At 41.5% G+C, this 144,179-nt stretch overlaps 1 protein-coding gene and 1 non-coding gene across 4 annotated transcripts; both read left to right on the plus strand.

The window, feature by feature from the left end:
- Positions 1–22,023: 22,023 nt before the first annotated feature.
- SLC39A12 (solute carrier family 39 member 12) lies at positions 22,024–91,352 on the plus strand. 3 transcript variants are annotated; one of them, XM_062211357.1, is made up of 12 exons: positions 22,024–22,284; positions 30,616–30,897; positions 34,091–34,298; positions 40,681–40,853; positions 45,104–45,275; positions 50,364–50,536; positions 54,018–54,170; positions 57,406–57,516; positions 61,233–61,299; positions 67,031–67,189; positions 68,795–68,982; positions 90,825–91,352. In XM_062211357.1, the coding sequence occupies exons 1-12, from the start codon at positions 22,024–22,026 to the stop codon at positions 90,951–90,953; spliced, it is 2,076 nt and encodes a 691-aa protein (XP_062067341.1). In that variant the 3' UTR covers positions 90,954–91,352. The 3 variants fall into 3 exon arrangements, with proteins under 3 accessions (XP_062067341.1, XP_062067342.1, XP_062067343.1); XM_062211358.1 differs by having other exon boundaries at positions 57,409–57,516; XM_062211359.1 differs by lacking the exon at positions 57,406–57,516.
- Positions 91,353–121,484: 30,132 nt separating this feature from the next.
- LOC133774088 (U4 spliceosomal RNA) lies at positions 121,485–121,626 on the plus strand. Its single transcript, XR_009868045.1, has one exon. It is a non-coding gene; the product is annotated as a U4 spliceosomal RNA (small nuclear RNA).
- Positions 121,627–144,179: the final 22,553 nt, after the last annotated feature.

Genomic DNA, 144,179 nt, shown 5'->3' on the forward strand with positions numbered 1-144,179 from the left:
GATCCGTCTCTTATTCCTCCTCAGTTCCCTGAACAAGGAGTCACATGTGGCTCTAACAGTAAGAGGGAAACTGATTAAGTACTGGATGCCAGGCAGAGCAGGGTAAAATCAAATGGGCTTCCATACAGCCTTGAAGTGTGTTCTGCTGGTTGCCAGATGCCACCTTCGGGGTTAATTCCAAAATCCAGAGGTCCTGGATTTTGCAATGGCGGGAGCAGAGTAGGGGACTTGAAGTTTCCAACAGCGAAGAGGGTGGTGTGTGTGAGATTGACAGAAATCTACTTCTCTGAGTGTGATGGCTTGTTTATTTGGCAAAGTTTGGCTCTTTGAGAAAAGAATGGATTACACTTCTAGTCTTTTTTTTTTTTTTTTTTTTACAGGCAGAGTGGATAGTGAGAGAGAGAGAGAGACAGAGAGAAAGGTCTTCCTTTTTTGCCGTTGGTTCACCCTCCAATGGCTGCTGCGGCCGGCACATCTTGCTGATCCGAAGCCAGGAGCCAGGTGCTTCTCCTGGTCTCCCATCGGGTGCAGGGCCCAAGGACTTGGGCCATCCTCCACTGCCTTCCCGGGCCACAGCAGAGAGCTAGCCTGGAAGAGGGGCAACCGGGATAGAATCTGGCACCCCAACCGGGACTAGAACCCGGTGTGCCGGCGCCGCAAGGCGGAGGATTAGCCTGTTAAGCCACGGCGCCAGCCACTTCTACAGTCTTCATGCTTTTTAAAGTGTTACTGATCTTGAGTCTTAAAAAGTTCTGATTTTATCTGGCCTTGCCAGTCCTGTCCCTGGGCCCTCGTTGCCATGTCAGTAGGCTGTAACTAGAGATTGATCATGTAAGAAGTGTTTTGTCAGACGAGTCTGTCTCCATATTGTTGGGACCCCGCCATCACAGTTCCACTTCCCTTATGAGTTACAGCCTGGCTGCTTACACCTGACACTGGTCTCCAGCCTCCTTGCCATCAGTATCATAAAGCAGGTACTGGAACTCCACATCTTGCCCGGTGTGGATACTCGGGCCGAACACGCGGGATATGAAAGAAGCAGACCCGGCTGGGACCTTAGCCTGAGCAGCTGACTCAAACATCACTTCCAAGCAGCAAAGACTTGGCACAGCAGCTGAGGGGTCCTGGCCAGCTGGCGCTTCTGATCCACCGTCTTCCTCTCAGCTTTCCCTCAGGGTGGATATAGCTGATGTCCTTGTTTTGCTTCTTCTTATTTGTGTTCAAATGCCAGCATTCTTCCTTGATAGATGGCAAAGTCTCTGGGGTATCCAAGTGGGCAGAGAGGAGCCGGTGGTATCAGGTAACCTTTCCTGAGGTTCATCCTCAGAGGATCCAAGCCGCTGTGTTCTCTTGGACTGTCTTCAACCAAGTGGATTCCGCAGTGCCAAGCCTCAGGATATCAAAGAGCCGCTTACAAAATCTTTGCTCCTTCTTAAGACGTGGAATGATTTAGCCAAGAGGACAGCCTGCCAGCAAATCTCACAAAGGCTAGAAGTCTGATACAAAGCCCAGGGACCATGAGAGTGTGTTCTGGTGGAAACGCCACAGTTGCTCCTTCCCAATTCTCATTACCAATCTACAAAAAGTACTTAGGTACAAAATGACAAAAGAGAGTGTATCAAGGACTGCAATTATAAAAACCGGGCAGCCAACCACACCCCTAAGTCGCACATTTTTCAGCTCCAACTTTGTTCTCTTCAACTAATGGAATTTCAATTTCCATCGCATCTGCTGATAAAGTGTCAAGTTGTAAAGAACTGAATACTGACAATACCATGAGCTATGAGATCAAAAGTTGTTGCTGAGCCATAGCCAAGGGAAAGTGGTCAACTATACACATATACTCTGTTCTTATGAGCACACTAATTGTAACGTCACAGCTCCCCAAGTGTCTGACAATTGTGCGGAGATTATCACCCTAAAGATTCTAGCAGGTGTTACTGTAGAAACACAAAAATCAATACTACATTCGTTTGGTTGAAATTTGGAACCACAGTTACAGCCACAGGTGATGATCAACACCATCACCTCCATGTAGTCATGTCCAAGACATCAGTGATTAGTGCCAAGACATGAAGAGTTGAGTCAATATTAGCATACACTACCTACCCTGATATAGAACTGAGGTCTCGCTCAATATCCCAGGGATACCACTAAACCTTACAACTTTCAAAAGGTGGTTGAACTATTACACAGATTTTTCTTTAAAGATTTATTTATTTATTTGGAATAGCAGAGTGATGGAAGGGGAGAGAGAGAAAGAGAGAAGCACTTTCATCCCTAAATGAGCACAACAGCCAGGGCTGGGCAAGGCTGAAACCAGGAGCCAGGAACTCCATGCGGGTCTTCCAGGTGAGTGCTGGGAACCCAAATACTTGGGCCATTTCTGCTGCAGGAAGCTGGATTGGAAATGGAGGAACTGGGATTAGAATCAGGATTCCAATAAAGAATATCAATGCCATAAGTGACAGTTTAACCTACTACACCACAAAGCTGGTTGCTACACAGATTATTATGTACAGAACAACTGTCAGTTGAAGGCACATTAAGTACTGTTTTAGAAGAACTTATAGAGATGAAGATGCCAGAAACAAACCCAAAACAGTGCAGGTCTATTGACAATAGTTACCACAAAGCTTCTGAATGGTCTTTGGCAAATAGTTTTTACCCCTGGTGGCCCTATTAATTGACTTTTAAGAGATGTAGGTAGGACTACTGCCAGCAAAGCACTTTATAGACTATATCTAGATAAGCTATGAGGGAGCCCTTGGAAAGACATTTACACAAAGGGTTACTATTAAGCAATCCATGGAAATGTGTTGGGGACATCTCTGGTTTTGGTCTATCTATAAGCTAAAACAAGTGTTTTATAAGTTATTTTGATACAATTTAAGAAAACAGCAGGTGCTTAATAGACTTATGAAAATGTCATTACTAAAGAATTTCTTCTTTTTAAAATTAAAAAGAAATGTCATAATGTTGACAAGAAAGAGGCAGTAAATCCGCCAATGTAGGTGACAGATGATTTCAAGCTTATTATGGACTTGATTTATTGGGTCATTTTTCAACCTGTTATACCCAAAGAGGGAATTCTTGTAGATTTTGACATTTTTCTCCCCTTTGATATAATGCAATGTTTACAATCCTTTGCAATTAGAACTTCTGTGATGTGTATGAGTAATAGGTTTTGTTTTTTTAAAAATCATTTAATTAAAAGAAAAATATGATCCTAGAAAAATAAGTATGTGAATGAATTAATGTGCTTTTATGCCATGAATTTCAGATTTATATCTTTAGCCTTAACTTCTGCTTGGAACTTGGAATGTGCCTATTTGACTGCTCTACTTGAATGTTCCACGTACATCCTGAATTTAAGAAAACAAGACACAGCCTTTTCGCCATGCAGTGACCACTCTGATGGTCTCTGCTCTAGTGAATAGCAACGTAAGCTATCCCACCACTTGGTCTAGGAAACTTGGAGCCCTTCTTGTTCATCTCTTTCCTTCATCCTCCCTGTCACTAAGCCTGTTCAATTCTACTCCCCAAGTAACTGTTGGATTAGCCCATGCTCATTCTTTCTATGACCACTTGCCAGTCCAGCCACCATTATTTCTTTATAGAAACACAATAGCCTGATAGCTGCTCTCCCTGTTTCTACTTCTGTCACTCCCCAGTTATTCATAGGGCAGCAAGGGTGGTCATCCTCATCTGTGAGTCGTATGTTACTCCTCAATTCAATGCCTCTCAATCTCTTCTGGTTTTATTTGAAAGAATAGCCAACCTTCTTAGCATGACCGACGGTAACTATGTGATCTGCTGCTGGCCTGCTGCACGCTTACTGCCTATGCTTTAGCCTCACTGGTCCTCCCTCAGCATCTCAAACCAGTTGAACTCTCTTATCCCAGGCCTTTGCACATGCTGATCCCTCCCTTGGTATGTTTTCTCCCCACTTTTCAATACCTCGACTATTTTGATGCCTCAGGTCATTCCTGCTAAGGCAGTCTCCTATCCCTTAAGTCTTCGATTCAGTTCCTTGCTTGTTTCCATCATAACGTTCATCAAAGTTGTTGAATATTTTGTTTTCTCTTTTCCCCTCCATATAATGTGAGTTCCATGAAGGCAGAAGCCATGCCTGATTTGGTTCATCAGTGGGTTTCTCATGTCTGACACATAATGGTGCTCTATAATATTTGTTTATTTCACTGAATCAATGGAAGAACTTAGAATAATAAAAAGAGGGCTTCAGACAGAAACCATGGAAGCACTAACATAACCTCTGGAGGTACTTCCAAGAGGAAACTTGGAAGAATGAGTTTAAGATGGAGGACTTTACCAGAGCATTCTGAGAGCTAAGCAAAGAGCAGACTTCAAGAAGGAGGCTTAGAGAGGAGACATGTGGCACATGCCATCCGTATCAGTAAGAGGGGGGTTGAAAGCCGTTCACTGGATTTGCATGTGTCCTGCGTGACCTTGGCAGAAGAAATTTCAAGACCTTTTGGTGAAGGAGAAGGCAGGTTATGCGGAAGTTATAAATGAGTCTGGAACCATCCAATACCTGCTCAGCGGCTCCTGTTAGCCGTAGGTGAGCTGAGTGGAGGGAGGGCGAAGAGAAGTGTAAGAATGAGAGCTGAGTGGCCACAGTCAGTGGAATTTGGCCTCCCTGGGATGGCAAGAGGAAGCAGAAACCGAAACCCAGCTGGAAGAAAGGTTTTGTGGAACCATAGGGGCTGGGAGATGCAGGGCTTACAAAAATGTCAAAGCCCAGGCCCAACATGAAGTTAATTAAATCAAATCTTTGGAGATCTTTTTTTTTTTTTTTTTTAAGTACACAGGCTCTTCCAAAGACACCCTGTGGTTGAGAAATGCTCATTTAATTTTCTGTCATCTTTATTTATGTTGAGACATTTATGATTGGGAAGAGAGAGATTTGGCCTTGCTGGGCAGACAGACACTGTGTTAGATAAACACCAACCGGAAGCAACAAAAGTTAGCAGCTACCTTCGCCTTTACCCAGCCAAACTGCTTTGAATCCATGTATCCATTCACTTGGATTTTGATTGTGGTACAGTATATACAACATAAAATTTGTTTACTCTTAGCCATTTTTAAGTACGCAGCTCAGTATTAAGTACATTCACACTGTTGTGCAGCCAATTTCCAGAGCTCTCATCTTGCAAATCTTAAACTCTGTGCTCAGTACACCACACGGCCCTGTCCCTCCCCTGCCCTAGCCTTTGGCTACCGGCATCCTACTTACTATCTCTGAGTTGGCTGCTCCAGATACTTCAAGTCAGTGGCTCATACAGTTATGCCTGGCTTATTTCACTTAGTATAATGCCTCAAGTTTTATTTATTTGTAGCAAGTGTCAGAATTTATTTCCTTTTCAAAGCTGAAAAATATTCCATTGCATGCATATCCCACATTTTGTTTATCCATCCAGGTGTTAATAGACTTTGGGTCTCTTTATGTTTTAGATATTGCGAAGATGATTGTCAAAAAAAAAAAAAATCTCTTGGAGACCTGGCTTTCAAACTTTTGAGTATTGTTACAAGTAGGATTGCTGGAACATGTGGTAATTTTGATTTTTTGGGGGAATTGCCATACTGTTTTCCATTTTTAAAAATTTGATTTGACATGTAGGATCTCTGTCATTAATGTGCTGTACACTGTTATTTAATGCTCTAACTAGTACTCCAACAGTATTTTTCACTTTGTGTTGCTATGTGGGGGCAAACTGTTGAAATATTTACTTAATATATACTAAACTGATCTTCTGTATATAAAGAGAATTGAAAATGAATCTTGATGTGAATGCAAGGGGAGATCGAGCGGGAAAGGGGAGGGTTGCGGGTGGGAGGGAAGTTATGGAGGGGGGGAAGCCATTGTAATCCATAAGCTGTACTTTGGAAATTTATATTCATTAAATAAAAGATTAAAAAAAATTTGATTTGAAAGGAAAAGTAACAGAAGGAGAGACAGAGGGAGATTGATCTTCCATGTGCTGGTTCATCCCACCAAATAGCTGTAATAACTGGGGGTGGGCCAATGTGAAGGCAGGTGCCAGAAACTCCATCCTGGTCTCCCACATGGTGGTAGGAGCCCCCATACATGAGCCATTTTCTGCTGCCTTTCCAACACATTAGCAGGGAGCTAGATCAGAAGCAGAACAGCTGGGACTTGAACTGATGCTCTGATATGGGATTCCAGCATTGTAAGTGGCAGCTTAACATACTGTACCACAATGCCAGCCCTCACTTTATGTTCTTATCAACAGTATACATGGGTTTCAGTTTCTCCACATCCTTGCCAACACTTATTTTCTGCTTAAAAAAAAAAAAAACACCCTTTTATAGTAATCATGCTAATGAATGTAAGATGGTTACATCCTTGCATTTACATTTTTATTTCTAAACTTTCTGAGCTGGGCAGTGGTGGATGCTATCGGATTGTTTCAATGGATCTCCACTGTGTGGAGGATTAGGGGAATGGATATTGGACTTCATCACTGTCCTGCCTTGTTCTTTTTATTTAAATTCCTGACATTGAAAATTAAAACTTGTGAATGATTACAAGTCCTCTTCTATTGAAGCATTCTCTCTCTGGGAAAGACACCTGCAGACACTCTTGTCTGAAGTTGTCTATCACTCTAGGCCCAGAGAAATGCTGGGAGGGTAGATTCCACTTCTCTGTGCAGTTCTGTGCTACTTGTTTTATTAGGACTGAGATGGCCAAAGGATAACGACATGTAGAAGGAATTGGGGTGGACCACGCTCCTGACCTTCCTCTTTGGTCCCATCTTCACAGGACATCAGTCTGGGAGGGGAAAGCATGAGTGCTTGCTGGTAGATCCAGAAGTAGGGTCTGCTTGATTGATTTAAAATACATCCATGATCGGTGAGACTGTGCCAAATACCGTACCTTGTTTCTCATCTCATTTTTATAATACTTTATGAGATAGATGTTGTCTGACAGGTAGGAAACTGGGTCTTTATGTTCTGCCAAGATCAAGCAGCTAGTATGTGGTAGAGCTGGATTTTTAACTCAAGTCTGTGTCCTGATTCCATATACTGATTAGTCTACTATGTTTAAGTTGGCTGACTACAACTCAACCTCTTCTGGAATCTGAACTTGGCAAGGGAGAACTGGAGCTAAGTTATATTGCCGGGGCAGCAAGTGAAGAGACCATCTTGCCTTGAGGAAAACCCTGGCTGGGCTTTCCACATCCAAATTCATGAGCTAGGCAGAAAATAATTTGTTAAACTCTACATTTTTAGGTCTCTTTGAAGAGGGTCTCTTATTGACCCTCAGAAATCTCAAGAATTTTGTCCTCCCCTAACTAGTCCTGATAATGTCAGTACTATGCCTGCCTTTACTCCCCTTGGGATCTGTGATGGCTATTTCTATGTGTTGATTTGATTGGGCCATGGGGAGTTCAGATTAAGTGTTGTTTCAGGGTGGGTCTATCAGGGTGTTTCTGGGTGATATTAGTATTTGAACAGGTGGACTCAGTAAAGTAGGTTGCCCATCCCAGTGTGGGTGGGCATTGATCCATTGATAACCTGAAAAGAACAAATGGTGGAAGAAGGAAGCATTTGCTTCTTTTGCTTTCTGCCTTGTAAATCATAAGTCCTGCTTGAGCTGGGATACGGTCTGCTACTGCCCTCAGACTAGAATTTACATGATTGGCTGTCTGAGTTCTTGGGTCCTTGGACTTGAAGTGAATTATTCCACCTTCTTTCTTGAATCTCTAGCTTTCAGACAGCAGATCTTGGGGCTTCTCAGCCTTCACAATTTTGTGAGTCAATTTCTCATATATACATTCTCCCATTATAATCACTATATATATATATATCCATATTTATGTCCTAATATAATCTTATATTAGTTCTGTTCTCTGGATAGCCCAGAAGACAAGTATGTAAAAAGTAATTTTGAGACATAAATGTAGAGTGACAGTTTGGTAGAATAAAACATTCTTTGATGTCGTGATGTTTGTGAAGAGCCTAGAATTAAAGAACTAAACAGAGAACACTTTTCTCAAGTCTCTTCCTCAATGAGTGAGGAATATTTAATGGAAAAGTAAGGGGAAAAGCTTACCTTAAGCTTACGTGAAGGAAGGTTCTTGTACTCAGGAGACAGTCTAGAGTATGCCACCACAAAGCTTCCAGAATGCTGAGCCCCAGTGTGAGTTCAGGATTTTACCTTCTGTGCCAAGAGGTATGGTTGCTCTTTCTTTACTTCCCTGTCAAAGTACTTGTCCTACACAACCCAAGCTTGTAGACCACATGGCTGTTTGAAGACCTCTACTTACTAATGAGTGAAAAAAAAAATGGACACCTCTTGCATTGTTTGCTTTGACTTTTTGTGTCAGCAGAAAAGGTGCAGCTAGATGACAGTTTGTGCCCAGTGGTACCATTTTGTTCAAGGGCACCTTTCTACTTCATTGGGTTTCACATAGGTATCTGCATGGTTCTGCAGTATTCAAGCCAATTTGCCTTTGTCGTCCTCCATGGCCCCAGTACTGGATTAGAAACTCTCACAGCACATGCTGAATATACCTTATCCTGCTGCGTTCTGTTTGTTTACCAAACTGCAAAGTCACTGTGGGCATTCACCAGTTAGCACCAGCAGCTGGCACATAGTAGCACAGTTCGATACTCAAATAACTCAGCATTGTGCTCTGTAAATAATTCCTCACTGAGCACGCCTAGGTCCCATGCACAAGTCACAATTACTACTTAATTTATTTAACTTCTCACGACAGCTTTATGAAAGGAAGTTTTTATTACTCTCACTTTATATTCAAGGAAACAGAGAAAGATTAGAAACTGGGGCAAGTATTTAGCTGTATCCCATATCAGAGTACCTTGGGTTCAATACCCAGTGTTGGCTCTCAGATCCAGCTTCCTGCTACTGGTAGGCAGCGGTGACGGCTCAAGTAGTTGAATTTCTGCCACCTATGTGACTGACTTGGACTGAGTTCCCAGCTCTTGGTTTCATCCTGGTCCAGGCCCAGACATTTTGCACATTTGTGTAGTGAATCACTGGATGGGAGAACCGCCCCTCCTCTCCCCTCCCCTCCCCTTCCCTATTTTAAAAGCTGAGAAAGTCACCAAACTCATCTCATAGCTACCAAGTAGAGTTTGAGCCTAGGCATTCTGGCTCTTAAGTAATTAAGCTGGCTTTGAATGAAAGAAAAACAGGAAAGTAAGGGAAACAGGACTTTGTTCTGTCTGAATTTCCTTCGTAGGCAAGAAAGTGCCAACTCATTTTTGGTGGACTAGGCCAGGATGACATGGAGCTGGAGAGGGGACAGAGTCCCGGTGAAAACCAAGCCAAAGGCCAGCCCAACTCAAAAGTGCCAGGAGAAAAAGGAATATCCACTAGAGAGAGCAAGGGGTTCATGGTGGTGGTAGGCAAGGGCTGTTGGTCTTCCCATAGCATCCTCTTATCTCTCCCCAGCATAAAACTGGCCCTGGGAGAGTTGGCCATGACAGGAGAGTGTGATACCCAAGGCTTCAAGTTTCTTTCCTAATATCACCCCAACAGCAACAAATCAGGTATCTTACTGTACTAGTATTTGTTATATCTTCATTATCATCAGAGAGTAGATAATGTATACATATGTTGAAAGATTCAAAATGATGGTATCTGTGTTTTATTCATAGACATACCTCCCAATACCAACTCATAAAGTATATACAAAGGGCCTTCAAAAACTCATGGAAAACTCAGATTATCTTTATTTTTCCTTACAAAGTTTTTGAAGCCTCCTTAAACTTGTATATGCATAACACTCGAAGACTATATCTGAAACTCTTAACACCATATAAATATGTATACATGTACACATACATACTCCTATGGAAAGAGATAAAGTGAGCTACCTGTTTTCATTTCCCTTTTATATCAGTGTGGGAATATGTGCCTTATTGTTTTCCACTTGAGTGTCTTTACAGAATATTTTTTATCAGTACATGTAAAATGACTTTATTGGTTTATTGGCTGTATAGTTGTCAAATGATGAAATATTCCATAAATTATCTAAACTAGTATCCAGCTGATGGTCATTTAGGGGTTTTAAATTTCCATGGAAACAATATTCCTTCTTTGAAGGAAAGTACACAAGCATGTCTCAAGGATATACTAGTATAACCAGAAACATTTTACCTAGAATTCTTTTTTTTTTTTTTTTTTTTTTTTTGACAGGCAGAGTGGACAGTGAGAGAGAAAGACAGAGAGAAAGGTCTTCCTTTGCCATTGGTTCACCCTCTAATGGCCGCCGCGGCCGGCGTGCTGCAGCTGGCGCACCGCGCTGATCTGAAGGCAGGAGCCAGGTGCTTCTCCTGTTCTCCCATGCAGGTGCAGGGCCCAAGGACTGGGCCATCCTCCACTGCACTCCTGGGCCATAGCAGAGAGCTGGCCTGGGACTAGAACCCGGTGTGCCGGCGCCGCAAGGCAGAGGATTAGCCTATTGAGTCACGGTGCCGGCCGCCCCTCTTCTGATTCAGCTCTCTGCTAATGGCCTGGGAAAGCAGTGGAAGATGGCCCAAGTGCTTGGGCCCCTGCACCCGCATGAGAGGCCCAGAAGAAGCTCCTGGCATTAGCTCAGTCCAGCTCCAGCTGTTGCAAGCCATTTGGGGAGTGAATCAGCAGATGGAAGACATTTCTATCCGTTTCTCCCTCTCTCTGTAACTCTACCTCTCAGATAAATAAATTTAAAAATTTATTCATATTAATTTATTTGAAAAAGAGAGAGAGAGAAGAGAAATATGCTCACAACAGCCCTGGTTGGTCCAGGCCAAAGTCAGGAACCAGAAATTCTGAGTCTCCCTGTGGGCAGCCAAAACCCAAGTACTTACGTCAACATCTGCTGTCTCCCTCAATGTGCATTAGCAGGAAGCTGGATAGGAAGGGAAGGTGGGACTCAATCCCAGGCACTCCGATATGGGATGGAGGTATCCCAAGTGGGCTTAACCTACTGCACCATAATATCCACCCCTAGAATAGTTTTCTTAACCCTGCTATTGAGATATTACTGATGCTATCACATTTCTAGTACTCAAGAGCTCTTTGCTTGAAGAATATTTTTTCTATATTACTATGTAACTGTTTTACAAATGAATATCTTCTCCTGGTTCCCTAGACATTAACATGCGGTATATATTATTCCACTTACACTTTTCTTCTCAGTCAGCCTTCTCCCAACACTCTCCTCCATATACCCAGCTATTTTATTGTCACCAAGTCCAGAGTTCCTCTATCTCAGCCTTTCCATGGAATAAACTTTGAGCATTCTTTGAAGAGTAAGAGACTGTAGTTACTTAGTGGTAGGGCTTGGCAGAGGAATCTGGCCTCTTCTCGCTATGACTTTGAGCTAGTGATGTACTAGACTTGGCTCACACTGGGCTCTTCCCAACGAAAGGTTCAATATTCTCTGCTGGTAGTCTGAAAGTGGTTATGATAGTATTTACACTGCTGAATGTGGCCATCATTGCCAATGCTACCTACCCCCTCAAGCCATTTATTCACATTTATCAGCACTTGCTGCTTCGAACAAATCCCCATCTCAGCCTCATTTCAAGCCTGGTTCTGCAAAGGTTCGGTATCTCCATTCTTGAGCTTCCATGTTGTGATGTAACATAAGTTTTGTTTGTCTTTAGTCTCCTTTTCTACATGCAATCAGATTTCTAGTTTGACAGGCCAAGCTATATCTACTCATTCATCTTTGACTTTTAAGACTTTTTTTCTTTGCTTCTGTTATAACTTCTCTATCCTCTTTATTTGATGAATTAATAGAGGAGAACTTTGAGATAAACCTGTACCCTCCTAATCAGAAGTCTTGTCCTAGATTCATAGCCTGAAAAGACATATTGTCATAGCACAGCTGGAGGTGGAGTTCAGGACTGGATAGATAAGCCTGAAATCTGAGGGAGTTTGTCCAACTCAAAGAAGAGATGAATCTAACAAAATCCTGCCTTTGATCATGATGAAAACAGTTACTTGGTATTTTATGTGTCAGGTGCTATACTTCACATAGTCAATCCTATTTAATCCTCCTATGAGGTAACTAAATCACCACCCACATTTTAGAGATTGAACATATTGAGACTCTCAAGGCCTATGCAAACGAAGGTCACAGTCTTATGAATGAGAGAGCCAGGCATGTAAACTGACATATGCCTGAAATCTCTCTCTTGATTCCCGGTCTGGTTTATTATGAACTTCTTGTGACTCATTCCTAACCACCAAGAACAGATTCGGGATCAAAGTTTAGTTTTATGAACCACTGTATATAAGTGAAAACAGGGATATTCAACGTAGATTTCTAGAGTCTTGATGCTCTTCAAATTCATTTCAGAAATGAAAACACAATCATCTTAGGAACTGGTTGATGAGAACTAGTTTATGTTTGGTTCTACCTGAAGATATTCCGCCTGTGTTTTCAAAGCATACTGCACATTCTGCATTCTTCTAGATTAGTCTTCATCTTGTTATACCTTTTTAGGCTCTAGGACCCATAGATGTTTAAATAGGCAATGCTATTTAGCCCTCAAGGAATGCTGAGTTCCCAGAGTTCTAATAAAATAGAAAGCTGAATTTTAATACAACATTACTTTTATGTGTCAACTTAACTGGATCACAGGGTGTCCAGATCACTGGCTAGACATTATTTCTAGGTGTGTTTTTATAAGGGTGCCTCTGGATGAGATTAATATTAGAATTGGTCCATTGACTATACCATGTTTTTCTTCCTAGTGTAGCTGGGCATCATCCAATGCATTGAAGGCCTGAATGAAACATAAAGGCAGAGGAAGGGAGATGATCTAAGCCTGATGATCTTCAGCATTTCTTTTAAAACATCAACAGTAACTTGTACTTTTTAACATTTATGTTTGCCATTCTGGAATTAATTTGATTTAAAAAAAAACTCTGCTATATTTCCTTCCCTATTCCAAACACGTAGCCAGAGTGCTCTTCGCACTCCTTTGTCTTGGGGGTTTTTGCACAGAGAAGGCAGAACTAGCTGATATCAAAGGCTCCTTCTGTCTTTGATAAGGGACAATTTTCATCAAGGAGATGATGCCAGGGATCTTCACGGATGAGGGAGAAAAGGAAGCCTCTTTGAGAAAAGAGGGGAATCAGGGAGACACCATCCATGTAAGTATTGCACTAAGTGAGGACCAGAGCCTACCCCAGCACTTAAGTTGTAGCCTGGGGTGATGAGACCCCAGGGGGTGCCTAAAACCGATGGGGATTTCCAGCCTCAGGAGATTCTGAGCTCCACAAGCAGAATGGAAAGAGCAGAGGCAATGAACAAAAGCAGACCCCAGGAACTCAGATGAGAAGCTCCTAGAAATTACCCTGGTGCACTGATTAGAGGCCTCCTCTAGTGTGGGGCCAGGGACTTTGGCTCCATCTTTGGATGGAATACCCACTCCCCCGCCTCCACAAGCCTTTTTGGAGCCTCCAAGTTAGGCTGAAGTTGCTGTAAGAGAATAGTGAGGCTGGCGCCGCGGCTCACGTGGGTAATCCTCTGCCTGCGGCACCGGCACACTGGGTTCTAGTCCCGGTCAGGGCACCAGATTCTGTCCTGATTGCCCCTCTTCCAGTCCAGCTCTTTGCTGTGGCCTGGGACTGCAGTGGAGGATGGCTCAGGTCCTTGGGCCCTGCACCGGCATGGGAGATCAGGAGAAGCACCTGGCTCCTGGCTTCAGATCAGCACGGTGCACCGGCCATAGCGGCCATTGTGGGGTGAACCAACGGCAAAGGAAGACCTTTCTCTCTGTCTCTCTCTCTCTCACTGTCCACTCTGCCTGTCAAAATAAATAAATAAATAAATAAATAAAAATTAAAAAAAAGAGAATAGTGAACAGCCCTGTTTCTCAGACACAATATTGCTCCTCTTTCTTTCCACTGTACTTGGGTGGTTATAACTGATAGATTTAGCTGTTTGAAAATGTAATTGTTTGACTCAGTATGGCTCAGATGAGTTTAACCAATAAACTGAATGGAAAGCCAGTGCCATTTCTCCAGTGATTTATAATTTAAAACCCTGTAGGGGAAATGGTTGGGTGGACTTACATCCACTCCCATAATGTGGTGCTTTTGCCCAGTCCCAGGCCTGAAGGGTTCTTTCAGACTTCTGTATCTTCACTATATTGGCATCGTCCATTGCTAGTTCCTACCCTTCCCCTTACAGGAGGAATTGTTTACTCATAAACATCTTCTGACTACATTTGCACTTTAAAAAGTTAATGGAAAGTGGAATTCATGTTTGTTTTGGTATAAAAAACTTGAGATCCATGCATAATTTTTCCATACTATGCATTTCCATGAACTTTTTGAAATACTCTCATGTTGCAGATAAAGAAGATAAGGATTCTTCCACTGCAGGGGACGCATGGAAGGCCTTTAAAAGGAAGCTGTATTTGGGCTGGATCTTGAAACAAAACCTGTAGATCTGGCGGCTTTGGGGATAAAGTGTCATTTGAGCCTGAGCTGATAACATGGATAACAGCATCTGGATAAGCTCAGAGTATGAGAAGCAGAGAGAAGAGGCTTGGAGAAGCCTGAGGGAGGGAATAGAGAGGAGTGTTTCCTGGAACAGAGAGTGGGTAGTAATTGCAGTGTGATATAGTTCTGATTGCTGAGATCATAGATGTGCCTGACAACAGGATTTCATAAGGATGGGCGCTGATCCCATTTTACAAATGAGGAGACCGAAGACTCTAATGTCCCTTAACAAGTTTTACTTGGAACCAACGTCCTCTGCCCCAAGTCTCCCTGACTTCTTGCTCTCACCACCGCCTGCTCTAAGGAACTTTGAGAAAACATCCAACCTAGTGGGTTTAAACTTATATCCCAAAGAAGTCTCAGCTCTTCCGGAGTTCCACAAACAATAAAAAATATGTTTCAAGCACAATCATTATTTTTCTCAGGTTTATAGAGTTCTAAGTATTTTTTTTTAAAGATTTACTTATTATTTTGAAAGGGAGAGGGAGATAGATCTTCTATTCATGGGTTCACTCCCTAGATGGCCACAATGGCTTGGACTGGGCCAGGCCAAAGCCAGGAAACTGGAACTCTGTCAAAGTCTCCCATGTGGGTGCTGCTGCTTTCTCAGGTGCACTAACAGGGAGTTAAGAATTATTTTTTTAAAGAAGAGCTTTGGTGCTAAAACAAATAATTTAAAGAAAAGTCATTGATTTAGTCCAATGCTCTCTTATTAAAAATGATTACTTTTTCCCTGGTGGTACAAAACTATATGAGTATGCTTCTTATAGAAAATTTTGGAAGCATAGGAAATAGGAGGAAACATCACCTATATTCCTAACACCAGTGGACAGCTACTATTAACACTTTACTGATGCACAATGTTTTCGCTGCGAATCTATTTTACATTGCTGTGAACTATATAACACTGCATGGAAATGCTTAAAAATAACTTTTACATTGTGCCTAATAATTGTACAAATATTGGAGTGCTCTTTTCTGTTTTAGTCAAATCCACTGAATACTATGCCTTGAATAATTATTTGGTAGGATACTTATCAATGTAATTAGTTTAATCAACATAGATAACATTGAACTTTTCTTTCTTTTCAATATTTGATTTCAACATTTAAAACATTTGCCAGTACTTTAAGGGCTTTTCAAAAGACAAGTATTTCAATACAGTCAAATGATTTTGATACACCCAACAATTGATACTGAAATCTTCATCCTAAAAGCAGAACAAAGGGGTGGCATTGTGGCATAGCTGGAAAAGTCACAGCTTGTAATGCCGGTATACCATACGGGTGCTGGTGTGTGTTCCAGCTGCTCCACTTCCATCCAGCACCTTGATATTGGCCTGGGAAAGCAATGGAGGATGGTCCAAGTGCTGGACCTCTGTTCGCACATGGGAGACCTGGTTGAAGCTCTTGGCCAAGCTTTGGCTTGGTGCAGCTCTGGCCATTGAAGCCATGTAGGAAGTGAACCAAAGGATGGAAGATTTCTCTTTCTGTCTTTCCCTCTCTCTGTAACTCTGACTTTCAAATAAATAAGTAAATAATTTTTAAAATAAAAGCAGAATAAAATATTGAATATTCTGGAAACAGTAATGTTTTGGGTTTGTGGGATAAAAAATGTAAAGTTGATTGTTATATACTTTAATATCTTTTAATTTCAAATTAGAAAGTGTTCTTAATTTTATGATCAACATAAGAGAGTTAAATTTCAAAAAAGGAAAATAAAAGGAAAATTTTGCCCTGGCACTCAAAATTTTGAATAAATATGAAACTTTAAATATATCCATTGATTGGTATTACTTGTAGCTACTTCAGGAGGACTTGACAATAAGTAAGGTTGGAGAGTGACTAGGAGATGAAGAAAATGTTGAAAAAAAGAGTTCATCTTCTCTAACTCCCCAGTAGAAGATATGATAGAATCTGGTGTGCTGGCGCCGCAAGTAAGATTTGATTCAAGTTATACATACTATTGGTAAGTATTACAGAAGAGGTGAGCCTAAAACTCTAATTAAGGTCTATATTTTTTAGAAATTATCTTTTTCTCTGAGAATATTTGAGTTGAAGTTGCTTAGAGAAGAATGCAAAAATCAAAATGTAGCAGGTAATTCCCCACATAATGGACACTCATTGTGTATCTTCCCACACTGCACTGGGAAAAGAGCTTGGACATGCAAATAAAGACAAGGGTCGCATTGCAACAGATGGTTGTTTGACAGTAAAAGCAGCAACTCTGATGCAGACAGGCCTGGGTTTCTGGTAGTATCTATCAGTTGTGTGACCCTCGGCACTTCTCGATTACACAGTGAGGAATTACTCAGGTTTCGTTGATACTGCATGAGAGGAAATAAGGTTGCTTAGCACAGGGCCTTGGCATAAATGGTACTTAATGAATGCCATATGCATAATTATTCTCTAGAGGGGGTCAGTGTCTTTGGAAAGAGGCTGACAGTGTGAAGAGGACCTGAGGAGAAGCCAGGTCCAGAAGTGGCTTGTAGTTGTGGAAACGTATCTCTCTATAAGAGAAGAAGGCTCCACCAAACATGGCTGGGTGTTGTGGAAGAGAAGCACACACAGCTCTGCCTCTGGCTCAACATGTGCACATGCATGAGTTAGGAAAAAAAAAAACAAAAACACCTTTTCTCAAAATGCCTGCTAGAAAAGTATAGTTCACAGGTAAATCCATCATAATTATGGGAACAAATGGTGCTCTCTAGGGTTGCACAGTGCCCAAGTTGCAAAACCATGCATGACAGCACTGAGATATGCACACAAGATGTCTCTGCTCTTGTTTTAGTCTCTCCTTAATGCTGCCATCTTGTATTTTATGTAACCTGGGGACCACTTCACATTCTTTCTGGATCCAGCCAGAGTATACCTGTAAATATATTGATGTGAAGAAAGAATGGTATGCTGAGGACACAACGAAAGGCAAAGAACTGGAACTGAAGGAAGGGGGGATTGGTCAGAGCCTGCCTCCTCTGCACAGGTCTTCCTGGGATAGCACAATTGTTGGCCCAGCAGGAAACACTGCATTACAAGAACCTGGCCCCAACATCAATCAAAGGTAAATTAGTTCCCACTTTCATGTCCAAAAGTTGCCACACATGAAATGCATTACCCCTTAAAATTGATTTGGACTGAAAGCATAAATATGTTTTTAAAAGGGTTACTTCAAACTTCTTGGGAAGCAGGTGAGTTGGGCATGAAGGGCTTAAGCTGCAACCTGGAATCTGAAGACTCAGAGGCCAGGAAATGTAGGATTTCTGTGCTGGTCATTGGCACTGGGGAATTAGGATGCAGGTCTTAAAGTCCCAACAGGGGCGCTGTCCCATGAGCATGGGTGAGAGAGCTTCAGGAACCGGTCCTGGAGCAACAGGACAGCTGTTCAGTAGGATTTAAGCAGATTTAGGGATCTGCTTCTTGGAGCTTCTCCAGGAAGAAAGGGGGAAATTCCACAGACAGGGAAGAGCACTTATGTTTGGAGGTCCCAGATTATGGGGGGACCAGATAATCTGCTGAATGGGTTTGGGCTATGTTCCCTGGGTAACCTCCTAATCAGGTCAGTGATGCTCAGGAGGTCCCTGCTGTAGGGGCAAGGACAGGTGATGAGCGAAAGGCCACATAGCATAGCTCCTCTGGTCCTGAGCCTACTGCCTCCTTCTCTGCTTCCACTACACCATCAGCTCTAACTTTGATTCAGTTCCCCACTCTTCTGTTTGATGATCTGATACCTTTTTTTAAAAAAAGATTTATTTTATTTATTTGAAAGGCAGTTACAGAGAGAGGTACAGACAAAGAGAGAGGTCTTCCATCCTCTGGTTCACTCCCCAGACGGCTGCAACGGCCGGACCTGTGCCGATCCGAAGCCAGGAGCTTCTTCTGGGTCTCCCACGTGGGTGCAGGGGCCCGAGGACTTGGGCCATATTCTACTGCTTTCCCAGGTCACAGCAGAGAGCTGGATCGGAAGAGGAGCAACTGGGACTAGAACCGGCATCCATATGGAGTGGCGGTGCTTCAGGCCAGGGCTTTAACCTGCTGCACCACAGCATCGGCCCCTGATGATCTGATATCTAACTCTAGTTAATCTCACCATAGAGCTCTGGAGATATGGGTCAACCCTGTTCTCTTGACAGTTCTAGATAAATCCACACACTCCATGAGGGGTCATTAAGGAGGGGCCTAGCGTTTTCCGGGAACATTTGCCTTCCATTCATTCCTATCAGTGTTACCAGTATTTTCTCAGGATTATCCCACCCGCCCTGCTCCCAGTTTCCAGGTCTAATTAGCGATCGGTGTGTCTAAGTATCCCAATTTCTTTTTTTTTTAACTGTTATTTAATGAATATAAATTTCCAGTGTACAGCTTATGGATTACAATGGCTTCCCCCTCCCATAACTTCCCTCCCACCCGCAACCCTCCCCTCTTCCGCTCCCTCTCCCCTTCCATTTGCATCAAGATTCATTTTCAATTCTCTTCACATACAGAAGATCAATTTAGTATAAAGGTTTCAACAGTTTGCACCCACATAGAAACACAAAGTGAAACATACTGTTTGAGTACTAGTTATAGCATCAAATCAAAATGTACAGCACATTAAGGACAGAGATCCCACATGAGGAGCAAGTGCACAGTGGCTCCTGTTGTTGACCCAACAAATTGACACTCTAGTTTATGGCGCCAGTAACCACCCTAGGCTGTCGTCATGAGTTGCCAAGGCTATGGAAGCCTTCCAAGTTTGCCGACTCTGATCATATTTAGACAAGGTCATAAAAGACAGGGTGAGGATAGTAACCAATGATCCTAAGAGTGGCATTTACCAGGTTAGAACAATTATACAGCATTAAGTGGGGAAGAGGACCATCAGTACACACATGTTGGGAGTACAGCCATTGGTGGTAGAGTAGAGGTTATGATTACAAAGGAATGAGGCCCAAGTGCACTAGACAGGGTCTAGAACAAAGGACAGAGTCATTATTAGAGGAGCTAAGAAAGGTGCTGTCTAAGCTACAAGTAATTTTTCTGATTGAGAGGCAAAAAGAACCTGATAGAAGGGGCTTGATAATAATCTGGTGGGCTTTAGGCCTTGTAAATTCAGAGGCCCAGACCTACCTATCTCTTCACATGGGGTATATCCTAAGGGAGGTGTGAACCTCCTAGGGGAAGGCACTCTGTTGACTTTCATTACTTGGCTGGCCTGGGAGGAGAGCTGGCCAGGTAAAGGCAGGTGGCATCTCTAACAAGAAATTTACAGTTCTGCCTGCCATGTTGCTGACCCTACTTGACCATCCCCTCAGCTGCAGTGGTCACTTTGGAAGTTGGGCTGAGTGAAGGGCTTTTCAGCTTAGAGCCAATAAGATCTGTGGCTCTGACCTGGGCATCCTTCGACTCCAGGGCAGGTCCATTTCCAGTGATCCAACTCTTGGCAGAGCTGCCAGGGCTCTTCACAAGCTGACTTCTGCTGAAGCCCAGGCTTACCACATTGAAAGCCACTGCAGTGGACTGGCCTGTTGGGTCTCCTTGAGGGCAGGTCACTGTACAGATCAGCCATTAATAGGCCTGCCACCCATTGCTTCTGATGCCGAGCTTTCTTTTCCTCCTGGTTTGTGTTAAAGCAGACCAGAGGATGCAAGTCAAGGGAGTGCCCATGTCCCATCTCTAATCTTCGGTGGCCTGAACTACAAGTCTATAGTCACAGGCATGTTCTGTAGTAGTTTTTCTAAGGTAGACAATTAAGTATCCCAATTTCTTATCTCATTTCCTCTGCCTCACCAGCGGCCCTGTCACACACAGAATGGAACTCGGTCCCTGTCCAGCCTCTATAATCTTTAGATTCCCATGTGTTTCTGTGTACTCTGTGCAGTTTGCAGGGACTGTCCAGTTTTGAATTCTCAGGATGTCACTTGTCCCCTCTGAGAGTTACCCCTCTGTGGCTTCAATCACTTATTCACTGCATTTTGCAAGACCTGAAAAGTCTGATGGTTCGACTTCTACCACGGAATCTGAGGGTCATGATGTATGAAGTGAACAAATGTTCCTACTTCCAGCTACTTCTTGAGTAAGCATTTTACTCCCCCAACTCACACTTTGCTTTTTGCTTGAAAATGTGTATTTACAAATGCCTTAAATCTTCTCAATTTCTATACCTTGTGAAATCAATAAGGATCTAAAGAGTCAATTCTTCAACAGATCCTTGGTTTCAGTCTGGATGAAATAATTATCACGAAAAGCTCTTGACCTAGCACTAAAATCTCTCCATTGTGCCAGGTGAAATCTGATGACCTAGATTCTGCCCCAGGAAAGGCAAGTGACTGTAGAGGCCTCTAAGAAAACGGGCTAAATATTGATATAAAAGATTGAGTTCATTAACCACATTTTGGTCATCCTGCAAATCTGCCAAAGAGAAAGTTCTCACTTTTATCCACTTTCATTGTTACCTTCAGAGCAGCGATCGCCATAGCAACGGAAAACTTCTCTGGGCTGCAATAATCCTCTCTGGCTTTCAGTGCACAGTCAAGGAATTTTAAAAAGAGGACTTTGTAACCACAAAATACTCCCTGAGATTTAAAAGGCTGTGGAGCTCCAGATAAATAATCGTTTATCGTTCTCCTGAAGGTAAGCACTGGGTTTAGAAATGCTTGTACTATCTGTCATTTTGAAGATACTAACATAAGAATCTTAACCTTTAAAAAATTTACAAAACATAAAAGTATCTTTGCTATCCCCCCACATTATTAGCTCATCTCTGGGCCACAATCTGATAGGAAATGTTGCTAACATTTTGCGTTCCTTCAATAATCAGCTGAAGAGATTATTTTTTTCCCAGAAACCTGATCAGCTCTGAAGTTACCTGCCACCCCTTTAGTGACTTTAGAGGGAGTGGGTTTATTAAGGCTGGCAAGGTCTTGAGAAGTTCCTATTTTTCTCAGATACTTCATCTTCCAGAATCTTGATTCTCAAGCTAAAATCCTCCTGAACACTGCTATTTTCTTCTAGTAGTTTTGCTTGTCTCGAACTTGTCAACATTAGATTGGTAATTTATTACAATTTATTTTCTCTTTACTTTTATTCACTTACTTTAGTCGTGAGGACCACAGACGACTTAGAGTGGGATAAAGCCAAGGTGTTTGCTCTGCCAGATCCTGTAACGTGAACCACCTTGCAGATAAAACTGGGATGCATTTTCTTCCTAGCTTTTGACTCTGTATGGTGCAGGGAGAGGCAATTCTAACCAATTTCTTGGTTGTTCCTCTGCACTTTGACAGTCTGCAGCCATGATTGCTTTCTGTCACTTGAGGTTATAGGCCACCTACAGACCCCCTGTTGTTTAGAAACAGCTTGTCATTGCAAATCTGCTTAGCCACCCCATGAAAGAACCTTTCCAAACATGTTGCAGGCACAGTGACTGAGCTTTGGTGTTGTCCCTTTTATCACAGAAATTCCTCTGGTTACAAGTTTACCCTGTGAACAGCAATCCACCCAAGACAGACTCCAAGTAAAGGAAGACCGGAAATGTGCTTCTGGACAAAGCTTTGCGTATTTTGGATGCCGCTGTTCCTTCTACCTAACCCTGTTCCCTTCGTGGAGGCAGACAAGCCCTCAACCCAGGACAGCAGCAGCACAGGGAGTCCGAGCCGCCGTGCAGGTTGGCTCCAGGTCCTCTCTGCTGGCGACCTCCCGCCCCTCAACCACTCAAGAAGCCTCATCAAAACATTGCTGGAGAAAACTGGGTGCCCACGGAGGACAGACAGAATGCAAGGAGATTGCAATCTGGTCAGTGAAATGGAATGGGATGAGGTACCAGGGCATGTTCAAAAGAGAGCAATGGATTCTCTAGTCATTTACTTCAGGAAAGCAAAATCAAATGCCAATCTTCTGATATCCAAGTAAGCAATGCATGGTGGTAAAATGACTTCCACGTTTGGGATACAACAAATTGTTCTGTACATAGAACTTAACGGCAGGGATATTTTTTCAATGAAAAGATAATGATTATGCAAGCTTTTCTAGAACCTTCTTGTTTAAAGGTATTTATTTGCAAGCATGAGCTGTTACTCCTTTCTTCTTTGTGATTTACAGGTTTTATTCTGCAGCCTTTAGTGAACTTGGCACATGGCTAGTTAGATGCCTTTTTTTTTTTTCCTGTAGTATAATCATAGTGATCTAGTTCCTAACACTGAACTTTTGAGTACTCTCTTCTGGATGTGCTTTCTAGTATGGTGTGTGGTGAGTAGTTAAGCATCTTCAGAACAATGAGGAGTCTGATCTGGAGGAGAGAAACGCTGCAGGCAGAGGTGAAGTGAGACCCTCGGCTCTGGCTGGTGAGGCCCACGTTCACCTTAACTAGGGGACTCTGGGCCCTGACTGCATGAACCAGTTGGGCAGGGTGTTCAGAATACCTTCCCTGGGGCTCAGTCCTCTCAATGCTGGCATTCAACTTCCCTGGGACGGGATTTTTCAGAATCGCTCCAGCTCGCCTGATTGTGAAGTCAGTGGGTGCTGAGGGGCAGGGTAGAGGGGTTGAAAGGAGCAGCACGAGAGGTGAGAGCTCCAAACAAAAACACATGACTCTTCGCCATCCCCTTCCTCACTGCCAGGATTTTTTAGAGGAACCTACAAATACATTCATAAATAAAACAGAAACAAATAACTGGTCTCCTAACTAAATCTTGGCAGACTTTATCAATTATGTATAGTTCTGGGGTGGGGGTTAGGGGTATTTCTTGGCCAAATGTTTTTTTTTTTTTCCTGACAGAAGGGGTCTTGCTCACAGACAGAATTTTCCTCCATTCTGTGTGAACAATAAATAATTCAATAATTGGTAGAATGCTCAATGGTTCCCAGAGGAAATGCATTGTAATAGACCACTCATCTGCAATGGCATTAATACATACAGACATCACCAGACATCCCACTGGAAATAACCGGGAATCTTATCTCATTAAGGTCCTCTGAGAATGTGTTTCGGGCAATGTTCACCTTTCACAACGTGAAGTTCCTGGTTGAACATTAGTTTTGCAAATAGGAGTATAAACATGCAAAATTGGTCTCCATTTTCAGGGCCTGGGGAAGGGATTGTTTTGCACTTTCTGGGGTGACGTTATCAAGAGCTCCAACCATTTGGCTTCCATATGAATTGGTTCCATGCCTAGGGCTAGAAATGTTTTTAATGGATTCCCCCTCTTGTGGCTGCTGTTGCTCTTTCTCTGTGAAAGCTGGGGGGAAGCAGAAGGGAACTGGAGCTGCCCCTGCTTGGAGGGCGCCCATTCACCCAGAATTGCCCACAGGCACAGCCCAGGAAAGGGCTCTTGTCATTCATGAAAAAACAGGGGAAACAGGCCTCTTGCCTTCACAAGCACACTCGGGTTCTGGCCCAAACCATGGCGCTTCAGCTCGTGCTGGTGGCTCTTAACTGTTTTAGAGAGAGTCTGCTGGAAGGCAGGGTGCAGGCCAGAACTGCTGTGTAGACGGGGCTGAGGGTGAGCGTCTGTCCGTAAATGCCTGACAGCAGAGGGCAATGGGCATCCTGAATGTGTGGTCCAGGCAAAAACTGATGGGTGGAAGAATCAGGATGACATATTAGGCATTCAGAAATCAAGCCATTCAAGCAGCAGCCTGGGAAAATGGATTGTTCTTGCCTGAGCCTGGCTTTTTCTTTTGCTTATTTTTTTATGAGGAGGATTAGAATGGAGTTTTAATGAATTTAATGAAGGACTAAGGAACTCCAGAAGCAACCCTCGGTAATGCAGAGAACCATGACACCACACAGGGAACGAGCCCTGTTCTGGCACCTTCTAGCTCTCGGGACTTGGGCACCTTGGCTTCCTCATCCGGAACACTGAGGCAGTGAGGCCTTCCGGGGGAAACCTCTGAGCGTCGTGTGGGCAGGCAGGGGAGCTCGGGCCCTCTCCGTGCCCAGTACTGCCTGGCCACGCCTGACCCTTCCTTGTCCGGGGACCCTGAAGCATGGTCACCCTGCTGCCTGACCACCCGCGTCTGCCTCCACTGTCTCAGATGCTGAGGATTTTCAGCCGTGTCCTCTAAATTGTTCTCAGACATATTTGAGGTGAAGGACCAGGGCTTTCAGATCCTCCATATAATTCACCTTTGGTCCAAACTCATTTGTCCTGTCGGGGAGTATAACGAACAAAGCGTTCTGCTTTGTCTTACCCACCTATCAAGTTTATCTCAACTCTTCTCAGCTAAGACTTTTCTTTTGGTCGGTCAGACAAGCCACTGAATCTAGTACCCACCTGCAAAGAACCAGTGCATGCTGGCAGCCAGCATCTCTCTAGCTCCTTGGCAGGAAAAGGAGGAAATAAAACTTCTGTCTTTACTTTATACTCAAGTAGTATCTGTCCCGAGTCACCAGAAATAGACTTACTATAAAAAGTTTAGTACCTTATTTTTTAAAAATTATTTATTTCAAAGAGTTACAAAGAGGGAAGAACAGAAAGAGAGCTTCCATCTTCTGGTTCATTCCCCAGATGGCCACAATGGCCGGGATTGGGCCAGGCTGAAGCCAGGGGCCTGGAACTCCATCCGGGTCTCCCATGTGGATAGCAGGTATCCGAGCATTTGAACGATTTTCTGCTATTTTCCCTGGCAGATTGACAGGGAGCTAGAACTAACCGGTGCTCATATGGGATGCTGGCTTTACAGGCAGTGGCTCAACCTACTGTGCCACAATAGTGGCTCCGATAATTTATTTTTTTAAGATTTATTTCATTTACTTGAAAAGCAGGAGAGAGACACAGAGAGGGAGATCTTCCATTCATGGTTCACTCCCAAATAGTCACAACAGCCAGGGCTGTACCAGGCTGAAGCCAGGAGCCGAACCTCCATCAGGTCTCCCATGTGAGTGCCTGGGACCCAGACACTTGGACCATCTTCTAATGCTTTCCCAGGTGTATTAGCAGGGAGCTGAATGGGAAGTAGAGCATCTATAACTTGAATCATTGCTCCTATAGAACACCAACATCTCAGGCTACAGCTTAACCATCAAAATGCTGGCTCAAATCTAACAACTTAAAAGAATACCCTAGATCCATTCGTTACTTAAAAGCAAATTGTAAATATCCTGGAGTATAAAACCTCTGAGGTTAATCCTACAGGTATGACAGATGTCTTGTGACTATAGAAGAGGAAAGCTAACATAATGCTTTTGTTCTTGAACCTCTCAGAGCTGAGCTGTGTAGCTGGGAGAGGCAATCTGATCTGGCTACAGGGTATGATGGACAGTTACTACCAAGTATCTGGGTCATCAGTTTAGTTTGTAAGGAGGGTGTTTCCTTGAATTTTAATCAGTCTTTTCCCAAAGTTCATTTTCTTATAAAAACTTTAAAACTGATTCCCAGAAACCTTGTGTTGTTGTTCCCCCTTAAACCTTATGCCTCCACCTGACAAGATTAAGAGGAAAATTAATGGATTATTTCTGAATGAGTTCATTCTTCTTTAACAAAGGATCATTTCACTGGAGTCAACAGCCTTGGACAGATCCAGAAGCCTATGGAGTAGCACTTTTTGTACAATTTTGCTAAATATCCTCTCCCAAACACAATCCAGCTGACTGCTAACAACTTTAACAATAACAGAAAAAAAATCTAATAGTAGTAATGACCCGAAAATTCTGTGCCCCCAGTGCCACCAGCCCCCATGTTGTTTTTTGTCTTATCTACACCCAGCAGAGGTATTCAAGTAGCTTGATTTTGAGACATAATTTGGCACAGAAAATAATTTTATTACAGTTTTGTTTCAACTGATTGACCTCTTTAGTTCTTAGTGTCATTCTGCCAACAGCATGGGCTTTTCTTGTGAGCTACTTAGGGAACAAAAGGGCTGCCCTGGTTTCAGAGGTGGAGCTTAACATCCACACTAAGCACTGGTTTTGTTGGGAACCCTGAGTTCCCTCTGTTTATTGAATATTTGCCCCACTGCAGCTGAGTTGAGGAAGGACTAGACTTTGTGTGGTTTGGGGAAGAATGAGATTGTGCTTCGCCTTGGAGATGGAGGACATTTGTTCTTCCTGACTCAGATGGTGTGTGCCAGGTGTTACCTAGCCAACATGGAACTAGGGCTTTCAAAACTCCTACCTCAGAGAAGAACAATAAGATATTGTAGTAAATTGTCCCCAGCGGGACAGATTCCTCCTGGTCTGAGAACACTCCTCAACCCTTCACTCTGAGGCTCTTGTTACTGTGTAGTGGAGCTGTTTCTCAGACCCTGGAGGATTCCCAGGGGGTCCCCAATTGTCTCTGAAAGGCAGCTCCTGTTTTGATAAGAAAACTTCCTGCTCATACTGACCATCTTTCTTCTTCTCATTGTCCTACATATTAATCCAAACTCTTTGCGCCATGTAAACTTGTCAGGTTAAAGGAGCCAGGCAGCTGCCTGTGGTTTGTGAACCAAATAAGAGATGAGCACAGGGAGAGAGACTTTTCCTCTACTTTTTCAAGTTCTGGGCCTGGGACCTATAAACCTTACTGACAAAACACAGATTAACAGCAGCACATGTAAATTTTACTTCGTGTTAATATTTTATGTGGCATTAGGGTATTCCTTAAAAGAGGTGAAAACCTTAGAGAAGCAGTTAGACCCAGCAGCTTATATACCATTTTAACAAAGAACAATAAATTGTGGAGATAAAACAAATGTAAAGGAAAAGGGTTTTGGATGGCGGTGATAAAATATAGGAAAATGACTGGGAAATATATGGGGGTGGAGTACTAATAGATGAAAAGGGTTGCTTTAGTAAGGTTTTTTTGTTCAAATTTATCTTGGCATCAACTCCCCATCTCTAATGATGAGAATGTCCTCTCTTGGTAAAGGGAAGGTACCTTTCCATGGAAAATTGTGCTCTGCTTTAGGTAGACATTGGGAGAACAGAAAACCTTTCCTATACCTGTTGCTATTCAATCGCCATCAGCTCAAAGTAATCAGAGGGCTAAAGTGGCATATGTAGTGTGTTCTGATTCCCTTCACTGGGGACATATTTAGCAATTTTCCTAGGTAGTAGAGAAGAAGGGCAAATGGCATTCTTTCATCAACTTTTAACACTTCATGAGTGCCAGAAACTGTGCTCTATACTGAGGATAGAAGTGTGCAAAGGGCAGTCAATACATGGCCTTAATGGACCACTTATTCTCATAGAGGAGAAATAAGATTGAACAAATAAATACAATTTTTTCATTTAAATTTTTTTATTTTCACTTTATTTTGGAGTGGGGAAGGTAGGGAGTCTTTCTTTTGCTGGTTTACTCCCCCAAGCCAGCAAAAGTTGGGGCTAGGCCAGCCCAAATTCAGGATGGAGCTCAATCTGGAACTCTCACATGAGTGGCAGGGATCCAAGTACTTGAACCATTGTCTGCTGCCTCCTAGGATGTACATTAGTAGGAAGCTGCATCAGAATTGGATCTGGGACTCAAACCAGGCTCTCTGTTATGAGATGCAGATATTCATAAAGGTTTCTTAACTACTGTGTCAAAAGCCCAACCTCTAAATAATTTTATCATACTAGTGCTATGAAGAAAATTAAAAAAACTGGTAAGTTATAGAACTGTGTTTGCCGGCGCCGTGGTTCACTGGGCTAATCCTCCACCTGCTGCGCCGGCACAAGGGGTTCTAGTCCTGGTTGGAGCACCGGATTCTGTCCCGATTGCTCCTCTTCCAGTCCAGCTCTCTGCTGTGGCCTGGGAAGGCAATGGAGAATGGCCCAGGTCCTTGGGCCCTGCACCTGCATGGGAGACCAGGAGAAGCACCTGGCTCTCTTTAGATCAGCGTAGCTCCGGCTGTAGCGGCCATTTGGGAGGTGAACCAACGGAAGGAAGACCTTTCTCTCTGTCTCTCACTGTCTAACTCTGCCTATCAAAAAAAAAAAAAAAAAAAAAAAAGAAAGAAAAAAAAAAAGAAAGGACTGTGTTCAACACAATAGCCGCTAGGCACATGCATCTGTGCACTTACCCAGCTTAAAATGTGCTGGTAATGATATGGTGTGACCAGTCATTAGTTAAAGTTTAGGTGAGCTGGAATTCTTGTAATCCTACAAAGTAATGCTGTCTCTTTAACTGTCAATTTGACATGCCCACCTTTCCGGGATGTACCTGTCACATTCAGGACCAGGGCACATGTAGATCTGGTTAAGAACTACCCCCTACCTTATTAAAAGAGGTACACAGCAGGGGAAGAGTCTCTTTCCACCATAGACCGCTCAGATACACCACCTTCTTTCTCTCTTTTTCACCATGGACTGTGCTTAGAGATGTTACTCTCATTTTCTCTTTCATTGGCAACACTGGCCCACTCATGATGGGTATTTCTCTGTGTGTGGTGGTCCACACTCATGTAAGAATTTGTGTCCATTCCATCCCTGTTCAATAAATTCTGTTCCTATTTGTGCATGTTACTAGTCTCTGCCTATCTCTGTGGGAGCCAAGATTCTAGGTTGGAAAATAATATACTCACTGCCCACATCAGTAAGTGTAAAACACACATTAGTTTTCAAAGACTTTTTTCTGACAGAAAGAATACAAAGTATCTCAATAAGGTTTTTAAATTTTTGAATACATGTCAAAATGAATGTCTGGTAGATATATAAGGTCAAATAAAATATTGAAATTAATTCACCTGTTTCTTTTAATTTTTAAAATGTGATTACTAGAAAATTTTTTTAAAGATTTATTTTATTTATTTGAAAGACAGAGTTACAGAAAGAGGTCAAGACAGAGAGAGAGAGAGGTCTTCCATCCACTGGTTCACTCCCCAGATGGCTGCAATGGCCAGAGTTGAGCTGATTCGAAGCCAGGAGCCAGGCGCTTCTTCCAGGTCTTCCACTTGGGTACAGGGGTCCAAGAACTTGGGCCATCTTCTACTTCTTTTTCAGGCCATAGCAGAGAGCCGGATTGAAAAGGAGCAGTGCCCATATGGGATGCCAGTGCTTCAGGCCAGGGCGTTAACCCACTGCGCGACAGTGCTGACCCCAAGAAAATTTAAAAGACATGTATGTCTTACACTAAATTTCGTTGTGCTAGGGAATGTGGGTTGGGGGTCTTTGGGAAGGCATCTGGCGGGGGGGAGGGAGAATGCCACTTTAAGCTGGGATCTGAGAAAGTGGAGGTCAGCAAAGACACTTGAAAGATGAGGGGGAAAGAGTTTTGTGATACTGACAGGAAAATCACAGGGGCAGAAACTTACTGAGGTTAGAGAGGTAGGGTGGACCAAGGAGAAAACTGCGAGAAGCCTGGATTTTCTTCTGTGTGTAACGGAGCATCACTTAACAGCCAAAAGCACGTTTTATGCAAAGTAGCAGATGAACAACTTGTGGCAACTATAGTTGGACCTAGTGGTGAAACCGATCTGCTTATCAATATTTCTCATATCAGTAAGGATGTGGGCTTTTGCCACGAATTCAGGGAAGAATTCTGAATACTGACTCAAATAACCCAGGCAGCATGGGAAGTCTTTTTAAGCTTTTTATTTGGTGAGGGAAATGCATAGGAGAGTGAGGGCTCTATCTGAGGGAGAAAAGGAAGTCCAGGGATTAAGTTGGGGCCACACCGAGCAGAGAGCAGGCCAGGAGCCACGTGCAGCGAGCGCTTGGTTATGAGCAGCCACAAGCAGCTTAGCACAGGTAGCAAAGCGAAGGCAGATGCCGGCTGGAAGGCCACATGCCCCGAAGGCTCAACAAGGGGATCAAGGGCAGTGAGGGAAAATAAGGGAGGGGCCCAGTGTGCTCTAGGCCTTTTGCCCACTTCCAAAGGGGAGTGGTTAATTAGTCTGATTGGCAGGTGGGCGTACGGTTGTGGTCAGGTAAGGACATGAAATCACACAGGGGCGTGGTGAAGGCATGGTCTTCCAGCTCACAAATCTAATCAATTTTATCCTATTGGCTGCCTACATCAGTGGGCCCACTCCTAGAAGAAAGGGCCACTTAGAAGAGCATCACTGTTACATGAAAGTCCCACCGACTGTTACTCTCTTAGGGGAATCCACCTGTTGGGCTGCTTACCTTCCCCTGGATGCATAAGATACAAGCAGTGTTGACTGTGTGGTGGGTGGTGTGTTGGAGCAATTTGCTAGATTTTGTTTCTATCTTTTTTCTTCCTTCAGTGCCTTGAACCCGATGCATTGTTACTAATCGCTGGAGGGGGTTTGGAAGATGAGCTAAGAGAGGAAGTAGTCCAGAGAGTGTGTCTTCTCCTGCTCTACTACATTATTCATCAGCAAGAGATCTGCGCTTCTAAGCTCAACATGAGGAATAAAGAGTATAAGTTTTACCTGCACAGCCTACTGAGCCTCAGGCAGAACGAAGACTCCTCTTTCCTGTCGCAGAATGAGACAGACGATATCTTGGCTTTTACTAGGCAGTACTTTGACACTTCCAGGAGCCAGGTAAGAAGGGCAGGGCACAATTGCTAACTTAGTGCTCCAAGATGCAGTCACGGAGATGGACGTTTGGTCACTTATTGATTCCAAAGCCTTCTAAGGACTTTGAAAGGAGCTAGCTACTGGTAGTATTTAGTTATGGGCTTCATGCCACGACTTCAGATTCGGAATCCAAAAGTGGAAATGTGATTATGAGCTGGACGGTGACTTTTAGCCGGATCAGGCTGGTGTGCCAGCAGAGTGACAGGGCAGCTCGCTTCTCAGCCCCCTGAGCTCTCCAATAAGTGACTCAGGCTTTTGGATCGATCTCCAAGGCCTGAACTGTTATGGGCAGTGTGTCTCTTTGCTTGCCTTCTGGCCGGAGAAGAAGGCAGAAATGGGGTGAGAGAGGTGAACTCATCATTAATCATTTCACAGAAGCAGCTCCTTGCAGCGTTTTCTGACACGCTATCCTTTTTGGGGCTTCCGACTTGTGCACAAGATGAATTCAAGGCTTCACATCTCTTTCTGCTCCTGTTGGTGGAAAGCAGGCTCTGAATCTCCTGTTACCTTCTTTGCTATGCTAGCAGAAATGAAGTTGTCTGTTAGTTTTGCTTTCTGGTGTGTAGTGGGAAGTTTCAGCACATACAGTTTTCTGAACAGAAAATATATGTACATTGCATTCTCTCAAATGGTTGAGCAGCCATAAGCACACTTTGAGGAGTATGCTGAAAAATAGGTTATTTTTTCTTGATGTATTCATTGACGTGTATAAACCCATTTGGTTCTTGGTCTCAATTCTGGCTTCTAGAAGCCCAACAGAACCTCCTATCATATTGTGACTTAATGACCACCAAGTGTACCATTTGCTGTAACTATGTTTAATCTCTTGTTATTGGAAGAACAAAGCTATTTACTAACAACTTTGTGAACATGCTGTGAATCTCAAACTTTGGCCATATTTTTCTTCCTATTTTAACTCTCAAGAGAGGGATTCCTTAATAGAATTCTGTTCACTGCTCAAGGAAAAAGGTGTTACTACATATAATTTCTTTCCTGCAAAATCTCTATAATACAAGACTGGTTCAAAATAGCTCCTAGGATTTTTGTCAACTTCCCCATTACTTGTTGATGCAGATTAAATGGAAATGGAAACCCAGTCCTTAAAAGCAAATAGTGTGTGTATGTCTAGATTTCTGGTTATTCTATACATACTACAAATAACCAGACTACCGGGTGTCTGTGGGAGAAAACATTCCTAGAACTGAACAAAATTAATTCCGTGTTACAGGGGGAACTATTTCTTCCATCTAATTAGTCAACCAGAGTTCCGAGTCCCAACCCTCTGTTAGGCCTCCAAGCAGTGATCTCCAAAGATACCAGGGTCCCGGAGCCATCTCCCTGGGCTAGGATTCCCGAGGAAATCAGCCACTCCACGCTTTGCAGAGGGCTCTGAGTGGCTTGCTGCAGGCTGGTGCTGTTTCTAACCAGAGAGAAGGTGCTGGCAGTGAGACCCACCGCTGGTAGTTCCAGGTCTTGGTCAGCAAAGGACAAGGTTCCTATGGTCAACTCACTAACAGTGGCTCTAGGTGGGTCCCCACCAACTCTGCATGAGAAGACTTTATATCATTGTCCCAAATCAAGTCAACATCCTCAATGGCCCAAAATAAAAATATCTTTTTATTTTTTTATTCCCCTTTGTCCAAACTGCTCTGAATTTTGTCTTCCTGACACAATCTCTCAATGTTCTTTCCATTGTTTGCTATCGCATAGTAAGGAAGCGGAATCTGCCCCTAGTTCTCTACCAGCTCTGCCTCTGGCATGGAGGATGAGCCTTCTGGCCCACACCCTAATGACTTCAGGGGAGAAATGGGGATTGGAATTCTCCTTTGTGTTCACTGGCACCTTAAGACTGCTACTCTTTCACAACCCTCATGAAAACTACACTGCTATGGGGTTTGTGCTATCTATTATCTCAACTTGTTCTTACCCATGGAACTTCTGGCTGTTTCTCTCCAAATTAATCAAATCTTGGCAACTGCCTAGAGGGTCTTCTATTCTGCTTCCCACTGCAGCTGTGCAAAAGCTCACTAGTCACAGACAACATAATCCAGCAGATGATTTTCATCCCTTGTCACAAGGATGCAACATTGACACAATAATACTCACCCCGAGTCCTCTATTGATGAACCTACCTTCTTTGTTTCAGTTCATATGTAATGGGTTTAATATAGTGCTTGACATGCAGTAGGCATTCAGTAAGTATCTAAGTAAATGAATGGAAATATTAGGCAAGATACATTGAGTGGCTCATAATTGAATCAAGGAAAATTTTTGCAAGCATAAGAAGGTCCTAATGTGCCCCAGGAATTCAAAGAACACAGCCACTTTGCTGGCTTTGATTCACAGCGAGCCCACACATGGAGTTTGGGATTAAAAAGAGATGTGAAAGTGGAGGTACCTGGTGATGATACAAGGCAACAAAACCAGCAGGAAGTCAAGATAGGGAATATAAATGTGATAGTCGTGCACCTGCGGATTGTACTTGAAGTTGGGAGAGAATCTGCCAATTGAAGGACGGTAAACAGTAAGAGCAGGAGACGTTGGAGAAAACACCTTCAAGAGGGTAATGAGCAAGGTTGATGGCCCTGTGAGGGTGGTTGGCATTGTGGTGCAGCAGGTATGATCCCTGGCTGAAGTCCCAGCTGCTCCACTTCCAATCCAGTTCCCTGCTAATGAACCTGGGAAAGCAGATAAACATGGCCCAAGTCCTTAGGCCCCTGCACCTTGTAGGAGACCCAGATGAAGCTCCTGGCTTTGGCCTGGCTAAACCACAGTTATCAGGCCCATTTGAGGAGTGAACCAGCAGGTGGAAGATTCATTCATATTCTCTCTCCCTCCCTCCCTTACTCCCTCCCTCCCTCCACTCCCATCTGTAACTGCGCTTTTCAAATAAATAAATAAATAAATAAATAATTTTTTTAAAATGTGGGCCAGTGTGGTGGGGGTTGAAAATCCCATAGCACGGCACATAAAAGAAACAAGTGCAGTGATTTCTAAATAGAGTTTCTGAGACAGGAGAAGGACAGCTGCCCTATTTCCACTAAGAATTCAATATTCTTTTAGATGAACTATTCCTTTTGGGGAAAATCCTAGATAGGTGTTACTCAAAAGAACTTCAGAAGTTACGTTTCTCTCTTTACGTCACATTTGATTTCAGTGTATGGAAACGGAAACACTACAGAAAGAGTCTGGAATCCTAAGCAGCGATGGTGCGGATGAAAACACACTTCCTCAGCTGGCGGAGATGATCATCGCGTTGTCCCTCCAAGGTGTTTGTCTGGGGCGAAGAAGCTTGCCTTCCCCAGACTATTTTACAGAATACATTTTCAGCTCCTTGAATAGTACCCACACTCTCCATCTAGCGGGTAAGGATGCTTTTCATGAATTTCACTCCCAAGACACATCCACCAAATAAATGGTGCAAGAGAAGCTGAAGCTGTGTGAGGACTGAATTTGTGCAGGTATGTTTTAAATACCAATTTCTCCCAGTGTGTAGTAGGACTGCCCAGGAGGCCTTCCGGGGCAAACATGCTGTGATGTCTATGTGGGAATGAGGTAAAAAACATGACCTCTGGTCATTTCCATGGTGATTGAAATAGCAGATGTGGAGCTAAAGAGAGAGATTTTTATGATCTGCCATGAGGACTGACTAAATGCTTTCCTATTTGGAACACAGTTCTGGGCCAGAGGTGGCAAAGTGTTGCGTGGAATGACAAAATACTGTTCCAAGTACTGCAGGAGGTTTAATAGCAGTTTGCTTATAATCATAAATGTCAGTCACTTAATTTTAAACAAAAATAATGAGATGTCTGTTCCTTGCTGCATTTCTCACTACCAACTTTTAGGGCACTGAAATGAAATGGGATGTCAGAAGGGGAACAGCCCGTGCTTGTTTTGGACATTTCTTTGAATTTGACAGGACAAATAACTTGAACGTTGATCAACTTATTTTTCAAATCTGCCTCAAAATACCCCAAGATGAATTCTGTTAGAAAAGCAAATCACAACTAAGAAATTAATGACCCTGGGGTGGATGGTTGATGGAGTGGTTAAAACTCTGCTTGCAATGCCTGCATCTCATATCAGCGTGCCTGGGTTTGAGTCCTGAGTCAGTCCCAATTCTTGCTTCCTGCTAATGCGCACCCCAGGAGGCAGGAGTTGATGGCTCAAATACTTGAGTCCCTGCCATCCATATGGAAGACCTGGACTGAGTTCCTGGCTCCCGGCTTTGGCTTGGCCCAGTCCCAGCTTTTGCAGGCAACTAGGGAGGGAACCAGCAAATGGGTGATCTCGGCCTCTGTCTCTCTGCTCTTTAAACAAATACAATACAAAAGAACTCAATATCAGTAAAAATGCAGGTCACATTTTTCTGATTTTTAAAAATTTTTGTTTTTTATTAGATTAAAATTCAAATAAAGTACACAAATGCAAATTAGATTGTTTCTTAAATTTCTTTCTAAGTGTCATGCTTTCCTATTCTTCCATCTTCTCTGTTAAAGATTTTTCTGTTGAGAAACACAAAAGGGATTGTTGACAATCTGGATTTTACTGCTTTCATTGTTACTCATTTAACATGTTTTTCTAAGGACCACCTTCCACGTGTACTGTTTGTTAGACTATTAACTTTTGGTTGTTTTTCAGAGGTTATATTTTGTAGTTGGCATCTCCCATTGAGGGGCATATAACATGACTATCTTTCTCTTTTTTGAGAAGTTATAAACTATTGATGATCATAGCCTAGATTAATTAGGGCTTACAAAATGGTGATGTTCTATTTCTCTCATTTCTGTTTTATTTATTAATGTAATAATTTTATAATGAAAAATCATCTACTCATCATTATTTCATTTTATTGAAGCTTAGTTTTCTAAACTATAGCACAGTTCACTTGCATCTTTTAAAGGATATCAATGACCTTTAAAATTATATAGTACTGGGGACAGCATTGTGCTGTGGTGGGTAATGCTGCCAACTGTGGTGCTGGGATGCCATATGGGCACTGGTTCAAGTCCTGACTGCTCCACTTCCAATCCAGCTCCCTGCTAATGCAGCTGAGAAAGCAGAAGATGGACCAAGTCCTTGGGCTCCTGCCACCCACGTGGAGACTCAGAGGAAGCTCCTGGCTCCTGGCTTCAGATGAGCTCAGCTCCAACCATTGCAACTATTTGGAGAGTAAACCAGTGGATGGAAGACCTTTCTCTCTCTCTCTCTTTCTCTCTCTCTCTCTCTAACTTTGCCTTTCAAATAAACTATATATGTGTGCTACGATTTCATCTCTCTCAAGCTGTTGTCAATATTACCCCAAGTGGGATGCAGAATACCCCTGCTTTGACCCATAGAATCATAGTCACGTTAGCCTTACATTCCTTTGATAAAATCTCTAAAATATCTCCCTCACTTTCTGATGTAACAAGATATTCCAGGCTTATTTTGCATAATTCCTGCCTAGACCTGGAATTGATTATTTTTCTTTCTTTCTTTCTTTTTTTAACTTTTATTTAATGAATATAAATTTCCAAAGTACAGCTTATGGATTACAATGGCTTCCCCGCCCCCCCCCATAACTTCCCTCCCACCCACAACCCTCCCCTCTCTCGCTCCCTCTCCCCTTCCATTCACATCAAGATTCATTTTCAGGAATTGATTATTTTTACAAATATTTTTTGTTTTGATACAGTTCAGTTAATCAGACTTTTCTTTCATTGCCTTTGGATTTTGAGTCCTAGTTCAGAAACATTCCCATGTTCCCAGGTGATAGAGGAAGTCACCCATATTTCCTTCTGGTACTTGGCTGTTTTCATTTCCGGTCCATTTAGGATTCATTATGACACAGGCTAGGAGGAAACTCTGAGGTCTAGTTTGGTTTTGTGTATGACTCTCCAATTTCCCAATATGTCATATTCAAAATGCAGGATTTTCTCCACTGATTTGAGGTGCTGCTTTAATATAATACAGTCAATTTCTAAATTCAGGGGCTGGCACTGTGGAACAGTGGGTTAAGATGCTGCCCGAGTCACCAGCATCCCATATGAGCACTGGTTTGAGTCCTGGGTGCTCCATTTCTGATCTAGCTCCCTGCTGATTCTCCTGGGAAAGCACTGGAAGATTGTCCATGTGCCTGGGCCCCTGCTACACGTGTGGGAGACCCAGATGGAGTTCCAGCCCTGGCTGTTGCAGCCGGCTGGGTAGTAAAACAGCAGGTGGAAGAGCACTGTTTCTGTCTCTGAACTCCATCTCTGTAACTAACCCTGCCTTTCAAATAAATACATCTTCAAAAAATCATCTCAATGTAGTGAATATTCTGGATTTCCTATTCTGTCAGCCAGCTTGCATGTTCATGTGCAAGCACCATACTGCTTGACTAATAGTGGCTTCCTGGTATATTTTAATGTCTCATAGAGTTAGCCTTCTCTGTTCTTTTCTGGATGTTCCTGATTATTTGCTCTTCCTAATGAAAATTATCAAACTGTAATTTTGTTGTCATTGCATTTAAAATTTCTAAAATGACTTCAGGAGGAATGGTACTTATGAGATGTTGTACCTTTGTGTCCAAGAGCACAGGGTCTTTCCATCTGTTCCTGGCTGTGTTTTTGTAGAATATTTTTATTATTTTCCTCACTTAGATTTTAGGTTTTTCTTTTTATGTTTAGGTATCTGACTACATTTATTTGGGAGACAGAAAGAAAAAGAGTTCCACCTGCCAGTTTACTTCCTAAATGCTGCAACAATCAGGGCTGGCCTCAAGCCAAAAGCTGGGAATTCAATCCAGGTCTCCCATGTTTGTGGCTGAAACCCAATTTCTTACATCATCACCATTGCCCCACATGGTTTGTATTTAGCAGGAAGCTGGAGTTAAGAGCTGGGGCTGGGTAATGAATCCAGAACTCTGCAAGTTTCTTAAGCACTAGGCTGAACGCTTGCTCCTAATTTTCTTTTTGAAGATCTTAAATGGGGTCTTCTCTCATTATGTCTTCTAATTAGCTTTTATATATATGAAGGCTTTTGATTTTGGGGGATTAATTTTATAACCTCTTCCATGATTAAATTAGTTGATTTTTGCTTTGTGGGTTTTTAAGGGGTTTTAAAGACATAATTATATCATTTCTAATTAGATATGGTTTTGCCTCTTTATTTCTAATTCTTATATTTTTAATTGTTTTCCTACCTACTTGTACTGTTTAACAATTCCAATACAATGTTAAATAGTAATGGATATGATCTTCATCCTTATGTTGTTTCTGACTTTGAAATAAAATCCTGTAGTATTTCCTCAGTAAGCTTAGAGAATAAGTGAGAAAAAACATATTTATGAAAACTTACATATTAACTTGTATTTTTAACATTTTCACGGTTCTTTATTTCTTCTGATAGACTGGACCAAAATGAAAAATTTACCTGAAGGGTAAATCTAGGTCATTTCCTTTCCACCTAAACAACTTTATTCTGTATTTCTTGTAAGTTCAGCCTGCTAGCCATGCAATTTCTCATTCATTGTTTATCTGAGTTTTTTTTTTCCACCTTCATTTTAGAAGATTATTTTGCTGGATATAAAATTCTTCACTGACAGGTTATTTTTTTCCTCTTTGAATATGGCATTCCACTACCTTCTGGCCTCCACTGTTCAGGTGGAAATCAGCCACTTACTGTAGTGATGCTCCCTGATATGTGCTGAGTCATTTACTTCTTCAAGATTTTATCTTCGTCATTGATTTTCAGCAGTCTGACTATAATGTAGTAGATTGTGGATATTCTTGTAGTTACCCTACTGGGTATTTCAGCTTCTTGAACATGTAGATTAAAGTTGTATATTAGACTTAGAAAAGGTTTAGCTATTATTTCCTCCAGTTTTTTCTTTTTTTAAAAAAATATTTATTTTTTAAGGGGTGCAAATTTCTTAAGTACAACTTTAGGAATATAGTGATTCTTCCCACTCTATTCACCCTACCACCCACACTCCCACCCTACCTCCTTCTCCCTCTCCCCTCCCCAGTACCATTCTCCATCAAGATTCATTTTCAGTTAACTTTGTACATAGAAGACCAACTCTATACTAAGTAAAGATTTCAACATTTTGCACACACACCCACACACAAACTGAGAACAGGTATCACAATTAACTCTCATAATACAACTCATTGAGAAAAGAGGTCCTGCATGGGGAGTTAGTGCACAGTGACTCTTGTTGTTAATTTAACAATTAACATTCTTATGTATGACATCAGTGACCAATGGAGGCTCTTGACATGAGCTGCCTAGGCTATGGAAGCCTTCTGAATCCACAACCTCCGTCAGTATTCAGACAAGGCCATAAGCAAAGTGGAAGTTCTCTCCTCCCTTTAGAGAAAAGTACATCCTTCTCTGATGGCCCCTTCTTTCCGCTGGGATCTCACTCACAGAGATCCTTCCAGTACAGTATTTTCTTGCTACAGTGTCTTGGCTTTCCATGCTTGAAATGCTCTCATGGGCTTTTCAGCCAGACCAGGAAGCCTTAAGGGCTAATTTTGAGGTCAGAGGGTACAATTTTTTTTTTTCTGATTCTTTCTCTTCCATCTCTCTTTCTGTAACTGCCATCGAATTTATGTTAATATGCTTGCTGTTGCTCCACAGTTCTCTGAGACCTGTTCTTTTTCATCTCTGTTCTTCAGAATCTATTATTTCTGTTAAACCAAGTTCAGTGATTTGTTTTTCTTCTGCTTTCTGAAATATAATGTTGGGTACATCTGTTGAATTTCTTGTATCAGTTATTATATCCTTTAATTCCAGAATTTCCATTGAAATTTTTATATAATTTTGATCTCCAATTTTTAAATTTTTAAGTTTTTGTGTGGAAAAGTACTATTTTGATTTATTCTGGTCATACTTTCTTTTAATTCTTTAATATAATTCTTTATCACTTCCTTTAGTTTCTTAAACATACTTGTAATGGTTACTTTGAAAACTTTGTAAATCCAACATCTGGGATTACTCAGATATATTTATTGATCTTTTGCCTGACTGTGGGTCACATGTTTCCTTGTTTTCCAAGTCTCACACATTTTTGGTGAAAATTCGTCTTTTAAGATGAAACTTTAGCTTGCAATATAGCATTTAGGTAAATTTGATAGACATTTTATTAACAAGTAAGAAGATAAGTATATGGACTACTTCTCTGTATCAGTCATATTGTAAAACTTAGAGCTATTTTGAAGGAAACTAAACTGCAGTATACAAAGTGGCAAATATACCACAGCACTATCAGAAAACAAGTCAAGTATGTGTCTATAATTTCAGCTCCCTTTTCTTTCTTTTTTTCTCTTTTGTGAATGTATATTTAAGAGGAAAACAATTTGATTGTCTTAACTACTTAAGATGAGTCAATTTACTAAGGAGTCTTAAGAGGATAAAGTTCCTAAGGATTAGGCCACCATCATCTTTAACTTATACATATGTAGGAAAGGGAAATACTTAGCTCAATAAAATGCATTTTCATTGCTCAAACTGCACATTTATTATTTTTAGGACATAAACATGGTGGGAATATCTGTGTAAAACTAGCTCAGCCCTGAAGTTTAACCAAGATCATGTGAAGAAATCAGTATCCATGTGAAACAAATGCTCAGTAGCCTTGTTCAAGAAAAACAATGTTGGCTTTCCTTTGAACCAAGTTTGCCTTATAGAATATTTATGCTGTGTCCATGTGAAATAGTGATTATTCTGAACTTAACCTATCTATTTTATGTGACACCAGATTTTATATGAAATTTCTAGAACTAGACCAACTCCTCAACATTCTCTGGACCAAAAGTACCTGTGTCAAAAAGGATAAAATCCATCAACTTCAAAGGAAACAGAACAATATGACCATCCGTGGGCGGGGCTACTTTAATCTATCTGCATCCATGGACAAAGAATCAGATGACGGTCTTATTTCCTGGGATCAGGTATTGCCACTATTTTTCTTACATCATCATTTGTTACTATCAAAGAAGCCAGTTGTGCATACTCTATAGGAGTTGTAGGAAACTTAGTAGTATGTATTTTCTTAAAAGTAAAAATAGTTTATATCTGCAGTGTGATCATGGTTTTCTTTTTCTGTAACTGGTTCTTATTCAAATAAAAGAAAAAATAACTGGTTCTTATTTTAATAAGAGTTATATAACATCTTTCCCCTACTGGACCCATATTAATGCATGAATAATTAATTCAAAAAAATATTGAGCATTTACTATGTACCAGTCACCACCTGGGCATAAGGAATGTGGTGTTGAACAAAAATAAGCACAATTCCTATGGAAGTTACAAGATAGTAAGAGGATATAGACGTCACATAAATAATCAAAATGATAATGAAACTTCAGATTACATTAGGAAGAGTGTCCTTGGGGCTGAAGATTTATTATTTGTTTGAAAGGCAGAGTTACAGAGAGAGGGAGAGATGAAGACAGAGACAAAGAGAGACAGAGACAAAGAGAATGTTTCCATCCACTTGTTCACTCCTCAAATGTCTGCAAAGATCAGGCTGGGCCAGGCTAAAGCCAGGAGGCTGGAACTCCATCCAGCTCTCCCAAGTGGGTGGCAGGAGCCCAGGCACTCAGGCCATTCTCTACTGTTTTCCCAGTCATATTAATAGAGAGGTGGATTGGAAGTAGAGCAGCTGGGACTCGGACCAGTGCTCATAAGGGATGCTAGCATTGCAGGCAGCAGCTTAACATGCTGTGCCACAACACTGACCCCCCAGAATAATATTTATATAGGTGGCCTTGAGAAGGTTTTTGAGATAAGATGATATGGGAGCCTATAGACATATCCATTAAGATTTCCTAAAGTGTGCCTCAAAGTACTTTCACTAGTTTGCTTCAGTGCTTCTAAAAAAAGAGATGCTATGGTCAAGTCAGTTGGGGAAATGCTGGAGACACGTATTTCACAGTTGCATGTTAAGCTATCTGGAGAGTTCTGTTAGTAAAAAAAAAAAAAAAAAAAAACAACCAATTTTATCAAACCCAGTATTTCTCCAACTTTGATCAGAAAATCCTTCCCTGCCCTAGTCCTTTAAAATCCTGAGAAATCTATGTTCTGTGATAACAGTTGACATTTATGGACTGCTATGTGTCAGACACTGTTCCATTTAACCTTGATTACCTCATTTAGTTATCACAACAACATAAGGTTAATTTGCTTTGTTCTATTCTGCAAATGAGGAAATATTATCCGTATCTTAAAACAGCAATACTGAATGTTGTGCTCATAACTATGAATACATGATTTGGCAGCATCACACATTTTTGTTACATATTCAAAAAGTCAATTTCTGTTACTTATACCATGTATAAAAGGAATTTGCTGATTCTCTCAACTCATGCTTGTTGTACCCAATAAAATCACAAGGGTGATTATGATTTTAATCTTTGTTGTGAAGTCTCAAAATCTTAAATGCTTCTTCGTGATCAATTCTCAGGAAAGTAACACATTCACCTTATAGGGACCCTATTTTTTGAGAGAATGCAAGTTATTTTCTTTAAACGTGGAGATAATTGTTTTTCTGTGCTGACTGTAAAATAAGTAACACAATCTTTTCTGTAATTTCTCTCAATCTACCACTTCCTTTGTGATTCTGGGTGAGACTAGTGTGGGTCACAGATCTGAGGGCCCTGCCTCTAGATCTAGGCCAGTTGTTCTCTCGCAGTGTTCTCCCTGGACTAGCAGAATCAGCATCACCTGGGACATTGTTAGAAATGTAAATTCTCATCTCCCACTCAGAATCTACTCAACCACAAGTCCTGAGAGCAGAACCCAGCGCTGTGGTTTTTCACAACCCTTCAAGTGATTCTCAAAACTAGAGGTTAGGAACCACAGCTTCAGGATATGTTTGTAAAGCTTCCATAGAAGTCTGATAATATCAACACAAGGAAAATATATACTGAAGTTTTGTGTAAAGGAGTAAAGATGTTTTAAAGATTATTGATTGGGTAATCTAAATTTTTTATTTTCTTTATTAAAAATATATTCAAACATTTGTAGACTATAACATATTGCCTCTGTGGATGTTTGTGGTAGTGATTTCAGAAGAAATTTAAAACAATGACCTAAATAACACAAGAACAGCAAGTAAAGATCAAGGGCAATGAAGCTTATAATAGAATAACCTTACTCTGTGAGAAGATATTCTAAAACTAGAAATTATTCCATTTTTGACAATGAACTAGGGAGAGATGTATGGCTTTCTGTTCTTGTTTATGTCTGCAGTCTTTCACATCCAGTCAGGCATTTCCTGGTAGGAATATTTATTGTAAAAGGTTCATCATCAAAAGTTTGATGCTAGTTTCTCTTTATTTTTGTCAGTGTTTTTAATGAAAAACTGATTGTATGCCATCAGAAACAAATGGTGCAAAAAAGAGAATGTTGTCTTTGGCATATATTATTTTATAAAGGGAAAACCCTGTAAGTTCCAGCTTTTTGTTGGTGTTTTTTGTAATAGAAATATTTTGAGGTTCTTGTCTAATCCCTGTCTGAGAAATGTGTTCCTCACCTGGAAAGGTCAGGGCGGCAGCCGGGTTTGAACAGCATGATCCCACTTCCCACCACATGGGCAGAACTAGTCCTGTGGGTGAACGCCTGACCCCAAAGAGCCCATCTTTGGCTTTGTTGAATCGGTCAGATCTCTCTTGGGACTTGCAGAGTCGGTCCACTCTTGGGTTCTTGGACTGAAGAAATCCCTTGAGAGTTGGAGCTTCTAAGGTTTTGAAATGAGATAGGGCCAGGGCTGGCACTGCAGCTCACTAGGCTAATCCTCCGCCTGTGGCCCCGGCATCCCAGGTTCTAGTCCTGGTTTGGGCTCCAGATTCTGTCCCGGTTGCTCCTCTTTCAGTCCAGCTCTCTGCTGTGGCCCAGGAGGGCAGTGGAGGATGGCCCAAGTCCTTGGGCCCTCCACCTGCATGAGAGACCAGGAGGAAGCACCTGGCTCTTGGCTTTGGATCAGCGCAGCGCGCTGGCCATAGTGACCATTTGGGGGGTGAACCAACAGAAGGTAGACCTTTCTCTCTGTCTCTCTCTCTCACTAACTCTACCTGTCAAAAAAGAAAAAAAAAAAAGAAAAGAAAAGAAAAGAAATGAGATAGGGGCAAACTGTGAAAGGATATAGATACATACACAAGGAGACAGAAAGGAGAAAGTCCTAGCCCCAGGGCAAGGGGGAGATAAAGAGGTATGTAGAGAGGGAGAGAAAAAGAGAGAATGAATTTAACTGGTTCTGATTTTGCAGCTTTGATTTGCAGTTCCTTCAGTCCCTAGAGAAGGTAGCGGGGGAGAGGGGAGGCAAATGTATCCTCATTATTTCTGATAAGTGATGCACCTTTGTTGAAATCCCCACAGCCTAAAGCATCACAAATCAGACCAGTCTGTACATCACTGATTTTTTTCAAAAGCCTTATTGATTGCAATTAAAGATCATAAAGACATTACTTTGGTGTCTTATTTCAATAGAAGATACTCATTTGTGGTAGTGCAACCTGTTGGACTTGCTATTTATAGTTCTCTCTTATCAATGTGCCTATACAATCTTTAAAAATTGGAAAACATTGAGGCAAAAATTAGTAAAGTAGGAAATAATGATTTTAGATGTTTTTGTGAAGGGATGATGTCAGTTGACAAAAGTAGTGATGTCACTGAGTGTTTACACTCAGCTACTTGACACAGTATTCACTTTTACAGGTTTTAAATGTATTACTTTTGACAATACATATTGCCTATGCAGGCTTATTAAATGAGAAATAATGACAATGCTCTCATTCCCACAGAGCTCCTGTGCATCATATGGAGTCGTAGCTTTGATGACACAAAGTTTCCCTGGTTAAAAACAACAAAGACAATAAGGCTTCCTCCAGCTGTTGGCTACCACCCCATTTGACATCTTACAAAACACAGTGCCTTTTCAGGAAAGAACAAGCATCTGAGCCTCATACTAAATAATTCTAAGAATGAAAGTGACATCAGCAGACTTTGATTAGAGATTTAAATAATCCTTGGAAATTAATGAAAGGCTATTGGACAAATGGTTGCAGGGACCCAGGCACTGTGAAGGCTTCGTGCGCCCACTGTCACTGGTCCACAGCGTCCTGCCTCCCCAAGGAAAGTGGCTGCTGGAGGAGCTGGGTTGGTGCGAAGGTTAGTCACCATGCGTGTTTTCCCTGTACAGACTTGCTTCTCTGCTGAGCAGCTGGTGGAAGTATTTCTACAGGACAGCCTCTCACCCATTTCTAAGGAGGACTTCATGCAGATGAGCCCAGGAATCATCCAGCAACTGCTCAGCTGCTCTTGCCAACCACCCAAGGACCAGCCAACAAATCTGCCACCCAGTACTCTGGAGAGTAAGTTCTGGTTCTTTACTCAAAAAGCTGATGTGCACAATGGATGCGATACTGTGAAGGCAGGATACTTTACTATGTACTGGGCCCTGAGCTAAGCATTTTACATTGATCAATGCATTTAATCCTCCCACCAGCAGGGCTATAAGCTGGATACCATTACTGTCTTCAACTTACAGATGAAGAAAATTGCAGAGATGTTAAGTGACTCCCTCAATAACACACAGATGGTAGGAAGGAGCTAGGATTCAAACTCAGGCAGCTGGTCCAAGAGTCCTTTCTAACTACTATGCCATACTACTTTTCAATGAATATTTTATATTTTGTATGCAACTAATATAAATTGATGTTGACCCTGATGTTTGACTCAATCATGGACCAACTTAAATGTCCAGTGGAGAAGCAGCATGGGATCAGAGAAAGATTGCGTTAGCATTGGAATCTGAAAGGCAGAACTGAGTCAAGTCATCTGTCTCTAGCCACTCAGTGGTCTTATGTCAACTCTTTACTTCTTGGGCTCCTGTGTTTCTCTGCACAACAGAAAGGCCTGATTTTCTACAGGGTTTCCCAGCCTTTCACACAGCATGGCCCCTAGGTAAACAAAGGCACATTGGCTGCTCTGGGTTAGAGACAACCAACCTCCCAGACATGGCTGGCGTCCCCAGGAAGGGAAGGGATTCATACTTGCATCCCTGTATGCCACTGTGTCATTGCAGTAGATGAGGTTACCAGTGAGACTCAGGTGGGGTAATGAGTGCAAAACTGTGTTCAGGAAATTAAAAGCATTCAATATTTAGAAGACACGAAAATATGGCCCAATATCATCCATGGTGCGTAGTGAATGTGACAATGAACCCATACAGTACTTGAGGCATTACTGGTGATCTGAGGGCCTTCTGTAAAGACTTTGTCAAAGCTGTGTTTCTTTCTCCTTGAGAGCCTGGAATGCCCATCACAGCTGAGTGGTGACCTCTCAGACACAGTGGATTCTGCCGCTTCACGGGCTCATTGGAAGACTTTACATGAACAAAACATGCCAGGCATAAATATCTAGGAGTCCACATTCAATGAGAAGAAAAAAGTTTCATTAACAGGGAGCAACTAAATGACTTAGCACCTGGTAGTCACAGATACTCACAAAACGGGTGAAGACCTAACTGATACCTCCAAGCTTCCACGGGCGTGTTTATGTTCTACCCCTGGCATGGTGCCTGGTGGATACAGGCCACTGGGGAAAGGCTTTGGGAACTTAACATCTATGGACACAATTTTACCTGGTGTCTGTCTGTCTCTCCCTGCCCTGCCCCCCACCCTTTCTTTCTTCAGTTTGAGAGGGAGAGTTATTGGAAGAGAGTCCATCTGCTGGTTAGTCTTCAAATACCTGCAATGGCTAGGCATTGGGTTGGGGTAAAGCCAGGAACCAGTACTGCCAACCACATCTCCCAAGCGGGTGGCAGGAGCCCAATGACTTGAGCCATCACCACAGCTTCCCAGGGTCTGTATTAGAAGAAGCTGGAGTCCAGAGCCAGAGCCAAGAATTGCATCCAGGTATTCCAAACTGGGACTCGTGTTTAACCATTAGACTAAACTCTTGCTCCAGTTTCTTTTCTAAAGAACTTCTGTACCCTTCTAAGCAATGGTCCACCCAAAACAAAACAAAACAAAAATCCTAAACAGATCATACTCACTGAAGAACCTAGACAAACATTGCTCTCTTATTTAAAATGTTGCATTATGTAAATTAAAGAGAAAGGCTTTTTTGGCCTTTTGAAATTGCGGGAGTGTAAGATGTTGCATAAAGGAGGAGAGGAACAGAGACATCCAGAAAATACAATTCAGTATGCTGAAACTCAACTCCTTAGCGCCACCTTCCATTGAGTTTCCAGGAAAGATTATTATGGTGATGTATGAATCAGGTTTCAGACCTATGCAAGGGAGCTGCTCAGAAGTGCCTAGGAATGTAGTGGTAGGTCAAGCTCTATTGAAATGATGGGAAATGTTTAGAAAGCACTTCTATACAAGTTCCTTGGCTCCAATCAAGACACCACGGTGCCTGTATAGGAATTAGGCTCAATTAGAAGAACTTGATGGACATAGGAGTCAGATGTTATGGTTTTCAGGCTGTCCCTCCCACACGAGGGGAGCTGAAATCTGACTCCAGATCTTAAGAGGTTTTATGACGCCGAAGTTATGAATCAATATCACACTATAGCTGCCCATAGGACAAAGTAAGGAGGAGTCAAAGAATTGAATTTGAAACTTTGCCTTTTGCCTAGGAAATGCCATACCTTGATGTGTCCTTGTAAGGTGTTTTGTTTTGTTTTCTTTTAAGATTTATTTATTTGAAAGAGTGACAGAGAGATGGGGCAAGAGACAGGAGAAAAAGATTTTCCATCACTAGTACACTCCCCAAATGGCAGCAAAAGCCAGAACTGGGTCAGGCTTAAGCCCAAACCTAGAACTTCAGTGTGTGTCTCTCATATGGGTGGTAGGGACCCAAGTTCTTGGATCATCTTCTGCTGCTTTCCCAGGCACATTAGCTGGGAACTGGATCAGAAGTGGAGTGGCTGGGACCCAAGCCAGCTCTCCAGCATGAGATGCAACTATTGGCTTAACCCAGAGTGCCAAGATACCAGGCCTTCCCAGTGAGTTCTTGACATTTTATGGTTTATTTTGTAACCACCATAAAAACAGATGATGGTTTTGACTTTATTAGACATCCAGGTAGCCATGTTAAAATTTAAATATCTTTAATCCATGAATTAGCTGAGATGAATGCCAATCCCACATAGAATATATTTGGGAAGGAGTGGGATGCAAAACTAGGTGGAAGATCTTTAGGGATATCTTCATACCATGTGTATTTTTACTAAATTAAAGTGAAAAAAAAACTCTATGCTGACATGACTATTCAAACCTATTTTTAAAGATTTTAAAATTTTAAGTTGTAAAATATACAATATGAAACTTACCATTTTAACCATTTGTATTTGTACAGTCTTCATTTTTACAGAGATGGGAAATGTATTCACATTATTGTGTACTGGACCTCTAGAGTATTTCTTTTTTGTTAAACTGATAGTCTCTGCTGAAAAAGACTCTCTTAGCACCAGTGTTGTGGGGCAGTGGGTTAAGCCACCACCTGTGACGTCTACATCCCATGTAGGTGCCAGTTCGAGTCCTCGTGGCCGATGTGCTTGGGAAGGCAATGGAAGGTGGCCCACATACTTGGACCCATGCTGCCCATGTTGGGAGACCAGAATGGAGTTTCTGCTTCCTGGTTTTGGCCTGGCTCAGTCCTTGCTGTCATGGCCATTTGGGGAGTGAATCCCCTGGGATGAAAGACCTCCTTCTCATTGCCTTTTGAATAAATCAGTCAATAAATTAAAAAAAAAAAAAACTCTCCATTTCCCCTCACTCTAAACCATGTTAAAGAAGTTCTGTAGTGTTGACAGGGTATGTGGTGGCAGGAGGAATGGAAACTTGAAAGTTTCTTGCCTCTTCTGGGTACAGTATTTTAATATTAGACTCCTTTATAATTTAGAACTTATATTAACAAAGATCCTCTTAAAAATCACAAGCTACTTAGTATGTAACTAGCTCCACATTTAAAATGATCTTATATAAATGGCAAACATGCTAGAAAAATACAAAGATGATGAGAAAGGAAGATTTTTCTACTATTACAAGTTTAAGGGTATAGTTTCTTAGAAACTTCAATAAGTTTTAAATATTAGAATAACTGAATTACTGATGCATTTGCTGTGACCCTGAGAATCTAATTATTAACAAATTCCTCAAAAAATGTTAAAAAAAGAAAAACCATTTATATGGTCCCTAAAGAAAATGATGCTTGAATGTTGTAATTATTTTCCCTCGTTGTGTGTACGCCATTTGCAATGGCTTGCTAGTCATTTCTGAATAGATGGAAAGCCAAGCATCTGCAACCGTATGAAAGTGGGAGCAGGAAGAACCTTTTAGCCCTGTGTCATTGACATTTGTCTCTGAAAGTTATTTCTTAGCTCTTCATCTGTTCTCTTCCTTGACCTCTTTCCCCTCATATATTTCCTTTTATTTGAATAATCTTGAAGGTTATATTTTCTGTATAGTAAAAATACTACTACCTGGAAGCCTAAAAAATTTGGTTAAATGCTCATAGCTTGAAAAAAGGCTTGTGGAAATTACTGCAAGCAATTTGAAATATAGACTGCTCAAATTTATATCATCAGCTATTACATATTAATTGACCAGTTTTCACCAATAAAATCACTTATTTTTTGTCATTGAGGCCAGTAAGCACTTCTGACATTACAAATAGTTCTGAGAACTTTTGAAGGCAGTTCTTCCAAAGTGTATACTTGTTCTGTATACAAACATTGGCCTGCAGCAAGGCCAGACCACCTGCTGTCTCTAACACTGCTCTCAAAGCTTTAACCAAATGTGATTACTACTGCTTGTCACTGGATGCTGTGGCCCTTCAAGCAGGAATTTCTTTCTGTGCGGTAGGAAGTAAGCTAGGGCCATGCTTGCCACAGTGATTTTTTAGTACAGGGTGGGTATCCAGGGCAACTTCAGATCAGTGGTGTTATGTGGTTACAGTCCTGTCTTTTTCTTTAACAAAATATCTAAACTGGCTTAGATAAAAACAAAGGCATTTCTCACAGTTCTGGGGTCTGGAAGTCCAAGTTCACGACTCCTGGTGAAGACCAGCATCCTGGCCCCCAGAGTGGTACCTTCTCACCGTGTTTTCAGTGGGTAGAGGCGGTGAGCTCTGATCTGTTTAGCCCCTTCCAAGGGCGCTAATCCCGTCCACCAGGCCCTTCTCAGCCAGTCACCTCCCAAGGGCCACGCCTCCTAAGATCACCTTGAGGCTGAGGCTTCAACACAGGAGTTGTGGGGGTACCAGCGGGGTCACAAACATTCAGACCACAGCAAATCTGTTCGTTCTTTTCCCCAAATCTGCAACCCTTGACTCCATATAACACCACCAGCTGTTAGCATAAGACAGATTGTTCTAGCATTTTCTCTGCTGAAGGCAAGAATGGAGGAGAACGTGTGGCACTGACGGCTTTGGGGTCTCCTTTGACTTAGAATACGGCTACAGCACCGTCGCGGTGGCGCTTCTCACGCTGGGCTCCATGCTGGGGACGGCGCTGGTCCTTTTCCATGGCTGTGAGGAAAACTACAGCCTCGTGTTACAGCTCTTTGTGGGCTTGGCCGTTGGGACGCTGTCTGGGGATGCCCTGCTGCACCTTATCCCTCAGGTAATCTCTTTTCCATTGCAGATGGAGCTGTCTGAATTCTCTTGATGTTCGACCACTGCAGGTACCCGTGCAAAATGTTTACAGCAACTTGAATGAGGAGTGGGATGGCCGGTGTTGTCTCTGGAAAGAACTATTATTTCCCCAAACTTCTGCCCTTGTAGGAGAGGAGATGACCAAACACTAGGTTTTGCCACTCATTTCTTCTAGTGTTGAAATAGTAATGAAAAGACAGGGGATCGGACCCAGATTGCTGTTAATAAAGATTCCAGAAGCATATGTAAGAATCATCCGCAAATGGAAAAGTATAAGCTTAAAAGACATCGTACTAGTTTTGTTTTTAGCTTTGTCTCCTCCCAACCCCGCTCAGATCGTTCTTTGTCTTTCTCTGCTGTCTCTTCTGTTCCAGAATGTTCTGTCCCCTCTGCTCCCTTGCAGGCTGGCTGTTTGCATTCACTCAATGGGAGGCACAGTGGGAAACCCAGCACCGGAGGAGCAGAGGCCGGGGAACTGTCTGCCCTGGCTCGGCATCTGGTCTAGAAGTAGCTGCTGGGCTGTGACCAGCTCACCCCTCCCTGATGTCATTTCCTCCCTCTGCCCTTCGGCCCCGAGGGTGGTAGTGATCGGGGCTTGCTGGGCGCCGGGGGCCCCATTTTCGCTTGTTCTCACCCTTAACTCTGCCACCTCCACAGTGGTTCCATCACCAATGCCTCTGTTTTGGAGCTATCCGGATGCATTTCTCTTTTTTGCTAACTAATCCTGTCTAGATTTCCCCTAAGAAAAACGGAGGGAAGCACGGGGAGGCTTGCTATTTGTCAGGAATGACAGGTCTAAGACGTGCGATGTGAGAGCTGGGGCAGAAGGCTCTGCGGATGACGTTATGTGTTCCCCCTGAAATCGCTGACGATGGATAAGGACAAGAGACTCAGGATATCCGCCCCACCTCCCTACCCCCGACACACAACTTGCAAAGCCTGAGATGTTAAAATTTTCCATAATCCTCTGGCAGTTTCTGCCAGGGTCACTCTTGTTGCTTAGATGCTCAGTAATTATTCAGTGTTCCGAAAAAGGCAGAGTGAGCATTGGAGAAGCACAGCAAACCCTTATTAGTTTTAATTTCCCTCATAATCTAATCTTCTGGAAATATTTCGGGGCTTATTGCTGGCTTGGGGCGATGGCCAGGGCCCTGTGCTAGGTCATGGTGGTGGCTGCCGAGCTGTTTCCTGCCCAGGGGCCTGGGATCAGCAAAGGGATGGCAAGGCTGCCAGAGAGGGAGCACACAGCCAGGGCCGGGTGGTGAGGGTGAGGGTGAGGGTGGGCCTTGGGGGTGGGTGGAGCATGTTACAGAGGTGAACTTGAAAGATTAGCTTGGTTTCATGAAATTTAGAAGGCAGCTTTTTGCTCAGGGAAAGATGAGGACCGACGTTACTAAAAAGCACAAGTATAGTGAAAAGCTAGAAAAATCAGTGGCTCTTGAATGTAAGCCATGGCGAGATCTCCAAGGTTTGCGTAGAAATGAGGAAAATGTTATTGTCATGATTTCTTTTCTTAATGAGTTGAGTTTATTTAACCTAAAGATACATATCTTATTTTGAGATTGCAGGTTTTGTTTTGTTATATTACAGCATTCTCCTGTGAAATAATGGCAATGACAAATATTAGCTGGGTATCTTTTAATGTCCTTATCAAAAGAAACAGGTACACTGTTTACCCAGTGTGGTGAGGCGGGTTAAAGCCCTGGCCTGCAGTGCTGGGATCCCATTTGGGCACTGGTTCGAATACTGGCTGTTCCTTGTCCAAGCCAGCTCCCTGCTAATGCATCTGGGAAAGCAGTAGATGATGGACCAAGTCCTGGAGTCCCTTGCACCTGTGTGGGAGACCCAGAAAAAGCTCCCAGCTCCTGGCTTCAGCCTGGTCATTGTGGCCATTTGGGGAGTGAGCCAGAGGATGGAAGATCTTTGTCTCTCCTCTCTCTCTCTCCCCCTCCCTCCTTCCCTCTAAATCTGCCTTTCAAATAAATAATAAAATATTTTTTTAAAGTGAACATACATGTACACACATACACACATGTGCAGAGACCAAGGTATTTCAGAAAGTTCACGGAAAATGGAATTAAAAATAAGTTTATTTTGGTGCAAAAATGTTTAACATCTGTGCAGTTTTTTTTCATAATATACATTTTCATGAACTTTTTGAAGACTCATCATATGATGGCTTGCAAAACCTTTCATGCTAAAATAAACATCATTTAATTCCATTTTCCATGAACTTCTAAAAGTACCATATTAAGTGCTGGGGACATATATACATTTGCAGGAACATATGTACATACAATTCATAGACATGATTTCTTTTCTTTTTTAAAATTTAGTGTTCAGTAGTACTATTTTAAATCTGGAAAGCACTGACCTCTTTCACAAACTGCCTTATCTTGGGTAAGGATTCTGATATAAAATGAATTAGTAGCTCACAAGAAATCATTAGGTGAATCAATGTGATGAGTAAAATAGAAGAAAATTCCCAGTGCATTTTTTGTATCTTTTTGTGTCCCTGAGAGCTTATTATATTGCTCATCACACAGTATGCATTCAATGGGGAAAATCTGCTAGGTGACTTTCTTATCTGAATATTTTACTTTAATTGCAATGGGGCATGGGAAAATAAACCCCAGATGAAATATATCCTTATATGTGTTCTAGATTTATATACATATATAAATAAGGATATATGGAAGATACCCTTAAAAATGTTCTGGATATATATATATATGTATTTGTATTTATATATATACATATATATATATAAATATCTTATGAAGCACTGCTATACAATCAGATAAGAATTGAACTCCTGTGAAAAAAATTAGCCAAAGGATTGAGAATGTTTGAAAAGGAAGACTGCTGCCTAAAATAAATCTTAGGCTTCATTCTATTCATTAACACAAGCCATTTAAGGCTCTCCTTTATTTTCTAGAGGATACATTTTACTTGATCCTGATTAAACCACACAGTAGGAATACTGATACCTAGAAGCAAACTAGGATTGGAATGATTTCAGTTTATCATATATTCAATACTCAGACTACTATTTTATACTTAAGTCATCAAAAATAATTTCCCGGGGTTGGCATTGTAGCGTAGCAGGTAAAGCTGTCGCCTACAATGTTTGTATTCCACATGGGCACCAATTCCTCTCCTGGCTGCTCCACTTCCACCCCTCCTCCCTCCTAATGGCCTGGGAAAAGCAGTAGAAGATGGCCTAAATTCTTGGACCCTGCCACCCATGTGGGTTAGCTGGAAGAAACTCCTGGCTCCGGCCTGGTGCAGGCCCAGCCATTGCTGTCATCTGGGGAGTGAACCAGCAGATAGAAGATCTCTCTTTGTCTCTCCCTCCCTCTTTGCAACTCTTTCCAATAGATAAATAAATCTTTTTTTTTTTTTTTTTTTTTTTAGTAATTTCCTTCCTTCTTTCATCTTTTTTAAAGGTTCTTGGTTTACATAAGCAGGAAGCCCTGGAGTTTGGACACGCCCATGAAAGCAAAGGTCATATTTGGAAACTGTTGGGGTTAATTGGAGGCATCCATGGATTTTTCTTGATAGAGAAATGTTTTATTCTTCTTGTATCACCAAATGCCAAGGTATATTTTAAGTCTTTCTGATCTTTGACTTCTGGGTTTTATAATGTTCCTTTTTAATTTCAAAAGTACTTGTTCAAAAGCGATGATACAGTGATGAACTTATCTGTGAAAGGGGTGGAGCTCTGACTTCAGGACCTGCAGATCATTCTGCCTAGCAAGTTCTAGGTAAGTATTGTTTTAAAGTTTTTAAAAATATCTTATGCTGGCTAGTTAATGTACTTGTTAAAGCCCTCAATTTCTTCTGATTAGCTCAGAAACACATTCTTTCTTATCTGGAGGAAAAAAGGGTCCATTGTCCTGGCTACTAATCAGCATTTTGAATGTCTTTTCTAACCCAAAGCCAAAAAGCAAGCAAAAGAAAACTTTGAAAATTCACATTACCTGGCATTTTCTAGATTATGAGCATTTAAAATCTCAAAAACGAGAAACTTATGAACCTGATTTGTAGCAATTCTTTTTTGGCTTGAATAATTTAACAAACTTCTATCTGGATTTTTAATTTGTTGATTTTTTTAAGGTTTTTTTTTAATGGTTACAAATTTCATATGTATAGCTTTTAGGAATATAGTATTTCTTCTCTCCATTCCCGCCCTCCCACCCTTGCTCCTATCCCACCTCCTACTCTCTCTCTCCCATTCCATTTTTCATTAATATTTGTTTTTAATTCACTTTATATACAGAAGACCAACTCTATACTAAGTAGAGATTTCCACTGTTTAGACCCACACAGACCGACAAAGTATAAAGTACTGTTTGAAGACAGGTTTTACCGTTAATTCTTGTGGTACAACACGTTAAGGAAAGAGGTCCAACATGGGGAGTAAGTGCACAGTGACTCCTGTGGTTGATTTAACAATTGACACTCTTATGTATGATGTCAGTGATCACCTGAGGCTCCTGACATGAGCTGCTTAGGCTATGGAAGCCTTTTGAGTCCCCAGACTCCGTCAGTACTTAGGGCCATATGCAAAGTGGAAGTTCTCTACTCCTTTCACAGAAAAGTACATCCTTCTTTGATAGCCCCTTCTTTCCACTGGGGTCTCACTCACAGAGATCTTTCATGTAGGTTATTTTTTGTCACAGTGTCTTGGCTTTCCATGCCTGAAATGCTCTCCTGGGATTTTCAGCCAGTTCCAAATGCCTTAAGGGCTATCTATCTGGATGTTAACATGTAAAAAGCAGTGTGGTTTATTTATGGGTTCTTTCTCTTTTGCTCTGATATGTTTCTTTAAAAAAAAAAAAAATAGCTTCACCTGTTTAGTGGGATGGTTAGAAAGGGTAAATGTTTGCAATAGACTCCAGAAAATGATAACAAAGCAAATTGTCCTGGCCAAGGCCTGGGGCTCTGTAGTCCTCTGTGGTTTTCTGCTTATTCCCATGCACTTGAACTCTTCATGTAACAACAGGCAAGCCAAAGACAAAGCCTGTGCCCAAGGCAAACATTAGAAACCTTTTAAAAATATGACACCTGCTATTTATTGTAATTCTTAAATTTGTTCAAAATTCGATTATATGCATCAAAACATAAGATGAGTTATGGATGGATAGAGAGATAGAAATATGATAAAACCAGGAAGAGTAAAAAATGCTAAATAATGGTTGGATCTAGGAAAGGAGGGCCTGAACATTCACAACAATCTCTGTGCTTTTCTGTATGCTTGCAACTTCTCAAAAATACATGGGTTAAGATTGCAAATAGATTTCAATAATACCTTGTAAAATGCTGGCTCTCTCGCTCTCTCTTACTCTCTCGCTCTCTCTCTCTCCTTTAATGAAACAGAGTATTTCTTTCGCCTGAGGTTCAAACTAGGTTGCTATGGGAACTTGGGAATGCCAGATTCCCTCACAGCTACCCTAAAAATTGGGGAACCTCCACAAAAGGAGTTTTAACCTCAGGAAGCATTAAAAAAAACCACAATACATCTCCATTTATACACAGAAGATTAGCATTCTTAGCCTGGCAGACTAACTTACAACACTAGCATATCAATTTATACATAAAAGTCAGAAAGCTAACCCAGATGAAAGCAAGTGGAAATAATTCTGAGCACCCAAAAACATAATTTATTTAGATTGTCTCTGGGCTTGTTAGGGAATTTGAAATGAGTTTTAAGAATCTAGTTTCAAGATCTATGACACTGAGTAAAATAAAAAAATGAAAATGTATGAGAAATATGTTTTAATTGATGAATACATTTCTGGAAATATTATTTTTGTCTTCTCGGGGTATAATACCAGTTTGATGATCATTCTGTTATCTCCATGGGAAAGAACTAAAAATTTAACTTTTTTATAAATACAATCTTTTTTAAAAAATACAATATTTTAATAAATAAAAAAGACAATATAAAACTCCCACTGTTCCAGCCTCTTTGAATCTTAAGTAGATCTTTTTGAAGTTGCATTAAAATATTTGTTATTTATTTGTAAAGCAATGTGACATAGAGAGGGAGAGAGAGATATTTCACCTGCTGGTTCACTCCCCACATGGTCATGATGGCTGGGACTGGTCCACACCAAAGCTGGGAGCCTGGAGCTTCAAATATTTGGACCAAGCATCATCACTGCCTACACAGCTGCATCATCAGGGAGCTGGACCAGAAGCAGAACAGTGAGGACTCTAATCAGTGCTCCAATATGGAACTCCTGCATTGCAAAACTGTGGCTCACGCCCCGTGCCACAACGCTGGCCTCTCATGCTGCCGTCTTAAATCATTCTGAACATGCATCATGTTTCAGAGCAGGCTTGTGCTTCTTCAAGAGGAGACATTCTTAGCAAGCATTTATCATAATGAAATTTCCCCGTGGGGCCAGTGCTGTGGCACAGCAGGAAGAAGCCAACTGCATCCCATATGAGCACCTGTTTGAGTCTCAGCTGCTCCACTTCTGATCCAGTTCTCTGCAGCAGAAGATGGCCCAAGTACTTGGGCCCTTGTTGCCCACGTGGGAGACCCAGATGGAATTTCAGGTTCCTGGCTTTGGCTTAGCCCAGTCCTGGACATTGCATCCATGTGGGGGAGTCAACCAACATATAGAAGATCTCTCGCTAACTCAACCTTTCAAATAAAATCAATAAATCTTTCGAAAACATGAAGAAGAAATGTTCTCACCACTATTTTTGTGCCATCCATTGCTTTGGCCAGTAAGCAAAATGGTAAATAGAGCCATGGAATTAACAAAATGTACATCTGTGTTCTTCTGGGTTCCACACTAATTTTAAACTATCTTCATCCAGCAGGGCCTGTCACCAGTTAATGGGCACGTGGGGCATTCCCATCATGTTACACTCAACTCTGAATTAAGTGACCAGTCAGGCAGAGGCAAATCTGCTTCAATGATCCAGTTGGTAGGTGACTTATTTGAAGTGTTTTGTTGATTTGATTACCTTCTTTCCTTTATTCCTCAGTGAGCAGATGAAAATCAGAAGGGTGGATAGAATAGAATCCACTCATGATTTGCCTGTTCTTGACCCTGATGAACACTGTTTGAAATTTTACCAAGCAACTGAAATCTATTTTAAGCAGAAAAATGACCTCTCATTGCTATCTTCATCACTTTAAAACATGTATGGATCAGATTGATTTAATAGACATGTTCTTAATCATTTTTATAAGTTTATGAGTGTTGACAAATGAATTAACTTTAGTGTTTCCACTCTGAATGATCCTGAGTGGAGACTAGATATGAAAGCAGATACTGAGCCAAGGATTAGTTAGTGTATCCAGGACTGGCCTTTCACTTCATAATGTAGAAGGAACTAATTTGGCTGATTTAGCTGATGGTTCATAACAGTGCCTTCAGTTATTCGGATTATACTGAATTTTCTACAATGGAATGTTCCATATTCTCAAGACACAATTTCCAATCAAATTCAAAACAATGTTTCCAGTCTAGTTTGTAAAACATAGGTACAGGACAGATTTTGAAGTAATATATAATTAGAAAACTTGCCTCCAGTAAACAGTGGCCTCGGGGTAGAGGGTTCACAATTCAGGGACAGATGCCCAGCTAAGTAGATGTAAATAAACTGTTCCTGAGGCACTAACATAGCAGTGGATTGCAGGTCTAGCAGAACACATATGGACACCACCACCAAAAATGCTCCTTTAAAACGATTTTAAAAGTTTTCTGAATTTATTGCTTAGATATTTTAAATGTGGTTTGAAAGAAAATAAATTCAGGCTCAGATTAGTTTAAAAATCACTTTAATGTTGGCTTTGTTCCTCATGTTTGAATGAAAGTTCCAGGGGCCCACAGTGCACATGGATCAATCCTGGAAGCTGATTTAGTGAGTTGTGAGCTATTTGAACACTCTAGATCACTAATAAATTCACCATGCCTCTTGCTGTTTAAGCTTCAAGATCAACCTAAAGCAAAACAGAAATCATATGAATTTTGATGAGTTCAGTTTCCTTTTTTATTTTCTTAAGGGATGTATGGGTTGAAAGAGGAGAATTCACCATTCTCCCCAACCAACAAGAGTCTTATGTGTTTGCTTCCACATTTCTTTTTTTTTTTTTTTTTTTTTTTTTTTTTTTTAATTTTTTGACAGGCAGAGTGGACAGTGAGAGAGAGAGAGACAGAGAGAAAGGTCTTCCTTTTGCCGTTGGTTCACCCTCCAATGGCCACCGCGGTAGCGCGCTGCGGCCGGCGCACCGCGCTGTTCCGATGGTAGGAGCCAGGTGCTTCTCCTGGTCTCCCATGGGGTGCAGAGCCCAAGCACTTGGGCCATCCTCCACTGCACTCCCTGGCCACAGCAGAGAGCTGGCCTGGAAGAGGGGCAACCGGGACAGAATCGGTGCCCCGACCGGGACTAGAACCCGGTGTGCCGGCGCCGCAAGGCGGAGGATTAGCCTGTTGAGCCACGGCGCCGGCCGCTTCCACATTTCTTTACAGAGTAAGACAACATGTGGTTTTTTAAAAAATTCCTAGAATAAGGTCTTAAGTCTCATAAAAAAATAAATAAAAATAAAAATATTAATTTATTTGAGAGGTGGGAGGGAGAAGGCAAGGAAACAGAGCTTCAATTCACTGATTTTTAAAAATTTATTTACGTTATACAAACTTCATATATTCCATATATACAGGTTTAAGAACATAGTGATACTTCCCACCCACCCTCTTTCGCTCCCATACTCCCACCTGCAACAGTAGGGGCTGGCACAGGCTGAAGCCAGAAACAGGAAACTCAATCCTGTTCTCCCAAGTAGATTCAGCTTCCAACTACTTAAGCCATCATCTGCTGCCTCCAGGGTGCACCTTTCTAGCGAACTGTAATCAAGTGAAGAAACAGCATCTCAAAACCCAGATGGATGCTGAGATGTGGGATGCAGTTAATACATAGATGAATTTCGGAGGAATTGACATCTTACTGATGTTCTTACCAAGGTGTATTTTTCTATTGATTTGGATTGTCTTTCATTATTGCTTATTTTCAGCATAGATATCATCCATAATTTTGTAATATCCCTAAGTATTTCATGGTTTTTTATGCCATGTTAAATGATGTTTCAACTATATTTTGTTTGGAATGTACAAATCCTTGCCAAGGTTAATAATTAATCTTAGAAGAATAAATTTCTGGAGAACTTTAAAAAAAAGTCCTAGAATAAATATTTGAACTCATGTCTTTAAATAAAACTATAGAGCATTTTGATTATAGCTGGGCTTTGGATGCAACATAAAGGGGTTGCATTGTTCTTGTTTCTGGTTCCACCCGGCTTCAGGCAGAAGGCCTGTGTCCTTCCTTTGCTAACTCTATCCCACAGGTCTGTGCTTACTTCCTAGTGATCCTTTTCTAAACACAGCCTATCATTATTACATCATTTGCAGAGCTACTGCTGGTCTTATACTGAACTTTAATTTTGCTCTCTTTTTCATAAAAAGTTCTTATATCTCACACTGAATTTTTGTCAATGGTTCCACAACGTTGGGTGTTAGAATGGTCAAAATCTGTTTTTAAAAGGACACATTTGGGGGCTGATGCTGTGGCGCAGTAGGTTAATCCTCCACCTGTGGCACTGGCATCCCATATGGGTGCCAGCAGGTTCTAGTCCCGGCTGCTCCTCTTCCTCTCCAGATCTCTGCTATGGCCTGGGAAAGCAACAGAAGATGACCCAAGACCTTGTGCCCTTGCACCCATGTGGGAGACCTGGAGGAAACTCCTGGCTCCTGGCTTCGGATCAGCTCAGCTCCGGCCATTGTGATCATTTGGGGAGTGAACCAGCGGATGGAAGACCTCTCTCTCTGTTTCTCCCTCTCACTATCTATAACTCTACCTCTCAAATAAATAAATAAAATCTTTTAAAGAGGACACATTTACTAGATCTGTAAAGCAGATCAAAAGTCTTAGTTATAGAGAATTGTCTCAGAAACTGTACTAGAAATCACTGTGTGAAATAAAATTATGGAATCTTAACAGAGAAAGCAAGTTCCGAATTTCACTTCTGTATTATATGGTTGAAGGAAATGTTAAATCTACTTATATTTGTCTTTTGTAAATCTGTTTATCTACTTAAATTTTTTAATGTTATTGGAGAGACAGATAGATAGAGCTCCCATCTTCTTATTTACTCCCCAAATGACCACAACAGCTGGGGCTAAGGCAGGCTGAAGCCAGGAGCCAAGAACTCAGCACAGATCTCCCAAATGCGTAGCAGGGACCCAAATATTTGATTCATTACTGGCTACCTCCCAGCAGGAAATAGAGCTGAGTAAAAACCCAGATATTCAAAAACAAGACGTGGGTATCCTAACTGGTATCCTTTTTTTTTTTTTTTTTTTTTTTTTTTGGACAGGCAGAGTTAGACAGTGAGACAGAGAGTGGAAGATTCTGATCTATAGAGAAGTACTGTTTTCTTCTATATGTAGATAGTAATAAATGTATGCTCTGTTCACTTTCAATTCCACATTGTACATTGCTCATGAAATTTCATAATACTAATATACATCTGGAGTATTAAAGTATCTTTTAAAAATCAACAAAATTCTTCACACTTCATTTTTCAACACAATGATAACTATTGCTTATCTTACATCAGTTGTTTTCTTAATTTAAAACAGAAAGGCCCAGAAGATTCACAGGCAGCTGAAATTCCTATAAGCAGTATGACAGCCTCCAACAGAAAATGTGAGTATAAATTTTGAAAAACCAAACTTTAAATGTAGAAAATGCAATAGAATAAGATTATTTCTGTTATAAAATGTATGTGTGAAAACCATATAGATTTTGGGGCTGACACTGTGGAGTAGTGGGCAAGGCTGCCGCCTGCAGTGCCAGGATCTCATATGGGTGCTGGTTCTAGTCCCAGCTGCTCCACTTCCGATCCAACTCTCTGCTATGGCCTAGGAAAGAAGTAGAAGATGGCCCAAGTCCTTGGGCCCCTGCACCCATGTGGGAGACCCGGAAGAAGCTCCTGGCTTCGAATCAGTGCAGCTGCAGCCATTGTGGCCAACTGGGGAGTGAACCAGCACATGGAAGACCTCTCTCTCTCACTCTGATTTTCGAATAAATAAATAAATCTTTTTTAAAAAATGAAAACCATAAAAATTTCATATTTGGTATGTATGGAGGACGTCAAGAGCTTCATGGAGAAATGGAATTCGTAGGTAAGTTTATTTTAGTGCAGAAAATTTTGAAATTCTTGCATAGTTTTTCCTAATATACATTTCATGGATTTTTGGGAAGACTCTTCATGTTTCATTATTAAAAACTTTTTTTAATGTTTTCAATAGACATATTTTCATCTGTCTTTCAAAAATACCACACATTTATATTAACTTGACTCTATTCTTTAAAATGCTGTTTTCCTCAACTGTGTAACACTGATTCTCTGCAAACTTCAATTAGTATAAATGCAGATGTGGTTATCAAGACTACTTTTTTTCAGGGATTTATTTATATATTTGAAAGGCAGAGTGACAGAGAAAGAGGAGGAGAGACAGAGATCTTCCATCTGCTGATTCACTCCCCACAGTGGGGCTGGGCCAAGAGGAAGCCAGGAGCCAGAAACCCCATCTGGATCTCCTACATAGGTGGCAGGGGACAAGTACACCTGCTCCTTCCCCACACACATTGGCAGGGAGCTGGATCTGCTGGTGGCTTAACCCTCTGTGCCACAAAACTGCCCCCAAAGCTGCTATTTTCTTTTTAAAAATATTTTGTATATTTACTTATTTTTAATGATTTTATTCGTTTTTTTGAGAGGCAGAGTTAGAGAGGGAGAGATAGAAAGAAAGATCTTCCATCTACTGTTTCACTCCCCAAATGGTTCTAATGGCTGGGCCTGGGCCAGGCCAAAGCCAGGATCCAGGAGGTTCTTCCAGGTCTCCCACGCGGGTGCGGGGGCCCAAGCACTTGGGCCATCTTATACTGCTTTCCCAGGCCATAAGCAGGGAGCAGGATTGGAAGTGGAGCAGCAGGGACTAGAACCGGCGTCCACATGGGATGCCAGCATCAGGGGCCAAGGCTTAACCTACTATGCCACAGCATCAGCTCCTTTATCTGAATTTAACTTATCAGTTTTGAATAGGATTTTATTCCTTTTTGTTTGTTTCTGATTAATTCTTTCTTTGAAATTTTTTCTTTTGTCCATTCTGTTTTCACATTACTCTTGAATCCCTGCCCCACTCTTCTAGTGAATGTCATCCTCTTGTGACACTGTTTTAATGGCAGGCCGTCCTGACTACTTATTCCCACCCTACTATTAGTAGGAGAGCTACCCAATACCGTTGACTACCATGTACTGAATTGAGAAACACTTGACACAGATTACATATTATCTCAATCAGTTCTCTTCCAATTTAACAAAATCAGAGTAAGTACTATATGAACTACACAAATGAAGTAACCGCTTGCTAGAGTGGTTAAGTCACTGCCTGGAATACTGTAGTTTGTGAGCTCCAACACTGAGGAACTGAAAAGGTGCTAATGGATCAGTAGTGTCTTTGCAATCAGATAACATGCATACATTGTGCATTCTCTCACATTCATTCCAAAAATGTTTGAAGACCTGTGTTTTAGGCATTGTGTTTGCACTGGAAAATAAAATAAGAATAATCTTTATCCCTAGAACTGTAGTTGAGGATATAAAGATGTGTATTAATAAGAACTAATACAAATTGTTCTGTTTTAGATAAGTTAACTCATGTCATTTATTTGCTTGAAAATAAGTAATTACATATCCTGTCCAATTCTTCTCTCAAGACATTGTTAATAATATTTTCCTTCTAAATTTTTAAGTCCAGGAGTAATTTAGCATGCCTGACAAACAGTAGGCCTGCAACCCAATTGCTTTCATTTCTGAAAGAAAATAAAAGAAATGGTAAGTCAAGTGAAACTGGGAGCAGAGAACGGAAGCTAGACAGGGAGCACTGATGGCCTCATTCAAATAGCTGCTAGGCCTTGTATCTTCCTGTTTCAGATATGCAGCTTGGCATACAGCATGATTACAGAACAGATGCAAATTAGATAATTCAAGTCCTCTTTTTTGCCAGAAACATCTTGAATTAGCTTCAGATATTTGATTACTTGCTTTGTATTACCTCATTGCTAGAACTCGTGTTTCAAAAGACAGAATGCAAAAATCCCATCCATGGTCTGATTTAAATAAACAAAAAAACAAAGCTATTTTAATTCTAGCCCAAGTTGCACCATGGAAATCTTCTGATAGTTCAGAAATGTGGAACTCAGTGTAACTGCCAGGTGTGTGAACAAAGGTAAAATACTATGAATAATTTTGTAATGCATAGCATACATTCAACTACCAGTGAATACTCATATTCCACTGAATAATATTTAAATTACCTTTTAAAATATGCACAATGTATTCTTGGTAGCTTCCATGCAAATGTGTCTATTTGCCTAGTGGCTTGTTACATGTCCATGATCTGACATTTAGAAACACATAGAGTTCATAAAAAAACAGTCAGCGAAAGATAGACCACTTTGTTTCCCAGCAAGAAGTTTAAGGGTAAAAGTCTTCCATTTGAATATACCAGAGTACTTTTAAAAGTTCATGAAAATGAAGTTAAAAGTTACATTTATTTTGGTTCAAAAAAATTAGAATCCCTGCACAGTCTTTTCATTATACACATTTTCCATGACCTTTTTGACGATCCCCGTATTCTATTGTATCAAAACTACATGTAGGTGTATGGAAATCACAGTTGTATTTGCATGTTCTGATGTTGTCAAATGTGTCAGTTCAAATTTTTCTGAAAAGTTCTTTTCACAAAGGGGATCTTTATTTCTGAAAATTGGCAGAAGCAGCCAAGTGGCCTGGTAGCTGTTGGGCTCTGAGAACTTCCAGGCAATACAAATAAGAAGTCTCTGAACCCAGTAACTGTGTTTTTGTGTCTGTTACTTGAAGTCTGCTTATTTTTAGAAAGAAATAAAATGAATTAGTAAGCCACAAGAAGGATATAAATCAGTTCTACAGTGATATATGTAAATAAGCACGATGTTTTAGAAATAAAATGCATGGGACACATTAGCACCACAGTCAAGATAGCTATCTCCTGGCTGATAATCTGGGCTGTATCTGCTGTTTACAGAAGAGATTTGTTTTATGATACATAATATACAATGATCCAAATCATATTCCCCAGATGAAAAACAACCAAATTATAATCTCTCTGTAGTCGTAGACCAGGTAACGATTAGAAACCAAGAAGTAACTTTTTCTATTTCTATTAAGTACGATCAGTATAATAACATGTTCGGTTCTAACAGTAACCACAGTGACTGCTTAAACCTGTCCCACAGCCCAATATGCATTCAGCTGAATAAATCATGAAGCTTTAGGCCATGACAGTTGATTTATGACTTTATATTACATGGTCTACCTGGGCAGTTCTAGCAGTGTTATCCTCAAAATGCTCTCTCTGTTAGTCATTCAACTCTAATTGAGTTATAACATATAATGTGGGGTTTTCAAAACAGAAATTCTGTCCATTAAAAACTTGAACCCAATTATGATTGAAATTATTTCATTGACTCTCTCCTAATTAGATAATGTGCATTATATAATAGAACTCCATGAAAACAGAAGCTTCTGTTTCTTTTCTCTGCTGGGGCACTGAAAGTTATTTTACAAAAAGACCAGAACACTGAGTAATTGTTCCAAAAGCTAACCACAAGAGTTGGTTGTGGTTCCTTTGTGGTCAAGGTGAAGAGTGAGTTTGGGAGAGTCATTAGCAAAGGGAAGCCTGGTGGTCACACGATGGCAAAAGCTGCACTCAGCAGACTGACTTGGGGACAGTCTGGTTGAGAGAATGGTTTTGGAAAGCACGCTCCATGATAATGACGTTCAGCAGGGTGGTTTGTCCTGACCTGTTCAGGCTGCCATAATGAACTACTAACTTAGCCTGGTAGCTAATAAACAAAAGAAGTTTACTTCTCATAGTTCTGCAGCTTGGAAGTCCAAGATCAGTGTGTGTGGTAAAGGACCCACTGTCTGGGTCCTAGAAGGCGCCCACTTGCTGTGTCCGCAAATGATGGAAGGGACAAGAGAGCTCTCATGTCACTCTCAGTAAGGGCACTAATCCCACTCCATAGGGCTCCACCCTCATTACCTAATCACCTGCCAAAGGCCCCCCCTCCCATTGCCATTACTTCAGGGGAATAAGTTTCAGTACGTGAATTTGGATGTGGACACAAATATTCAGACTACAGCATGGTTCTAACAGTATTTTATTTTAATTTTTATTAAAGATTTTATTTATTTATTTGAGAGGTAGAGTTACAGACAGTGAGAGGGAGAGACGAGAGAAAACTCTTCCTTCTGTTGGTTCATTCCCCAAATGGCCTCAACGGCCAGAGCTGCACTGATCCGAAGCCAGGAGCCAGGTGCTTCTTTCTAATCTCCAATGCGGGTGCAGGGGCCCAAGCATTTGAGTCATCTTCTACTGCTTTCCCAGGCCACAACAGAGAGCTGGATTGGAAGAACAGCACCCGGGACTAGAACCAGCATCCATATGGGATGCTGGCGCCACAGCAGAGGATTAACCTGCTGCACCACAGTGCTGGCCCCAACAGTAATTTAAAATTCATTTCAATCCCATGGATGGAAACATCACTTGTATTTTGGGAAGTTGTAACATAGTTTGTATTTTCTTCTTTTTGCATAAGTGGATAAGGTAATAATGAATCCTAGCATATAATTTATCTCATTATGTGGGAATGTAAAGTTTATGGAAATCGAATTAAAAGGTAAGTTTATGTTGGTACAAAATTTTTTTGGAAACTCTGCATGGTAGCTCTTCATACTACGCATTTCCACAAGCTTTCTGGAGACCCCTTGTAGCAGACCAGTTAGGAAAACAGTGGCCATATGTTCAAGCATGAGTCCCACATATTTTGAAAGCTGAAACATAGTGGGTGATTTAATTAGATGCAGCATGAGACTATCAAGAGTGGATGGGATGGCTGGCGCCGTGGCTTGGCAGGCTAGTCCTCCACCTTGCGGCGCTGGCACACCGGGTTCTAGTCCCGGTTGGGGCACCGGATTCTGTCCTGATTGCCCCTCTTCCAGGCCAGCTCTCTGCTATGGCCCGGGAAGGCAGTGGAGGATGGCCCAAGTGTTTGGGCCCTGCACCCGCATGAGAGACCAGGAGAAGCACCTGGCTCCTGGCTTCGGATCAGCGCGATGCGCTGGCCACAGCAGCCATTGGAGGGTGAACCAACAGCAAAAAGGAAGGCCTTTCTCTCTGTCTCTCTCTCTCTCTCTCACTATCCACTCTGCCTGTCAAAAAAAAAAAAGAGTGGATGGGAAAGGTGGTCGTACTTGAAGGATTCCCTGAAACACATAGCACCAGAAATGCTTCTCACACTTTTTTTTTTTTTTTTTTTTGTTCCATAGGCAAAGCCATTAGCTTGTTAGCGGTGATGATACTGGTTGGGGACAGCCTGCATAACTTCGCCGACGGCCTAGTGATAGGAGCGGCCTTCTCATCTTCCTGTGAGTCAGGAGTGACCACGACAATCGCTATCTTGTGCCATGAAATTCCACATGAAATGGGTAAGTGCTGTAGACAAACCACTCTTTCCTGTTGGTTGAGAGGGTCAGAATATATTCCTAGCTATCATTTGCTAGGATTCTTTTTCCAGCACAGATTGAGACATGAATACTTTCCATGTATCATTTATTTAAACCATAAGAAGAGGACTTGAAAAACAATTCCTGTACCCTGGAATCAAATTTGATTAAACTCTTTTGTGATCTTCCCAGGACCAAGAATGCATCTTTTTTGGATTCTGGAGAATTCTGTATGGAAGAGAGACATTCAGAGAAACCTCATTTTAAAAAAACTTTGGAAAGGACTTCAAAATCTGCATATTAAATATGGGAAAATATTAAGAGGGCTCTTTTACTCATTATGTCAGTAAACAAGCCAATGAGATAAAATAGCATTGAAATTAAAACCAAGCCAACCATGGTTTCATCAACCTGATTTGCACAAAATGTTTGAAGCCATGTGTAAAACTGGAATGACAGGTATCTGGTAGCAGCTGTACATAAGACTGTTTTTCTGGATAATCTTAATAGCCCTGTAATTCATATCCTGCCTCCAAGGAACCAAGATGGGATAGAAGAGCCATTTCTAATATAGACCAGAAACGCTGGAGGCTGGTCGAGGTACACATGTGCCCTCAGGAGAACACTGAGCAGTCACTCCCTCTTTTTCCCTTTTCGGACCTACATTGTTGGGCCACTCTTCCCTTGTACCCAGCATCCATCACTCAGTCAGTCCTGGCACTGACTCATTACTGACGCATCCTTCTTGGAGCAGTTTATCCAAAGTCCTACATGAGCTCACTACAACATACGTGGTCAGAGAGCCATTCCCTGGAGTCCCTGGTTACCTCTTGTAATTGTGGTGTAGCACTTGCTCCTCAACCCAAAGCCACAGGCCCATGGGACAGTCTGGATCAGGCCAGCAACGACATTTCAAGACCTGTTCATGGGGCCAAATATGGAGCAGAACAAAGAAACCGAGTCCCAGAGCTGTCTGTTTATTGAATTTCAGTCTCGTCTCAATCCCAGAGACTAAAACAGATGCTTTCAGAGTCACTCACAAGCTTTTTTTCTTTTAGAGTAAAGGTAATGAGAGAATAAGATTATTTCCCTGTAATCGTAAAGGGAAAAAAATTCCCTAAGCAACTTTTGTCATGATTTAAAAATCTCTTCTTTCTTTAAGAGTTTTCTCTTCCCCCTACAGCAGTTCCTGCGTAAACAGATAATAAAAGCCCATAGAACGTCATGATTTCACCTGGAAAGTTTCCAGGTCAGAAGATTTAGAAATCCTGGGATAGCAAGTGACTGTTTTACATTGACCTAAGTTGAAATGTCACAGGATAACCGGACTAAACATGTCACAGGCCTCTCTGTGTATGTGCCATTATTAGGGGCAGCCAAAGGAATAGAATTCTCAAAATACAACTTTCCAACAGTAGTAGAATGAGTTGACTAAGAATGCTGGAGAAATAAGTAAACGCACGTTATTATCTGATCACCCACCTTGACTTAAAACACTGGATCTAGCTGCCAAAGTGTGAAACTGCCTGAGATCAAAATGTCATCAGTTCCATTGCAATTACAGTTTCTTGTGGCCTTAACCTTCAGGAGACTTCGCAGTGCTCTTAAGCTCTGGACTTGCCGTGAAGACTGCCATCCTGATGAATTTCGTCAGCGCCCTAACTGCCTTCCTGGGACTCTACATCGGCCTCTCGGTGTCTGCTGACCCGTGTGTCCAGGACTGGATCTTAACTGTCACTGCTGGGATGTTCTTATACTTAGCCTTGGTGGAGATGGTAAGCTGCGATGTTTCTCTTTTGTTCTCCTAAACACTGAAAATGTACAACAGAAGAGGCAATACAGTGCAAAAACAAATATGGAGAAGAGAAGAAAGAATATACATAAAATATAAGTGACAAAGGAAATATTCAAGAAAGTAAATTGTGGGCAGATGGAATATAATGAGTTGAAAAAAAAAACATTTTTAGTGGATTTAAGTGGAAAAACTTTAATCTTTGTAATTTTCAGAAGTGCTCATGAGCTCCTTCTGTTCCAGCTTTGTTATCTATGTGTTGCCTGCACCTCCACCTCCGAAACAGTTATGTTGAATAGCCAACTGTTTTATTTAGGTAACGGGATATAGTGCCACTGGTTGAATTAAATAACTGTCGGACTTGATTAAGCTACCCTATTTTAAAAATAATTTTGTCTTTAAGTTTTAACTGCCAAAGGACTATCATGCTGGAGAAATGAGAACAAGAAGATAAGTATAGTATTTGATCTCTAAACATGCAACATAGGAGTGGGTGTTTGGGCTAACAATTTTGGCCCTGCCCAATCTAGGTTGTTGGGAGCATTTGGAGAGTGAACCAATGAATATGACATGTGTGTGTGTGTGTGTGTCTATGTCTCTCAGTCTTTCGAATAAATAAAAGTATATAAAAAACAACATTTTCTAAAGAGGTCCTTGCTGACACTAATAATTCAGCCATCACTTTTTGTTCTCTATAATCTTACAAAGGAATTGAACCTCGGAAAATTCATGTTTTTTTTTTTTTTAAGATTTATTTATTTGAAAGGCGGAGTTACAGAGAGAGAGGGAGAGGGAGAAACAGAAAGAGAGGTCTTTCATCTGGTGGTTCAGTCTCCAAATGGTCACAATGGCTGGAGCCAGGAGTCAGGAGCTTCTTCCGGGTCTCCCACATTGGTGCAGGGGTCCAAGGACTTGGGCCATCTTCCTCTCCTTTCCCAGGCACATTAGCAGGAAGCTGGACTGTAAGTGAAGCAACCAGGTCTTAAGTCAGTGCCCATATGGGATGCTGGTGCCACAGGCAGTGGCCCTACTTGCTATACCATAGTGCCAGCCCCAAATCTCATGTTTTATACCTCATTAATTTTCATTTCTGTAAGATAAACCAGTCATTTTTTTAAGGTCTCCCTCTTTTGGACTTGTTAACAAGTTAAATGTCTGAAGGTAAAAGTCATGATGAGTTTACCTTCTTATAGAAAGGAGTAAAGGAAATAAAAATGAAATAACAAAATAAATACCTAAGACTGAAAAGAAGTAAGAATAGAACTAAATTATGTTATTACCTCTGTCCTGGAGAAGAGAAAGTAAAATAAATAGTCTTGAAGGTAACGTGTGGAGCAGGTCCGTGGGATTAGCCAGGACCACGCAGAATCCAGCTATTGTCCTGAAGGTAAGTGAAATAGTTCATGAGGGGAAAAGCAGGCAAGGCAGGAGCTTGCACTGATACAAGGAGAAGAACTGATTTATGATGCAGATTTCAAAAAGAGACGCTCAAAGTAAACACTGCCATTTGATACCCTAGCATATGTGCTTCTGAGTTTCTGGTGGTTTTTCTTAATTCTTAGGAAACTCAAGTGGATGGGATTAACACCAAATACACTTCCATACCTAGAAATTTTCTTATGTATTACTTGGGATACTCAGGGAATTCCCGAAGTTTGGTAACAAAGTTAAAAGTGAAATAAATGTTGCCCTCTTATCTGAGCCCATCTTCGAACCTAAGGTTGATGTTACAGAATCCTGAGATCCTTCCAACTAGAGAAACCTTGGTTTGTAACTCCTTATGGTTGCATGAACTCATTGTCCCCCACCACTGAGGAGCTACCTGTGTTTAAAATGTTAACAGACCATTCCTCAAAATTTACTCTTGAGCCTTCTGGTTTGCAGCTTTCTCTTTTAAATTCTTTTCTCTTTATGGGTCAGTTGGGGGCAACCGCTGTATTCTTTTGAGGTTTATCCTGTTTTTAACACAGACTGTACCCCTCCTCAAACATAATGGACATTTATGATCAGAGAATACTTTTTCATTGCTATGTGGTCTCCTCTCCTAAAATTGATCTGGGAAGATTATCAAGCGCCATTTGTCATGTGGAACCTTACACTACACTTGTCATTTCCCATTCAGTGTCTCTGTTCCTCATCTTGTTGAATGAGGCTAAGCAGTTGCTTCTAAGAAAGCAGTGTGGCTGGTGTCCTATGAGATTCTTGACTTTCTTGCAAATTGCTATGGGCCAAGGGAAACCCAGGATCCTGGCAAAAAGACAGGAAAGAAAATACCCCCAGTTTCCTGGGGCTGCTTCCTGCAATCCAGGTCGCCTGCTCTCACGGCCTTCTAAGTAACTTCTAAACAAACATAGCTCTTTCACAGAGCAGCAAGTTTAACTCTTGCTGTCCTCTGGGGCTATGCCAAAGAAAATAGTCTGTCATTTAAGGAGAAGAAAATAAGTTTGCAAGACTCCATGAAACAGCAAAGAAAACAAATTTCTACAACTAGAGGGCAAAGAGAAATGTGACCATGTACTGGTTCTTCACTGACTACTGCATATTTACCTCCTGAGCCAGATTAATGTGCAACAATGAACTAGGTGTTTGCTTGGTGTATGTGTTTGAGAGGAGTTGGGTGCATTTCTTAAAATTCCTAAAAAAAAAAAAAAAAAGGAATTAGGGCAGCAGTTAGGCCATTAGCAATGGGTCAACAAAGAAGAAGGTCTTCTCTAGGGAAAGCTGCCAGCCCTAATTCTCCAAAGTGGGACTGCCTTGTTCCAGGCACACGAACTCCCAGTAGCACTGAACAGTTTCTAAGGGAAGTTAAGAATGAGTGCAGCTCTGGGTGGCCAGGAGAAATCAATTCTGTTATAAAGATCAGTGTCCTAGCCTGGGTTTCCCCCAAAACAGAGGCAAAAACAAAAAAGAGGGTGGAAGCAGTTCATGTGGGAGCTGATCCAGGGAGGAAACCACGTGAAAGGCAGCCGGAGGAATATGGGGAATGAAGCAATGTCCGTACAATGATGCATTTGTGTTCAGTGCACCAACACTGTGGGGCTCCCTCACATGTGACCTTCTGAGGAGACCTAGGAAATATGCCCCAGAACTGTTTATCTGGAAAACGAGAGGGGCTTCCTCTTTGGACTCCAGGCCCTACTGTTCCTAGCTAGCTCTACAAACATTATCCCCCACATTCACAACTCGTGCTTGACAGTGGTGTTCCCATGGGGGTCCCATGACATCACGTCAGAGAAGCCCAGGACACAAGAAGTGAGGCATTGAGCATGGGCCCGAAGCAGGGCTCTTTGTAAAACTAGTCAACACCTTCCCGGGACTGGTCTCCGCAGCAGGGACTGGGGTGAGGGATGGGGCTGCGAGACTATGAAGTGGCATGCGAGGGATGTCCATTAACAGCTGGCCCCTTTCGCCACTCAGATGGGCTCCTGCCTCCTCCACTTTTAGGTTCCACCTACCTCAGAGTCCCTTTCATGGTGTGAGACTGCCCAAAGCTGCACGGAGACTTCATATGAAGCAGTAAGACAAGCACCAAACCCTGCTGGTGTTGAGGTTGTCGTTGACAGGCATCATAACTGGCCTCCCGCACCCACTCTTGATTCCTTTCACCTCCAGGCAGCACTTTTGCTGACCTAGGCTTCTTTCCTGGCCGAGGCGACAAAGGGCTTCACTGAGAAGTCCGCAGCTGTGTCCTAATCAGGCCATATTTCTTCTAATGGGCTGTTCTCCATTGCTTCCCTGCATGGAGGCACCAAGAGATGCTCCAAGCAATGCCCCAGTCTCTAGACATGTTCTTGTCCTATGGAGCAGCAGAAACCCTAACTCCTCACTGCTAATCTATGGCAATGATTGCTACCACTGTAATGACTTTTTTGTTGTTGTTAGTTGATCTATTGGTATAAGGAGCCCTAAATGACCAGGTGGTAGTCATAGCTTCAAGCACACTGGAAAGTTTATTGTATTCCCTGGGGCACTGTCCCTAAGAAGAACGATCTGTGATTGGACAGTGCCTAAATTTATAGGAATAGGAACCACAAATTTGACAACCAAGAAAACCAGCAATGACTAAATATCAGTGCTTTGTGATTTATTATTTGTTATGTCTATTTTTTTTCTTTTCACTAGGTTCTTAATTTTCTGCTTATGTTCCTTCTTTTTGAGGTATAGTGACATTTTTAAAATATGAGAGGCAGAGAGAGAGAACACACGCTTTCACCTGCTGGTTCACTTCCCAAATGCTCTTGACAGCCAGGGCCAGACTAGTGCTAAATCTGGGAGCCCCAAACTCAGTCCCTATCTGCCATGTGAGCAGCAGGAGCTCAGTTACTTGAGCCACCATCAATACCTCCCAATACCTGCATTAGCAAGACACTTTCAACAGGAGCCAGAGCTAAGTAGCAAACCCAGGTATTTTGCTATGGTACACAGGTGTCTTAACTGGGAGGTCAATTGTCTACCTTTATCACTGATTTTAAATTACTCTTGTTTTCTAATATTAGCATTATGCCTATAAATCGGCTGGGAAATGCAATATTATCAGATTCCCATGTATTTTAATACATTGAAGTTATAATTCTATTGATTTTAAAATATCATTGCATTCTCATGTAATTATTTTGTTTTTGACATATTGGTTATATAGAAGTATGTTGTCTAATCAATATTTGGAACTTTTCTAAATACTTGGAATTTAACTTAATTCCTTTTTTGAACATATATTCTTTTATTTGAGTCCTTTGAAATTTCGGGGATCTTATTTTAAGACCCAGTGTTTTAAAGAGATATGGTCTATCTTGGTAAATGTTCCCAAGTGCATCTAAAAAGTACAAGAAGTTGGGTATAGGGTTTTGTGGATGTCATTTCTGTCAGGCTAATTGACAATGTTGTTCATATCTTCAGATATACTGATTTCTTTCTCCACTTGTTTGATTTTAAAATATCTACATACATTGGGATTTTGCCTACTTCTTTAGCTGTGTCCACTTTGCTTCAGGTCATTAAAGCTATTATTTGATGCATACATATTAGAGGTTGTGACAGTCACTTTGGGCTAATTTATAATAAAAATACCATGTAGTGGGGGCAACTGGAACAACAGAAATTTCTAGTGATTCTGGAGGCTGGGAAAGCCAAGATCCAAGTGCTGGCTGATTTGGTTCCTGGGGAAGGCTCTTCTTGATCTGTGGACAGATACCTTCTTGTTATGTCCTCATATGATGATGAGGATAATGATAGGGAAGAAGGGAGAACCCTCATGTCTCTTCTCATAAAGGCACTAATCCCACCATGAGGACTTGGCCCTCATAGCCCAATTACCCCCGAAGACCTCATTTCCAAATACCTGCACGTTGGGAATTGGAAGTTCAACATGTAATTGTGAGGAGACACAAGCATCCAGTTCTTAGCAGGATGGTCCTGTCTTCTTGATGAAGTGAAACTTTTGTTGTGCTGAACAGTTCTTTGTTTCTGGTAAAATCCCTTGTCTTGAAGTCTCAACTGTCTGAGGTTGATAGTCACATCTGCTTTCCTGCTTACTGTTTGAACAGAACATATTCTCCGTATTTTACTCTTCTGCTTACTTTTATAAAGTAATTAGTAGGGCCTAGATACAGCGTTTGAAGTGGCACCTAACAGGAAAAGTGTCTAATACAATCAGAAATCCCTGTAATTACTAGGTTAATATCTAAATATGTTGTGTTGTTTTCTTATATGAAAGGTGGGGTAAAAGAGCTTAAACACATCAAAGAAAAATAAAGCGAAATTCAGTTGGCCACTCCAACTTACATAAGAATACAGTCAACTCTCCATAGTCAAGGGTTCTACATCCATAAATTCAACAAACTATAAGTTAAAAGTACTCAGAAAAATAATTGTCTCTGTGCTGAATATGTGCAGACTTTTTTTTTGTCATTATTTCCTAAGCAATAATGCAGTACAACAATGATAACGGCATTTGCATTGTACTAGGTGCCACAATTCATCTAGAGATGATTTTTAAAATATATGGGAAAATTGAGTAGATTAGAGGCAAACATTATTTATATATGGGACTGGAGCATCCATAGAGTTTCACATCTACCAGGGTTCATGGAACTATTCCCCTGAGGGCGAGGACATGGAGAGATATCCCCTATTTCTGACCCTCTTCCTCTATCAACCTCCCTGTTACCACATAGTTTTCTAGATCTGTCACTTTCTTCCTTAGCTTTTCTGGATACTCTTTTAAATTGGTAGCCAGGATTTTACCTAGAGCATGTTCCAGTTTCCAGGTAATCATCTTTGTATGAAAGGCAGAATAGAGAGTCTTTTGAATTTGGACTTATGTTCCTCTACCTGTGAAACAAAAATGCAAAAATAGGGTCTGAGTGTCAAACCTGGTTGGCAAATAGGATCATCCGTTGTCCAGAGGAAGCGTCCATTGGTTTCTTTACACATTTTGCAGTTCAGTAAATAGAATAGTTTCAAGGCAATAAATTGAGTGAAAAGCATATGAATTGACCAAAAGAACAGCCCCCTTTTCAGCCAAGCTCTTCCTCTTTTCTTAATCACATGACTGTAAAATTAAACTCAACTGGAATCCTGAACTTTTTAGGATATTGATCTTGTTTCCCCCTCCCTGTCATTCTTTCTTATTGAATTCACTGAATTTGATTGTTTCTTAGAGAAATCCAGAGAAGTCTAGTGCGATTCAGTCAATAGTGTGCCATCACTGCGCTGGATTTGGTAAATGTGAGTCCTTTCTCCATCCTGATAACTAGTAAGTCATCCTTTCTTCAAAGGCCAACACCTGGATGCAATCCCTTCAAGCACTACCCATCCACAGGAAAGGGTTATTTTGTTTGAAAAAGACATATGAAGGAACTTTTGAATACATCTTTGTTTTTAACAAATATTTTGCAATACTTGCTGTATCCCAAGTCTGAGTACAATTGACATTTTAAATACTCTTTTGCATAGGAAGAAATGATCAGCATTTAAAATCCATTTCAGGCAGTAAAATTAGTATAATTTAAAATCCACAATTATTTCTTCACAAAAGGAAGAAGCATGAATCACTTACCACCAACTTGAAAGACTTCCATTCTCTTTCTGTAAAAGTCAGTCACACCGTACACTTAGAAAATTTCTACTGAGAAAATGATGACTAGTTTGATGAACTATGAACTCTAATTTTTAAAAAAATGATTACTAGAAGTGTTTGCATTTTTCTGTGTCATGTGTCTCTTTTCTTGTATCTTCTCTCTCAAGCCATGCACAGGTACACATATACACACCCCTTCCAAACTAATCATTTCTGAAAAAAATGCTAAAGCTGGCTGATAGGTGCCTTTGCTGAGCTGTACAATTAAGAATTTGTCGGCCGGTGCTGCAGCTCACTTGGCTATTCCTCTGCCTGCGGCGCCGGCACCGCGGGTTCTAGTCCCAGTTGGGGCGCTGGATTCTGTCTCAGTTGCTCCTCTTCCAGTCCAGCTCTCTGCTGTGGCCAGGGAGTGCACTGGAGGATGGCCCAAATGCTTGGGCCCTGCACCCACATGGGAGACCAGGAGGAAGTACCTGGCTCCTGACTTCAGATTAGCACAGCACGCCGGTCGTGGCGGCCATTTAGGGGGTGAACCAACGGAAGGAAGACATTTCTCTCTGTCTCTCTCTCACTGTCTAACTCTGCCTGTCACAAAACAAAACAAAACAAAAAAAAGAATTTGTCTAACTGAATCCCTCTCCCAAGACAAAAATAGAGTAATGCATTGTTAACTACAAGTTAAATGCAGGTAGCATTTTGTCTCTGCTAATTATGAGTGACAATGGTATGATTTTTATCTTATGACTCAGAGTTCTCAAAGGATGAATTCTTGTTTATCTCCTGCTGTAAGCCGCTTTGTGAATTGTCTTGGAAAGAGACTTTTGGGAAGTTTTGGGCCCACAAGTTAGAAAAAGAATCTTCAGAGAAAACTTTAGTTTGGCTACCTTGCATACACCAAGAGCTTTGGTTCTTGCTTTCCTGCTTGTTAGGAAGATTAAAATGGCTATGTTTGTTGAGCATAGCTACCAACTGAAAAAAAGCTAAATTTGTGGTTTTTGTTTTTGTTTTTTTTTTTTTGACAGGCAGAGTGGACAGTGAGAGAGAGACAGAGAGAAAGGTCTTCCTTTGCCGTTGGTTCACCTTCCAATGGCCGCCGCGCTGCGGCCAGCACACTGCGCTGATCCGATGGCAGGAGCCAGGTGGTTCTCCTGCTCTCCCATGGGGTACAGGGCCCAAGCACTTGGACCATCCTCCACTGCACTCCCGGGCCACAGCAGAGAGCTGGCCTGGAAGAGGGGCAACCGGGACAGAATCTGGTGCCCCGACCAGGACTAGAACCCAGTGTGCCGGTGCCGCAGGCAGAGAATTAGCCTATTGAGCCGAGGCGCCGGCAAAAAGCTAAATTTAAAACAGCACCAGTGTCTATGAGAACAAATCTCCTAATTTCAGGATATTGCTGGGTCAGCATAGTAATCTGTATTCAAGATCCTACAATTTACTAATCAAATACAATTATAAAATAGAACGCTCCTTAACATCCCTGTTTTCATTGCTGTCAAAGGGACAACCAAGAAAATGAATTTCAGGGGCTGGCATGGCACTGTAGATTAAGCCACAACCTACAAGGCTGGCATCCCACGTTGTCCCAGGTATTCCACTTCCAGTCCAGCTCCCTGCTGATGCTCCTGGGAAGGCAATCGAGGGTAGCACAAGTACTTTACCCCTGCCACCCATGTGGGAGACCTGGATGAAGTTCCTGGCTTCAGCCTGGCCCAACCCTGGCTGTGGCAGCCATTTGGCAGCTTGAGTCTGATTTTTTCTCTCTCTCAGTAACTCTGCCTTTTAAATAAATAAATATTTTTTTTAAAAAGAAAATGAATTCCATAAAAGAAATGTAAAAATTTAAATAAAAACCATAGAATTTTCACACACAAACTTTTAGTGAATTAAACTCTTGGTAGATTGTTGAAAGGAGTTGATACAGCATGTTGAAGCAAACACTTCAGAGCAAATCTTTGCTCTCCAGAATTCTGTAGAATGAGAACTCCTCCAGGGCCCTTTTGAGGTCTGACGGCTACTGAAACCTCGTCTCCCTGCATAGGCAGCCTCGGTCTCATTAGAGCAGGCAGGTCTCAGAGAGGAGACGCTCAACTTCCCTAAGCAAAAGAAGTTCAAAACAGACAACACTGTAGACTATTTGCTAAAAGGGGATCCGATCCTCCTGAAGTGGGCTGTGTGTGGTTATTAGCGAGCATGAGAGCTGAGTTTATGCTCTGGGACTTAGGGATCTAAACATAACTTCACGTTTTTCAGCGCAAAATAATGACAAAGAATCCTCATCATGCAGCAAATGATATCCTCGCACCAGCCCATAGACTCGCAGATCCAGCCTAAATACTGGTGGTTATTACACTCAGCTCAGAAGTTAAACAGTGAGTGGAAGCTAAGTTTTTCAAATATTGGAGTAGGTGCGTATTTATTGTGGCAAAATATACATGACATGAACTTTACCATTTCACTCATTTCCAGTTCAGTGACATTAACGACATTCACTTGGTTGGGCAACCATCACCACTCTCCATTCCCAGAACCCTGTCATCTTCTCAAACTCTAGCTCTGTACCCATTCAGCACTAACTTCTAATTCTCTCTCCTGTAGCCTCTGGAAGCCAATAGTTCATTTTCTGTCTCTATAAATTTAGCTACTGTAGTCACTGTATATAAATGGAATTATAAAATGTCTGTCATTTTATGTTTGGTTTATTTTTCCTGGCATAATGTTCTCAAGATCCATTGGTGTTGCAGCATGTGTCAGAATTTCACACCCTTTTAAAGACTGAATTATAGTCCACTGTTGTATATACTAATGTTTATCTGTTCAGCCATTGATGGGCATTTGGGTTTTTGCACCTTTTTAAGTTAATTTTTATATATGGTATCAGGGAAAGATCCAGCATCGTTCTTTTACACGTGAATAGCCCCCTCGCGCCCATTGCTTGTTGAAAGGACTGTCTTTCCTTATTGAATGATCTTGGGATTGTGTCAAAAATCAACTGAATACATGTAAAAGACTTTGTTTTCAGGCTCTCTGTTCCACTCTCTTGGTTTCTATTTTGGTCTTTAGGCCAGTACCACACTCATTTGATTACTGTTACTTTGCAGTAAATTTTGAAATGAGAAAATGTGAATCTCCTATTTTTCAAGATTTTTGTGGCTATTCAAAGTTCTTGATATTTTGTGTGAATTTTAGGTTGGATTTTTCTGTTTCCACAAAAAAAGTCATTGGCATTTTTGATAGAAATTGCATTTTGCCTGTAGATCACTTTATATAGCATTGATAGATCTTAACAATGCCACTTTACAATCTGTGAACTAGGATGCCTTGCCATTTATTTATTTTTTTAATTAATTAATTAATTAATTTATTTTCGACAGGCAGAGTGGACAGTGAGAGAGACAGAGAGAAAGGTCTTCCTTTGCCGTTGGTTCACCCTGCAATGGCCGCTGCGGCCGGTGCACCGCGCTGATCCGAAGCCAGGAGCCAGGTGCTTCTCCTGGTCTCCCATGCGGGTGCAGGGCCCAAGCACTTGGGCCATCCTCCACTGCACTCCCGGGCCATAGTAGAGAGCTGGCCTGGAAGAGGGGCGACTGGGACTAGAACGCGGTGTGCCGGCGCCGCAAGGCGGAGGATTAGCCTATTGAGCCGCGGCGCAGGCTGCCATTTATTTATATCTTTAATTTCTTTCAGCAGTGTTTTTTTTTTTATTTTCAGTGTACAAGTTTTTACCTCCTTGGTTAATGGTATTACTAAATACTTTATTCTTTTTGGTTCTATTGTAAATGGAAGTGTTTTCTATTTTGAGTTGTTCATTATTTCTTTTGAGAAATGCAACTGATTTTTGTTTTCTTTTTTTTTGCTGACCTTGTGTATTTCAACTTTGATGAATTTGTTTGGATTATGTTTTAACATCTTGGGAGTACATAAAAGGTATAGATAATACTTACTTAATGGATGAGTGTATTTCATAAGCAAGATTTTTAAAAATACAAATGTTATAATATTTTAAATAAATAGAGGCATATTTACAAGTAAAAAGTATTTCACATTAATCACACATATCCTTTTTATCTTTTCAAACTCACCAGAAATAGAAATCAGAACTTAGCCCCTCCATTGTCTACATTGCTCCTGTTCTTTATTTTTAAATTGCATAAATAGAGAAACATGCATTGATGAGTATAAATGAATAAAATAAAACTCTACTGTCAAAGTTGAAAGGAATGATGTCCTTTTAAATTCTTTATACACATGTGTGTATTATACACATTTGTGGAATACTGTGAAAACTCAAAAATGTACACAATGTGTAGTGAACTCTTTAAATTCTTGTACTCCATGAACAATTGATAATTGTGACTTTTCATTCACTAGAGTACCTCTGTTAGTACTTCATAAAGATTTTAATAGTGTCTGCCAGATAAAATCTTGCTCATTTAGACAAGCATAAGTTGTTTATAAATTTAGTCTTAAGTCTGTTAAGCAGGTAAGATTATTGTTATGAAGAAACAACGTATGTATGGCTGCATGTTTTTGATGATCTGCAAGGCAAGCAAAATGATCAAGTGATTGTCTTCATGTTGGAGCACTAATTCAGCCAGTAAATTGTAAAGTCAATGCATGTGAGAACACAAGCAAAACAGTCTGTATACTTTTAGAGGTTTAAAGACAAAACAGTCTTCATAATTTATCAATTTTTTCAGCAAGTTGTGTTTTCATAGATGGCTTTTTCAGTAAATTTTCTTGGAGACAGTGCATGGATAAAGGGTTACATTGAATGTTAGATTTTGCAAAATCTGGATAGACTTTTGGTTGTCACTAAGAACCACATTCAATCTCTCCTCCTATCAAACGATTTAAGGACTCCTCTGTACCTCTCTGATCATTTAAAAAAAAATCTGTTTATTTCATAGGCAGAGTTACAGAGAGAAAGAGGGAGGGGGAGAGAGAGAGAAAGAGAGAGAGAGAGAGAGAGAGAGAGAGAGAGAGAGATCTTCCATCTACTGGTTCACTCCCCAAATGGCTGCAATGGCAAGGGCTGTACCAGGCTGAAGCCAAAAGCCAGGAGTTTCTTCCAGGTCTCCCACGTCGATGCAGGGGCTCAAGCACTTTGGTCATCCTCTACTGCTTTCCCATTAGCAAGGAGCTGGATGAGAAGTTGAGGAGCTGGGACTCAAAGTGGCACCCATATGGGATGCTGGCATTGCAAGCAAGAGGCTTTACCCACTATGCCACAATGCCAGCCCCTCTCCAATAATTTTTATAAAACATATTTTTATAAAATTGTAAATAGTCATCAAAAGACTTCACATTATTAAGAGAAAAAGTAGTTGAATGTCTGACTAATATAATTATAAATATATGGATGGGCAAATATGCGAAAGTTTTTTTTTTTCATTTTTTTCTCTGTGTTTAACAATACGGAGATTTCAGTAGCTCTTCGTAGCAATGTTCAACATTTAAAAATAAAAAGTTAGGTATTTTGGTGGGAGAATACTGTGGAAAGTGCTTAGATTAAATCTTGTCCTGATTATAAATAGAAGGCATTTGACTTTAGACACCAAACACTCCAGTAACTGAAAATATGCTGTAGTTTTCCCTTCTTTGTATGTAGCTCCTGCTAAGAGTACTTCTTTAGTTTGTAATAGGGATAGATAATGTTCTTTTTTGTTTTTCTTATACTGTCTACAATGGTCTCCACTAGCCACATATGGTTATTGAGCACTTAAAGTGAAGCTAGTATGACTAGGAAATGGAGTTTTTAAAATGAATAAGCCTTATTGTTTAGAATAACTTTAGGTTCACTACAAAACTGACTTGGAAGCACAGAAAGTTTCCATATGCCCCCTGCCCCAACACCTGCGCACCCACCCTACTACATACAGTCACACGCCACACAGGGGTGCATATATGCAATCCTTGAACCTACACTGACACATCATTACAACTCAAAGTCCATAGTTTACTGTTTAAGGCATAACCACACACACACACACACACATACACAGAGAGAGAGAGAGAAAGAGAGAGATGGACTCCAAGCACTGGTACATTTCCCCTAGTGACCATGGCATCCATGGCTGAGCCAAGCTGAATGCAAGAGCCAAGAACTTCTTCTTGGTCTCCCACACAAGTGGCAGGGGCCCAAGCACTTGGACCATCATCGGTGCATTAGCAGGAAGCTAGATCAGAAGCTGAGTAGCCAGGTCTTGAACTGGTACTCCAGTGTGGGATAGTGGTGTCACAATCTGCCGCTTAAGCTGCGGCACAACAATGCTAGCCCCAACCCTATTAATTTTATTGCTTTTCTTGTAACATTGTATAATTGTGAACATTCTGGTTTTTGCCTTTTCAGATTAGGTTCTTTTACTCAGTAATATTGTTTTAAGTTTCCTCTATGTCTTTTCATGGCTTGATAGTTCATTTCATTTTAGTGCTAAATAATCTATTGTCTGAATGCACTACGGTTTATCCACTGAGGACATCTTGGTTGCTTCCATATTTTACCAATTATCTATACAGCTGCTAGGAGCATCCATGTGCAGGTTTTGTGTGTACATAATGTTTCAGCTCCTTTGGAGAAATACCAAGGAGCATGATTGTTGTATCATATGGTAAGAATATGTTTAGTTTAGTAAGAAACTGACGAGCTGCCTCCGGAAGTAATTGTACCATTTTGCATTCCTACCAGTAATGAGAGAGTTCCTGCTGATCTGTGTCCTTACCAGCATTAGATGTTGCCAGTTTGAGCAAATATTTTTTTTTTCCCACTCTGTTCCTTATCTTCACATTTTCTTGACATTGTCATTCATCAGACAGAAGTTTGTAATCTTAATGAAGGCCATCTTATCTCTCTCTTCTTTCATGGATTATGTCTTTGGGGTTTTGTCTCCAAAGTCATTGAGTACCTTAAGTTACCAAAATCTCTATTGCAATCCTCTAGGAGGGTTAATGTCCATGGGGTCTTTAGTTAATGTCCCCTCTTTCATTTATGACATGGCTTATTGATTTTATTGATCTTTTCAATGAACTAGCTTTGGTTTTAATGAATTTCTATATTAACTACCTATTTTTAATTTAATTTATCTCTGCTATAATTTTTATTATTTTCTTGTTTTACTTTGGATTAATTTGCTCTTGTTTTTCAGTTTTATAAGATGGAAGCTGAGAATAAAGAATTTTGCTCTTTCTTATTTTCCCATACATGTGTTTAGTGCTATGAATTTCCCTTAAACAACTGCTTTCACATCATCCCACAAATTTTGATAAATTATATTTTCACTTTCATTCAGTTAAAACTTTTTTTCATTTGTCTTGAAATTTCTTCCCTAACACATGTCATTTAGAAGTGTGTTGATTAATCTCAAAGTATTTTGGGATTTTGTAGCTCTAATTTATAGTTTTATCCATGTGGTTGAGCATAGACATTGCATGGCTTCTGTTATTTTAAATTTGTTAAGGTGTGTCTTCTGGCCCGGAATGTGATCTGTCTTGTTATGTTAGTTATATGCTGTCACGTAAGTTGGGGAAGAATTTGTAAGCTGCTCTTTTTGGATAAAATAGTCTAGAAATCTCAGTTATGTACAGTTGCTGCTAAATTCAATTATGTCTTTATTTGGAGGTTCTAGCAGTGGAGCGCAGCTACTCATCAACCTTGACCGAAGAGCAGCCCACATCTAGCGGGGAAGATTGCACTCTTGGTACGTGCAGTTTTAGAAAGGATGTGTATGAAGTGGTGACACCTGCCTGGCCAATTTGATCAGCCGAGTGAGGCCTGGCAGTCACTTGGGGGACAAATGTCCCAGTCAGATTGCCCTCACCTCCTCAACCATGTTTGTATAGATTTTCTGCCCACTGGATCTGTCCATTTCTGATAAAGGGGCATTAAAGATTCTAACTGTAATAGTAGATTGAATAATTTCTCCTGATAGTTCTACCAGTCTTTGCCTTATATATTTTGATGTTCTGCTGTTATGCTCATACATGTTAAGGACTTCATACCTTCCTGTTATAGTGATTCCTTTATGATTAATCCCTTATCATTTATCCCTGATAACTTCTCTGGTTCTGAGTCTTCTCTGAAATTTCCTATAGCTACTACCACTTTTTTTTTTTATTGCTGCTGGTGTAGTATCTCTTTCTTTTTTAAAGACTTATTTATTTTGAAAATCAGAGTTACAGAGAGAGAGGGAGAGACACCAAGAGAGATCTTCCATCTGCTGATTTACTCCCCAGATGGCTGCAAAGCAGTGGGCCAGACCAAAGCCAGGAACCAGGCACTTCCTCCAGGTCTCCCACATGGGTGTCAGGGGCCCAGGTACATGGGCCATCAACCGCTGCTCTCCCAGGCCATTAACAGAGAGCTGAATCAGAAGTGGAGCAGCAGGGACACGAACAGGCACCCATATGGTATTCCAGCATCACAGGTATGAGGGCACCCTCCGGCTGAGTCTCTGGAGTTTTTAACTGCCAAGAGTTGTCCATAATGGGCTTCCACAGTCTATTGCAGTTGGCTTTGCCTACCCTGGCATTGGTTCCAGTGGAGGTGTCTACTGCTGGACTTCTGCTGTGACGTGATTCTCTGAATCCACCTGCTGTTGCTCCAATTTCTGGAGCAGTGGTGTGCTCTATGATCTCCCTTCCTTGAGTTGTCTAAGAACTAAGACAGAATGACAAGTCCTAAGCTCCTTATATCCTGGACTGGAAATCAGAAGTCCCTGATAATCAACTTTAAAGTGTACAGTTTTTGTACGGAAATAAGTAATTAGAAATTTGCAAACCAAATGGTGATTTGCTTCCATTTTGTTCTTAGATGTGTGCCTTTTGCAAGGACAAACTAAGCCATTGGCAAATGTGATATAGTTGCAGTAGCCTGGAGAGTGAGTGCCCCTCCAGACATTAAGCATAATAATAACATTTCTCACAAGGCATTTCTGCTGGCAGCAAATAGGTTTTCTCCATTTTTATTTTCTAGGAAAGTCTATTTCACCTTTATTTTGAAGTACGATTGTACAGGGTATAGAATTCTAGGGTGTTTCTCTCTCTCTCTCTCTCTCTCTCTCTCTCTCTCTGTCTCTATCTCTCTCTCTCAACTTTACGTGTTTCAATCTACCCTCTTCGGAGTTTTCTTCATCACTTTTCTTAGAGAGAAAGATGGTTCTGCTTACCAGGTGCTTCAGGGTACGTAACTGGTTTTTGGACCCCTCTTGTAAAGAAGATACTGTAAATCAGTTGTCAAGGGAACTTTATAAATGAACAACCAATTCTGAATGATGCCAAAGCTATCCATTCCTGAGAGAAAAATATTTTAAATGCAGCTTTATCTTCATAGAAACATCACCAGATGTCTTCCATAAATTAATATTGAAATTTTGTATTTAGATTATAACTTTTTAATAATGAAAAGTCTTGGACCTCTTTATCCTAGAAGCATTGGTGCTGATCTTGGGTATGTACATGTATGAATCATGAATGAAGGTAAATATTGAACACTAGTGATGGATCTTGAATAACATCAACAAGAAACAAGTTTCAGATTCCAAGAGGAAGTGGACAGAGCAGGTTTTGATTCACACAAGAATCTGAAGCTCAGACATGCAAGAGATTGGGATGAAGAATATGTTTCAGGAGAGGTCTGATCCATCCAGCTTTGAACCAAGTCTTCCCTAGTGTGTAATTACCACCTAGTACCTGACACTCATGTGTTTTGGTTTTCTACATAAGCCAAGCAATCATTTCAAAGCTTCAGCTTGACTGGGAACTCAATTAAGGGGACTGACTCAAGTTTAAAATATGAACTGCATCTTACTTTCTGAAATATTCAGAAATCTCACTTAGCAGTTAATCATCATGACTACATCTCAAATAATACATAGGACTTACAGACACCATTATCTGTGGGCAAGTCATGAGCAGCATGCATACTCTAGTGCATTTGAAGTAATGTGTTACTGTATCTTGTTTCAAAATTTTAAAAAAAATAGTAAGCTAAAGGAATGCATTCTAGGTAAAGTTGTGTTTTGTTTTGTTTTTTTTTCCCCAGAAAACTACAACTCCTTTACTGTCAGGTTTGCACCAACAGAGTTGTATCTCATGCTAAACATGGTGCTAAAAACAAACAAGTTATTTTTGTAATTCAAGGTTTCCAAGTTCTAGCTGAAATCTAAAGAACAAGAGTTTTGCTGTCTAGGCAAGGCTCTTTTGCCAAAATTTCTTCTCTTCTCCTATTCCTTTACTTCAGTGTTAGTACCCTGTGCTCTATCCATCATTCACTTCCTCTAGTCTTAGGGCATAAATCAAGGTATGAAAAATTGCTTAATAACAGAATTTAGCTGCCCTAAAGGAAAGGGCAATATTTCTCTCTTGAAAGACAGAGGGGAGATGATGGAATTTCAGCTCTTGTCTGGAAGTTTGAAAAAAGGAAAAACAAAATACATTCTCATGAAAATGGTTTCATATGATCCTTTATTTTCCTGGAAAAAATATTGACTGAAATGGTAACAAAAAATATGGGCAGATTCAGAGGACGTGAAAAACTGTAATCAGATATGGTTTGAGTTTTCATATTGTATTTGTATCTTTTGGATAGGACTCTATGGTATGTGGGTACATATGACGGTCTTCAAAAGGTTCATGGAAAATGAAAGTAAAAAAGTTTATTTTGGTGCAAAAAATATTTAATATGCATGCATAGTATCTTATTCATATACTTTTTGAAGGCTCTTTATAGACATGGATTTCAATTTTTTTCTACCAAAATAAGCTTATCTTTTAATCTCATTTTCCATGAACTTTTTTGCAATACTCTTGAATTCAAAAGTTATTACAAGTCATATGTTCATCCGTAATCATGCTAAACAGATCCAAGTATTGTCTCAAAAGCAAGTGTAGCTGGGGTTTCATTAAATAAAACAACACACACACACACACATGCACATGGAATATTGAGATCGGCTACTCAAATGAAAATTAAAGTTTCCATTTTGGGTTGACCATCTCCTTAAACCTTTGTGAAATGTTGATTTTTATTGTTTGGGCATAAGCAAAAGACTTACAAAGTCTGATTCTATAGTTTTTTTAAATGCGTATTGTCTGTCTTAAAAATCAAAGAATCAAAACTGTGACATCTCTTATGAGAAAGGCAGCATGCTATCTATATTTTATATCATGTATCTTTGTCATTTTCATCACATGCAGTGATAATTTATGCCTAATAAGACAATCTTAGCGTGAGAACTTGCCTTTCTTTCTAGTTCAATGGAAAGGTGTTGATTAAAATATGATGGATTTCAGACAGACAGGGTCTTTGTAAGTGCACATGAGTCCACTACAGCAATGAGCTGACCTAGTTTCTTGTCCTCATTCTGATATCATTTCGATGAGCAATCTCCAAAAAGTTCATGAAAAATGAATATTATGAAAAAACTGTGAATTTCAAAAATTTTTCACCAACATTCATGAACTTTGTGAAATTCCATTGTATGTGTTTGCGGGTGAGTTGGACAAAGCTAATATTTTTTCTCCTGTAGGATTATGAGGAGTAAGGGGGAGGAGCTTTGGATATAAGAAAAACAAGATAAATAGATGCACCTAAAAAGCAAATAAAGTAAGCATTGCCTAAGATTTTATAGCTGGAGCAACTGAAGAGAGCTTGAGAGAAAGATGAGTGACTTAAAGCACATCCAAATGAATAGCGAGTGACTACCAATAACTGTGACTTAAAAAAAAAGCAAGCCTGTTCACATCTCCGCATTGTACTTTGTGTGAATGCTACCTTTGGAGGTGTGAAATACTCAGGGGCGCTTTCTTGTGGAAGATACCATCTGCACCCTCTAAATAAAGAATTCTTGGGTTTCTTGCTGGGAATAATGTCATTGGTTCACCTGCTCTTATAAACACATATATCCAATTCTTTGAGGTATTAGACACTGCAAGGAAGCAGTAAATTTAGGCTAATGAGAAAAATGATAGATTGAATAATTATTTTTAAAATTGCAGCATTTTTTTATTTAGTCCAGATAGAAACTACTTGAGATTTTGCTGTCATTTTCAGGATACTAATACCAGCTCCGTGGTTTTGTATCTAAAACTTTTGGGCTATCATATCTATCCTAATCAAGAATCTACTTCTCCCCAGCTGGAGGTCCTGAGTGGAAATTTGAGTCAAAGATGGAAATTCAAAATTGAGCTTTCTAAAATGTAGGTTATTTGGCCATTGTTGTGGGCATAGTGGATTAAACTACTGCCTGGCTACTCTGCTTCCTGTCCAGCTCTCTGCTTATGCACTTGGGAAAGTAGTGGAAGATGGCCCAAGTACTTGGCCCCCTGCTAGCCTGGCTCAAACCTGGCTGTTGTGGCCATTCAGGGAGTGAACCAACAGATGAAAGGTCTCTTTCTCTTTCTTGTCTCTGTGTCTTTCTCTCTCTCTTCCCTCTTTCTCTCTCTGTCTCCATTCCCCACCCCTCTCTCCCTCTATTTCTTTTCTTTTTAATTAATTAACTAAATAATTTTAAAATGTTAGATCATTAGGACATTGATGATTTGAAAATTCATAACAGATTCTATGTATTGAACCAGAACCATTTTCTCTACCATATGTCTGTCCTGTTAGAAATATTTTTTCTATAATAATCCACTGAAAACAATCATGGTTCATGATTCATACTTTGTCTATCTTTGCCAAGAAAATGTCTCCACAGCCACTCTTTTATCAAAGACAAAAAACAGGTAGGGACTGTGGAGATATGACATGCTGTTAATTCTATCAGAACTTGTAAATGACAATGATCTTGTTTGAAAAATGAGAGGGAAATATCCAATGTCTTATCCCAGTGTTTAGAAATGAAATTAACCAACATGTGAGCCTCCAAGTGACCACAGATGGTATACTTTTTTCTGAGATATAGCTTATTGAGGCAGAAAGAAATTACCTATATTTTCTCACCCAGGAGTAAACCATTAAAAACTGCTTACCAAGTTATTGATAATCAAAGGTATTGGGAAAGTCCAATGCATGTATCTTGTTAATCCTTCAAAAGTACCATCAAATGCAAGGTCTTTGAGAACAAATACTATCCCTTCCCCACACAGATAAACTTTAATATAACTTAAAATGCTGCCAAGTCCACTGTGGATGTTGGATTAGCATCAAGATATTAGGAACCAAAACAGTTTTATTAATAGAATGACAGATGTTCATTCACTAAATAAAAAACAGGGAAAGTCTATCATAAACCCATTGTTAACTATATAAACAACTTGCTATAATTATACCCAATTTAAATATTAGAGCAATTATACATATATAATATGTAAAATATAAAATGTTGCAACTTCCTTTTGCTAAGTCACTTTACTACACAATTAAAAACAAGATATATTTATCCATATTTTATTGATTTTTCAAAATCATTTTTGATTTACAATTTAGATTCGTGAACTGTGCAGGGTTTGTGTAAAGGGGCATGTTTATGTATGACATAAAAAGGTGTGATTTGTTTGGGGCCGTCCATCCAGGACAGCAGTCTGAATCTTGCTTTGCCTCTAGTCCACTGTTCCACGCTGGGTGTGCGACAGTAACCCCAGCCCTCGTCCCATCATGCTAACTCATGCAAAGGAAGAAAAACCCACTCCAGGCACACCCGTATAAGCACACTCAGGATACTCCTCTACCACAAGCATCTAAAAATGTGTCCACTGGTTTTTTCATTGCCATAAGTCTAAAGTCCTTGAATATTTGACATGTTTAATATTTTATTTGGTAGATAAGATAATCCTGTAGTTCTTGACCAGAGGTGACTTATATCCTTCAGAAGACATTTGATAATGTCTGAGGACATTTGTGGTTGTCATGACAAGGAGCAGGGGTACAGTTAGCATCTGGTAGAATCCACAGATATGAGTGAACATCCTAGGACACACAGGAGACAACCTGCTGCAAAGAATTTTCTGGCTTGAAATGTAAATACTGTGAAGCTTGAACCAATCCATGTCTACCTGAGCTTCACTTTTATAGAAATGACTATTGTAAAAAGAGATATACTCATGGTGACCTTGTGTGTGTGAAGGATTGGAAGCACTATGAGGTAAGAACACACTGTAGCACTTCAGCTAGGGACTTGTTAAATGGTCTTAAGGCATTTCACAAACAAGCAATGCTTTCCACTTGTCTCTCCCAGAGTAAAATGGAGTTGGAAGAAATGATGTCTTTATTCTTCTAAAGGTCAGAAGGACCTTGATTATCTCTTTGAAAAGAACATTTATACTCATGGACAAGGCTATTCAAACTGTTTGTGGAAAATGGAATAAAAAGATAATTTTATGTTGCTGTAAAAAAATTTAAATCCATGAACAGTTTTTTTCACAATGCAAAGGTTTCATGAGCCTTTTGAAGATCCCGCATATGCTTTGCAGCAGCTAGTCATTTAGTGTTTCCTAAAGCTAATAGAAGAGTAAAAAATAATACCTCTTATGTATTATTCTTCTGGAAACAAAAGAATTGGGTCTCAGTTGATAGCTATGTCATTGTAAGACTTCTGCCAATACCAGCATACTTGTAACCACACTTAAATGCCTTAACTTGAGCTTATATTTCAAAATTGTGGTCAGAATAGGTATTAAGCATTTTGTAACTGTTTGGGGAATTTTAAAGGTTATTAAGTTCTGAATAACACACTCATGTTTTCCCACCAAGCTTTTCCCAGCAGTTGAATATATCTGGATCTTATTCTGGTTTTTTATTCTTTTTTTAGCTTCCTGAAATGACTCATGTTCAGACACGACGACCCTGGATGATGTTTCTCTTACAGAACTTCGGATTGATCCTAGGTTGGCTTTCTCTCTTACTCTTGGCTATATATGAACAAAATATCAAAATATAAGTTAGGATTCTCAAAATCCTGAAAAAATGAATTTTTACAGTATCATTACTTTACTTTGGTTGTATTCTACTGATTTGTAAGTTTTTTTATCTTATAGTATGTATCTTTTAGCTCATTAACTTATTAATTTAATAATGCAATTTTGGTTTTAGAAATATATCAAAGTCAGGCTATCCATAATTGAAATTTTGTGTTTTCAGCAACTTTATGGAATGTATGCTTTTTTTAGTAATTAGTAAATTCTGAATTAATTCTAATGACTTAAATATATTGTTTTTGTAAGACAGATTGTTGTGTTTGAAATGAACAGATGCTGGTGGAGATAAAATCAGCTGCAACTTCTTTGATGTCAGTAATATACTTTTTTTCTGGGAGATTATAAAGCATAAGCAAAGTAAATTACTAACAAATGCAATAAAGTTTAGTTTAATGTGGTGGTTCGTGTTCCCTTCTGTTCTGGAATGTTAGATTTTAATCCATCTCTTACAAAACCAGTGTAGTGTAGTTAACCTGCAGGCATTGCCCACTGGTTCAAGTGTGCTCATGAATAAGCAATGCTAGGAAGTCTAAAGATTACACATCAGCATTCTTAGGATCAGTCATCACACACGAAAACTTCTGGTCCAGGCCAGGAGAACTGGAACCAAAACATGAAGTGCAAAATTTTTTTAAAATGAGTCAAGCAGAAGATTAATGACTAAATGCTCACAGGTTATGTGACAGAGATTATTTGCCTAATAAATGAATGCAATCTTACTGAATAGTGAAATACATTTTGTGGTTTTTTCCTGAGGAAACACAGAACCCTAAACAGGATTCAGAAGGTAAGCTTGGGAAATGAACAAGTAACATGAGTGATAACCTAGCTAAATCGTTCAATTGGAAAATAACCTTGAGTTTAGTGATTTTCTTCTAGAAAATGGATGCCTATTTGTTTTCTTGAACAGATTTTATTAAATATCTTGACATGGGGAAAAGTTCGTTTTACTGCTAACTCCTCTCACAATGCTCAGCCAGATAGACACATTTGTCTTGTCTCTTACTCACCAATAGGTCGATTCTCTTTGCATGATCTTTTTCAACCACGTTTCTCTGATTTCAAAATGAGACGGATTTCTTCTCCAGGTATCTTTAGAGCTTGATTTAAGAGTGCACCCACGTATAGTGAAATAGTACTCACATAATGCATAACAGGATCAACTGGAAAGCTTATCTCTGGCACACACGTGTTGTCAGGCTCCAACTCCAGAGTTTCTGATTCTGTAGCTCTAGGTAAAGCTTGAGACTATGATTTTAAACAACTTCCAGGTGATGCTGATGCTGCTTCACTGCTCAGAGCATCACTGGTGTCCTAGAAGTCCTGTGGACTTGACTTCAAGAAAGAGTGGGTTCACAACTCTGTTCTCTTAGAGCTCTGTGCTTGGGAGTGAGTTGGTCACACTCTTTCAAGCCTCGTGCTAGATGTGAGTTCCAAAGCTGAAACTCCCATCTCTTTGTCCCCTTGCCTTGTAGCATTGAATCAGTTCCAGAAGTTACTGTGTAAGGAGTCCCTAGATGGGTAGTACTTTTGATTCATATTTGCCCTGTAAGGTGAGTAGATTCAACACAGCATTTTGTCCTTCTTTTGTTAAAGAAAAAAATTGTAGACAAACAAAAACTCCTTTGTTCAAAGTAGCACAATGGTGTAGAAGTCTCATTCAAGAAGTCCCTGGCACTGGCTGTGTCTGGGTTTCTACAACTAGGTTCTGATTTTGATATTAGGCCTTAATTTATGCCAGCTTAATTAGAATAGCTCTGACAGATGACTTTGCTCCAAGATCAAATTTAGAGAGGTTTTGAGCTGGCTAAATTAAAAAATTTTTGCTGTGAGCTGCTCCATCTATAACCTTCAATTTAGAGGCCAATTCAGGCCTCTGGTAAGGTTGGGAATAGGATATAGAGGGGCTTTAAGGGAGCCAGCTGTTGGAAGGATTTAGAGGAACATTCCCCAGCGATTCTTGTGCAAGCCTGTCACTAATGTGCCCTGACCTAACCATCCAGAGGTCATTTGCAGGAGGTACCCGGGGGGTAGTGTGATCAAGTGGCTCCTGAGGGTACCTTTCTAAGATCATCATTTCAATACTCTGGTTTCTCTTCAGATCATATAAATCTTTCGCCTTTTACTAAGATCATCATTTCTCCTCTTCTCTATCTTATCATTGACTTTTTGTTAATTTGTATTGAGTTCCAGACAGTCAACCAATAGCCTGAGAGGAACTTCCAGCCACAAGCAATCTTAGAATTGCTAGAAAAGTCTATATTCCTCAGAATTGAGTGGTAGTAATAAGGATATGATGACAACTATTTGTCTTCTAAATATGGGCTGAGTCTAAATTTGGAATGGCTGAACATGGTCATCCCTTTAACTGTCTTAGTTTCGTTTCTCACCGATCTTTGTGGGTGAATGGCATTTTCCTTGAAACCAGATTTCTTAATCGTAAAAGTATTTCTGTCTCCTAGGCCTAAATTTAGGATTACACTGTTTTCTACCTACTTGGCAACTTGTTTTTTCATCATTGAACAAGAAATATTACTGAGGAAAAATCCAAGAGCGAATTGTAACAGAAATCTGATGTGAATATTCATAATGCACTGACAGGGTCATTTTGAGGGAACAGGGATTTGAAGATGGTGGCTGTGATGCTGTGTACAGGACCTGGGAAGATAGCGCCATGGCTGCACGCTCCACAGCAGCAGAGTTCAGTATGGCTGGGCCCCTGAACTGTGGCCAGCACCAGCCCTTCCATCCGTCTTCCCACAACCTGTATTTGAAGAGACTTTGCCTCCACTTACGAAATACACCTTGCATGTATTTCGTGTTTACAACTTCCTTTCCTCTCCCACCAGACTAATCAGGTTTAGGCTCTTTTGTGGGCATTAAGAATTTAGGCATGAAGGAGGTTGGATTGGTACAGAGGTACAGTTGCATTAGGAGGGTTAAATTTTGATGTTAAACAGCTTAGTAGAATAATTCTGGTTGACAACCAGCTGTGCATTTCAAAGTAGCTGGTAGAGAAGATTTTGAATGTTCCCAAAATGTGGAAGTGATGTATGTTTCAGGTAATAAATATGCCAATTACTCTGATTCAATCATTACACATTGTGGGTACCAAAATGTCACCCTGTACCCCATAAATATGTGTAATAATTGTGGGTCAATTAAAAAATTAGAATTCAGGCTCTAAAATGGAATGTTGGCTTCAATCACAGTTATGCTACTTAATAGCTTGTAATTCTTTGAACAATGATTTCTTGCGTAAAACCATGCTAAAAATAGATCCCACCTCATAGGTTTGCGATGAGGTCAAGGTGGAATACTGTCCATGAAGCTGTTAGCTCAGTGTCTGGAAAATGCTAATAGCTCAATAAATGTTTAGTCATCACTACTATCACCACTGGTATCCCTTTCTTTCATCACAGCTTTGTGGTTTGATGCTCAGTGCTGTACCTTTCATGAATAAAATGAATTTTCTTGGTGGAGAAGGAGGATCAAACCTTTTATGTGTCTGCAATCCCATGTGGAGCCTGCACACCAGGCCCCACCGGCCCTCAGAGCTGTCCTGCATGTTCTTTCACCCTGACTCACTTCCAGAGTGGGAGAGGTGGCCCCTCTGGTTTGTTCCTTTCGGCCTATCCTTCCTGGAACAGGCTCTGTCCACAAGTCGTAATGCTTACTCAGGGCAAGTCCCTCTCTTATTCTTTCTCTCTCACAAGTGAAAACCTATCATGTTCCACTCCAGTTACACTTCTAAGGTTGATAATAGAATCTGATCCAGAGGAACCTGTCTGAGGTCATGGTCATTGTCACAACTTGATTTTAACTCAAGGGAGAACAAAAAGTGATCTGAACAATTCCCCCCGGTAAGCAATGCACCTGCTGAGGAGATGAAGGTGCTCAGAAAAAGTCTTCCCCATCAAGATCAAGAAGGTGTCGGCTTGATGGAGGCCTAGCCTGTTTCAGCAGGACCAGTGCCCTCTGAGTGGGGCATACACAGCCTGCTCGCCCAGGGAAGACATTATCAACAGCCCAAGAGAGGAATGAAATTCTGACACGTGCTGTGACATGGAGGAACCCTGAAGACATTGTGCTTTGTGCAAAAAATAAAAATTAAAAAAACAAACAGATACAAAGGACAAGTGGTGCATGATTTCATCTCTATGAGGTATCAAGAGTAGTCAAATTGCTGGAGGTAAAAAATAGACGGATAGTTGTCAGGGGTGGCAGGAAGAAGGAAGGGGAGTCCGTGTTTAATGAGGACAGTGTATCCATTTGAGAAGAGGATAAACTCTTGGCCAGATGGTGATGATGCTTGCACACCAATGGAAATGTACTTAACACCACTGAACTGTGAATTTTAAAATGGCTCAAATGGTAAATGTTACTCCAAAAAATAAAAACAAATGTGTTCTTTGCAAACACCCACCAAAACTGGAGTAGCTATATTAAATTCAGATGAAGTAAATATGAGAGTAAGGAAAATGATCAAGGATGAAGAGGAACATTGCATAATGATTCAGGAATCATTTATCCAAGATATAACAATTCTTTTCTTAAAATAAAGATATATTTATTTACTTGAAATTCAGAATTACACAGAGAGAGGAAAGAGACACAGAGAGAGCTTCTATCCACTGGTTCACTCCTCAGATGGCCGCATCAACTAGGGCTGAGCCGAGCCAGAGCCAGGCCAAAATCAGGAGCCAGGAGTTTCATCCAGGACTCCCATGTGTTTGGCAGGGGTCCAGATACTTGGGCCATCCTCCACTGCTTTTCCCAGGCATATTAGCAGAGAGCTGGATGAGAAGTGGAGCAACCATATGGGATTGTGCTATTGCAGGTGGCAGCATAGTCCATTACATACAATGCTGGTCTGGACATAATAATTCTTAGTGTGTTTGTGCCTACCAACAGAGTGACAAAATATGTAAGGCAAAATCTAATATAACTACATACAATGAGAGATAGATTAATCTATTATCACAGTTAAATATTTCAGCTGCCCTCTATCAATAGATGGAAGGAAGAAAATAAAATGCCAATCGACAGATCCAGCAGACCAGGAAAGACATAGTTGAATGGAAAGGCACCATCAATCAACTATTTGTAGACTAGTTCATCCAAAACCAGCAGAATATAGATTCTTCACAAGCTCAGAAAGAACATTAACCAAGACAGACCGCATCTGAACCATAAGCACATTTTTATAAATTTAAACAAGTACTAAATAATTATCTTTAATCATAATGGAATTAAACTAGAAAAAACAACAATAGAAAGATAACTGGAAACCTCCAGATAGCTGGATATTAAGACATTTTCAAGTAACACATTGGTCAAGGAAATAATCTCCAGAGAAGCTAACTGCATTTTGACTAGATGGAGATTAAAATGCACTTATTAAAATGTTTGAGATGTTATGAAAAGAGAACTTAGAAATTGTACCCTTAAATAAAATATTAGAAAAGAAGAAAGGTCTGAAATAATCTATGCTTCTACGTAGGAAACTAGGGAAAGAAAAACAAAATAAACCCAAAAGAAGCAGACAAGAAGAGAGAATGAAAATCAGAGCAGAAATCAATGGAATTTGAAAATGGGGAACCAATAGGTAATATCAAAGAAACCAAAAACTGATTCTTGAACATCTCAATGAATTGATAAACCTCTAGCCAGGCTATCTAAGAAAAAGAAGGAGTAGACAGGGGCCGGCATTGTAAGGTAGTGGATTAAGCCATGGACTGAGATGCTGGCATCCCAAATTGGCGCCAGTTCAAGTCCCAGCTGCTCCACTTTTAATCCAGCTCCCTACTAATGGCCCAAGTACTTAGGACCCCTGCACCCATAAGGGAGACCTGTAAGAAGTTTCTGTTCCTGGTTTCAGCCAGGGCCAATCCTGGCCATTGCAGCCATTTGGAGAGTGAACCAGTGAATGGAAGCTCTCTTTCTCTCTGTATATCTCTCACCGTAACTTTCTTTCAAATAAATAAATACACTTTTTTTTGAAAAGACAACAATAAAAATTACTAATATACTAAAAGAGCACCATCACTACCCATTCCATGGATATTAAGATGGTAACAAAAGATATTATGAACAACTATACTCACCAATTTGATGAGCTTAAAAGACACAATTGTCAAAACTCACAAGGAGGGGCCGGCGCCGTGGCTCACTTGGTTAATCCTCTGCCTGCAGCGCCAGCATCCCATATGGGCACCAGGTTCTAGTCCCGGTTGCTCCTCTTCCAGTCCAGCTCTCTGCTGTGGCCTGAGAAGGCAGTGGAGGATGGCCCAGGTGCTTGGGACCTTGCACCCGCATGGGAGACCAGGAGGAAGCACCTGGCTCCTGGCTTCAGATCAGCGCAGTGCTGGCCATAGCGGCCATTTGGGGAGTGAACCAACGGAAGGAAGACCTTTCTCTCCGTCTGTCTCTCTCTCACTGTCTATAACTCTACCTGTCAGATAAAAAAACTCACAAGGAGAAGTAAATAATCTGAATAAACTATATCTTTATTAATGAAATAGACATATTTCCCAAACAGCTTTCCCAAACAGGAATGATCTAATCTAGGTGATTTCACTGGTGAATTCTGTCAAAAATTTAAGGAATACATTTTAACAATTCTATCTCTTCCAGAAAATCAAAGCAGAAGGAATACTTTTAACTCATTCTATGAGTCTAGCATTACCTTAATAGCAAACCAAGATCTTCTATGAACACAGATGCAAAAATCCTTAATAAGATTTTAGCAAATTGAGTCCAACAATGTATTAAAAGAAGTATATACCATGACCAAGGGTATTCAAAGGTATTGAATATGACCAGGTATGCAAAGCTGGTTCAATATTTAAAAATCAACTAATATTATGTATCACATCAGCTAAAGACAAGAACTATATAATTACACCTGTTGATCTAGAAGAATGTGACAAAATCTCCTACCCATACCTGATTTAAAAAAAAAAAAAACTGTCAACAAACTACTAGTAGAGGGAAACTTCTTTAACTTGGTAAAAAGCATTTACCAAAAAATCTGCAGGTAATGTCATACTTTCCCAGGCCATAGCAGAGAGCTGGATCAGAAGAGGAGCAGTCGGGACTAGAACCAGAACCCATATGGGAAACTGGCGCTGCAGGCGGAAAATTAACCTACTGTGCCACAGCACAGGCCCCTAAACTTATCTTTTAATTCTACTCTCAAAGGCCTTTTTGAAGTCCCCTGGTATTCTGTGATGGCTACAGCACAGCCCAGGTAATGAATTCCATTTGGGGACAAACATTTGGACAGAGTTCGTGTATGTTTGTTGTTGTTGTCTCTCAAAGTTTTTATTTATTTATTTTGAAGGCAGAGTGACAGAAAGTGAGAGACAGAGACTTTCCATCTGCTTGTTCATTCTCCAAATGCTCACAACATATGGTGCTGGGCCAGGCCAAACCAAGGACCAGGAACTCCATCTGGGTCTCCCACATGGGTGGGCGGGTCCAGCACCTGCTGCCTCCCAGGCTGTATGTTAGCAGGAAGCTGGATCAGAAGCAGAGCTGGGCCTTGATCCCAGACATCTTGATATGGCATAGGGCATCTTAAGTGGTGACCTAACCCTCTGGGCCACAAGGCCTATCCCTACTTTCGTTTTTATTTTTTTAAAGAAGTTAGAGTGGAGGCATGTCTAGAAATTCTGTTTTTGCTAATAATAGTAGGAGCTATTGTGGAACTTCATTATGCAAGGTATTTGCTATGTGATTTTTTTAAGATTTATTTATTTGAAAGAGTTACAGAGAGAGAAGGAGAGAGAGAGAGAGAGAGAGAGAGAGAGAGAGAGAGAGAGGAAAAGAGCAAGCAAGAAAGAGAATCAATCTTCAGTCCTATTGCTTATGTCCCAGATGGCCACAACATCCAAGACTGGGCCAGGCTGAAGCCAGACACCAGGAGCTTCTTCCATGTCTCCCATGTAGGTAGCAGGGCCCAAACACTTGGAACATTTTCCACTGCTTTTCCAAGACTATTAACAGGGAGCTGGATCAGAAGCAGCCAGGACATGAACCAGCACCTATATGGGATGCCAGTGATGTGGGTGGCAGCTCTATGCATTGTGCCACGACACAGGTCCTTTGCTATGTGATTTGGCTGTATTATTTATCTTCTTGTTAAGCTCCCTATCAAACCATTCTAGATATGAGTAACTGGAGTCAGAAAGTTTCTGGAACTTTCCCAGGATCACACAGCTAGTAAATGAGTGAGTTCACATGCCTGGGTCTTTCCCACTCCACATGGTGACTCTGATAGGAGCTAAGGGGACTGGGAATGCATCAATGAAACAAGCTGTCTTGGATTGGGAGGGTCTCCCAGTCAGGGAAGGCTATTATTTAATAAATGTGGAGCTGGATGACATCTAAGGCCACCTCGAAGTCTAAGAGCTGATGCCTGTGCAAAGGCATTTTGTTGGAATAAATGGAGAATGACAATGTATTTGTATTGCAAAGACTCAAACTTGGTGCTGCATACAACTTGGGAAAGGGAAGCACTTTCCCATCTATTTTCGGAGCTCTTTTGAGTTTGCCAACTACATCTGGGTGCTCTTTTCTCAAGTATCCAGGTCACTATCACATCACTCAGCAGAAGTTCTGACGTTAACTCTTCCCTAGTCTATCTTTTCCAGTAGACTTTTAGCTCTTTTTGGGTAAAGTGCTCTCTCTCATTCAATTTGTGCTGTTAGTACCTAGCATATTCCCCAGAAAATTAGATTAACTATATAAAGGTCAATCAAGGCAGGTGTTGTGGCACACTGGTTGAGCCTCTGCTTGGGATGCTTGCATCCCGTAGAGTTCCAGTTCAAGTCCTTGTGGCTCTGCTTCTGATCTCGCTTCCTGCTAATACACCCAAGAAGGCAGTGCATGATGGCCATGTCCTTGGGTGCTCGCCTCCCACATGGGAAACCTGGATGGAGTACCTGCTCTTGGCTTCAGACTGATCCAGCTCTGGCTGATGCAGGCATTTGGGAAGTAAACCAGCAGATGGAAGAACTGTATGTGTGTGTGTGTGTGTGTCTTCCTCTCTGTGTCATTCTGCTTTTCAAATAAATATTTTTGAAAAATCTGATCAGGTCACTATCCTATTCAAAATATTTGTTTCTCACTGTTACCTTCAGGAAAAAGTTCACATTGGCTAAGAGAGAACAAAGACTTTCCATGACTCATCCCCTTTCTAGTTCTCCTTTTTCATTTTCTGTCTCCTCCCTCCTTGTCTTTCATTCACCAACCAGACCAGACTGTGTGTGTGTTTTCCTTGTGAACTTTCTGTTTCTCACCACCATGGATTGCCCGAGGTGGCCCCCACCATCTGGTGGGCCTATCTTCCACCAGAAGTTCTCTGACTCTCCCAGGACTCATGAAACCCAGTGGGATTATCTCACTGTCTTTTATGCTCCCATTAAATCCATCATGGCACTTTTTGCACTGTGCTCTATCACTGTTTAGACAGCTCTCCTTGCTACCACGTGACTTTGCTTGAGGACTATATTTTGTTTCTCTTATTATTATAGCCATGTAATCCTTAACTGAACCATAGAAAATATTTTGTAACTATTTGATGAATTGCTGAATACATCAATCAAAGTGCTTTGACAATTGCCATTAAAAGGTATTCAACCTCAAGGATGTCCCCAACTATACCGTCTTTGCAAATGAGAGACAGATTGAATTTGCTTGAATGGCAGTGAAAGAATTCAATGAAGGAAATGGCAAAACAAACAAACAAAAAATAACAGGCTCTATTTGCGTCATACAAACTGGTTATCTGCTTTCTTCTTCATCATCTTCATCTTCATCTTTCTTCTTCTTTCTTCTCCTTTCTTCTTCTTTTTAATAACAATGATCTCATTCCTACCAGGGAGTATTACTTCTTGGCATATTTGTTCCTTTTCCCTATTTTTAGGAATCACACTTTTTAAAAAAAAAATTTTAGGATTTTATTTATTTATTTAAGAGGTAGAGTTACAGACAAAGAGAGGGGGAGACAGAATGAAAAGTCTTCCATCCACTGGTTCACTCCCCAAATGGCTGCAATGGCTGGAGTTGGGCCAATCTGTAGTCAGGAGCCAGAAGCTTTTGCCAAGTTTCCCATGTGAGTGCCAGGGCCCAGGCATTTGGGCCATCTTCCACTGCTTTCCCAGGCCATAGCAGAGAGCTGGATTGGAAGAGGAGCAGCAAGGACTAGAACCTGCCGGCACCACAGGTGGATGCTTAGCTCACTACGCCACAGCACTGGCCCCTGGTTACTTCTTAGACTTGTAAGTTATTTTGTTTGGTTAAGATGTATCTGGAAATATGGCATTGCATGATTTTTTAAAGAGCTACTCATGGTGATGAATGGGAATAAAACTCTTGGAAGGGTGCTGAAAATCCTTACATTACAATCAATTACTTTCTACAAGTTTTTAAAGAAAGTGTACGGATATAATTCCCTTTCAGGGGCCAGTGCCGTGGCTCACTTGGTTAATCCTCCACCTGCGGCGCTGGCATCCCATATGGGCACCGGATTCTAGTCCTGGTTGCTCCTCTTCCAGTCCAGCTCTCTGCGGTGGCCCAGAAAGGCAGTGGAGGATGGCCCAAGTGCTTGGGCCCTGCACCCGCATAGGAGACCAGGAGGAAGCACCTGGCTCTTGGCTTCAGATCGGCGTAGCTCTGGCCATGGCGGCCATTTAGGGGGTGAACCAACGGAAGGAAGACATTTCTCTCTGTGTTTCTCACTGTCTAACTATCTTTAAAAAAAAAAATCCCTTTCAGAGTATTTAAATGCAAGCCTTGTAGGAAACAAAGGATTGGAATTATCTCTTAAATTATTTTTTCTGGACTGAAGTTCAGAAATATCCCTCCATATCTGAAACTAACTGAATAAAAGAGTCCAACCTAATGAAATACCAGCCTTACCTTTTGGATGGGCTCACAAATGAAACAGTCAAAGTATTGTCTGTGGTCAAAGCAGTGGTGTGGTATTTCTGTGAGTTATTTTTTAAACCATTTTGTTATTCTAATAGTGTCACAAGGTGGTTACAAAACTATTCACCTTGCTTGGCAAGAAAGGCTGTGACAGTGGGTCAGTGACTGGCTCTTTTTTTTTTATTTAATAAATGTGAATTTACAAAGTGCAACTTTTGCATTGTTGTGGCTCCCCCCCCCCCAAACTCCCTCCCTCCCGCAGCCCTCCCGTCTCCCACTCCCTCTCCCATCCCATTCTTCATAAAGTTTCATTTTCAATTATCTTTATATACAGAAGATCAACTTAGTATATACTAAGCAAAGATTTCAACAGATTGCATCCACACAACCGCACAAGATATAGAGTATTGTTCGACTAGTAGTGTTATCGTTAACTCTCATAGTAAAACACATTAAGGACAGAGATCCTACATGGGGAGCATGTGCCCAGTGATTCCTGTTGTTGATTTAACAATTGACACTCTTATTTATGATGTCAGTATTCACCCAAGACTCTTGCCATGAGCTGTCGAGAGTGACTGGCTCTTTAGGGCACTGCTAGATCCAGAACTCAACTGTTGACAGCATTATTCTGTAGTTTCCTTTATGATTAACATTTTAACAGGAAAAAATCATGTCAAGATTTTTAGTCAGTAATCTTATTTTGGAAATGAGGTTTGGGGAATCATTCCATACCCACACTGTACAACACAGTGAAAATAATGACCCTTCTGACCACTGCCAGCAACATGAGCACATCTTTGTTTGTTAAGCCCCTCCTGCCCACAAGGCACAATGCCAGCCCTGTGAGTAGCATGTCCTTTACCCCTCAATGCAACTTTGAGGACGTTATTTTTATGTGAATCCACTGACCTCAGAAGATGCTGCTAAGAGTTAATAGCATCTATCTTTTAAGGTTAATGAAAGGAGTACTTGAGAAACTGCATTCAAGAATGTTGCAAACAGTAAACCTTTACACCGATAATAAATGATTTTATTTCTATTAAGAGACACTTGAATTTGAGCTTTTGCAATAATATTTGCCTGATGATCTGATTATGTACTACATCAAGACTTTAATAAATTAATTAATAATTAATAAATTTAATGAATTAATAAATCTGGTCACCTAGAACCTTACTAGTCAAGCAGAATTCTTCTCTGAAAGAAACATGTGAGCATATAACAGTCTCCTTTACCCATGGGTTTCAGTTACCAACAATCACAGTCGAAACATCAAATATGGCTGGAGCAGGCATTTGGTGTTGCAGGTTAAGCCACCATCTACAATGCTCACATCCCACATTAGAGTGCTAGTTCGAGTCCTGCCAATGCTGCATCTGATCCAGCTCCCTGCTAATGGGCCTGGCAAGGCAACCAATGATGGCCCAAGTACTTCAGTCTCTGCCACCTGTGTGGGAGACTACATGGAGTTGCAGGCTCCTGGTTTTGACTTGGCCCAACCCCAGATATTGTGGGCATTTGGGGAGTGAGCCAGGGGATGGAGCATCTCCCCTCACCCCCATTCTGCCTTTCACATAAGTAAATCAGTCTATAAAAATTTTAAAATAAAGATATTAAATAGGTCAGGTATTTGGCCTAGCCCTTAAGGTGCTGGTTGGGATACCCACTTCTCATATCAGAGTACCTGGGTTTGAATTCCAGCTGCACTTCCAATTCCAGTTTCCTGCTTATGCAGACCCTGGGAGGCAGCAGTGATGGCTCAAGTAGTTGGGTCCCTGCCATTCATGTGGGAGATGCAGATTGAGTTCCCACCTTTTGGCTTTGGAATGGCTGAGATCCAGCCGTCTCGAGTATTTGGTGAATGAACCAACAGATGAAAGCTAGCTTGCTCTCTCACAATCTCTCTCTTCCCCTCTTCCTCTCAAATTTAAAAATAAAAAATCACTTTGAAAATTCCAGAAGTAGTTCATGCTTTAGATTGCACCCTGCTTGAATAGCATGATGAAATTTCCCGCTGGCCACCTATAGTCCCAGCAGTGTGTGAATGGCTTTGTCCTGCGTGTTCCATGCTGTGTGCACACCCTGCCTGTTAGTCACTTAGTGGTGATCTCGATGGTCAGACTGACTATTGTGGTATCCAGTGCTCATACATAGGATTAGGTACCATCTGTGGTTTTAGGCATCCACTGAAGGTCTTGGAATGATTCCCCACAGATAGGGGCCACTATGGCATACACTTTCCTGTACAGAATCATGGATCATTAGGTGTGCAAAGAAACTTGGATACCTTCCAGCTCATATAGAGTGAGCAGAAGCATGTTTCAGGAGGATCCGGAAGACAAAGAGGCTTGGATCAAGAGAGGGAGAGAAACAGAGAGCAAACAAGTGAGCTATGGAAAGGAGTTTGAAGAGGCTGACTAGACATGGGGGAAAAGGAAGGAGTTGGGAGAGGCAAAGCAAGCTGTACACAGCCTCAATCCAGATTTCAGAAGCCTTGCTTTCACCTGGCATCAAAGGAATCAGAGGCCTGAGACGGATTAGCTGTGGCCAGGGCTCCCACTGGGACAATGGCTGGGCCACCACACTTCAGGCCTGCATGAGAGCGTCTAAGTTCCACCTGTATCCCCACACCTGGCTCTGCTAGACCTCTTGCTCCTGTCCTTGGCTCATCTGAGCATTTGCGAATCCAGGCAATAGAAGCTGGTGGAGCAGGATGGTCCTGGCCAAGGTATAGCTGCTGCAAGAGACAGAACTCAATCTAGAGCCAGTTCTCCTGGCTGTGTGAGTTTGTTCTCAATCTGTCTTTGTCTATGGTCTTCCTGTCCAGATTTCAGTTATCTTTTTTTTGAACAAGAACATGTATTGCAAAAAGATTAGCAACGTTATGTAAGCAACACTGTGGTATATGGGAGAATGTGAAGTTTGGGGGAACAGAGTACAAATCACATATGGGGGATAGCTAGCCCCACACCACTGCCAGCGGTGTGACCCACACCTTCATTTGTTAGGCACCAGGAAGATACCAGCCACTCTGAAGTCATTATTTTTAGGGATCATTCAACTCTAATGAGCTCACCTTTATGAAGAGACCATCAATGACTTAACCATGTTTCCACTTGAGATTTTTTTTTTGACTCCACAACGATGCAAAAGTGATATGCATTCATTAGAAACTGTACTTCAAATTTTGAATTTAAAGAACTGTTTTTATTGATTTATTTTATTTGAAAGGCAGAGGAAGATAATTCTATCCACTGGTTTACTCCCCAGATTCCAGGATTGAGTCAGGCGGAAGCCAAATCCAGAAACTCAATCCAGATCGTCCACATGGGTGTCAGGGACCCAACTATTTGAACCATCACTGCTGCCGCTCGGGGTGCATATTAGCAGGAAGCTGGAATTAGGAGCAGAGCCAGGACTCAAGGGATGCAGGTATCCCAAGCCAGAGTCCTCACCACCAGCCCAAATGCCCACCCCTGGGCGCATTCCTAAACCTCTCTGAGCCTCGGCTCTCATCACAGACAAGACACATTCTGCCCTGCAAAGTGGGTATGATGTGTGTAAGGAACAAAACAGTCCTGCCATGTAGTGAACACTCAAATCATAGCCATTGTTAATTCTCTCAATATGTTTATCCACCTTGTTACTAGAAAATGAGTAAAGCTTAAATTAAGTTCATGAAAAAGCAGCAAGAATAGTAACATTATCAACATTTGTTGAGCACTTTCTATATCCTGGGTACTGCTTTATAAACTATCCATGTTATCTCATTAAGCTGCATAACAACCTTTATTGTCTACCTTAGGGTATTGTTATAAGGCTCAATGAAGAAATATTTGATGTACTTAAAACAGTTTCTGGCATATAGTAAGTGCTATAAGTGTTTATGAAAATGGAAATAAATAAATGCTATTATTCCCCCCCCATTTACCAGATGGAGAAAGTGACTAACAGAGATTAAATACCTTGGCCAAAGACTCATGACTAGATAGCAATCCAGCTGGGCACCCTGGTGGGCTGATTCCTACATCACTCACACTCCAGCACCAGGGCAAACTGTTCCAGAATTTTCCACAGTTGTACCTCAAGATGAAATAGGAGTGTGGCTCACCTGTTGAGTGTCCTGTATGTTCCATCTTTCCCTCAGCTCCTTGGATAATGATTTCTTCCAGTCCCCTAATGTCCATCAGTCTCATTCTCTCTCTCTCTCTCTCTCTCTCTCTCTCTCTCTCTTTCTCTCTGTCTCTTTCCATCTGCATGGTCTTTCTGCAAAGACCAACTCAACTACACAGGTCTCCTTCCTTTTCCTAATCCCAGAGGGAACTTGAAAAGTCACCCTTCTATCTCAACACAGTCACAGCTTCCAACAAGCCCCTTTCCACCCACACTGAGTGTTACAGATCAAGCCAGATCAGAAATAGTCTTGCCTAGCCCCCCTCACTGAGAGTTTATGTTCCTAATTCCCCTGTGCATAAATCCATATATCACCCTCCACACACACCCTCACCCCGCCGGAACCCCAGGAAACACGTTCTGGAAAATGTGCACTTGTGTGACATAATTCCATAGGAAAAGCCTGGCAGACATATATTACCTTCTAGCTGCTTCATCCAAAGACACAGGTCTTGCAATGGAATGTGCACTTGCAATTAGACAAGTCATTTTCCTTCTTCTTCACAGTCTGTGTTTCTCGCCTTTGCACGGAAAGCCCTGTGTGCTGCAGTCTAGGTCCGTGATTTGGATGCAAATGATAAGAAAATCACTCTCCTTTGAATCCATAGCTTGAGGGGCCTTCTTTGCTTCTCAAGTACGATAAGTTCTTAAACACAGGGAGATGAAAAACACACTGTGCATCCCTCGGGGACTATTTAAAATGTAAAATATAAATATTTCTCCTTTGAATGTACTTAACGGAGCTGGCCTGTGTCTGGTTTGTGTCCCTTCAGTCATCACACTGACAGTGTGTTTGCTATTCCTTCATTGAGCTGAGTCGAAGTGAGCTGGAGAAGCGAAAATCAACACTTCAGCCCTTTCTGCACAGCGAGCACACTGAGGTTGCCAAATCTATCTTGATCGCATAATGCCTTTCAGATAAGGTTAGCTCTGCAGTAGGCCCAGCCTTGCCTTCGTGTTTTATAGTGACAGATATGCTGGCCCAAGTCTCCTGTGGCAATGAATCTATTGTGAGCAAAAGCCAGCAGAAATGTCAACCCGTCGGGGAGGCCCCCCATGTCACCTGGGTACTTGGCTGCCATTGCCGTCTTAGGGCTCAGTGAAAAACACCCCCCATCCCTAACGGGAGAGTTTTGAGAATTTCTACACACAGAGGAAAGCTGAGAGAGGGCCACTATCTTTCTTCTGGAAACTCAACTGCTGTGCTTCAAGCAAGATTTCAATGCCATTCTAGTTCCACGTCTCTCAGCTTTCAGATAGCTACTATGTCCCTTCCTTCTGCCATCGAATTTAGGATGTAGGGGCAGGTGTTTGGCACAGTGGTTAAGATGTTCCACATCCCATATCAGAGTGCGTGGGTTTGACTCCCTGTTCTGTTTCCAATCCAGCTTCCTGGTAATGCACACCCTGGGAGGCAGCAGGTGATGGCTCAGGTGCTTGGAGCCAAGCCATCCACATGGGTGACCCAGACTGAGTTCTGGGCTTCTTGCTTTGGCCTGAGCCATCCTTGATTGCTGTAGGCATTTGGCGAGTGATCTATGAATGCAAAATCTCTCTGCATATGTCTCTCTGCCTTTCAAATAAAATGAGAATACACAAGTAGATTTTTTAAAACAATTTAAAGGATTTAGGATATTTGGACATGTGTGGGCCAAGGAACAGGAAGCTCGGGGCTCTCTGATTGCCTTCTGTGTGCAGAGCAAATGAGAATGTTGCTGTGGTCTGAGCAACAGGTTTTTCCGTATGGACTTTTTGTAGCTCTTCTTTCATTAGTAGAAAGATAAAACAAAAGAAACTGTATTGGATGAAAGAAAAATACATCTTGCTAGGACAGGGCTACTTAGTACTCTGTGGATGGCTACAGGTGGGACCATGTTTTCAAGTCTCCCTTTCCTCAAGCAAGATCTCATAAGGAAACCTCATGTTAGAAGAGATTTTCTGGCTGGCGCCTAGGCTCAATAGGCTAATCCTCCGCCTGCGGCGCCAGCACATCGAGTTCTAGTCCTGGTTGGGGCGCTGGATTCTGTCCCGGTTGCTCCTCTTCCAGTCCAGCTCTCTGCTGTGGCCCAGGAATGCAGTGGCGGATGGCCCAAGTGCTTGGGCCCCGCATCCGCATGGGAGACCAGGAGAAGCACCAGGAGAAGCACCTGGCTCCTGCCTTCAGATCAGCGCAGTGCGCTGGCTGCAGCAGCCATTGGGGGGTGAACCAACAGAGAAGGAAGACCTTTCTCTCTGTCTCTCTCTCTCACTGTCCACTCTGCCTGTCAAAAAAAAAAAAAGAGAGAGAGAGATTTTTCTGGTCAAAGGAGGTGTCGGGAGTCCGGGAGCACCTGTAGGAAGCATCTGAGACTTAGAGAAGTAGAACTGGAAACCTGGATGCAGAGGAGTTTGCAGCCTGGCAAGTTGTGGTTCTAACTCTGCTGTAGCCTTGAGCGATTCATCTCTGGCTTATCTGTCCTCTCTCTTCCCCCTTCCCTCCCTCTCAGCTTCTCACATTTAAAAAAAAATGCAGTTTCAACAATTTTCTCCCATCTGCCCATGGCATCACAGTCACCTTCTCCCCACACCCCACATTTGGAGGGTCCATCCTATGCTGTGTTCTCACTCTACAGCACCTGCCTGGCTATCCATGCTCTGACTCAACCCTGCCAGGTAGGATGGCCAGGAGGGGGCTTTCTGGAAGAAGATGGACTTAATATGTTCTTTTAAAAGCAGATGGTTTTTCCAGAGGTAGAAGAGATGTCTAAGTGATGGGAATAGCCCAAGTGGAGGTGCACAGGCAGAAAACGGAATCACGTTTGGGAGATGCTGAGCTTGGAAGATGGAGGGACGCAGAGGTGAGCCACGGGAAATCACTTTTGTCAGACACAAGGACGTAAAATTCTGGAGGCCTGAGAAATCTCAGCTACTAAGCTTCCTTCAAGAGAATGGGGAGCTACTAGAAATTTCTAAACTGAAATGCTCTGGCTTCCTGATGAGAGCTTTGCTGCCCAGGAGGGATGATAACCCCACGTCCGTGTGCCTGAAGCCTCTCTCGTTGCCCTCCCTGCATCCGCCTGGCATGCTTTTATCCCAGATAGCGCTTGATGAACGCCTGCCTGTCGTCCTCCCACTCTTACCTGGCACTGCTCTGGTGTGGTAGCCAGGATGGGAGAAAAGGCCCCAGCAGGCTCTCCATCCTGCATGGCCCAGACGAGCAGGCACGCTCCCTCAAGGACACCCCTCTCTGATGGGTGAGAAAGGCTATTGGCTCCTCGGGTAGGACAACCCTGATGCACGTTCTCCCCAGACCCTGGGACTGCTGCTGGAGTCCACACTTTCTATCGGACTGGCTGTGCTCATGCTGTGTTCCCTTCTCTGCACTGTTCTCCTGTTGCCTGGGATCCCTTCTCAAAATAAGTATCTTCAAGAAAGGCCCCGTCTCCAGGTCTCTTTTCCCTGGGAAAACTGAGCTGGGGCCTGCAGGACTTCTGTCTCTGCCCTAGAGGAAGGATGATACAAAAGTTTCAAGCTGCATTTTGAACTCATTGTTCTATTAAACTCTGCAGTTTTGTTTACATTCTGTTCTGCCAGTTTTGTGTGTGTGTGTGTGTGTGTGTTAAAACATGTTTAACACAGTTTGTCATTTTAGCCATCTTTAAATGGATAATCCAGTAGCATTAATAACGTTCACTCTATTAAGCTGCCAGGATCTCAACTTTCTTTCTTTTTTTTCATTAAAATAAGCTTATCTTTTTTTTTTAACTTTTACTTAATAAATATAAATTTCCAAAGTACAGTTTTTGGATTACAATGGCTTCCCCCCCATGACTTCCCTCCCACCCTCACCCCTCCCATCCACCGCTCCCACTCCCATTCCATTCGCATCATGATTCATTTTCAATTATCTTTATATACAGAAGATCAATTTAATATATATTAAATAAAGATTTCAACAGTTTGCACCCACATAGCAACACAAAGTGAAAAGTGCTGTTTGAGTACTAGTTATAGCATTAATTCACATTGTACAACACATTAAGGACAGAGATCCTAGGTGGGGAGTAAGTGCACAGAGACTCCTGTTGTTGACTTAACAATTTGACACTCTTGTTTATGGCGTCAGTAATCACCCTAGGTCTTGTCTTGAGTTGCCAAGGCTCTGGAAGCCTTTTGAGTTCGCCGACTCCAATCTTATTTAGACAAGGTCATAGTCAAAGTGGAAGTTCTGTCCTCCCTTCAGAGAAAGGTACCTTCTCCTTTGATGGCCCATTCTTTCCACTGGGATCTCACTTGCAGAGATCTTTCATTTAGGTTTTTTTTTTTTTCCCCCAGAGTGTCTTGGCTTTCCATGCCTAAAATACTCTCATGGGCTCTTCAGCCAGATCCAAATGCCTTAAGGGCTGATTCTGAGGCCAGAGTGCCCTGAAGAACCGAACAGAGCTCAACATTCTTTCAAAACCACAATACAAACTCCCCATTCTTGTCTCCTCCCAACCCCTGGAAGCTTCTAACTGACTTTCCCATTTCTATGAATTTCCCTATTCAAGATACTTCATATCAGTGGAATTTTATAATATTTGTTCTTTTTGTTTGACCTGTTTCACTTAGCATGATGTTTTTCAAGAGTTGTCCATTTTGTGGAATCAATATTTCATTCCTTTTTATGGCTGAATAGCAATATTCCATTGTATTCCATTTGATTCTGTGTTTATTCACTTATGTGGTGATGCACAATTGGGTAGCTTCTACCTTGGTGACTCCTGGGATTCTGCCGCATACGTGTTGAAATACAAGTATCTGTCCAGTTCCTGCTTTCGGTTCATCTGTGTTTCTACCCAGGAGCGGAATGGCTGGGTCACATGGAAATGCTGTGTTTAGTTTGCTTGAGGAATTTCAAAGCTGTTTTCCACAGAAGGTGCACCACTTCACAGTCCCACCAGCAACATAGGAACGTTCCAGTTTCATGAAGTGCTTATTTTCCTCTTTGTTTCTGTTCTTTTGTTTATTTTTGTAGTCATGCCAAGTAGATGTGAAATTGTATGGAACTGTGTATTTGATGTGCTCCAATGATTAAGGATGCTGATCTTCCCATGTGCTTATTGGCCATTTGTGATTCCTCTTTGTAGAAATATCTATTCACATCCTTTACCTATTAAACAAAATAGACTAATCTTAGAGCATCTTAAAATTCACAGCAAAGTTGAATGGAAAGTTCAGAGATTTCCTTTCATCCCCTGTCCTCATACATGTATTATTGCCTCCCCTATTATCAATAGTCCCTGGGAGAGCCTACAGTGACCATTATCATCTAGCATGTATGTTAGGACTCCACATAATGCCACATTCTAGCTACATTATAACACTCTTGATGGTGTACAGTCTATGGCTTTATATACATGAATAATAACAGGTAGCCACCATTATAGTATCCTACAGAATAGTTTCACTGCCCTGAAAATCCTTTGTGCCCTGCCTCCATGCATTCCTCCCCGTTAACCTCTGACAACCACTGATCTTGTCATTGTGCCCACAGTTTTGCCATTTCCAGAATGTCATGTCGTGTGTGGTCTTTTCAGATGGGCTTCTTTCACATCGCGATGGGTGTTTAAGTGTCCTCTTGTCTTTTCAGGGCTTGATGGCTCATTGGCTTTTAACACAGTTGATTTGTTCATTCCTCTGTGGATGGACATCTTGCTAGCTTCTAACTTTTGGCAATTATGAATAAAGCTGGTATAAACTTAGACGTATAGGTTTTTGTGTAGGTATACATTTTCAGCTCCTTTGGGTAAATACCAAAGAGAACAATTACCAGACCAGATCAGATGGTAAGACTGTGTTTAGTTTTGTAAGAAACCACCAAGCAGTCCTCCTAAAGTCCACACTGTGTTGTATTCTGGCCACCAATGAATGAGAGTTCCTGTTGCTGTACATCTTCTCCAGTATTTGGTGTCGTCAGTGTTCTGTCTGGAGTTGGGCTTTATTTTTCATTTCCCTGATGACATCTGATATGGCTTATATACAATATGTTGATCTTCTTAGGTAAGGTGTCTGTTAAGAGCCTTGGCCCATTTTTTTTTTTATTTAGATTGTCCATTTTTTTTACTGTTGATTTTTAAGAGTTTAATGGTATGTTTTGGATACAAATCCCATATCAGATAAGATTTTATGAATTATTTTCTCCTATTCTGTGGCTTATCTTATTCTCTTAACTGTGTTTTTCATAGCAATAATTTTTTTAAGACGCTGATTTTTTTAAATTTATTTGAAAGGCAGAGTTACAGAGAGGCAGAGAGAGAGGTCTTCAATTTGCTGGTTCACTATTCAAATGACTGCAACAGTCAGAGCTGTGCTGATCTGAAGCCAGGGGCTAGGGGCTTCCTCTGGGTCTCCCACGTGGGTGCAGGGGCCCAAGGACTTGGGCCATGTTCTACTGTTTTCCCAAGCCATAGCAGAGAGCTGGATCAGAAGTGGAGCAGCCAGGACTTGAACCAGTGCCCATATGGGATGCCAACACTGCAGGAGGTGGCTTTACCTACTATGCCACAACGCCAGACCCAGCAATAATTTTCAATTCTATTGAAACCCATCTTATGAATTTTTTCTATTGAAACCCATCTTATGAATTTTTTCTATTGAAACCCATCTTATAAATTTTTTCTTTTCTAGTGTCTTTGATGTTGTATTTAGAAAGTGACCAACAAATCCAAGGTCATCTACATTTTCCCCATGTTATTTTCAGGGATTTTTATAGTATTGTTTAACAATTAGGTCTGAGACCCACTAGTTGATTTTTGTGAAGTAGTTTGAACATCATTTGTCGAAAAAATTTGCTTCATTTTGGCCTTTTCTCTTTTGTCAGAGATCAGTTGACTGTACCTAAGTGGATCTATCCTGGGTTGTCTGTTATGTTCCCTTGATTTATTGGCCTATTCTTTTACCTTTACATCACTGTAACTTTATAGTAAGGATTCAAGTCAGGTAGTGTCAGTCCTCCATCCTTGCTCTCCTATTCTGGATTTTTGCCTTTCCATATAAACTTTAGAATCAATCTGCCAATAGCCACTAAACTTTTTAAGATTTTGTTTGCATTGACTGTATCTATCAAGTTGGAAAGGGCTATCTTACTGATATTGAAACTTCTTCCTTGTGAATACAGAATATCTCTCCTTTTATTTGATTCTTTGTTTTCTTTCATCGGGTTTTGTGCTTTTCTAAATATAAATCTTGTGCTTATGTTGTTAATTTTATAACCACGTATTTCATTTCTGGGGATGTTAATATAAACAGTAATGTATTTCTAATTTAAACTTCCATTTGTTCATTGTTCATATACAAGAATATGATTGATGTACTTTTTAAATCTCATATTCTGCAAAATGGCTATAATTGCTTATTAGTTCCAGAAGTCTTTTTGTTGATTCTTTTGGATTTTCTTTATTGAAAATCATGTCGTCTGTGAACACAGTTTTATATATTCCTTCATAATGTGCACATCTTTTATTTCCCTTTTTTGTCTTATTCCATTAGCTAAGAAATGCCCACTGAAAAAGACAGGTAAAAGGAGACATTCTCACCTTGTTTGATATTAGAGGGGGTTTCCAGTTTCTGACCATGAAGTATGATGTTAGCTGTATCTTTTTGCATATATCTTACCAAATTGAGGAAATTCTCTCTGTAGTACTCATTCACTTAATTTTTTATCATAAATTGGTATTGAATTTTGTCAACTGCTTTTTCTGCATCTATTGAGGTGACAATGTGATTTGTTCTTTAGCTTATTGGTATAAGAGATTACATCAATTGATTTTCATTTTAAAATTTTTATAAAGTTTTGAATGATATGAAATACTTGTACAGGTTTATGGGGCACAGTGCAGTATTTCAACACATGCGTATGACATGAACTAACTGGATCTGGCAATTGGCATCTGGACTTCACCATCCTTCCCCAACGTTTGAAGTCTACACCCATCTCTCCCCCAGTTTTTTATACAGTATATATTACATAATTTATACAGCATATATTACATAACTGCCTCACTGTCACATGAAATAGTAATAGAACCTAACACATTTTTTTAAAGATTTATTTATTTATTTGAAAGTCAGAGCTACACAGAGAGAGGAGAGGCAGAGAGAGAGAGAGGTCTTCCATCTGCTGGTTCACTTCCCAGTAGGTTGCAATGGCCAGAGCTGCGCCGATCCGAAGCCAGGAGCCAGGAGCTTCTTCCAGGTCTCCCATGTGGGTGCAGGGGCCCAAGGGCTTGGGCCATGTTCAACTGCTTTCCCAGGCTACAGCAGAGAGCTGGATCGGAAGTGGAGCAGCCGGGTCTCGAATTGGCGCCCATATGGGATGCCAGTGCTTCAGGCCAGGGTGTTAACCCGCTGCACCACAGTGCTGGCCCCTGACACATTTATCTAACTCTGATTCGGCACCCTTTATCCAACCTCCTTGTACTCTTCCTCCCTCCTCCCACAACTTTCCCAGATTTTCAAATGTTGAACCAATTTTGCATACCTGAGATAATCCTACTTGGTGGTGGTGGTGTTGAATTCCTTTTAGACAGTGTTGAGTTCAATTTGCTGATGTTTTGTTGAGAATTTTAGCATCTATATTCATGAGATATACTGGTCTGTAGTTTTATGTTCTTGTAACATCTTTTTCTGGTTTTATTCCTGGAATAATACTGCCCTCATAGAGTGAGTTAGGAAGTACTACCTCTGCTGCTTTCCTCTGAAAAACATTGTAAAAGATCATTAAATCTCTTCCTTTAAATATCTGGTAGAATTCACCTGTGGACCCTCTGGGTCTGCTGCTTTTGGTGTTGGCAGGATTCAATTTCTTTAATAGATAAAGGCTTATCCAAATTGGCTGTTTCTTGTTACGTGAGTTTGGAGAGATTGTCTTTCCAAGAATTGGTATGTTTCACCTACATTATCAAATTTTGTAGGCATAGATTTGTTTATAATATTCCTTTATTATTCTCTTAATGTCTATGGGATCTGTAGCAACGTCCCCTCTTTCATATCTAATCTTATCAATTTGTGGTTTTTTTTTTTTCCTTAGCTTGGTTAAAGCTTACTGATTTTATTGAAATTTTCAAATAACCAGTTTTTTGTTTCATTGATTTTTTTCTACTGACATCCTGTTTTCAGATTTCATCTTAATTTTTTATTGTTTCTTTTCTTCTGCTTACTTGTGACTTAAATTGCTCTTCTGGGGCCGGCGCTGTGGTACAGCAGCCTGCGGTGCCGGCATCCCATATGGGCGCCAGTTCTAGTCCCAGCTGCTCTTCTTCTGATCCAACTCTCTGCTATGGCCTGGGATGGCAGTAGAAGATGGCCAAAGGCCTTGGGCCCCTGCACACGTGTGGGAGACCCAGAAGAAGCTCCTGGCTCCTGGCTTCAGATCGGCACAGCTCCGGCTGCTGCAGTCATTTGGGGAGTGAACCATCAGATGGAAGACCTCTCTCTCTCTGTCTCTCCCTCTCTCTGTAACTCTGCCTTTCAAATAAATAAAATAAATCTTTAAAAAAAGATAAATAAATGCTCTTCTTTTCCTGGTTCCCTAAAATGAAAGCTTATGTAATTGAATTTGGGTCTTTCTTAACTTCTAACCTATCCATTCAATGTTATCAACTTCCCTGGAGGCACTGTTTTCTCATGCCCAAAATTTTGTTGTGTTTTCATTTTTAGTTCAAACTATTTTAAATTTTCTCTCATTACTGTTCTTTGACTCATTTTGGCATTTTCCATGTATCTTCTGTTATAAATTTCTAGTAAAATTTCAATATGGTCTAAAAGCACGTATTTTATGATTTTTATCCTTTTACACTTGTCAGGGTGTGTTTATGGCCCCAATATAGTCTCTCAGTGAATGTTACATGGGATATTAAGGAAAGTATGTATTCTGCTGTTGTATAGTCTATGATGTCAATTAATTTCAGTTGATTGACAGTGGTGGTGTGTTCAACTGTATCCTCACTGATTTTCTGTCTGCTGGGTCTATTTCAGATCAACGAGTGTTACAGTCGAGATTCATCCATTCCTCCTTGCCTGCCAACTGGCGGGAAGTGCTGCACTTGTTCATTTGTTGCAGAATGAAAAGCCATCAACAAGCCTGTGGTCGTGTGGCGCTAAGCGTACAGGGAGAGCATGCATTTTACAGTCCTTTGTTTGGGTCTCGGTCTGAGTGAGCCAGTGCCTCACACTGTTGCCCAGTTTTCCTTTCCCGTCCTTTACACTTTGATCAAACCCTCGCAGATTAGGCTCTGTTTAGCTCACTTGAGCTCCCTGACAAGGGCATGCCTTATTAAGAAAGCCTGTGTTTTTCAAAATGGTTCCTTCTCCCCTCCCCTTGCCAGAGCAGGGCTGGGATTTTTCTCCAGTATCTACTCGAGGACTTGTTCAAACTGCTAGAGGTGACACTCACAAAAGGGGGCCCCTAGTACTGGGTCCTCTTGGAGTTTTTAGTTCTCAGACTTGTGCGCACCCAGCCTCTAGCAGTTGTCAGTTACAGCTAGATCTGGAGGAGTATCTGCGTGGAGGAGGTTCTGCTGTGAGTGGCAAGCTCTTTGTTCATTTGTCCAGTTTCTGGGGCAGTGCTGTGTCCTGTCCTGACAGCACAGAGGCAAGCCTCTCTAAATCCTTCTGATGTGCATCCATCTCCCCACCTCAGTATCCATCTCCGGCTCCAAACCAATCCGGAGCAAGAGGTGGCCAAACCCTAACCACTAAAGATCTCCTACCGCCCTGATAGGGACTTCCCTCACTGCATGCCTGCCCCTGAATAGCCCGGTGTATTGATAAGTGACCTGCCTGGCTGGCAAGAGTGAGCACCACCTCGATTTTCAACTTACCCGTGCAAAAAAAAAAAAAAAAAAAAGAAAAGAAAAGAAAAGAAAAGAAAAAGCCAGGCGCAAACTGAAGTGCTGTGTGCCGAGGGAAGACTGCCCACTTACCCAACCACTTCAAAGCACCTGCTCAGTTTGTAAGTACAGCCAGCTGTGCTCTCGCAGCTGCGTGCGCATGCACCCTCAATAAACCTTGTCTGGGTTGCATGTTGGCCTCTTGTCAATTTCTATTTGCAAGTGAGCCAAAGAACCTGGGCCAGGAGCTATGACCTTACTCATTGGTTGTTGATTTTTCAGCTTTTCACTTGTTCAAATAGATCGGCAACTTCTAAGACCTTTATATATGGAATGGGAAACTGGAAGTCTCCTTGGCTATTTTTTTTTTTTTTTTTTGGAATTGGGTTGTTTGTGTTTTTGTTGTTGAGTTAGGAATTCTTTATATATTCTGGCGATATGAGTATGTATAAACATATTCCTTATCAGATATATAATTTACAAATATTTCCCCATTCTATTGTGTTTTTTTACTTTCTTGATAATGTCCTTTGATGCACAAAAATGTTTTTAATTTTGATGAAGTACAGTTTATCTGTCTTCAGTTGTTCATGTTTTTGGTGTTATATCTAAGAATCTATTACCAAATTCAAGGTGACAAAAATGTACTTCTGTATTTCCTTGAATTGCTTGTTTGAACACTTATGTCTTGGGCACATGGCATATACAATCTTTTTTTTTTCCCCACAGGCAGAGTGGACAGTGAGAGAGAGAGACAGAGAGGAAGGTCTTCCTTTGCCTTTGGTTCACCCTCCAATGGCCTCCGCGGCCAGCGCACTGCGCTGATCCGAAGCCAGGAGCCAGGCGCTTCTCCTGGTCTCCCATGCAGGTGCAGGGCGCAAGCACTTGGGCCATCCTCCACTGTACTCCCTGGCCACAGCAGAGAGCTGGCCTGGAAGAGGGGCAACCGGGACAGAATCCAGCACCCCGACCGGAACTAGAACCCTGTGTGCCAGCGCTGCTAGGCGGAGGATTAGCCTATTGAGCCGCGGCGCCACCCGGCATATACAATCTTACTTAATCCCTACCACAAACCTGCGTAATATTATTGCCCCCTTTTGATTGATAGAAACACCTAAGCTTAAAATAATAAGTTACCCACAATTGTGCAACCAGAAAAATGATAGGACAGAGATTTGAACTAGTGTTTCCAGATTCTTGACCAATAGTAATTTTGAGGTTCAGGAATGAGATATCATAATTTATAGAATTTCTTAGGACTTTCCAATCTGATAAGTTATTCCAAAAATAATTCCAACAGTTTTTCATGGATTTTAGTCATTATCATGGATATATAAAAATTTCATTTAATAAATCAAAAGTACTAAATTTAGTAGCATTAGTGAAGTATAGTGAGTGTTCTGACACTGGAAAGTGCCAGCCAGCCGCATTTAGAGAGATTCAAATAATGTAACATTTGGATTTCCTAGTAAGGTGAGCAGGACTGCTAAGAATCCCACGGAGAAACTGCCAACTTAAGCACTCATTTGCTTTTAAACTTCCTTCTTGGAAGAGCATTCACAGCATTTAAATAAAGCATACAATGTGTATAAACTTCTGCATATTCATTTGACATGCCAGAATGACTCGTTGTTGGTGGCAGACAAGGCCAGAAACACACATGGCACATTTAACATGGCGGGTTACAGTCAATCAAGACTGACTGGTTTGATTGTAAATGCGCCTCTGTGTTGCTACACTTTGATTTGTGATGGAGAATTATAACCACTCCCTAATTTCTCAACTTATCTTCCTCAGGATTTGGAAAAAACATACATTTTCTGAGAAATGTCGAGAAAGAACTCTTGCATGGAAACACTAATTAGAATCAGGTCTGGGTTCTCCCGGTCTAAAACCCATGTTCTTCCCACGACCATACCTGGCAACCTCCCAAGAGAGGCTAAGAAAGAGGGGGGGATGGGAAAGCCCTTTGGCTCTTTTGAGCAGGAGGTCTTTGGTGTGACATCTCAAGGTGGTGACCAGCTGTAGTGCCCCGTTTCTGCTGTGACCCCTGACCCCACACTCATTGGCTTAGGTCAATGAAGATTCACTCTGTTGTAGTTCTGGCGGGCAGAAGACGTTTCACTGGGTTGAAGTCAGTGTTGGCAGGGCTGGTTCCTTAGAGGTTCTGCTGGTGAGCATGGTTTTTTGTTTGTTTGCCTTCTTTAGCTTGAACTGGATACCTTTGTTTCTTAGCTTGTGGCCCTGTCTTAGTCTGTTTGTGCTACTTAACAAAAGGCTACAGACTGGATAATTGAATAAAAAGCAGAACTGTATTTCTCATAGTTATGGAGTCTGGCAGTCCAAGGTGAAGGTGCCAGCAGGTTTGGGGAGGGTTCTGTGTCCATTTCCAAGGTGGCACTTGTTGCTACATCCTGTGCAGGGGAGGAGTGCTATGTCGCCACACGGCAGTAGGACCATAAAGAGGCAAATGCCCTCCCGCGAGCCCTTTTATACAATGACCTAAGCCTTCCTCACATCCTCCCTTCTTGATACTATTGCATTGGAGGTTAAGCTTCCATATGAAGTTTGGAGGGAAGAGCATCATTCACACCATAGCAGGCCCCTTCCTCCACTTTCAGACTGCATCCCTCCAGTGTCCACTTCCGTCATCCCATTTCCCACTCCTCCCACCTGACTCCACCTTCCTTCCTCTGTAAGCACCATTGTGGTTACATTGGATAATCTAAATAATCTCTCCACCTAAAGACCTTAAGATTAATCACATCTGCAACAGTCATGTACCCTTTAATGATAAATATACAGCCGAAGAAAAGTGTTGCTAGGCAATTGTGTCATTGTGCAAACACAGAGGGTACTTACACAAGCATAGGTGATACAGCCTGAGTGTGTAGTACATGATGGAACCTATTGTTCCTAGCTCCAGACCTGCACTACATGTTACTAAACTGAATACTGTAGACAATTACAAAATGGCCATCATTTGTGAGTCTACACGTACCTAGACATAGGAAAGGTACAGTAAAGTATCATAGGAAGGGTAAACAGCGGCACACTTAGAGTGAAGGGGGCCGGAAGAACTGGAAGCTGCTCTGGATGTGTCAGGGAGTGAGTGGTGAGTGAAGGCAGAGGCCTCAGACATGACAGCTCACTGCTGTAAACAGTGCACACTTCCGTGACATTCAACTCATTTCGTATCTTCTTTCTTCAATAAGCAGTTAATCTTAATTTACTGTAAATCTTTTGTTTTATAAACGTACATTTTTAAGCTTTTTTATTGTTTCATATTAACACAGCTTAACATGTGCACTAAGAAGCAATACAAAAATATTTTCTTTATCTTATCCTATAAGCTTTTGACTATTCAAAACAATTATTTTTACCTTAAACTTTTTTGTTGTTGAAAATTAAGATAGACACACACATTAGCCTATGACTACATAAGGTCAAGATTGTCATTTTCATTTCCCACTCTTGTGGTGCCAGGTGGTAAATTAGGTTTATTTTTCCTCTAATGGCCTTCTAGTGTTCCTAAGAGTAGCTATTAAAATTTTTATTTTTTCCCTTTTTATTTGTGGTTCCATTTTTACCATGTATTAAGGTCTCTTATATACACGGGTCCGCCTCTGATCTCTCCTCTCTGTTTTATTGGTCTACTTTGCTGCCATTACCATGCTGATTTAATTAATATGACTCTTTGGGACATGTTAATAATAGCTATGATATGCTTCCCTTATAGTTGCTGTTCTTTGTTTTTACAATGACTTGGCTTTTGAGGACTTTCACTCTTTCTTTCTCCTTTGAAAATTAAAATATAATTTACATATCATAGCTTAAAAATTTGTAGTAGCATAGCACACATAGAGGAAAGCACACACATCATTACTGTACAGTGCTATGCATTTTCACCAGATGAACATATTTCCATAATTGCATTCAAATTAAGAAACTCAATGTTGCCCAGAAGATCTTAGCTGGATTTGTTGCAGTTTTAACTGAAGGAGGTGGTAAAGGTTTAAACAACAGCAAAAAAAAAAAAAAAAAGACAAATGAATGGGCCATAGAATGATTTCCTTTTTAGCTGAAACAAAAGTGTATCTTTTCAAAAATGAGCTTCCACTGATATATATGCTTGATATTCCATAATGAATACATGGAATCTCTGTGCACGTAGTTGGAATGCAATTTATAGTGGGCTTCTAGCTTTTCTCTCTTTTATTTATTTTAAAATTTATTTATTTACTTTTATTTGGAAGGCAGAGAGATAACTTTCCATCTACTGGTTCACTCCCTAAATTCTCACAACAGCCAGGACTAGGCCACTTTGCAGTCAGCAGCCCAGAACTCAATCCAGGTCTCTCATCTCATGTGGGTAGCAGAAACCTAACTACTTGAGCTGTCATCTACACTACAAGGTGCACATTAGCAGGAAAATGAAATGAGAAGCAGAGCCAGGACTTGATGCCAGGCACTCTGATACAGGATGCAGGCGTCCTAAGCAGCAATTTAACTGCTATACCAAATACCAACCCCAGATTTGCACAGCGGCAGTATATCATAGCCAATGAGGTTTATCCGAGGTGCGATTATTGCTAATTGAAAACTTTTCCCAAATGCCGGCACCTTCTTCTCTCTCTCTCTCTCTCTCAAAGAGTTTTTTATTATTTATTTTAAAGGCAGATCTACAGATCTACAGAGAGAGAGGTCTTCCATCTGTTGGTTCACTCCCTAGTTGGCCGTAATGGCTGGAGCTGGGCCCATCTGAAGCCAGGAGCCAAGCGCTTCTTCCAAGTCTCCCATGCAGGCACAGGGGCCCATGTACATGGGCCATCTTCTACTGCTTTCCCAGGCCATAGCAGAGAGCTGGATTGGAAGTGGAGCAGCCGGGACTCAGACCAGCACCCATATGACCAGCACTGCAGGCAATGGCTTTACCCTCTATGCCACAGCGCTGGTCTCCATTTTCTCTCTTTTTAAAAAATCAACTTAATGTGGGAGCTAGTTTTAAATATATATGGCCAGTTAATCATTTGATATTGTAAATGACTGGCTCCCAGGACAGATGAAGCAAGTGCTGTCTGACCTTACCCTGGGATAACAACACTCTCAACATCTTGTCACCTCCTGTCCTAAAAGTTTCTTCAAATCGCAATGTCCCAGAGAGAATCGCAGGTTCAAAGTAGTCCTCTACATTCATCGGTGTCTCCTCTGACTGCCCAAGTTTGTGCTTTTTCCCTTTCACTCCATGCTTATCCTTTGCAAAGTCAGCCTCCCTGGGTACCATCAAAGGCATTAAACTAAATCACACATACTTGTGGTAGTCAGAATTATGTCTCCTCGAAGATGCTGACATACTAATCCCAGGAATCTGCAAATATGCTTTCTAAGTCAGAAGGGATTTTGCCGGTTGACTATGGTTAAGGACTCTGGGGAGATGGCAGATGGGAGTTGAAGATGCAGATAGAATCAAAGCTGCCAATTCGCCTATCTCACATAAGGAAATCGTCTTGGATTATCTGTGTGGAATCATAGTGTTATCAGAAGTGTCCTCCAAAGAGGCATGCAGAGGCCAAAGACTTGAGCCGCCACTGCGGGCTTCGGCATGCTAGCCATGTACACAGGGAAAAGGAAATCCGAATGCTTCCACAAAATTAACTCTTCAGAGTTTTACCCAGGCAAGAAAGCTGGTCCAGAACCTAAAATAGTTCTGTCTCTTATTTACGGTCAAAGCCAAGGTGGCCATGACTAAATTCACCCCATCTTTCCTTCCGCCTGAAAAGTGCTTGAGAAAAATGTTACAAAGTATATGAGAATACTTCATGGGAAGCATTGAAGAGCTAAGTTTATTTTTGTGCAAAAACATATTTGTACTCCATGCATTTGAGGGGTGTTCAAACAGTTCCTGAAAATTGCATATTATGAAGAAATTGTGCATGGAATCCAAAATGTTGTTGTACAAAAATAAGCTTTTCTTTTAATTCTTTTTTCCATACCCTTGAAGTACCCTTCAATGACCATAAACCATATAATTTGAATTTACAAAAAATTAAGCACATTCCTGAGCTATAGAAGTTCTAATTGGATGTAACTCCGTGTTATTGGTAGCACTATTCTGATGACGGATTCATTATCTCTGACACCCACAGTTGGAAAAGCCTCCAGCACATATCCTGAACATTACTGGCTACCACCTTCCAACCCAGCTCTCCCTTTGTCACTATGAAGACTTTTAAAAATAAGCATCTGGGGGCCGGTGTCCTGGCGCAGTGGTTAATCCTCTGCCTGCAGTGCTGGCATCCCATATGGGCGCCGGTTCAAGTCCCGGCTGCTCCACTTCCGATCCAGCTCTCTGCTATGGACTGGGAAAGCAGTAGAAGATGGCCCAAGTGCTTGGGCCCCTTCACCCACATGGGAGACCCAGAAGAAGCTCCTGGATCCTGGCTTAGGATCAGTGCAGCTCCGGCCATTGCAGCCATTTGGGGAGTGAACCAACAGATGGAAGACCTTTCTCTCTCTCCCTCTCACTGTCTGTAACTCTACCTCTCAAATAAATAAATGAAATATTTTTAAAAAGAATAAGCATCTGTGTCAGAGATTTGGCATAGTGGATAAGACATCTTGTGGTGCTCATGTCCCGTATCAGAGTGCCTGGGATGGAGTCTCAGCTCTACACCCGATTCCAGCTTCTTGGAAATGCACATCCTACAAGACAACACATAATGGCTTAAGTAATTGACTCCCTGCCACCCACATGGGAAACCTGGGTTGAGATTCAAGCTCCTGGCTTCAGCATGACCCAGTTTGGCTGTTGCAACCATTTGGAGAATGAACCAGCAGATGGGAATTCTGTCTGTTTGCCTGCCTGCCTCTGCCTTTCAAATAAACAAAATAAATAAAGAAAAAAAATTTAAATGTATCTGGTCATGTCACTTCAGCATAAAGCCTTCAATGATTTCTCTTAATTTATAGGAGAAAATCCCAGATTTGTAAATGACTTTCAAGACTTTTTTCAATAGCCTCTTTTTTCCCCCAAGCCCCGTTCTTGCCACCCTGAGATTTCACAACTTCATGCTCTGGCCTATCCGGAGTTTTGGGCTCTGGCTGTCCAGTCAACGCCTACCCACTGAACACACATCACACTTCTCTGCCTCTTTATTTGTTCTCTTGCCAGAATGTCTTTCCCGGACGTCTTGGCAAATCTTACCCCAACGTTATCTAAAGCCAGACGTAATCTCCCCTGAGTTTGAAGAACCTGGTAGAGCACTCATCTGAGACCTTCTGGGGTGATAGTTCTTCCAGTCTGTCTTAGCTGCCCTACAAACATAAGCCTTTCAGGGAGAGAAGGACAGGAGACAGTAGAAACAGCTCCTTACATACTGACGAACGCCACAGTCTCTAGAATTGTGCCTGCCCTTCCAGCAGCCACTGCCATATGTGGTGGTGTAGATTGAAATCAACTGAAATTAAGTCAAGGTAAAAATCTCATAGTCTCTCCACCCACATTCCCACGATCAGTGGCCTTCTCTGTGGTCAGTGACTGCCTGCTGGAGAGCCCAAAAACATTCCCCTCATCACAGAAAGGACTGTGGGTTCCTGTGATCTAGAACACAGCAAATGATCAACAGATGTCCAAAGAGGAAAGGAGGAGAGTGACAAGGGAGGGGAAGAAAATGCAATTCTAAAAGGATGTCGGGAAAATTGTACAAGGTTTAGAAATAGGCAAAAGCAATTTCTGAGTGGCCCTGAGCAAAGGGCCAGCAGACCCTTGGGGGGTTATTTGATTCTACAGGCCTTGTACCTTCCCTTTCTCTTATCTGGGTCAGAAGTTATCTCCTAGAAAACTGATAGAAATGTAAATAAGTCTTTCCCACAGTGATACAAATAAGTTTTTAATTAATTTTTGCCCAAAGAAACCTTTTACTTAAGGAATACAGATTTCATGCATTTCATAAGTACTTTAGGAATATAGTGATTCTTCCCACCATACCCGCCCTCCCACTCACTCTCTCACCCCTCCTCCTCCTCCCTCTCCTATTCCCAGTCCCATTCTCTACTAAGTTCCATTTTCGATGAACTTAATTTTCCTAAAGATTTATTTACTTACTTTCAAGTCAGAGTTACACAGAGAGGGAAGGAGAGGCAGAGAGAGAGAGAGAAAGAGAGAGAGAGAGAGAGAGAGAGAGAGAGAGAGAGATCTTCAATCTGCTGGTTCACTCCCCAATTGACCGCAATGGCTGGAGCTGTGCTGATCTGAAGCCAGGAGTCAGGAACTTCTTCCAGGTCTCCCATGCAGGTGCAGGGGCCCAAGCGCTGGGCCATCTTCTACTGCTTTCCCAGGTGCATTAACAGGGAGCTGGATCAGAAGAAGAGTTGCCAAGACTAGAACTGGCACCCATATGGGATGCCAGCACTGCAGGCAGAGGATTAACCTACTGCACCACATTGCCAGCCCCTCGATTAACTTTATACACAGAAGACCAACTCTATACTAAGTAAAGAGTTCAACAATGCAAATAAGTTTTGTTTTACTACAAAAACCATTCACTTCTGCCTGGCATGGAAAAACTAATCTCTAACATTATAGTTTATTGAACCATAGGGTATTAACATGTTTTATATTTATTAGCGCATTTATTTTCGTGTTCTTAACTCACTGCTCAGATTTATATCTTCCCTGACTCTGACCAGATCTTATTATGTCGCTGGTTCCCACGTGGATTATAAATTGTATAACATTTTGAACACATGTTCATTTTTTATACTTTTTTCGATATCATAAAAGTGTACCTTAGGAATTGTGAGTGTTGTAGTAGGATGCTCAGTGGGCCCATCAGAAAGACTGGTGGGAAGAGTACCTAGTGAGCCATGGCAGCCTGCTGTGTCTTTTCTCGGCTCCCACGGTGATTACCCCAAACCTGTCCAATGTTGACTCTGCTGACTTTCTGTTTCTGTAGGTTCTTTTACCCTCTCTACTATTTTTGTTTTATCGAGTGTGTGTGTGAGAGTGTGTGTTGTTTCGGTTTTTGATTCTTGTTCACACAAGATCTCTAGGTTGTTCTGCATGAGTTGCACTAATAGGATTTATTTTTGTTGATCAGTGCCAGAAGGGTGATGGACAGGAATGACAGTCATGTTTTGAACTTTTTAAAAATTATACTTTAGCAGTGAGTGAGTGACAGACACATGGAGGGCGCTCCTTTGCCAGAGATCCTTTCTGAGATACTGGTCCACACATACCTAAACAAACATGAGGGTTTTGGAAAGGAGAAAATTGCTTCACCAAATTTATAACCAACTGATTCCGTTTTGCTCATTAACATTTCCCAAAATTAATAAGCTTTGTGGGCTCTTGCCTCCTATTCAGAGAGGAATTCTGAATACTGGCTCAAAGAGACCAGACAACATGGTACGCTTTAAGGATTTTATTCAGTGAGAGAAATGTATAGGAGAGCGAGGGCCTTATCTAAGGGAGAAAGAAAAGTCTAGAGGCTAAGTTGGGGTCCATACCAAGCAGAGAGCAGGCCAGGAGCGAGACATGTGCAGGAAGCATGCAGGAGGAAAGCAGGGAGTGGGGTTCTCGAAGGCCACAACCCCGAAGGCACAGGCAGCAAGGGCAACAAAAGGCCAATCAGGGCAGAGAAAGGAAACGTGTGTTCCAGGCCTTTGATCCACTTTCTAAGGGGCGTGGTTATGTAGCCTGATTGGCAGGTGGGCATACAGGTGGGGTCACATAGGGGCAGGAGATCACACAAGGGGCGTGCTGGACCGCATGGACTTCAGCTTACAAATCTAATCAATCTTATCCTATCTGTCTGCTTGCATCACGACCAGTCTCCAAAACAGTGAAAGTGACAGAATAAATAATAAACAAATAAATGTGAAAATGTACTTTGCAGTCCCCAAGTTATAGAAATTAGAAGAAGTAATAAAGCAAAGGCTAAGAAGCAGAAACCCTTTGAGCTAAATTTTTTAGGTTGAGATATTAACAGGAAGGAAAAATCTTCTGAGAGAGTCCCACAATCAAAGGAAGAGTTTATTGCTTCTACACTATACTTTGAAATGCTAAAAGAAGAAATGAGGCATACAAAGTAAAATGAATAAAGTCAGGACATCGATTTTTTTGAAGGGTATAATAAGAAATAAGAATAAATATCTGGTATTGGGGAGAGGGACACGTTCCTCCAATCTCATGTGTTCAGTAGTGGGGATTGCAATTGAAGTGACAAAAGACAGACTATCGATTTTTAAAGCTATTTCTTCATGTGGGTGTTCACACAAAAGAAGAAAAACTCAAAGGAGCAGAACAGAGGGCTTACACAGCCTTTGAACAAAGGAAAGGTGATTAGGACTTCAGGGGATGACAAATCATGGAGCAATGACTATGAAATATATGAGAAAACAAATGGAAATAAAGTTTTTTTAAACTACGATCTGTTTATAAAAACATATGTCTGTGTTGATTCCCCATTTACAGTGATAACAACTGCTCTTCATTTTTTGGTATAGAGCCAGGATGTGGGGTATGAGAGGTACCTCCACAAAGGGAAAATTTTTACCCTATTTCAGGCAGATAGGGGAGAGCTGTTCCTTCATCTATTGATTCTCAATTGCCTTTTGCTCTAAATCATCCTTATGCCAAAACGGGATGTGAACACATTCTCATCCCCTTTGATGGCTTTCTAAAACTGTATTAGCTGTTGATTTGTGAAGATTAGTAAAACTTAAAGTTACTTATTCATTCAAGACACATTAATTGTGTGCTACCAACCAGTGTGCCAGGAACCTGGCTAGCAGTGCAAAATAGATATATTCTGATCTTCAAAGGCATTCAAGCTAGAAAGGTTCAGAAATGGAAACAAATTAAGAGAAATACAATGCTAAGGGACAATTTAAGATATAAGTATATACATGTTATAAAAGGATTACAGTCAGACAAATTACCCAGCTGTATGTCAGAAAAAATATATAGCACAATCCTGAAGACGTGAGTACTGCAGTTATTTTCCATGGCTTCTGATCAACCCTGGGTGAAATCCGAAATCAGAATCTCTCTGTGACTCAGTAGGGATTGCTGTCAAACAGCAGGCTTAGCTAGCAAATTACTCTCTGGAGATGAGTGTTTGACAATCACATCTTTGAAAGTTTTACCAGTTGCTTATTTTCTCCAAAAGGAAAGTAAACCAACAAAATGATAATAATTATATTCACATCCAATAATGGATCTGTAAAATTATACATATATAATTTGGTGTGTGGAGGGATTCAGTGAAATTTCCAAAGTGTATTTTCCACTGTCTGTTGCCCTACCATCTACTAAACACTTACATCTGACTTATTTTATCCTAGTCGGGGAGCCTTATGATAGAATGTTTTGGATGTAATTTTATGTAGTGACGTCTGTGAAATGCATTAGTTGGATTTGTTTAGTTATTTCTTTGGCTTGGGTCAGTTTTTTTCTTAGAAGTTATCCAATAGCTTGCATGCAAATTTTCCTAAGAATGCAAACTTATGCAATAGCCTACTCCCAACTAACTCAACATATCTAAGATCTGCTGTTGATTTCTTAACTGCTTTCTGTCTTTCTAGGACCTATTGTAACCCAATCTTAAATCCATTACAAGTAAACTTTACCTTTCTCCAGCTGTCAGTCACAGGCAGGATCTCTGGGAATTGAATCCGTTGCCCTGGGCAACACTAAAGTGCTCCATCTTTCGAGGAACTCAGCACGGCTCTTTGAAGCAAACAGGGGTAATTTTCCATTCTCTTTCAGAATACTTTGTGCTGGGAGAAAAAAATGAAACCTCAGTGTGACAATAATATAAATGTGTTGATCTTCAATCACGATCTGACTCAACTGTTTTGTAGGAAAGTCCTGTGTCTCTGGGCAGGCTGCAGAGTGCGAGGGCAAAACGGCCACGTGCAATCTGGGCCGCCGTGCAGGTGGCTGTGCAAGGCGAGGACAGCTGTAAATGGCCGTTTACTCTGAGAGCCAGGCTGCTCACTTCTGTTTACAGAGAACATCGCAATTATTTGAAATGGCTTTTCTAAACCTTATCTCTGACTTCATCGTTTTCTCTTTGGAAGCTCATTTCATTTTAGCCGGTAGGATTTATAAAAACATTTCCAGAATTAATTTTTGCCTTCTGCTGTTTTTCATCGGGGTCTTTGTGTCAGTCTGCTCTGAGGTTCGTTTGGAGCCCTGCGTTCCCCTTCTCACATCACCTGCCATTCTCCAGGCAAGTAAACAAAGCCTGGGTGAATACCACAAGGCCCTGCGCTGTTCTGACAAGTTCAAGCTCCCCATTGCCAATCCCACTTGAAGTAGAACTTGATATTCCTTCTGGAGGTGTGTTCAACAGTGAGGCACAAAAACTTGCTGCCATGCTAGGACAGTTCCGACCAGGCCCCTGGAAACCTTAACATGCATGTACTGAGTGGCTTCCACTTGGAACCACTGCTCACTTCTCTGCTCTCAGCTCTCCATTCCTTGGGAGCCATGACAATATGTTGAACACCCCCTTCCTTCTCTCTTTCAATGGCCTCACGTCCCCTCTTTTCCCTTCTGGGTCTCTAGCTTGTTGTTCTTCTGCCCCCATGAATATAAGGACTCCTGAAGTATAGCTGCCTCCTGTCTGTCCCTTGCCCAGCCAGTTCCTCTTGTACAACACCAACAATGAGAAGCAGCAACCCAAACCTACAGCCGCAGTCCACACACCTTGAGTGGTCTATGGGTAGAGCGTTGGAGACCTGTGAATGTCTCTACAGATATTCTTAAAATTTTGCCTCCTCATTGTGATGATGCCGTATAGAATTCCTATTAGTATGAAATTGTGCGTGTGCTTGTAGCCTTGTGTGGACAGCCACCTGCAGCATCCACATTTGTTTTCGTGTTTACTTGTCCCTCATAGGGCCAGGTAAAGCATTGATGCACTTGTTCTTAAGTTTGTGTTTAGAGCTACCAGGGACTTTAAAACTCAGGAGGTTTTTGAAAGAGGCTGTTTAGACAGGACGTGGTCATTTTCACAAAAGAGCCACCTTCGATGTATTTCCATGAGCACTGAATAATCATGCTTAGTGGTAGGTGTTTTTTTTTTTTTTCTTAAAAATATTAGTTTCCCATGTGAAAAGCCATCGTCGGTGTTAATTGTATGCGCTCTGCGAAAGACAACATGGATCCATCTGCTTACTGCGTTGGTGGGTTCTTTGGTTTTCTGAAGGTTCCAGAAGCTGGGCGCTGCGGAGGGCGTTGTGATTGATGCTGGAGCGGCAGAGCTTTATTGAACGTTTCCCCGCTGCTGCGCCTCGGCGCCGCCTCCCACTCTCGTTATCTGTTCTCAGGGTCTGGTGACTAAGTTCTCTGAATTATAAGGTGCACTTCTCAGCAGAACAGTCGCCCTCCCCCGTCTGCTGGCTCCTCGTGGTTGCGTTCCAGCTCCGGATCACCGCGTTTCTGCTCGCACTTCCTTCTGGCTCTAAGACGTCTGATGTTTTCATTGTCTCTTCCCAGAAGCGCTTTAGACTTCAGCTGGAGGGAGAGGGGAGAGAAAGGACATGTGTTCTGGCTCTTGGAGTGGGTGCTGTATGGACTTGTTTATTCTCCAGCAAGAATCGTGTCGTCACTTTTTATTTCTTATATCCTCACCTCTCCACTCTGCCGGCCTCTCTGTTCTTCCTTCCCACCTCCCTGTCTATGTCTCTCCCTTTCTTATACTCCACAAACAGCGTCTGATAAATCACATAGATTGCTTTTGACTTCTGATTTTTATCCTACATGTCTTAAAAATAAAAGCAATTATGAAACCTGTAAACTATGTCAGACTTTTAAATTCTATGTTTTATGGCACTTTGAAGAAATCAAATCTGACCATTGAGGCAAAAGAGGGAATTTGCTGGCTGCTGTATGTAGATGAGCCCCTAAAAAAGCTAACATCCTTTGTACGTTACACCCTAGGATTTCAGCCACGGGAGAAAGCCTAACTGAACTCATTCTGGTTCAAGCACAAAATGCTGGTGAATGACTTGTTGGGGTCACTAGATTGAGTGTCCACACTGGAACTCACCAACCTGGACCGGGGACAGGAGCAGGTTTTATTGGTGTGGTAGCTGTGCCATATGGATCCAGGGAAGGACAGGCATGGGAGGGCAGAAGAAAGAGAGGAAAGGAGGAAGGGAGGGAGGGAGGGAGACCAGGCAGATCATTGTGGGTATGCATTTCATATATGATATAGTATTTGAAAATCTCAAAAATTATCTGAGGTCAACACAACTATTCCTGCTTTAAAGATAAGGGAAGACCCTTGGACAATCAAACCACACAGATAATAAGTGATTGGTCAGAGCAACTTCCAGATCAAAATTCATTCCGTTTCTACTAAGATGTGACACACAACAGTGGCTGGATACAGATGAACACTGAGTTGCTTTAGTAAAATAAGGAAATTCTTAAGCAATAGTTAGCCAATATTATACACTTTGCTAAAAGCGATAATTCATTTAATTGTTGGTTACTTTTCTAAATTGAAACAGTATGATGTAGAGCTACAAGGGACCTTGAGACATGACCCTCTCTACCCCAAACTCTATTAAAATCCCAGCTGCCTACACTATCTATATAAACAGCTTCACATCCCACACACTAAGCCCTCAGCTCTTAGACCACCTGAATTCCAACACTTCCTCATGCTCTCACTATCCATTCTTATCATCATACCCCAAATATATCACTCAAACTGGTTCCTTTAAAATATCTTACACAGGGTTGGCATCCTGGCATAGCAAGTAAAGCTGCCGCCTGCTATGCCGGCATCCCATATGGGCATCGGTTCCAATCCTGCTCCCTGCTAATGTGCCCGTGAAAGCAGCAGAGGACTAGCCCAAATACTTGGGCCCCTGCACCATGTGGGAGACCAGAAAAAGCTCTGGGATCCTAGTTTCAGTATGGCCCAGCCCTGGCCCTTGTGGCTACTTGGGGAATAAACCAATGGATGGAAGATTTCTCTCTCTCTCTCTCTGCCTCCCTCTCTCCTTTCCTTCCTCCTTCTCTCCCTCCCTCTATAACTCTGACTTCCAAATAAATAAAATAAATCTTTAGAAAAAATGTATCTTACACGTTCCCCTGATTCTAGCTGTCTTGGCTAATTCCACTCCCTGTCATTGTCTCATTGAGGCATCCCATCCCTTAGCATCCCTCCTCTGCCTTGACCTCCTCCTGTCCTCCCTCGATTTCTTATTCAGCCAAGAGTGAGTGCTTCTTGATTTTAGCAACTCTGCCAGCTTCCTGCAGTCCCTGTTTCTATGGGCTTCAGACTGTACTTGTGCAGTAATTCCTCAACGTTGAACCAACTAAATTGCTCATGTTCTCCACTGGCTCCTGTGTTCTGGGGGAAGGGGGTGGGGAGAGGAATCAGAAAAAGGACAAATTGGCACCCATCCTTAGGATCTCATTCTCCAGTTCTCCACAGTGGCTATTTCAGTACTTAATTGCTTTTCTCCACCCTCCTACCCCTTAGCACCCTCCTCATTCTTAGCAGGTGGCTTCACCTACTTCAGAGAGAAAAATCGAAGTTTTTATATGTCAGTTCTCTCACATTCCAGCATGAAAATCTAGGCTCTTCATTATACCTTATTTTTTATTAAATGAATTAATCTAATTCTTCATTGATTCATTAAATTTTCATTAAATTAATTAATCTGAATTTTCTTTAAACCTTTTATCACCAAAGAAGACTTGAACCCTTGTCCCTGGGGTCTAGGAGTCCTCCCCTACCCTTTACAGATAGCATAATCTATAGATTTTCTTCTTCCTCTTTAAAATTTTCCCCTTTTTTCTGTACAATAGGTTCTTCCCATCAGATTTTTTTTTTTTTTTGACAGATAGAGTTAGACAGTGAGAGAGAGACAGAGAGAAAGATCTTCCTTCCGTTGGTTCACCCCTCAAATGGCCGCTGCGGCCGGAGCTACAGCTATCCAAAGCCAGGAGCCAGGTGCCTCTTCCTGGTCTCCCATGCGGGTGCAGGGCCCAAGCACTTGGGCCATCCTCCATTGCCTTCCCGGGCCACAGCAGAGAGCTGGACTGGAAGATGCAACTGGGACTAGAATCCAGTGCCCATATGGGATGCTGGCGCCACAGGCGGAGGATTAATCAAGTGAGCCACAGCGCCAGCCCTCCATCAGAATTTTAAAATACTCAATTCTACCACCAAACCAATACAAAAAGCTGTCTCTTTTTTTTTTTAAACTGTTCATGGTCTCTCATCAATAAAATACAAACTCCTCAATGATAAAGATTATCTTTCCCACCATAGTTCCTGGGTCATAACAGAAATATTGATCACTAAATATTTGATTAAAACGAATTAATTTTACCAGTTCCAATGCTTTGTTTAGTTAACAGATAAGGAAACTGGGGCTAGTTTGATGTAATCACAGATTTTATTGGACATGCATAGGTAAAAGTTATTTTATTTTGCTATTACTTACCTTAGTTGACTGATACAAGTATAAATATGTAAATACAATATGTAACAGGATTATGATTTGCACTTAGTTTTGGGTGCTTTTGAGACATCAGTTCTTGGGCTTGTTAAGCAATAGCATCACCTGTGGACACACTGAGATGACTTTGGGTTTCATAGTGTGAAATGACTCTTCATGAGAGGTAGTTCTTGGCAGAAGACTATTAACACTGCTCCCAGAGTCTTTCAAAGTCTATGTCAGATCATGTCACTCCTCTGCTCAAAACCCTCCAGAGGTTTCCCATCTCAACAAAAACCCAAGCTCTCCAATACCTGACCTTCCTTCTTGAACCTGGTTTCTCCATCTCTCATGTCCTGAGCTAGCAAGACTAGCTAGCCCTCCCAGGGCCTCTGCCCTCCTCTCCTCTACCTGAGAAGCTTGCTCTCTACCCAACACCCCACAAGAGAGACACATGACTCATGCCTTCACTCAAAACCAAATCTGCTTAGTCAGCATTAGGAAGCTGTAGGTGAGTCAGCTGGACACCCAGGAATACCCTCTCAGCTTAGAGAAAACAACATGGAGGGCAGTCTCCTCTGGAATTTAGAAAGACGTGCAGGTGCCAAGGGCCTAGGAAAACTTCAGAGCAAGAGCATTTGCCTTGGAATGCTTCTATGTCTCCCTTTTGCCTCCTGTTGATTTCAGGCCCCATCCAGAAGACACTGGTAGGAAGCCAGTGTGAGAATGGATCTCTGGGACTAGTCAAAACCTCATAGGGTCTCCCTGCCCTGCCAGGGGTTCCATATCTGAAAATGTCTTTCCATCATGTTCTCTTCCTATTTACACCTGCTTTTCCCCTGAGCAACTAGATTTGCTGAATATGTTAAATCTGTAGGCACTATAGGTGTTTATTCCCCACCCCATCCATCCTGCCACCCACAACCTCTTTGTCCCTTAAAAGATGAGTTTACTAAACCAAACTGATATTGAATTGTTGGATGGAAGAGGGAAGCTGTTCTTGACTTGAGAGAATCTTCCAGAGACATGGGCCTCCTCTGAGATGCAGTCTGGTGCTATGACCAAAAAGCAACACTAAGTGGATGCCTTACTATGAGAGCTGGGCAAATCCTAATGTGTGAGGAACTGATTTTCGAAAGTGCTATACAAGGCAAGTTGCTGACATTAGTAATAATATGCCCCAAATTATATGATTCAGTTTCAGATTTCACATACGTATTTTTCCAAGTGCCATTTTTTGGTGAAATCAGTGCTGTAGCTGGTAAGCAGGGCCCTGGTGCGGCATTATTTTTGGCTGAAACTCCTCATTAGTTCTGAAGTGCTGAGTTTGTTTCTGACCTTAAGGATATGCTCTGTTTTTAAAGGAAATGTTTAACTACAGGGCAGGACAACTTATTACAGGCACTTAATTTAATGTGGAAACCCAACTGTAGCCTTCTCTGGAACTTTTAGTAACTGTGAAGGAAGGTAAAGTGGTAGACTTGGAACCTGAACTCTGGTCCATGCGCCAAAACTGTTTTCAGAAAAAAAGATCTCAGATCGGCTGAAGAGAGAGCTCAAGACAGGGTGGACAATGCCATAACTTGAAGCCAGAAACACAGAGCACTTCATACAAACAGAGCTCAGCCTCATCCTTGAGCTGTTATTTGTTGGCCAACAGCCAGAGGGAGATATGTGGGGCTCCTGGGAAGTGTGCCCAGCACAAAAGTTCAAAGCTCCCTGTTTGAACAGATTCCGAGTCCCGGTGGATAAAAGGCCATCCTCATTTTAGGAGAGACTGGGAGTGTTTAGTGGCCTGATCTCGGAATATTTCAGAATGTGCTGGTCTCCCTGTATCTACTATTCATGTCTTTAATCATCAGCTTTACCCAGGCTATGTTTTGGGTGGGCTTCACAAAATATAATAGTTTCAGAAATTACAGAGTAGTCAGAACAAAGATTTTGTGTAGAAAGCAGCAGTTGTATATAAACTCCCATGATGTGAGTTGCCCCAAATGACAGGATTCTGAATCGGTGCATATGCGGATTTCAGATTGGATTACTGCTTTTGAAAAGTATCAAGTTTGGGGGGGAGGGGTGCCAGGGAAGGGGGAGCTAAACCATCTTTGTTCCAGTTGATCTTGATATTTTAAGAGTTTCCCTGAACTTGCCATCTTCCTTTTAAGATAAATAAATTACAATAATGATCTATGGTCACTCAGAATTTGAGTTTAAGTTTGTAAGTAACATTGGGGTGATGATGGGGGAGTCAGAGTGATTGCTTGTATACCAACAAGGAAGAAGCGACTCAATAAGACAGCTGAGAACTGTCTATCAGTAAGGACTGTGTAAGCTCCTTGAGGGAAATTACTGTTTGTGTAGGTGGTTTTTCCGAAACTTTTCATAGTACCTTGCAAGCTGTAAGTGCTCATTACGTGTTTGATAAGTAAATGAATGAATGAATGAATGAACATTAAAAGTTTACTTGGTAGGGATAGATATCTTTACACAGCAATTAAGATGCCACTTGGGGTGCCCACATTCCATATTACAGTGCCTGGGTTTGAGTCCCAGCTCTGCTTCCAAATCCAACTTCCTGCTGTTGTGTAGCCTAGAGGTAGCAGATAATGATTCTAATATTTGGGTCCCTGCCACCCACATGGGAAACCCAGATTGAGTTCTGGGCTTCTTGATTCAGCCTGGCCCAGCCCTTACTGTTGAATGTATTTGAGGAGTGAACCCACAGATGGTTCTCACTCTGCCTTTCAAATAAATAAATAAACATTGTTAAAAGATTCAGTTTTTAGAAGGCATTATTTTCTGAAGCCTATTAGAGGAGATTCTTATGGCATTTTAAAGCAATATTGGAAAGGGTATAAGTTTGGAAATTTCTGAAAAGTCACCTATAGAGAACTTGTTCAGTAACATTGCGAGCAGTTTTAAGAACCAGTTGTGGGCTGGGGAAGGCAAAGACTGAAGAAGACACTATGGTTTGAATCAGAGCCCATTTGAACCCACAAGAAATGGGAAATTACTAGGTTAGAAGTGGTCATGTGGTATCTTGTGACAGTCGGGAAAATATAGAAAGCTCCTAAATGAAGGTACTCAATCGAAAGTAAATATAATTCCATAGGCTTCTGCTGGGCGTGGGAATGCACACTAGTGCTTAATGCAGCATACCCTTGTGTTTCAAGGCCCTGGCTAAGGGTCTTCCCAGAATCCCTGGAAAGTGAGCTTTCCCTCACTGCGCCCTGAGCCTGGGGCAGATTTGCCCCTTACGTTCTCATCTGCTCTTTTCTTTCTGTGGCCATTGAACTAGCAGCATGAGTGTTTGAACCCTTCCAAGTAGACTTTAACACTAGCAGCCTGGCAAGGGCTGATATCAGCTGGTACTTGGGACCTACCTGGATGTCCCATCCACTAATGGACAGACCTGATGAGCAAGTTCAGGTCTCCCCATTTTGTTTATCAGCCATCGTGCACTGTGTGGTAACTTAGCATCTTCCATTCACTTAGTGAGTTAGGAGAACCCAGGCTCTACATGCTCAAGGTCTGAGGTCTCCTCTGCATGGGGAGATGGACCAGAAAAGGCATGCACTGGGCCTACCCAGGTCTGTTGGAGGGAATTGTGAGGGAGCAGTGGGGCTGAAGGGCACAGTCTTTGACTTCATGTTTTAAGAAGCAACATTAAAAAGGGGAATTTACTAAAATATGTTTTACTGGCATCCTTGCAATTAGGATCAATGGTTCCCAGAGTCATTTTCATGTATTATGGCATTTAGCTGGGATTGAAGCCCCTTGAAATTGCTATTTATGTTTCACCTTCAGTTATTTCACTCTTCAAGAACTTCATCACCTGTTAATATTCTCCCTCTTATGAAAGACTTCACCGGTGTGCACCGATTGCCTGCTCTGCTCTCAGTGTTTGCTGGCTGCTGCACAGATCATACCGTGAGCCAAGTCTTGAGGCTCCATCCCTCAAAGAGAGTATCATCCAGCCAGGGAAACAGAGCTGATGGAGGGGAGCCTGCGCAGTGTAGGAATTCAGAAGAAGGGGCAGTGCTAGGCCGAAGTAGAATTTGCGGGTAGTAGCATAAGAAGGGATCAGACAAGAAGACAAGGAGTGGGATGACAATGCCTCTGGTGCCGTGGGGAGGCTCCTCCAACCTCCGGAGGTGGGTGGTATGGATGTGTTAGGTGGACACAAAGGGTTAGCTTATGCTGAGTCATAGGGTCCATTGCAGGCACACAGTGACTAAGCCTTAGGCTACCTGACAATGGGAGTAGAGAACAAGGCCAGTTGACTAAAGCATGGGAGTATGAAAGGAAAATAAATTTTAAAATCTGATTTGATAAACAGAAAAGCTGTTTGTCATTACCTCCTCTGTGAAGGTCCTGGAGCACAAGGTTTTCTGAATTCCTGAGTGCTTTTAAGATGACTTCCTTTTTGACCAATCTAAGTTAGCTTCTGCTGCATTATGTAACTGAAAATAGGATAAGTAGAGATGACTTAGAGTCATGGGCATCTGTACCCCAGCCTGGGCTGTCACCGGTGTGGCCTTGGACAGGTGAGTCAACTTTTTTAAGTTTTTTCCATCTGAAAGCTGAGGATAGGGGCTCTCCCTAAAATAGTTGTGGGGAATAAACATATATGATCTGGGACCCCTTTCCATGTCTCCCTTCAGAATGCTCATGAATACCTGGAGAACTCCCGGGTGTTTAGCCCTGAGTTCTAGACCATAGATGGCTAAATACTAACCACAGACCTTACAGGGGTAATACTGTCATCCCTCCACTTATGTAATCTGTACATGCATATTCCTTTATCCCCATTTTATATTATTTCTTATTTTGCCTATGCCAGATATTAGAGGTTGTAACATTTTTAAAAAGCTAAACAAAAACACATGAAGAACACATCTACAACCTGGGGCAAAGACAGTCCTTGGTTCCAGGTGACTTCTTTCTATCAGGCATTGAGCCTTCCTATCAAGAATGCCTCTGTATTTTATGAATTAGCTTATAAATGGATTCTTTTATATTTTTAAATTTTTGTGTATTTATCTGACAAGCAAAGAGAGAGCATGCACGCACACTCCCATCCAATGGATCACTCTCCAGATGCCCACAAGAGCTGGGACTGGGCCAGGACCAAAACCAGGAGCCAGGAGTTCAATCTATATCTCCCAGGAGGATGGCAGGAATCCAGTTGTGCTGTCACCACTGTCCATAGCCTCTCATTAACAGGAAGTTAGAGTCAGAATCCAGGGCTGGGCATTGAATCCAAGTACTCTGATGTAGGATGTGGGAATCTTAACCTGCATCTTAGCTGCTAGGCTAAATACGTACCCCTGAATGTTCTTCTCATGAATGAACTTTGGTTTTCTTTAAAAAAAAAAAAAATTTAACTTCTGCAATAATAAAGCTGAGTGTTTGGTGTTTTACATTCTGGAAAAACATCCAATGGCACTCCTTTAATGTACAAGATACATCATGTTGGAATTGGGTTTTAGCTTCCTGATTGCCATTACTGCAATGATCAGCCAGCTCTTTGTCTAAAGCTAACCCACCCCCGGGCTGGGCGGACAGGATGGAGTGTGTGGAAAGGCTGCTTGGGAGGGCAGGAGAAGTTGTCTCTGTCATCAGGGGTAAGGGGTGGGTAAGAGCAGTGTACTTCGCACCCAATACAGCAAGGGATTCACAGGCCAGACAAGGTCTTGCCACGGGGGGAAGCTGAGGGCGCAGGGTAGAAGGAGAAAAGCCTTATGCAGTCCCTCTGTGAGATGTTGTTCACCTCTGCATAAAAGAACAGGACTTCATTGGAGATGTATAGTGCGCTGAGGGCTGGAAATCCCAAGGCTGTTCTCAAAGAGCCTGAGTGCTTGTGTCTGCAGGAGAAAAAAAAAAATCTCTTCTTTTCAGAGCTGACAGAAAACTGCTTATGTGGAAAATTGGTCTTTAGGTAGGAGAATACCTCATGGGCCTTCAGAGTCAGCAAATACATTTTGGTGCCGGTTTGGATGGGAAAGGGAGAGAGGTCAGCATCCTGCTGCTAGCAGGGGAAGCAGAAGAGCGGAGGTTGGTGAGGACGACCTTTTCATCTCGCCGCTGCGGATGAGTGGGGAAGACAAGGTGAACTGCTACTCCCTAAGCAGGTGTGGGTTATGGCCAGCTATGTCCATTGGGGTCCCATTTTTTAAAAATCTTAAGCCCTCAATAATATATGCCGAATATAACAACTTGCTCTGGAAATGGACGGATATCAAGAAAATGATAAAAGACATTAATGAGCACAAGCAGTAGCTGAGTGTCCAAAGCCCTCCCTGCGTCACCTGCCCTTTCATTTTCTCTGAGCTGTTTCATCGCCCTGAATGTGGCAGGCACACGGACAGCCCTGCAGACGATTCTCGTTCATTGAGGAGCAAGGTGTGCCCGGACACGATGGAGGATTTCTGGGCGGATTCGGACCGCTTTTGCTTTGATCTCTCTGTAAATTCTGTTTAGCATATACAGTGCATCTTGTAAGTTCTCATTTCAGTTAGTAGTAACACCTTTCTAGTTCCTTTGTTAGTAAGCTAAAGAAAATCTTTGACTTTGTTCTTTTTGTATTTGTACAAGGCATCGTAATTTAATTTTTATAAATTAGCCTTGAACATGGGAGAGAAAGGTGGATGAGAAGAAACTGAAGAGGAAAGCAGAAGCCAAATGTTGGGAAAGTCTCTGCAAACTGTGAACAGCAGAGAGAGAGAAATAAAAGGAGCTGGAGAATATATCAAGAGTTAGAACTCAGAGGAAGAACTGCCCTTGGGAACAGCTGCCTCTACCTCCAATTTCCGCATAATGCTTGAGGGTGTGTTCTGGAGTTTTCACAAAGGAAGGGTAACTTAAGAAGTTTTATTTGAATATTATTCTTTTTCTCAATAAAAGTAAATCTTTATTAAAGATAAAATGGTTTTCAGAAAGGGTGACACAGGAATCCACCTGTGTGCTACATTTAAGAGATTTACATAAGCAGAAAGACTTGGAAAGTTTGAGAATTAGAGATACACCAGGGAAATACAAACACAAAGAAAGCAGGGGGGCAAAAGAGTTGCCCTGTTGGGTAGAATTCCTGGATGCTAAGCAGTATACAGGTAAAGAAGTCAGCAGAGCACAGTGTGCTGCTCGTCAGACTGAGAACATTCCCAAGTTCCATGACAGCATAGAAAATATCCATGAAACTGATTTTATCACCCAATTTTCCACTTACATTTTCCTTAGTATTTGAAAGTTAAATCGCATTTTCAGAAATACAGTAATAAATATATATCTCTACATCTCCATCTCTCTCTGATCTGTCTATACAAGAGGCCTTCAGTGGGATCAGGAAAATGTGTGTAATATGGATTTCAAGATTATTTTGCACAAATCTTTAAAAATGTTTATTTCTTTAAATATACGTGCACACACACACACACACATATATATAGAGAGAGAGAGAGCGAGAGAGAGAGAGATCTTCCATCCATTGGTTCATTCTCCAAACGCCCACAATAGCCAGTGCTAGGCCAGGCCAAAGCTTCAAATAGGCAAGAATTCAGTCCGATCTCCTACCTAGTTTAAAGGGAGTCAACTACTTGTGTCATGCACTGGTGCCTGCCGATGTGTGCATTAGCAAGATGTTGGACACAGGAGCAGAGCTGCAACTTGAACCCAACAATCTGATAAAGGTCATGGGCATCCAAGTGCTGTCTTTTTTTTTTTTAAGATTTGTATTCATTTATTTGAGAGGTAGAGTTACAGACAGTGAGAGAGAGAGACAGAGAGAAAGGTCTTCCATCCACTGGTTCACACCCCAAATGGCCGCATTAGCTGGAGCTGAGCTCCAATCTGAGGCCAGGAGCCAAGAGCTTCTTCCGTGTCTTCCATGCAGGTGCAGGGCCCAAGGACTTGGACCATCTTCTACTACTTTCCCAGGCCCAGGCCATAGCAAAGAGCTGGATTGGAAGGGGAGCAGCTGGGACTAGAACCGGTGCCTATATGGGATGCTGGCACTGCAGGTGGAGGATTAACCTACTGTACCACAGCGTCGGCCCCTCAAGCGCTGTCTTAACCACTGTGCCAAATACCCGCACCACCTTACTTTTCAATTCCATTTTCCCTTGAACTAATTGGTGGATCCATGTGTGTCTTATCCATCCATATATTCCTTCCTTCGTTCCCTTCCTCCTTCCCTCCTTCCTTCCTAACAGTTCTTTTCTCCTCCAGTCCCCACCATAGACGAAAGGACAGACCACTGATTGTCTTCCAGTCACAGTCCAGCATTGGCAAAGGAACTGAGACCCTACCTACCAACCCCTGAAAGATCCCTTCTGAGCTAGAGCAGCGACAGCTTTCCTGAGTCAGAAGGGGAAACCATGCTCCCCCCAGTTCCAAATAAGACGTGTGCTCTGGAGCGAGCCTGTGGACAGGGAGACAAGGAGGCTTTGTTCTCCTAGAAGCCCAGACTGGCCATGAGGGCAGGGATAAGAAGCAGGCTTAGTAGCACCTTGCTCTGCACAGGAGAATCTCAGACCCTACACTGCTATCTCCTTTTCTTTGTGCGACCCTCCCCTGTGCTTACTGGGAATTACCGCTGCAAGTCAGCTTTATCCCAGGGACAAGTTCATGGAGCCCTTCTTAGGTGAGTCTCAACCACAGACACCAAAGTCAGACATGTATTTGTAGCCAGGGGACAACAGTAAGGATCAAATCACACGTTCTGTCTTGTCTTCCTAGCCCCGTGCCTTCCTGACTGTTTAAACTGCAGTGAATGTCCAGATTGCCCTAGAGAAAGCATATAGAACATGCTGAGATCAAAGTGCTAACTTGATTGATAGGCAATACACAGAACTGGATGTGAATATTCAGTGTGTTATTTCCATGCCTCCATGTGGCCAGCTCACCTTTTACAAAGGAATTTTAGAAAAGGGAAAGATGCGACTTCTAAACTATGGTTGTTGTAGGGAGTTGGGGTGCTTAGCCTAGTGCTTATATCAAAGTGCCTGGGTTGCTTACTCAGCTCCGCTCCTGACTCCAGCTTCCTGCTAATGTGCACCCTGGGAGGCAGCAGGTGATAGCTCAAGTGCTTGTTTCCCTACCATTCACATGGGAGATCTGACCTGAGCTTCTGGGTTCCAGCGTCAGCCCAGCCCAGCCTCAGCCATTGTGGGCATCTGGGGAGTGAAGCAGGGGCTGGAAGATTCTCTGTCTTTCCCTCTCTCTTAATCCCCTCCCCACTCCTCTGCTTCTCAAAAAAATAAATAAATAAATACAATCTTTAAAAAATTATTTGGATCTTGGGTTTTCCCATCTCTGTCATTCAGTTTGCATCCCACACAAGTATATGATTCTCAGTGACAACGCACCTGTTTCTTTCCTTTGCCCCTATTGCAGCAACAGCAGCTCTGTGTTGACCACTAGTCTGCTCGCCACGGGTTCCTGGCAGAAGGACCAGGCTGCTGGAATTCTAACCTTCTAGCAGCCGTATGAAAGAATCACCCGAGAAGCGGAGGGTGAGGTAGGGGTTTAGTGATGTCTTTTGTACTCGCTATTCCAAACCAGGACATTTTGAATTCATCTGTGGCAGATACGCTCAGCGTCAGGACTCTGTCACCCCCACAGCTCGTCATCTATTTCCCTCCTACCCACAAAATTGCCTTTCACTGGGAACCATGCCTCTTCCTAATCAGCAGAGATGAGTCAGCCCTGAGATGTCTGTCCCTGCTTATTTTCCTGTAGTTTTGACTTACACCGTGTAATGCCAAGGCCCTGGTTACATTCCCTGTCTCATCACAGCACCATCTGTAAACACATGGCTATTTCAGAGAGTGGTACCTCAAAGCCAAAGCCAGGAAAAGAATTTCCAGAATGTCCATGAGAAGGCCCCGTTGAAAAGGATCTGCAGGCATGGCCAAGAGCTCTCAAGCTTTTGATTGCATTCGTCTTTCACGTCAACACTTCCTGTGAGACCTTTCTTCTTCTCCACAGAGGAGTCAGAAGAGCCAGGGCAGACAGGAGCTCGGCGGGGAGGGGGGTCAGGGGGGAATTCTTGTTTGTGGAAGAGAAGGAAATGGACATTTCCCAGACTGCTTCGATGGCAATGCATCTGTACCTTTGAGTTTTACAAAGCCATTTCAGCACCTCAGGTTCTGAAGCTAGGAATGTCTACCACGTGGTCAAGTTTTACTAGAAAATTCCAGACACCCAGGGGCTGGCATTGTGGTACAGAGGGTTAAGCCTCCACTTGCAAGCCCACATCCCATATCAGAACCCTGGCTGGAGTCCTGGCTACTGTACTTCTGATCCAGCTCCCTGCTAATGCATGGGCAGGAAGGTAGCAGAAGACGACCCAAGTGCTCAGGTCCTTGCCACCCACATGGGTGAACCAGATGCATTCCTTACTCCCAACTTTTGTAAGGCCCAGCCCCAGCTGTTGCAGTTATTTTGAAATTGAAAATTGAACCAATTGTCTCTCCCTTTCTCTGTGTCACTCCGCCTTTCAAATAAATAAATCTTTTTAAAAAGAATATGCCAGACACTGAAATAAGCCCGTACAGACCTTTCATCATTTATCCATATAGCAATCTGTATGTGAAATATCATCAACATAAGGGGAATTCAAAAATTCAGGGAAAATGGAATTAAAAATTATCTGAGTACAATTTTTAAAAATCCATGCATTGTGGGTTTTTTTTAACATTTATTTATTTATTGGAAACAGTTACACAGTGAGAGAGAGAGAGAGAGAGAGAGGCA

This window comes from Lepus europaeus, chromosome 14 (genome assembly GCF_033115175.1).
Source record: "Lepus europaeus isolate LE1 chromosome 14, mLepTim1.pri, whole genome shotgun sequence".
Taxonomy (NCBI): domain Eukaryota; kingdom Metazoa; phylum Chordata; class Mammalia; order Lagomorpha; family Leporidae; genus Lepus; species Lepus europaeus.

Coding starts and splice junctions, on each gene's coding strand:
- SLC39A12 (XM_062211357.1), top strand. CDS start 22,024: ATGTGCTTCTGGACAAAGCTTTGCGTATTTTGGATGCCGCTGTTCCTT. Junction 67,190..68,794: donor TGAAATTCCACATGAAATGG/GTAAGTGCTGTA, acceptor CTTAACCTTCAG/GAGACTTCGCAGTGCTCTTA. Junction 68,983..90,824: donor ACTTAGCCTTGGTGGAGATG/GTAAGCTGCGAT, acceptor TTCTTTTTTTAG/CTTCCTGAAATGACTCATGT.